Below are 125,679 nucleotides of genomic sequence, written 5' to 3' on the forward strand. Positions count from 1 at the left end.
GTAGCACATGGCAACCCAATAGCTGCTGTATACAGTCTGGCTGTAAATCTAGAGCAGGGGTGGGCAATTAAATATTCCAAAGGAGCCACATGAGAAACTGGGACTGTTGTGGAGGGCCGGACCAATAGGGTGAACTTAATTCAGCTCAATTTAATTGTATCTTTTTTTTTTTAAAGCAGTAAATCGTTCAGAAAATGAGAAGCAGGTGGAGTAAAAACATCAACATTATTTCACTAATCAACATTCAATATTTGATAATGCTTTGCTATCATTGCAAAATGAAAGCACACGGTAAACATTAGGGATATAATCCACTTGTTTTTCTTCTTGGGGGGCCATCTTGTATGTTTCCATAATAGTTTCAGAATATATAAATCCACTTTCAACTGTGTTTGTCCACCTAACTAACCGAAAACCATCTTAGTTTTCTGAAACTGGTAATTCGTTAACTAAGCTGTCACTTAAACCTCTGCAATTAATAGAGTTTTTCATTGCCAGCTCACCTAAATGACACATGTTGGAAAAATCCAAACAAAATCTAAATCTGGTTTTGGATTAGAGGAATTGAAATTCCACCTAAAATCTGAATTCGTAAGCTCCGATTGGTTTATACAGCTGTTTTTCAAGACCCGAACCACAACTGAATCTCTGAATCAAATGCACTGACTCATGGAGTCGTTTACTCATGACACCATAATAAAATAGAGTGAGCAAAACGAATGAATCTTTACCATAGATAAGAGCACAGCTACCTGATTCGATTCCTATGAATGATTTGTTTGAACCGAGTCGTTTCTGACATGTTTTACTAAGTGATTCAGTTTGCTTTTTTACAGACTGATGTGAAGAAATGGGGTAAATTTCATGTGCATGGACAGAGTCTGACAGAGCTTTAGAGCCAAAAAGGCACAAATGTATTTAATAATGACACTATTAAGTACAAATAATTCCTCTTACGTATTATTCTCTGCAATATAATCAGTTTTGGAACGCTTTGGAGAACTTTGAAGACCAACATGGACTCTTTTTACTTCAATAACTCCAGATCAGAATTAGTTAGAAGCTAAAAATGAGGTATGGTCATTGTAAACAACATTTGCCACAGGAATAAGCTGTTGGTTATGGAATATAATATTATTATAAAATTTTCATATATTGAAATATATGCAGTTTACAGCATGGAATGCATTAACAGGTTTCCCATACATCCTAATGGGAAAAAATACCTTAAAACTCTACGCATTTAAAAGGTACCACTGTATAGCAGTCCCTTAAAAAACACAATGGCATTGTACTCCATGTATGATGTACACTTATTTATGTCTAATTATTTATTTCTAATTACCACTGAACTCATGCGGGCAGATTGGGGACATCCAAAAGGCCAGATGTGGCCCGTGGGCCATACAATGCCCAGGTGTGGTGTAAAGCAAAGTTTGAAATCACTGTTGAATGTGCGTGACCTAAGAGACGTCATTGCCTAAGAAACCTTCGTGCTACTGTAATAAATATAGCCACAAGGGCTTGTGAGTACTTCAGAAAACCTATTTTCACTAAACACAGTCCACCACTGGATAAAAAAAAAATGCAACCTGAAACTGTAACACAGAGAAAGCCGTACATCAGTTATTTGCAGAAATAGAACCGTGGTCTCTGGACCTGAGCTCATCTCGGATGGTTTGAAATGTGTGAAATAAAATTTTTAATGTGTTTATGAAATACAATGAAGTTGATCAGTGGAAACACTGGAAATCTTTCTACTTTGATCAGTTAAATAAAGATTAAAAAAAATTAACAAATCAAAGCTTCTTCTATTTACTGCGTTTTACAAAACGTCCCAATTTTTCTGAAAATGGAGTTTGTAATAGTGCAGAGACAACGAGCATTACTTTTTCACAGTATTGTATAATGTATAATGTGGTGTTTGTGTATAAAAGACAGGCAGGACCACCGCATGACTATTCAGCTCACTGTTTTATTCAGCAACTCAGTGACACACACCTCTGGAGGAAAAGGGCCTAGCAACTCTGCAGCAGGTGGAAAACCAGACAGTTTTTCAGACTGTAACATCGACACCACACTGAAAATGTAAAGTCTTTTTTTCAGACAATAATGATTCTTTCATGAAAGTGATATGTTTGAGGTGGAAAACTTCCCCACCGGAGTCTTTTTTTTCTTCTTTTTCTTCTTTTTTTGCATGAAACAAACAGTGGAATCACCTGCCATGTTTTCCATCTTTTAGTTGCTTCACATATAGTCATATATATATTTATATTTATCAACACTTTTCTAGAGAATTCAAATATTCAGCCACATGTACTGAAAAGAAGATCACTTTTAAATCACAATAATAAATATAAAAAAAGATATATATAGCAAATCCAATATAAATGACGTGATAGCTGAGAGAGTACGAGGACTGGTCAGTCAGGACATATCGGCCTGGATTAAAAAAAATGAACTCAGAGATTCAACGGTTCCTGAGGTTCCTATGTTCCCCATATGGACAAACGACATGAGGGGAATGGCTTTTAAAATCACTGAGAAGCTTCTACAAAAGGTCAAAGTGCAATTATTTTAACAAACAAGCCTTAGATCACATTGGAAATGCGTAGTGACGTGGGCCAGTATGTCGAAATCGATCAATTCCTGTGTAATACTGGCCTTAGAAAAAGTTTCAAGTCTTTATGGAGCTAGTGGACAAATCATTTGAAGCTCTATAACCAGCAGGTCCGTCGTTAAATAGCCTGATGGGGAGGACGACTTCAACTGTGTTGCACTTTGAGCTTATAAGAAGCTCTCCGTCTCTCTCTGTATTTTTTTTCTCTGATCCAGCACCTTCATCCACCGTCAGTGACTGAAACGTCGTCTCTCAAGGCCCTTGCACATGGATCCCAACCCTGATTCATTCGGGGCTAATGCTGAGGAAGTAACACACTTCTGAAGTGCAAAAAAACTGAACAGTGTTTAAATGAGAGGTAACCTGTTAATCAAAACAGGCTCTGTTAAAGTAGCACTAGATACAGAATCTAGAAAATACATTAAGAAATAAAGAACAGCAGATCGAAAACAATTACAGAGAAAAGCACAATGAGAATGTCCTGATGTACAAAACCGTCCTGGATATTATTCTCTAAAATGATCTGCTTTATGCATTCGAAATGTGCAAGGACCTTAACAGTGGTTTACTCAAGTCTCTATACAGTAACCTTCCAACATTGCCCCGCCATGCACTAGACTAGTCATTAACTGAGGCTGGAGATGTGGGTCTTCAACGAAACGAAAAAAAAAAAAAAAGAAATAAAAAACAACAACAAAACAATCTCATCCTCTGTACATGTAAACATCACACACTTCCACTGAGTCAGAAAACCAGAAAGAAATAATACAAAGCTTCACATTGGTATACAAAGAGAAACCGGGCTTCAGCCTGCAGTTTCCGGGCAGGAACAGGAATAGAAACAAATCAAATACAATAATCATAGAATAACAAGAACAAGAATCTTACAAAGCACCACAAAATGAAAAGAACACAGGCAATGGTTGTCACCACATTTTACTGCAGACCTCAGCTGCACTTATAAAAAAATAGGTTGTAGCATTTCTTTTTCTTTTCTTTTTTTTAATAACCCCCTAAAACGTTTGTGTATTTTTTTTCGATTCGTGTGCGTCAGCATGTCCGTGTTTGTGTCTGTCTTGCATTTTGCTTCGTGAAATGAATCCAGAGCTCAGAGCTTGTTTCCCTAAAGCACAAATACACGACTACTGTTATTTCCCCCCCAAAATAAATCTCAACAAGGAAGAAAACAAATGTGTGCAGCAGGTGCACCAACTGTATAGTGCGGTCAGTTACTAAACATTACAATAGATATGAAGAGAGCCATTACTGACACCCCAATGGTCATTTCAATCTGAGTACTAAGGTGGGGAAAAGGGGCAATCAGCTTTAAAGGGTCCTACTGTCCTAAACAAATGTTCAAAATCATAAAATAAATAAATAAATAAATAAATACATAAATAATCTGAATATAAGGCCTGAGTATGGGGCAATATGACATGTTTAACACTAACAACCAAGTTTTAACTATATTACGTGACCAATTTGTTTAAATTAATGAGCTGTAAAGTGCTAACTGGGGTAACTGAATAAAAAATGACTTGCAAACCATATAATGACTAATCATCCATAATTTCTCCAATAAATTCAACTTCTTAAAGTTTTTTAAAGATTTCTTTCCACCAATCACTGGAAACCTATTGCACACTACACAACTTTCAATAACTCAGTCTCAATTTGTCTTTTTGTCATTAAACAGTAGTGCACACAGTGTAGACTGATTTCCAATAAGAGAGCACACAATAAGTCATCAATCACTGACTGAACAGTTCCTAATCTCAAAACCTAGCTGTCTCTTAAAAAATTAATAGGAAAACACATAAATGCCGAAAGAGTGTAAAATAATTTGTTATATGTAACTAATGGATCCTTTTGGCTGCTCCTGTTAGGGGTCACCACAGCGGATCATGTGACCGTATGTTTAATTTGGTACAGTTTTTACACTGGAAGCTCTTCCTAATGCAACTTTCCTATTTATGACTAAGGGTGCACTGATGTGTTTCCACAATGGCTAAGTTTACATAATGTCACAGCCAAAGGTCTTAAAAACTGAGCCACAACTGCTCTACAGTACATAGCATATATAGTAAATACTATAATAATATGATTTCTTTTTTTTTCTATAGTCATTTCCAATTTCCAAACAACCTTTGCTGCTTGCACCACCCTTGCCCTGACTGAGAAGAGCCAGGGACAGGGACAAGTGTTTGTATTATGCCCTTTTTTAAGCTAGTGTGCACAAATATTAGAGGTTCTGCCATTCAATTCTGACTGCGCTCACTTTAAAGTGGTAAAGACGAGGTAAAGACCACCCGGGTCAAATAAAGCATCTCTTTGAATAAAGCAACTCATGTAGTTTGCACTAGGTGTAGGATTAGGGTTTAAATCTGTAATATTGAGACAAGTTACACAAAATGAATCAAACATTTAGAAAATAAACATATTAAATAAACATCACAATAATGGCAAATATCTAGATATCAGAATTAATGGAATGTATCCTCCCTTTTACTGACACCCCCGATTAGAACAGTAAGTTATGGCTGCAGGATTGAGACACATCACTCACCTAGCTTTACGCCATTGTACAGAACTTCTCAAGGATTGTCTTTTGCTATTTATACAGTGTTTTTGTATTTCTGTGTGAGAACTGAACTGGCTGACATTAACATGAGGGTGGGAGAGTAGCAAAAGAGTGTGTGGGGGGGTCATAATGTGCAATGTTAAACAGCTGTGTGTACTACATCATTTTAATCTCCGTGAGAAGAATATAAGCTATAAGCATTTCTCCCCAACGTGTCCAGCCAATCCTAAACCGTTCCCTGGTAAGACTCACGGCGCACACATGATCACATGGTCAGTATGGAGGTTTTTAAGCTTTGGCCTCCTTCTCACTGACAATTAGGTCCCTTCTTCTAAACGCGTATGCATATCTACATAATAAGTCCCTTCGATGAATTCTGATTGGTCCCCGTGCAGAATGAAAGTGACTTAGTCATGAGGTTAGAAAACAAGAGCAGCATTCACAACTTAACAAAATTCGTTTGCAATGCAGCATGGGAAATGCAGTCCTTCGTCTGTTTTTTTTTGTTTTTTGTTTTTTAATCTATGAGTGCGTTTCCCAGAAGTCATTGCTGTGCTGAGGATAAAGGGTTGCCAAGGCAATGGGGTGTGGGGGAGGGGTTTTGAGTGGAGTTTTGAGTAGCCACTCAGCGCAGCTTCATTTGCATAATGTCGAACAGTCTGACATGCCCATTTGACAGAATCGAAGCATCTGTAGCTGTCCACATCAATCAAATCAAACGTAAAACCTTGTTTGTATGCTTGCGTATATGAAAAGAAAAGACTATATATATGTAAATCATGGAAATATGTTTTTAAATTCTCATCTACATTGCACCTTATACCCAACCTCAGTAGCATGAATCAAATATTAAATATCAGAAAGATATCGCACATCTCCTATAGTTTCTTTTCTTAACCTTGAGGGTATTTTTTGGGGTCTGATGGCTACACTAAGCAGGTATGTAGCTTCTTCTACATATGTCTGCATGAATATTTATATCTTCATTTCTAGCTGAATTCGTCTAAATTTTCATAGAATCTTAAAAGTCTATAGTATGCAAATGGTGCAACAGAGGATGACAAGTGGGTTTGATTTACAGCATCCTCCTATTAAAATCAGGAAAAGTTTCATGTGGTTTGTGCTCAGTCGTTGTCAGTTCTCAAGTCGTTTGGCCGATGTGCAAAAGCTGCAGAACAGACTGAGAACAGGTGGTATTTTAAAGCCAAAAAATTGTGGGCTGACCAGAACAGCACTGCAAATTGTTACCTACATTGGCTATGCTTTAAATTTACTTGAGATGTTTCTATTTCCCTACATTCACACCAGCATATTGTAATTTTAACTTTAATTCTCTTTAATTGTATTACTAATTTGTATTACTAATTACTACTATTACTACTATTTATGTTTGCAATTATACAGTTTCTACGGCCACACTCGAATACATTGCGAATAAGAGCTTTCATTTAAACTACTTAAATTTTAAGGTTAAATTAAATGCTTTTAATTAAATTAAAAGCATTTCTGATTTGTGTTGGGTGGATAACTGCTTGAGTACTAGTCAGCTTGTGCCTCTTTGTGTGTGGGTAAAAGCACTACACATGATCCTTAAATTATCAAAACAGATTCTCAAATTCTCAAAACAAGATCTTACAAATATGTATTTAACAACAATTATTATAAATATTAAGTTACTCGGCAGGGCATTTGGGTGATGCAGCAGTATATAATGCTGCACCTCTACCACTAATCTCCAGGGTTCAAATCTCAGCAGAGCTGAGACATGACTGACTATGTTTGAGGGGGTGGATGGACGAACAGTATTGTCATTGAGACAATTGGGACAACTCTCAGTGCCGATCCAAAGCCTGGATAAAACCAGGTGGGTTGCTTCTGGAAGGGCAAATCAGGCATGCTGACCCATATGATCTGCTATAGCGACCCCTAAAAATATGAGAGCAGCAACAGGAACAAAATTAAGTCACCCAGCAACAATGCATGTGCTGACATGGACTTCACATGGGCTGTGTCTTAAAAAGGTAATCAAAACACAGGTGTAGTTCACTAGTGGTGAATTAAATGTGCTAAACACACCTGGTTAGATACACTTTAAAAGTAGTTTTTTTCTGTGCAGAATTTCTACTGTATAGTCTGATTTATTTAGAATGTTATGTTAAAACAAGAGTTACACCGTTTGAGGTAACTTGGCTGATCTTGTATCATGTGACTTAGGGACCATAGTGATAACCTGAACCAGCAACTAAATATCATTAAATAACTAGTCAATACCAGACCTTTTCTTACTTTTTTCTCCTTTTCCATTCTAATGAACCTGCTTATATCACCAGAGAGAGATTTATGTTATACCTCTCACCAGAGAAATATTTATGTTATACAGAGATATTACATACTAAGAGATTGTGCTATTTTTTTGTGATTGTGAGATTTGTGTTATATCTCTCATCAGAGATATATGTGTTACACAAAGAGACATTTATATTATTTTATCAGAGAGATATTTTAAATTCTTGATGTGGCCACTGATTTCAGATTTAAGTGTTGTTTAACTTTTTTACATTTTGGGTTTCTGTCTTTAGCAGTGTTGCTGCTGATGTGAATGCAGGGTTAGAACTGACTGTGTAATTATGTATTTCGTAATGCAAAGGACCCGCTGTAATAATCACTGCTGCTATAAAAACAAAAATCCTGATGGATCATGACTTTTAAACTGTGATTATCTAATACATGTTTGTTCTAATAACACTTGAGATCTTGGAAACAGAACTGATTGATGATTGATGAGAATCTGTTTCCCAGCAGTGCTGATGTCTGTGTGGTCAGCCATCCGATGGCTTTTACATCACAGGTTGTGCTCGGTACAGTGCTATGCTGTGACATCTTTGTCAAAGTCAAACCGGTCATCGTCAACTTCACAGGCTCTTACGGCCAAGGCAGGCTGACAATGTCTCGTTCGTAGTAAAGTTGTGCCCTGTTGCAAATTCATTTCTAGGCAAAGGGAATTTGGGAAAGACACTCTGATAAAGATAAGGCTATATCATAACGAGTATAATAGGTAGCTTCATAGAAAGAGGGGACTGTGTGTGTGTGTGTGTGTGTGTGTGTCCTTGTGGCCATGTAGCTACATTGACATTTTCTGCGAATGAACTGTATGCACATTCCAATACTGTGCATACTGTGTGTTTTATGGGCGTATATTTGTGTGCACGTATACGTGTGTGTGTGTGTGTGACAGAAACTGGGCTGACCCATGTGTGTGGTTCTCAGTTCTGTTGGAGAATGAGGTTCTCAAGCTCGTCGGCTGAGCGGAGCAGGAATGCCGCAGACTCGCGGTAGCCGGCGATGAGCTGCCGCACCGCCGTGACTTCGGGAGGGCTGAGCTGAGCCGACGCTCCTCCACCTCCGCCGCCCTGACCATGACTGTTGGAACTTGAGGTGGACGAGCTGGAGCTCACGGACTTCATGCTCAGATCGGTGGGACCTGACAGATCACACATCACACATCATGTTAACTGACTTTCCATGCATATCTACAAAATCATAAAATGCTGGACATTTAGCAAGGGAGCCTGACATGTTCAATAAACGTTGTGGTGGACTGAGGTGCTAGTAAGCATGTCTATTGTTTGTGTTTTCTAAATGTTATTACGTTCCTCCAGCTAATTTTCACTAGCACACACATTTAAATATTGACCAAGATTACTGACCATTGCTCTGAGTTGTCCCACTGCTCTGCAGGCTGTTTCCTAGCGTCCCGTAACCACGGAAATTGTAATTGAGACCCCCATTGGTGTAGAGCTGGTCCTGGTTGTAGGCTGTAGCAGCCAGTGTGAAGCTTGTGTGGGTCACAGCAGCCGGGTCCCGTGAATTTGGCTTGTCTGCAGTAATAGACTCGTCCTGTAGAGGGCAGCAAAGACAGAATAATTTTGTATATTGTGCTACAGCTCCATGGTGGCTGTGTTTGAAATTCTGTATACTGCATACTACATGCTTATACTTTATACTGGTCTGACAGTATGCCAGTAATATACTGGTATCTCAGCATACTGGTAAATTTGGTTTAGGTACATAGTTGTTGCCATAGCAGATGGCATTCCTGCTTTTACCTAGGGGTGTAGTCAGTGCGGAGTTATGAGCACTTTCATTTCATTTTCATTTTGTTTTCTTTATTCTGGTCAAAGCACTGACCTCAGCACCAAGACCTTGATGAATAGAAATGCTGACAGCAACATCAGTACCCAAACGTACTTAGAATCTTGCTGTTGAATGAAAGTGAGAGACTTTCCAGAAGCAAGGCCGCTCACCATATTATTGGCCATAGTCTAAGATGTGATCTTTTGATGTCCATCTATTTTGTGTCAAACAGGTGGTCTGATTTTATATTAACCATCTTTGAATGAGTTCTTAAATGAGTTAAGCTGGGTTAAGTACTTTACTACAGCAAACGAAAAACTATTTTGTCCCAGTGAGCCAGGTTTTACTTGGAAACACTGGGTGCAGGGCAGGAACTTGCCAATCCATCCCAGCCAGCAGAGTTACACACGTCTACACAGCTCTCACCGTTGGGATTTAAACCCGCTGGCTAGCATCAACAGTCTGCTGCACCACCTGAGAACAAGTCGGACTTTAAATATTTTAATAATATAAATAAATTCTAATAAAAATAGAATAAAATGAAAAATGCAAAAATTAAGAAAGTTCTTGGTATGTCTGCTATGATTCTTTGCAAAGACACTTTCCAACAAGCTATGAAACATCAGCTGTAATAAGTACGCTCCATATGCAAACCCCAAAAGTTGGGACATTTTGTAAAATGCAATACAAACAAGAATCTGTGATTTGATCTTAAATCTTCATTGAACTGACACATGTACAAAGCAAAAAGCTATGTTTTCACTGACCAACTTCATTGTGTTTTATTCATACAAATTATAAAAACAAATTTTGCAACACAGTCAAAAAGTTCCTACCATGTTTGCCACTGTGTTACATGAACTTACAGTGCCTTGCAAAAGTATTCAGCCCCCTTGAACTTTTCAACCTTTTGCCACATTTCAGGCTTCAAACATAACGATATGAAATTGTAATTTTTTGTGAAGAATCAACAACAAGTGGGACACAATCGTGAAGTAGAACGAAATTTATTGGATATTTTAAACTTTTTTTAGAAATAAAAAACTAAAAAGTGGGGCGTGCAATATTATTCAGCCCCTTTACTTTCAGTGCAGCAAACTCACTCCAGAAGTTCAGTGAGGATCTCTGAATGATCCAATGTTGACCTAAATGACTGATGGTGATAAATAGAATCCACCTGTGTGTAATCAAGTCTCCGTATAAATGCACCTGCTCTGTGACAGTCTCAGAGTTCTGTTTAAAGCGCAGAGAGCATCATGAAGACCAAGGAACACACCAGGCAGGTCCGAGATACTGTTGTGGAGAAGTTTAAAGCCGGATTTGGATACAAAAAGATTTCCCAAGCTTTAAACATCTCAAGGAGCACTGTGCAAGCGATCATATTGAAATGGAAGGAGTATCAGACCACTGCAAATCTACCAAGACCCGGCCGTCCCTCTAAACTTTCAGCTCAAACAAGGAGAAGACTGATCAGAGATGCAGCCAAGAGGCCCATGATCACTCTGAATGAACTGCAGAGATCTACAGCTGAGGTGGGAGACTCTGTCCATAGGACACAATCAGTCGTACACTGCACAAATCTGGCCTTTATGGAAGAGTGGCAAGAAGAAAGCCATTTCTCAAAGATATCCATAAAAAGTCACCTGGGAGACACACCAAACATGTGGAAGAAGGTGCTCTGGTCAGATGAAACCAAAATCGAACTTTTTGGCCACAATGCAAAACGTTATGTTTGGCGTAAAAGCAACACAGCTCATCACCCTGAACACACCATCCCCACTGTCAAACATGGTGGTGGCAGCATCATGGTTTGGGCCTGCTTTTCTTCAGCAGGGACAGGGAAGATGGTTAAAATTGATGGGAAGATGGATGGAGCCAAATACAGGACCATTCTGGAAGAAAACCTGTTGCAGTCTGCAAAAGACCTGAGACTGGGACGGAGATTTATCTTCCAACAAGACAATGATCCAAAACATAAAGCAAAATCTACAATGGAATGGTTCACAAATAAACGTATCCAGGTGTTAGAATGGCCAAGTCAAAGTCCAGACCTGAATCCCATCGAGAATCTGTGGAAAGAGCTGAAAACTGCTGTTCACAAACGCTCTCCATCCAACCTCACTGAGCTCGAGCTGTTTTGCAAGGAAGAATGGGCAAAAATTTCTGTCTCTTGATGTGCAAAACTGATAGAGACATACCCCAAGCGACTTGCAGCTGTAATCGCAGCAAAAGGTGGCGCTACAAAGTATTAACGCAAGGGGGCTGAATAATATTGCACGCCCCACTTTTCAGTTTTTTATTTCTAAAAAAAGTTTAAAATATCCAATAAATTTTGTTCCACTTCATGATTGTGTCCCACTTGTTGTTGATTCTTCACAAAAAATTAAAATTTCATATCGTTATGTTTGAAGCGTGAAATGTGGCAAAAGGTTGAAAAGTTCAAGGGGGCTGAATACTTTTGCAAGGCACTGTATATATACATTTTTAATGGTTTTGGATTTAATTAATTAATTAGGCACTAATTGGCGCAGTTTTATGAGTGAATTTTTTTAGCAGCAGACTGTTGATGCTAGCCAACGGGTTTAAATCTCAACGGTGAGAGCTGTGTAGACGTGTGTAACTCTGCTGGCTGGGATGGATCTCTAATTCATCATTATTTTGGAATGACACGATTCTGTATTGAATGTCTTAATATTACAAATTTGTTTGTTTGTGTTACCACACAAACACAGGCACACTCACGTGGTTCTGGTAGACGTCGAGGCGCATTCGCTTGGCAGCATTGCGTGTCTCACTCTCGCAGGCAGCTGCCAGGATGTTTTCAGCCATGGCGGAGGTGAGGTGGGGAGGAGTGGGTCGTGTCTGACCAGAAGTAACAACAGAAAAACAACAGGAGTGTAAGCAGAGGATAATAAACACTGCAGTGCCATACATGTTCCAAATAAAACAATCTCATCCTGAGATAATCCATTAATCTGCATGCTTTTTATTTTATATCACTAGATGGTAAAAAAAAGAAACAATAGAACAATAAGTGCTAAAAATAAGAACAATTAAAGTGCAATTAAAATGGTGAAAAAAGCTGCATGCAGCAGCTGTAGAGATGGTAGCTGGGTGGTATTTTAAATCTGTTGTAATAATCTTTCCAGTAAGACCTTCTGTGGGTGAGCAATAGTGTTACAGTGAAAATGAATGTTAATTGAAAGTGCTAGTTGAACTCCGGTGGCTGCACAGAGCCTTGACCTAAACCCCAATATACACCTTTAAAATGAATTGGAAAGCTGATTGTAAGCCACCACCAGCTTCTCCCTTATCTTACCAATACTTGTTTTCACTGAATGAGCACAAATTCCCACTGACACTCCAAAATCTTGTGAATAAATCCATATTACTGCCCATTGTTTTTGAATAGGATGTTTACCAAACTCATGATGAGGTGTACACATACATTTGACTGTATAGTGTACGTTGTTCTATTGCCAAGCCAGCCATGCTACTAATCCCTGTGTGAACCTGCTCTGCACAGATAAACAGTAGAGGCTGGCAACTGGACATGTGTCCGAGGGGGTGTGTGTTAGGTAAAGTCCTCCTTGGTCAGTATAGAGGTCTGCAGCAACAGAGGAGATACAACTGGGTAATTGGATATGACCAAATTGGGAGGATAACAATGCATAAATAGAATTATTAATTCTCTTGAAAGGCCTTGAGATTTCATCACAGAGCAGATTTACTTACTCGCTCATTCACACCCGGGGCAATTTGGGTAAAATTTATTTATTCATGCCTTTTTTCCTTTCTTCTCCTAATTTAGCGTAGCGAATTAGTCTTCTGCTGCTAAGGACCCTGATCATGTCCGAGGAGGGTATATTCGCCTGAAACACGCTCCCTCCAATGTGTCCGCAGTCCACCAACCGCTTCTAATTCGCCCATACTTAGATAGATTTGTGTTTGCCTCGTTCCCCTACTTCTGTACAGGAACCTTGGGCTATTAACCAGAAACCCCACACCCTCTTTAGTCTGGTCTTCTCCCACCCAGCAGACTAGTGCCCAATTTTGTCTTATTCAGGCACTGCCAATTGTGCCTGCTAGAGGGCGCCCAGCCGACCAGTAGGTGAACACGTTTCATGTCATTAACATTTATATTCTAAGATTATCCTCGTACCTCGAAGCCTCCCTTCTTCATGCGTCTGCAGGATTTGAGGTAGGTGCGGATGCGTTTACGAGCTCGCTCCTGGAACTCGGGGAACTGGCGGCTGCAGGACTCAATGATGGCCTGGATCTTCTCCTTTGGTTGCTTGGAGATGGGCACCATCCTGTCTAGATTCTCATCCACAAATAAGCGTACGAACATCTGGGAGGATAAGAGAGGATGAAATTACAGTGCAATTGAGTAATCGAGAGTAAAAGGGGAAAAAAAAGAAAGGACACAGGGGTTTAGATGATTAGAGGAAAAAAGAAAATGGATGTAGACAAAGAAGGGTTACAGGGGAAAAATTGAAGCAGCTAGTGCAGAGAGGGAGGAATTGTAGAAGAAGAGATGTAAGGTCTTATACAGAACATCTGGGACGCAAGGAAGAAAACTTATAAGAGAAAGGCAGCTGGAGAGAAGCAAAAATACACTATATGGCCAAAATATGTGGACATATAACCATGAGCCTGCTGGAGATCCAATTCCAAAACCAGGGCCATAAGTGTTTTATTATTTAAATAAATTTAAAGTAAATCAGTAGGAATTTTCTTCCCAAGTGGTAAGAGTGTCTGTGGTGGCAGGCAGTGATGCTGGCCTGCAACTGATGGTCTGGTGTCTTTCTAGAGGGTTCAGTAGTTAAAAAAAGGGGGTTGTAGCTCAGTGGTAGCCTTTGGGCTTTCAGTTGGGAGATTGTCGGTTCAAATCCAGGCTCTGCTATGCAGCCACTGTCGGGCCCTTGAGCAAGGTCCTGTGTGCTCAAGGGGCGCCTTACAATGGCTGACCATGCGCTCTGACCCCAGCTTCTTGGGATATGCAAAAAAGAATTTCATTGTACTGTACATGTATATATGACATACAGGGGTTGGACAAAATAACTGAAACACCTGTCATTTTAGTGTGGGAGGTTTCATGGCTAAATTGGACCAGTCTGGTGGCCAATCTTCATTAATTGCACATTGCACCAGTAAGAGCAGAGTGTGAAGGTTCAATTAGCAGGGTAAGAGCACAGTTTTGCTCAAAATATTGCAATGCACACAACATTATGGGTGACATACCAGAGTTCAAAAGAGGACAAATTGTTGGTGCACGTCTTGCTGGCGCATCTGTGACCAAGACAGCAAGTCTTTGTGATGTATCAAGAGCCACGGTATCCAGGGTAATGTCAGCATACCACCAAGAAGGACAAACCACATCCAACAGGATTAACTGTGGACGCAAGAGGAAGCTGTCTGAAAGGGATGTTCGGGTGCTAACCCGGATTGTATCCAAAAAACATAAAACCACGGCTGCCCAAATCACGGCAGAATTAAATGTGCACCTCAACTCTCCTGTTTCCACCAGAACTGTCCGTCGGGAGCTCCACAGGGTCAATATACACGGCCGGGCTGCTATAGCCAAACCTTTGGTCACTCGTGCCAATGCCAAACGTCGGTTTCAATGGTGCAAGGAGCGCAAATCTTGGGCTGTGGACAATGTGAAACATGTATTGTTCTCTGATGAGTCCACCTTTACTGTTTTCCCCACATCCTGGAGAGTTACGGTGTGGAGAAGCCCCAAAGAAGCGTACCACCCAGACTGTTGCATGCCCAGAGTGAAGCATGGGGGTGGATCAGTGATGGTTTGGGCTGCCATATCATGGCATTCCCTTGGCCCAATACTTGTGCTAGATGGGTGCGTCACTGCCAAGGACTACCGAACCATTCTGGAGGACCATGTGCATCCAATGGCGGTGCCGTGTATCAGGATGACAATGCACCAATACACACAGCAAGACTGGTGAAAGATTGGTTTGATGAACATGAAAGTGAAGTTGAACATCTCCCATGGCCTGCACAGTCACCAGATCTAAATATTATTGAGCCACTTTGGGGTGTTTTGGAGAAGCGAGTCAGGAAACGTTTTCCTCCACCAGCATCACGTAGTGACCTGGCCACTATCCTGCAAGAAGAATGGCTTAAAATCCCTCTGACCACTGTGCAGGACTTGTATATGTCATTTCCAAGACGAATTGACGCTGTATTGGCCGCAAAAGGAGGCCCTACACCATACTAATAAATTTTTGTGGTCTAAAACCAGGTGTTTCAGTTATTTTGTCCAACCCCTGTAGGTCAGGGTTTTATTCAAGCCACTTAAAATTCAATTAACACCAAACTCATGAAACCACGTCTTTATTAACCTGGCTTTGTGCACAGGAGAAACGGCAGCAGAAAAGGGCCTTCCTTTAACTGTTGCTACAAAGTTAAACAAGTAAAATACGTTTACTGTCCATTTTTATAAATCATTTTGCAAGGAATGTGGCTAAAACCACTGAATTTAAAAACTAGGAGGGGTGTCCACATACTTTTGGCCATATAATGTAGTGCAAAAATGGGTCGCAGAGAAAAATAATTCAACAAATTTTAACAGGCACAAACACGAAATAAACTTGTACACAAACACCCCCTTGTAGAGGCTTTATGTTACATCTTGTAAACTACAGTGGGACCAGATTGCCACTGTTTTTATTAATGAAGGATATTTCTTTTTGTGTTTCGTTTTGATGCATTGTTTGTGTTGCCTGGGTCACGGTAAAAATCATGGACAAAATGTGGGTCGCTTGAAAAAAGTTTTGAAAACCCTGATGTAGTGTATGTCTAATGTCAGCAAAGAATCGTACATTGAAGGCTTTAAGTCTTTCAGGGTCCAGACCCTCTGCGTCGTTAATCTTGTCGCTGTCGTCATGATCGTCATGATCGTCGTCGTCGTCGTCCATGACCTGAGCGCGTGGTGTGTTCAGGTCTTCCGTGCATATGCTTGCTTCAGTCTTCACCGAGTCATAGCTTCCTGAGCTGTACTGAGGAGACTAAGGGAAAAACACAGACAAGTCAAAGCGGGTCATTTTAAATTAATATGAAAAGAACACTACGAGGGAACACAAAACAAATTTATTGTTTATGCCATGCCTGCATTACACAAGTGAAAACTCTTATTCCCTCTTTAACCTCATAGAATAGAATAGAATGCCTTTATTTGTCATATATACATATAAACATATATATACATATACAGTGCCTTGCAAAAGTATTCACCCCCCTTGACTTTTTACCTCTTTTGTTAAATTACAGCCTGTAATTTAAATGTTTATTTAATCTGAATTTTATGTAATAGATCTGCACAAAGTAATTTAAGTTGGTGAGGTGAAATGAGCAAAAAAAATATATGTATATAAAAAATTTTAATAATAAACTGGAAAATGGCGTGTGCGTATGTATTCACCCCCTTTGCTATGAAGCCCCTAAAAAGTACTGGTGCAACCAATTACCTTCAGAAGTCACATAATTAGTGAAATAAAGTTCACCTGTGTGCAATCTAAGTGTCACATGATCTGTCAGTATCTATAAATTTTTTCTAAAAGGACCCAGAGGCTGCAATACCACTAAGCAAGAGGCACCACTAACCAAACAAAACCATGAAGACCAAGGAGCTCTCCACACAAGTCAGGGATAAAGTTGTTGAGAAGTACAAGTCAGGGTTGGGTTATAAAAAAATTTCCAAATCTTTGATGATCCCCCGAAGCACAATCAAATCCATCATCATCAAATGGAAAGAACATGGTACCACAACAAATCTGCCAAGAGGGGGCCGTCCACCACAACTCACAGACCGGGCAAGGAGGGCAATAATCAGAGAGGCAATACAGAGACCACAGGTAACCCTGAAGGAGCTGCAGAGTTCCACAGCAGAGACTGGAGTATCTGTCCATAGGACCACAATAAGCCATACACTCCACAGAGCTGGGCTTTATGGAAGGGTGGCCAGAAAAAAGCCATTACTTAAAGATAAAAATAGGAAAGAACGTTTTGAGTTTGCCAAAAAGCATGTGAAAGACTCCCCAAATGTATGGAGAAAGGTGCTCTGGTCAGATGAGACTAAAATTTAACTTTTTGGCCACCAAGGAAAACGCTATGTCTGGCGCAAACCCAACACATCTCATCACCCCAAGAACACCATTCCCACAGTGAAACATGGTGGTGGCAGCATCATGCTGTGGGGATGTTTCTCAGCAGCAGGGACTGGGAAACTGGTCAGAATCAAGGGAAAGATGGATGGTGCTAAATACAGAGATATTCTTGAGCAAAATCTGTTTCAGTCTGCCAGTGATTTGAGACTGGGACGGAGGTTTACCTTTCAGCAGGACAATGACCCTAAGCATACTGCAAAAGCAACACTCGAGTGGTTTAAGGCGAAACATTTAAATGTGTTGGAATGGCCTAGTCAAAGCCCAGACCTTAATCCAATTGAGAATCTGTGGTCAGACTTGAAGATTGCTGTTCACCAGCGGAAACCATCCAGCTTGAAAGAGCTGGAGCAGTTTTGCCTTGAGGAATGGGCAAAAATCCCAGTGGCTAGATGTGGCAAACTCATACAGACTTATCCAAAGCGACTTGCAGCTATAATTGCTGCAAAAGGTGGCTCTACAAAGTACTGACATTAGGGGGGTGAATAGTTATGCACATTGAAGTTTTCTGTTATTTTGTCTTATTTGTTGTTTGCTTCACAATAAAAAAAAATTCACATCTTCAAAGGTGTAGGCCTGTTCTGTAAATGAAATGATGCAAACCCCCAAACAATCCATTTTAATTTCACGTTGTGAGCCAACAAAACATGAAAAATGCCCAGGGGGGTGAATACTTTTGCAAGGCACTGTACATATATACAGTACATTGAAATTCTTTGTATGCATATCCCAGCTTGTCTGGAAACTGGGGTCAGAGCGCAGGGTCAGCCGTTGTAGCAGAGAGGGTTAAGGGCCTTGCTCAAGGACCCGACAGTGGCTACATGGCAAAGCTGGGATTCAAACTCTCAACCTTTTAATTGATAGCCCAAAGCTCTACCCGCTAGGCTTCCACTGTCTAGGCTACCACTGCCCTTTTAATAACTGGTTTGTTGAGTGGTTGGTTAGTAGGCCGGTATGTAGAGTAGATTGACCATTGTTAAAAGTTTTTTTCTGGAGATAATAGCTCTCACTGTGGTTCACTAAATTCCTAGTGTCATAGATATGATTTTGTGTGCTGCTTATTAAGACCTCTGAGCTAGTTCACAGGATTAGCAGAGCCCTCCTAATATACTTTGAGACACTAGAAATAGGTCGAATGGACTTGTCTCTTACCTTGTTGTTGTACTCTGTTTTGACTATGTATTTTCTATTGGGGTCTGCTGGAAATGGTGCAATTGTGGAGTTGACACCTGACAACAGTCTATCACTCAGGTTGAGGGGTTGTTGGCCTTCCTCTAAGGACGAGGAGGGCGAGGTGGTGCTGAAGTCCAGCGGCGCGGTAGTTCCATTGGAGTTAACTTCTTCATATGGAACTAAGCCTTCTGGTACAGGAACGCCCCCGGTTAGCACAGCGATACCGTTGGGTGGCGCCAAAGCAGGGAGACCATTTGTACTGCTATTTTCAGAGGAGGAGTCATCTGGAAAAGAAAGAAAGAAGGTTAACACAATTTTTTGATGTACACTATATGTGTACAAAAGTATACTCCGTTTAAAGATAGAATAGTAATCTGGGGATGTGCCAAAACATTAGGACCACCACATGTTGGTGTGATTGTAAACCATAGATAAATATGATCAGGCATAAGACTCATTGATCACTAACGGAAGAGCTACTGTGGATTAAATTGCAGAATATTTCAATACTGCTGATGAGACAAATTTTACATCAAACACTGCACCGAACCCTTCTGTGTATAGAGCTGTGCAGTCAAAGTGCCCAAACTAATTGCTGTCCAATACCAAAAGCAGCATAGGTTTTGTCTGGAAGCTCCAGTTTTGTTTCATCTCCCAAAAACAGTGACAGGAGATCAGCTAGTGTAATCTGCCCCTGGGTGTGAGTGTAATGATCTGGTTTCCAGAATGTATGATGTGAATAGGGCTGTCGCGCTAACCGCAATTTTGAAATATCGCGGTATAGACCAGCCAACCGCAGGGCATGCCAAGCAACCGCATCACCGCGATATTCACGTTTTTTTCTTTCTTCCTTCTCTTTTTTTTTTTTTTTTTTTTAATTGGTGCAGGGTCCATCTTGTTTTATACTCTTACATTCGGGCGTAATAAATGTTAAATAAATTCATAATGAAAATGAGCTAAGAGCGACATTTTCCCAACAACTGTTTCCATCCGTTGCTGCTGAGTGTCAGGCTTTGTGTTTTAAAATGTAAATAATCGCAACATTAATTATAGCCAAGTTTATTAATGATCAAATTGAGTTCACACTCAATAAAATACTTGTAATTTAGACTACATTTAAACAGCCTCGGCGTACTAAAACACTTAATGACGGTTAATATGGCATTGCAGCCTGCAAATATTCTCTTGCTGGCTTGCTGGAATGATTTAAATGTATTTTTTCGTTGAATAAAAATTTATTGAAACGAATAATAACTTAAAATGTAGTATATATTGTTATGTTAATTATATCTACTAAATAGATGGTTAATAGTGGCGCGATAACCAGGCTAGATTCCTCTGCTGTGTAAAGTCGCATGTAAGTACAGTACACGTGTGTATTAGTGTAACGAGCACCATCAGAGAGAGTTTTAGTGCCGAGGGGAACATCGCTACCCCACTCAGATCCTCTCAAACCACATCAGGTGAACATGTTGGTTCTTCTAGCGCGCATGATAACGCAGGTTTAAACTCTTACAGACTTTATTCTTTATTCTATTTTTTTTTTACCATATTTTGATTAGATGTGCATTTAAAATATTTAGCCTAAACACTTTTTTTTCGTTTCACAGTGTATATCTAGCCTAGGCTAGAAGCTTAATTTAAACCTTTTTTTAATAGAGAAAAGACGCGCATCCCTGCTCTGTTCTGTATTTAACATTAAACACGCATTTCATTGGTCTTAAAGCTGTCTCATCTTCATCATTATAAAGCAATAATATACCGAATCATAGCCTAACAATAAAGCTTGTTTATATAGCTCTAAAATCCAGATCAATTAAGTAATTTTCAAAATCAAAAAAATTGCGATATCACCGCATACCGCGATATTGAGACAGTCTGAATATCGCAAGGGGAAATTCTTTCACCGCGACAGCCCTAGATGTGAACATCCTTAACATAAATACACCGATCAGGCATAAAATTTAAACCACCTCCTTGTTTCTACTCTCACTGTCCATTTTATTGGCTTCACTTACCATATAGAAGCACTTCGTAGTTCTACAATTACTGGCTGTAGTCCATCTGTTTCTCTACATACTTTTTTAGCCTGCTTTCACTCTGTTCTTCAATGGTCAGGACTCTGACAGGACCACCACAGAGCAGGTATTATTTGGGTGGTGGATCATTCTCAGCACTGCAGTGACACTGACATGGTGGTGGTGTGTTAGTGTGTGTTGTGCTGGTATGAGTGGATCAGACACAGCAGCGCTGCTGAAGTTTTTAAACACCTCACTGTCACTGCTGGACTGAGAATAGTCCACCAACCAAAAATATATCCAGCCAACAGTGCCCCGTAGGCAGCGTCCTGTGACCACTGATGAAGGTCTAGAAGATGACCAACTCAAACAGCAGCATAGATGGCTTTACATCTACAGGGTGGACCAACTAGGTAGGAGTGTCTAATAGAGTGGACAGTGAGTGGACACGGTATTTAAAAACTCCAGCAGCGCTGCTGTGTCTGATCCACTCATACCAGCACAACACACACTAACACACCACCATCATGTCAGTGTCACTGCAGTGCTGAGAATGATCCACCAGCTAAATAATACATACTCTGTGGTGGTCCTGACCATTGAAGAACAGAGTGAAAGCAGGTTAAAAAGGTATGTAGAGAAACAGATTAACTACAGTCAGTAATTGTAGAACTACAAAGCGCTTCTATATGGTAAGTTGAGCTGATAGAAACAGGGAGGTGGTTTTAATGTTATGGCTGATCGGTGTATATTGCTATGAGTTTCGTCCCTGTATTTGTTTCAGTTCTTGCAGTGTGACAATCTGGTAATGTGTCTATGTCAGGGTGTGCAAATGCACAAAAAGGGAGAGTCAAGCATCAGATCGGGGGTTTGGGTTACTGGAAGAGAGAAGGAAAGAGAGACAGAGAGAAAGAGAGGGATGGATCGGTCTGGATCTGCTGGCTAGAGCTTCAACAGAGAGGTGCATTATGATCAGTCTACAAATACAAAAAAGCAGCAGATGGGGGAAGGACAGGCTGAAGCTGCAGAGGGTATGGGGGAAGGACAAGAACAGACATTACACCTACATATGGAAGAGACAGAAAGACATTTAAAACACACACACACACACACACAATCACAACACGAATGTAACCCAAGCGCTCGTCTGTTTTCATGTCAACACATGAGCTACAACATTTTCTTCTTTTTCTCTGTCGTTTTGCCAGTGTAGCAATGAGTGCACTAAAAGCAGCCACCCCCTTGCAAAATAATGCCTGCAGGCTAGACACTTTCTCCTCTCCCTATCCTCTTTCTAAAAGGAAGCTTCCGCAAGCCGACACTTCCCCACCCAACATAAAACCTTTTAAAAGGGAGTCCTTGGCCAGAAGATCAAAGCCATTCTTTTTCCCTACACACTGTAAAGAGTTGGTGGCGACCGAAACAGTACAGCAGTTCACAGTGAATACACTCGTACGTACGTCACGCACACGCTTATTCTGAAGCCCGCTGTGTGACTATGCGACTCTTACAATCAAAGAATCGTGCTGCGCTCACCATGCAATTTAATCTCTTGTGAATGTTTTCCTTTGATCACAGGGTACTATGGGTCTCGCAACGTGCGATTTATCTATCACAGATCCAAAGCCAAAAGATTTACACAGAAGCCAGGGTGGGCAATTTGCAAATGCACTGTACAAAGGACAGGGTGTGGACAAAACAATTTAAATGAGTAAGAATATTTTCAGAAAATTGCTAAAAAGTAGGACCAGCTTTGTCTTGATTTATGTGGGAGCCTTGTTTATTATAAAAAGATCATTTGAGCCTATGCAAGCCAAAAGGCACTTTTAAATCAATGAAGCAATTTTAACAGTATACACCGATCAGCCATAACATTAAAACCACCTCCTTGCTTCTACATACAAGGTCCATGTTATCAGCTTCACTTACATATAGAAGCACTTTGTAGTTCTAGAAGGTCTAGAAGATGACCAACTCAAACAGCAGCAATAGATGAGCGGTCGTCTCTGACTTTACATCTACAAGGTGGACCAACTAGTGTCTAATAGAGTGGACAGTGAGTGGACACGGTATTTAAAAACTCCAGCAGCGCTGCTGTGTCTGATCCACCCATACCAGCACAACACACACTAACACACCAACACCATGTTATTGTCACCGCAGTGCTGAGAATAATTCACCACCTAAATAATACCTGCTCTGTGGTGGTCTTGTAAGGGTCCAAAAAGCAGGTTCAAAGAAGTATGTAGAAATTTAGATTAACTACAGTCAGTTATTGTAGAACTACAAAGTGCTTCTATATGGTAAGTGGAGCTGATAAAATGGACAGTGTGTATAGAACAGTGTTAATTTTGACAGCAAATTTTGATTTAGTTTTAGTCATAGTCTTTTGACTAAAATGTAATTTAGTTTTAGTCTAGTTTTAATCGACTAATTATCATATTTGTTTGTTTGTTTATTAGGATTTTAACGTCATGTTTTTTACACATTGGTTACATTCATGACAGGAACGGTAGTTACTCATTACACAAGTTTATTCGATTCTCAAGGTTATATCGAACACAGTCATGGACAAATTTAGTATCTTCAATTCACCTCACTTGCATGTCTTTGGGACTGTGGGAGGAAACCGGAGCACCCGGAGGAAACTCACGCTGACACGGGGAGAACATGCAAACTCCACACAGAAAGGACCCCTGTGAGGCGACAGTGTTACCCACTTAGCCACCGTGCCGCCCTAAAATAAATATAAAGGGTGTAAAATGTAAATGCTTTTTCATCAGTTCCCTTAAATTATTTAAGTCATTATATACACACACAAAATGAAACATTTTTAACCAGTTATGGAATATTATTAATGTTTGAATGTGCAATACACAAAATTTAACTTATATCAAACAACATCTTTATTTACCTGACCTTGCTTATTGAGCATAACAATAACAAAAGATTAATGACCAGTAGGCCTGCTCTGCCTGAAACATATATGCATTGTTCATAACAAATTGCATATTACATTCTTTATAAAACTGGGTACCGTAAAAGCAGCAGTGCCACACATGGTTTACACATCGTCTTGTTTTTCACGACGTCAAATGAGAAATGTGTCCATATATCGGCTCTCCTCTTTCTCCCTGTTGACATTGTGGAGTTAACTTAGTTCCATGAGCAAAGAAAGTTCACAGGCTAGTCTGGTCTTCCCGGGTTTAGATCAAATGTGTGCAAGTGTGGGCTTGCCGCGGTACTGCAAAAGATTAGTACTGATTGGATGGCTACCCGGCTTGTCCCGCCCCTCCACATACGCTAAAGTAGTTCTGATTGGATCTCTTCCTAACTTGTCCCTACCTTCCACAAAACTAAATCAGTTCTGATTGGATTTCGTCCCTGCCAAACATTTTTGTCTCGTTTTTATTCGTTGACGAAAGTGTCGATTCTTTTCGTCATAGTTTTTATCTTTTTATGTAGTTTTTATTTAGTCATCGTCTCGTTTTCGTCATGAAAAAAAGGTTCTTTGACGAAAACTATGACTAAGTGGTTTTAATGTTATGGCTGATCAGTGTTTGTATGGACATACACATGTACATTATAAAATGGTATCCCACTACCAATGAGATCTACAATTTAAATCTTAGCAGGGCTATTAACAGGTTCCACACAGACATGGTTGACCAAGTCTGGAAGGGAATGACCAAACAGCATAACCAGTGGTAGGTGCACTTGTCAGTGTGCTCTCAGTGCCAGTCCCAACCCCGGAAATAAATAAGTAAGCTTGCCCCAAAAAGAGCATCCTGCTAGATCAGGTACGTGGACGAAAATGATCCGCTGTGGCTACGCCTACATACAGGAGCAGCCGAAAGAAGGAAAAAGATGAAAGCTGTATTACTGTAGATCCCCCACTGTACTAAATGAATGTAAGCAGAAATTATGAGCTGAAGGCATCCTTTGGTTCATCTGAACATGAATCCAGATTTATAAAATATATTGGAGGTGAATTCATCAGACCAAATTATGTTTATAGATCCAGGTTTAGTGCTCATTATAGTAAAATACGGATCTTTGTGTTTCTAAATAACACAGCCATGAAGTCTAGCTTTGTAAAGCCTATGCCATACCGTCTTTACAGTTTGGATTAATTGGAACTTTGGCTGGCACCAATCTGATAGGATAAGGGTTCCTCCATGTCTGGAGGAGGGCACTAACTGCCCCCGTTCATAGACGTGAGCATACAGATTTCTGAGACTGGCTGGTCTCAGAAAAAAGAGAAACACATACCATTTCACTTTAAAATGACAGTGAATGACCTGTTTTATAATTAGGGCTTAAACTCACAATATCTGTATGTAAGGGTGAATGCTTTTCCATTCCGGCTTTCTCCAGTTGTGTATCCCTGGATGTGAACACATCTGGCTCTAATCGACTAGCACTTTTAAAAACTGTATTAAAATGCAGCCCTGTGGTGCCCAGGTGTCCCAGCGGGATATTCATATCTCGCACCCCGGTTCGAATCTTGGCTCTGCTACCGGTCAGCTGGGCGCCATCTAGCAGCAGACAGACACAAATTGGCCACCATGTCTGCTAGGTGGGGAAATGACCAGACTTTGGGGTCTTTAAACGCTGTGCAAGGACCCTGGTTAGCAGACAGAGGCGCCTATGTAGAAGCACAGGCGTAAAGAAGGGGTGCGCACGGGTCGGAGGGCACGTGAGCCACAATATACACTTGTTGAACGCATTTAGGGATCCAGAGCGGCAGAAGACAAATTGGAAAAAAATGCAGCCCTGTTTTTGAAATCATGCAGCTTTAAAAACATGTTGGGGCATGTAAACATCTGCATAAATAGAACTAATTTTAGCGAAAACTACTTCCCTTACTCCCTTACGACAGGCACATCTGACCAAGATGGTTACGAGTTTAATTAATAGCAGTTGATAAGTGTAGTTGTTTGATCCTGTGTGTGTAATGCACTGCACATTTTCTTCACCACAAGCTTTGACCATTTAAGAAATTCATGAGACCACACACTCCTCAGATGGATCTGTAGATGACATCTGAACAACATCGGCGTGACCTTGTGCGAGGCCCGTGATAAAAGACGAGACTAAGCAGAGCGGCAGAACCACTTTAATTGCTGATTAATGGCCTGAACAAAATTAACAGCACTCCAAGGAGAGACAAATTTGATACTGACTTTGGGTTAACCAAATCAACTGCTTCCTATAAATTCCTTCAAGCAAATAAGTGCACGCTTCGATAACATAGAACCCCCGGCAACACGAGTGAGTTAAATACATGTTAATATGTGAATCGAATATTGCTTAGTGGCCTTGAGCATTTCATCTGTGCAGCATACCGTCTGCACCAGTGACCTCGATGTTAGCAAAATTCACTAAGCGCCCACTTACAAAAACCTGTATGTGTGGGGAGGGGTGTAGGAGGAGGGGTAGACGGGGGAACATGGCAGGATATAATTGCGTTCTGTCTGCATCTTTTAGGAATTTCTGTTACTGGCATAGCTAGCATAGCATATGAAAATGCATAGACAGGGCAATGATGGAATGAATAGCTGTCGAGTGAATGAGAGAGCAAAATTGTTATAGAACACAGAACATGGTCAGACTACAAATAGGGAAGCTACAAAAATCATGGTCTTTATTTCTTCAAACACAGCAGAGGCAGAAAATATCATGGTGGTATACACCGATTAGGCATAACATTAAAACCACCTCCTTGTTTCTACACACATTGTCCATTTTATCAGCTCCATTTACCATATAGAAGCACGTTGTAGTTCTACAATTACTGACTGTAGTCCATCTGTTTCTCTGCATGCTTTGTTAGCCCCCTTTCATGCTGTTCTTCAATGGTCAGGACTCTCCCAGGACCACCACAGAGTAGGTATTATTTGGGTGGTGGATCATTCTCAGCACTGCAGTGACACTGACATGGTGGTGGTGTGTTAGTGTGTGTTAGTGAGTTTTTAAACACCTTACTGTCTTACTGAGAATAGTCCACCAACCAAAAATATCCAGCCAGCAGAGCCCAGTAGGCAGCGTCCTGTGACCACTGATGAAGGTCTAGACGATGACCAATTCAAACAGCAGCAATAGATGAGCGATCATCTCTGACTTTACATCTACAAGGTGGACAAACTAGGTAGTAGTGTCTAATAGAGTGGACAGTAAGTGGGCACTGCTGTGTCTGATCCACTCATACCAGCACAACACACACTAACACACCACCACCATGTTATTGTCACTGCAGTGCTGAGAATGATCCACCACCTAAATAATACCTGCTCTGTGGTGGTCCTGACCATTGAAGAACAGGGTGAAAGCAGGCTAAAAAGTATGTAGAGAAACAGATGGACTACAGTCAGTAATTGTAGAACTACAAAGTGCTCCTACAGTGGGGGAAATAAGTATTTGATCCCCTGCTGATTTTGTAAGTTTACCCCCTTACAAAGACTTGAACAGTCTATAATAAGAGAGACAGAATATCAACAAAAAATCCAGAAAAAAAACATTAAATAAAAGTTATAAATTAATTTGTATTTAATTAAGGGAAATAAGTATTTGATCCCCTACCAACCAGCAAGAATTCTGACCCCCACAGACCGGTTATGTGCCCATGAGGCACACAAATTAGTCCTGTCCCTGTATAAAAGACTCCTGTCACAGAATCAGTTTCTTCCGTTCAAATCTCTCGACCACCATGGGCAAGACCAAAGAGCTATCAAAGGACGTCAGGGACAAGATTGTAGACCTGCACAAGGCTGGAATGGGCTACAAGACCATCAGCAAGAAGCTTGGTGAGAAAGAGACCACTGTTGGTGCGATAATTCGAAAATGGAAGAAATACAAGATCACAGTCAATCACCCTCGCTCTGGAGCTCCATGCAAGATCTCATCTGGTGGGGTAAGAATGATTCTGAGAAAGGTGAGGTCAGCCCAGAATTACACGGGAGGAGCTTGTCAATGATCTCAAGGGAGATGGGAGCACAGTCACCAAGAAAACCATTAGTAACACACTTCGCCGTAATGGATTGAGATCCTGCAGTGCCCGCAAAGTCCCTTTGCTCAAGAAGGCTCATGTACAGGCCCGTCTGAAGTTTGCCAATGAACACCTGAATGATTCAGAGAAAGCTTGGGAGAATGTGATATGGTCAGATGAGACCAAAATTGAGCTCTTTGGCATCAACTCCACTCGCCGTGTTTATAGGCAAAGAAATGCCCAGTGGGGATGGTGTTCTTGGGGTCATATCCAGCATTTCTCTGCTCCCAGCTCCCTTGAGATCATTGACAAGCTCCTCCCGTGTAATTCTGGACTGACCTCACCTTTCTCAGAATCATTCTTACCCCACCAGGTGAGATCTTGCATGGAGCTCCAGAGTGAGGGTGATTGACTGTGATCTTGTATTTCTTCCATTTTCGAATTATCGCACCAACAGTGGTCTCTTTCTCACCAAGCTTCTTGCTGATGGTCTTGTAGCCCATTCCAGCCTTGTGCAGGTCTACAATCTTGTCCCTGACGTCCTTTGATAGCTCTTTGGTCTTGCCCATGGTGGTCGAGAGATTTGAACGGAAGAAACTGATTCTGTGACAGGAGTCTTTTATACAGGGACAGGACTAATTTGTGTGCCTCATGGGCACATAACCGGTCTGTGGGGGTCAGAATTCTTGCTGGTTGGTAGGGGATCAAATACTTATTTCCCTTAATTAAATACAAATTAATTTATAACTTTTATTTAATGTTTTTTTCTGGATTTTTTGTTGATATTCTGTCTCTCTCTGTTAAAATAAACCTTCCATAAAAATTATAGACTGTTCAACAAGTCTTTGTATGGGGGTAAACTTACAAAATCAGCAGAGGATCAAATACTTATTTCCCCCACTGTATATGTTAAGTGGAGCTGATAAAATGAACAGTGAGTGTAGAAACAAGGAGGTGGTTTTAATGTTATGGCTGATACTCCTTATTGCGACCCTTCCAATGGCTAGGCTGTTTGCCCTCTACCCCCATCATCGTACATAGCCAATTATGACTGTGTAGATGCCTGATCAGCCAATAGTACAGCTGAGATTTAGTAGCCAGGCTTGTTGGACATTACATTTTAAAAACAAACGGCTTCTCACAAGAACAGAACAGGTCTTTCTAAATGGTTGCTGGAAGCGTATGATTTTCTTTATATAACAGATTTTTATACCTGTTGGCAATTGTGGCTGAAAATGCATACATTCAAAAATTAGAATTGGTGTCCCATTACTTTTGTCCATATAGTGTACTCAACAGTTTTGTCACAATCGAGGAAAGTATCAGGCACCTCGTCTGACTGAAAAATCAATATTAAAATTGTGTAACATGCTAGGCATTAGATCCATTTCCATCAGGTCACTGTTGGGGCTCTAAAAGAACACACTCTATTACATACAAATACAGTAAATGAGGATATCCTGCTGACCTGGTGCTGACCCATTACCTGAGTTGCTAACACTTCTATCTCTTTAGGATAATTCCCCCTGGAGCCTGCCCTGCCCTCTCTGAAGGGCAAGAAACCCTGAGCACTCTGCACAATTATTCCTTTTCATTTCCCCATCCCTCGTTACACCGGATTAACCCACAACAGAAGAAGCACAAGCTGCTCCTCCTCTCTCCGGCCTGGCACTGAGTGACCCATCAGCCCCTCCCAGAGCAGCCATTTTAGAAAAAAAAAGCCTCCCTCCATTCTGCTGCACTCAGTCCGAGAACAGAAAGGAATGGGAAAAAGCAAAAGTGAAATACTGAACCTGCACTATAGATTGGAATACAAAAAAAACAATGTCACCTTTATTCTATATTTAATGCTTATGCAGGAATTAAGGTAACACTGGATACACAAAACAAAAAACAGCAGCACAGAACAGGCAGTTTGAGGTTTAACCCTAAAAAAGATGAGCTGGGATTCGAACCGACCTCTGGGGGTCGGCAGGCTAGCAAACGGCTCCTAAATGTGCCGGCTGTATCTATACGCCAGTCATTAGCGGAAAATTGAGCAAAGTTTATCTTACCGCAAATTAGGAACAAATTGATGTGGTGATTACCAATAGGAATTGAGCATTAAGCAGAGCTGTATGCGCATTATTTCCGCCACCATAAGTCTGTTTTGGCTTGCTAGATAATAGTTCCTACTAGAGATGGAAGAGAAGTAAGTTTTTGTGTCAAACTTATGAATGTGTAGGACACTCAGGTGGCGCAGCAGTAAAACACGCTAGCACACCAAAACACTCAGCTCTGCCATAACTGGGACCTCATAACTGATGCAATTACAACCTCTGCTGGCTCTCCGTAAACAAAGCTGATCCGCATATGAACTCGTGCAGGTGAAAAGATGCAGTCGGTTACTGCACACGTGTCGGAGGGGGCGTGTGTCAGTCTCACCCTCCTCAATCAGCAGTAGGGATCAGCATCAGTAGAGAGGAAGCGTAATGCAATTGGGTTATTAGATACAATTAGATTAGGTGGAAAATTGGGGGGAAAAAAAACAACTTATGACTGTGTAGATGCCCGATCGGCTGATAGCATCACTGACATTTGAAGCCCGGATCTCAGCAGTAGTGGGCTAAAGATGGAGGAGAAATACCTCGCTGTGTCAAACTTCTGCAAACAGATGCCAGTTATTGCAATGAACAAACACGATTTTATAGACAATTAATTTCCCTTCAGAATTTTTAACTTTAGCTGGAACGCATCTGATTTGTGGTAAAAAATGGGTGGGAAGGAATGTGATTTGTGATCAAATTGTTTTTCCTATACGATTTTTTTTGCTTGATGTCAGTTAAGCGATGATGACGCTTCCAGTGTAAACACAGGGTAATAAGCAATCAGGGCAATATAAGGCAAAATGATCGTTGCCGGTCTGACCGTAGGGTCGCAAAGAGCTTTAACACAGAGGACCACGCTATTCTTCCTGTATTTCTCTCCCACTGGTGCCAGCACCTCAACCATACAGTAGGAGTATGGTTGTGGTAGTAGTTGTGGTTGCAAGGGCAATGACAAATTCCCTCAACCAGCCCTCCCTTCCTCAGACACAGCCAGTTATTACAGCTATTAATATGATGTCTCAGTTATTCTTTCCATTTTCATTTCATTTTCATGTTATCACTGCTTTTCTGTGGGTCCGTTTTCCCCGGAATCACTGGCCGCAATGCAGTAACACACTCCGTACAGGACACCAATGCATCATAGGGCATTAGCCACCCCCTCAGACTTACTATACAGCCAATAGCAATAGCAGCTGATAACACCGGTGGGGATTCAAACTCATTCTGTTGCAAATGTTGTCCCTTTATGCCAAAAGATGTTTTCCATTGAGAGTAAAGCACCAGCTTACAATGTAATATTTAGCAATTATGAGCCATTAGCTAATCATCACACATCCAGTTGATACAGGTCACATTAAACAGCAAGTCCAACACAGCTTTAATTGTGCTGAAAGACGCTCTTAAGGGCCTTCAAACTTTCCGTAATGGTGCCAACTTCCATTTAGCAATCGTTCATTAGATAATGGATTATAAGTGTGAGAGGAAAGTACCAAAAATAGATTGTAATAGATTACAAGACATTAGATCTAAAATGATCTTTCTCTTTATACACATTAGAATTTCAAAGTCAAGAGTTTAAGACAAATATTTTAATTTGGTAAGTCTTAATAAAACTGACACTATGACACTTAATTGCTCAAGGTTTTTCTCAAGGTAATCTTTAATAACCATTAATTCTCAACAACAATAATGAATTAATTATTTAGTTTCCCTGAAATCAATGGGTGCAATGCAGTAACACACCCTAGACAGAATGCCAATCCTTTATGGGGCCTCGGCCACCCCCATAGACATAGCCACTCATGTCTGTATGTATGTACTGGGGATTTGAACCCGAACGTAATTTACCATTGTGCCACCCAAGAGCCTAAAAGTATTAATAACACTAAATAAAATAAAAATGATAGGATGTTAGACATAAAACAACAATGATTTAGTCTTGTGTTGTTGATTCAAATATTTGGCAACGAAAATTTAAAAAAGCCAATAAAGGCGCCCATGTGGTGCAGCGGGATATTCCGCTAGCACACCAGCGTCGAGATTGTAAACTCCTCGATTCGAAACTCGCCGTTGCCACCGGTCAGCTGGGTACCATCTAGCATAATTGGCAGTGCCTGCAGGGAGGGACGACCGGAATATGTGGACGGGGTCTTCAAAGCGCTGTGTAAGGACCCTGATTAGCGGATAGAGGTGCCTTCCGTTAAAGGCTGCATGCAGGTCAGAGGAGGTGTGAACAGCGATATACCCTCCTCAACAGCAAAAAAATTGGGGATCCCCCCCCAGCAGTGGAAGACAAATTGACTACACTAAAATTGGGAGAAAATGGGAGAAAAATGCATAATATGTATATGTATGTATATACAGTGTATCACAAAAGTGAGTACACCCCTCACATTTCTGCAAATATTTCATTATATCTTTTCATGGGACAACACTATAGACATGAAACTTGGATATAAGTTAGAGTAGTCAGTGTACAGCTTGTATAGCAGTGTAGATTTACTGTCTTCTGAAAATAACTCAACACACAGCCATTAATGTCTAAATAGCTGGCAACATAAGTGAGTACACCCCACAGTGAACATGTCCAAATTGTGCCCAAATGTGTCGTTGTCCCTCCCTGGTGTCATGTGTCAAGGTCCCAGGTGTAAATGGGGAGCAGGGCTGTTAAATTTGCTGTTTTGGGTACAATTCTCTCATACTGGCCACTGGATATTCAACATGGCACCTCATGGCAAAGAATTGGATTACTGGAATGCCCTGTGGTCTGACGAGACCAAGATAAACTTGTTTGGCTCAGATGGTATCCAGCATGTGTGGCGGCGCCCTGGTGAGAAGTACCAAGACAACTGTATCTTGCCTACAGTCAAGCATGGTGGTGGTAGCATCATGGTCTTGGGCTGCATGAGTGTTGCTGGCACTGGGGAGCTGCAGTTCATTGAGGGAAACATGAATTCCAACATGTGCTGTGACATTCTGAAACAGAGCATGATCCCCTCCCTTCGAAAACTGGGCCTCATGGCAGTTTTCCAACAGGATAACGACCCCAAACACAACCTCCAAGATGACAACTGCCTTGCTGAGGAAGCTGAAGGTAAAGGTGATGGACTAAACCCAATTGAGCACCTGTGGCGCATCCTCAAGTGGAAGGTGGAGGAGTTCAAGGTGTCTAACATCCACCAGCTCCGTGATGTCATCATGGAGGAGTGGAAGAGGATTCCAGTAGCAACCTGTGCAGCTCTGGTGAATTCCATGCCCAGGAGGGTTAAGGCAGTGCTGGATAATAATGGTGGTCACTAGAGATGGGACGATCGATCGACTTTCAATCGATATCGGCCGATTTTCAATCAAAATATGCTATCGACGATCGGACGATATTTCCCAAATGTAGCCGATCCGATCACTTGATATATAAAGATCACGTTAAGTTAACAGCTCAGTGAATTGATCCAGACTTTGCGCTACAAAACACGAACCATCACATCACCATTCATCAACCATCATACAGAAACCATCATGAAAGCTCTTCACGACCTAAAATAACATGATTAACGTTGTGCATCATACATACGATGCAATTTTGCTGACTGAAATATTTACTTTAAAAAGATAATTCAACCCGGTCACATCTGAGCCGATTCTATCAGCACGTTATATAAACTCCTGGTTCACTTTGGTAAATCGTAAGTGGTTCTTGCTTTTGATGTAAATGAGAACAGAAACGTTACAGAGCCAATCAGAGGCAAAAGTTTATTCATTACCAAATTCGTTAGTTCAGGATCATCTGCTAAACTTTTAGGGTAATCAGAACTTTTAGCTCCACAGACGGAACGAGTCTGACTCGGTGACCGCTCTGTGGTAATAGCGGTTTAATTAAGCTTTTTAATGTAAGAAAGTCACACAAAATGTTCTGTAGTAGCTGGTGTTTATTTAAAACCACAGCATTTATTAATAACAGTAAAAACGGAGAGAGAAACTTACGCGTCACAATCGACTCCTGAATCAGAATCATTTAAAGCGACACTGTGAACAAAGCGTTTTTTTAAAGAAACACACACACACGCTGTTGCTTTCGGTTTATCTTCACTGTGAGGTTTTTTTCAGACTAAACTGGATAACATTAAACCTGTGTGTGTGTGTGGTCAGTTAGACTAATAAGATATGTCTCCTGTGAGTGAAAAAAATAATTGTTTGGTTACTTTATTATTTACTGCTGATTTTGCGCAAAAAATTGCATGTCACCGCCCCCCGCCCCCCGCCCCCCCCCGATCGAAATCGACTATCGGCCGATTGCCCTGAAAGGAGATCGGAGATCGCAATCGATGCCAAAAAACCCGATCGGTCCATCTCTAGTGGTCACACAAAATATTGACACTTTGGGCACAATTTGGACATGTTCACTGTGGGGTGTACTCACTTATGTTGCCAGCTATTTAGACATTAATGGCTGTGTGTTGAGTTATTTTCAGAAGACAGTAAATCTACACTGCTATACAAGCTGTACACTGACTACTCTAAGTTATATCCAAGTTTTATTTCTATAGTGTTGTCCCATGAAAAGATATAATAAAATATTTGCAGAAATGTGAGGGGTGTACTCACTTTTGTGATACACTGTATATATACTGTATACATATATATATATATGTATATATATATATATATATATATATATATATATATACATCATGCATTTTTATCCCATTTCATATTATTTCACCCTGTTCTTCAATGGTCAGGACCCCCACAGGACCACCACAGAGTAGGTATTATTTAGGTGGATCATTCTCAGCACTGCAGTGACACTGTCATGGTGGTGGTGTGTTAGTGTGTGTTGTGCTGGTATGAGTGGATCACACACAGCAGCGCTGCTGGAGTTTTTAAACACCGTGCCCACTCACTGTCCATTCTATTAGACACTCCAACCTAGTTTAGTTGGTCCACCTTGTAGCTGTAAAGTCAGAGACGATCGCTCATCTATTGCTGCTGTTTGAGTTGGTCATCTTCTAGAATCTAGACCTTCACCAGGGGTCACAGGACGCTGCACACGGGGCGCTGTTGGCTGGATATTTTTGATTGGTGGACTATTCTCAGTCCAGCAGTAACAGTAAGGTGTTTAAAAACTCCATCAGCATTGCTGTGTCTGATCCACTCATACCAGCACAACACACACTAACACACCACCACGTCAGTGTCACTGCAGTGCTGAGAATGATCCACCACCCAAATAATACCTGCTCTGTAGTGGTCCTGTGGGGGTCCTGACCATTGAAGAACAGCATGAAAGGGTGTTGACAAAACATGCAGAGAAACAGATGGACTACAGTCAGTACTTGTAGAACTACAAAGTGCTTCTATATGGTAAGTGGAGCTGATAGAATGGACAGTGAGTGTAGAAACAAGGAGGTGGTTTTAATGTTATGGCTGATCAGTATATATATGTGTGTGTGTACTTATATATGTATATGTATATACACACACACACACACACACACACACACACATATATATATATATATATATATATATATATATATATATGTAATTGATTGGTGGGATGTTCTTCGCTAAACCTAGCAATCACACAGTGTAACCTTGGTGACAAAATTCATGCTGGTGACCATCATTTAAAATGACCCAAATGAAGACACCCTCATTTCCAGGAGACAGTTCTGACTCTTTGTTCTGACTCCTTTCTTAATACACACATACTACAGACCATAAATAAGTGATGTTGTAAATAAGTACATGCAGCCTCGGCCTGATTCATTTTCACCAAAGAAAATCTAATGCAACCAGTACAGACACCTTATCAGTGAAAAAGACTCTGGGTAACCAATTAGTCTTTAATGGTTAGAGGAAGGAAATAAAGGTAATAAGACATTACATTTACATTAAAAATGTAACAATGTTGATTATGTGTTTTATGAAGAGCACTGTCTTACCTTCCTCCTCCTTGATGTTTGGCTGTGGGGGGGTGGACTTCCTATCTGGTCGTGGGTCAGGACTGGCACTGGGCACTGTGGCTGGAGCGCGCTCAGTGGAGACCCATGCTGGCTCGGCCATATCAAGGTCTTCACTGCTTACCGAGCTCTCATCCTGAGAGGATGGGACAGACAGAGGGGGGTAGAAAGGAAAAGGGGGATGGGGGGAAAAGACAGATAGGGAAAATGAGAGAAAGATAAAAAAGGCAAGAAACAAAAGGATTAGAAAACGTACCTAAAAGAATTAAAGGATCTTGACAGAAATGTGCAAAATGTAAGCAAATCAAGATGATCTCAAGAGTGTCAGGGTGAAAGTGTTGAGAAAGACTGGGTGCAAGGCAGGGTGAGCCAATCCATCGCAGGGCTTCAGCTTAATGCCCCCCTCCCACCTCAGACACAGCCAAGCATAACAGCTTATCAGCCTGGCAGGCTGACAGCATTTTGGGTTTATATCTCAAAGGTGGTGGACTAGTGTAATGCACCACCCAAGTATCCTGTTGTATTTATTACTGTAGGTCATTTCTTTGCATTACTTTCTGAGGATGTTAACTACTAGTTAACACTTTGTTAAAGGAATGACTCTATTTTTAACTTTTACTAAAGATGCTCATAGTGGTCTGAAATAGAAAGAAGTAAAAAAAAAGCCAAAACAGAACTGAGAGGCCTGGACAGAACACTATTTTAAAAGGACATAAGGCAAAATGTATTTAGGGACAGACAAGTAGGATCATGGAGATTCATGTTGAGTCTGGTTCCTCTCAACTTTTCTTTCTTGTAATTTTTAATGTACAACCCCAAATCAGAAAAAGTTGGGACAGCATGGAAAATGCAAATAATAAAAAAACATAGAGTTTCTTACATTTACTTAGACTTTTATTTGATTGCAGACAGGATGAACCCGAGATATTTCATGTTTTGTTTGGTCAAATTCATTTCATTTATTAATAAACATCCATTCCTGCATTTCAGGCCTGCAACACATTCCAAAAAAAGTTGGGACAGTAAAGCATTTACCACTTTGTAATATTGCCATTCCTTTTCATCACACCTAAAAGAGGTTTTGGCACCGAGGATACCAAGTGATTGGGTGTTTCAGTTGAGTCGTCGTTGTCGCATTTTCCCTTTTAAAATTCGCCACACATTTTTTATTGGGGACAGGTCAGGACTGCAGGCAGGCCAGTCCAGTACCCGTACCCTCTTCTTTTGCAGCCATCCCTTTGTAATGTGTGCAGCATGTGGTTTTTCATTGTCTTGTTGAAAAATGAATGGACGTCCCTGAAAAAGATGACGTCTTGAAGGCAGTATATGCTGCTCGCTTATTTTTTTTACCTCATCACTAGCCCTAAATTGCACCCGTTCCAACTTTTTTTGGAATGTGTTGCAGGCCTGAAATGCAGGAATGGAGGTATATTAACAAATGGAATTAAGTTGAGCAGACAAAACATGAAATATCTCGGGATCAAACTGTCTGCAATCAAATTAAAGTCAAAGTAAACGTAAGGAACACTGCATTTTCATTTTATTTGCATTTTCCATAGTGTCCCAACTTTTTCTGATTTGGGGTTGTAGTTTTCCCTTGCCACTGTCGCCCTCAGCTTGCTCAACAGGGTTTTTAGGTTTTTGGTCCTGGATTCTGTAAAGTTGCTTTGAGACAATGTCTATCTTAAAAAAGTGCTATACAAATAAATCTGACTTGACTTGATATGTAAACTGATTATTAGAACGTGGACAGTACTGATGTTTTAAACTGAATTTAAAAAAATTTGATTTAAGCATCTAAGGTTCAGTGGGCGATGGACTGATGCCCTGTCCAAAGCCTTGAACCTATTGAGAGCTAGGAAAGGATCCAGCACCCCCCACGACCCTGATCAGGATATGTGAGGGAGTGATAAATTATAATAATAATAACAATACAGCTTTAACATCAAAATCTTAACATCTTAAAATCTTAACCCCCCCCCCCCCCCCCCCCCCCGTCATGACCTTTTCTGTCAAGTGCAGTAGATGCTGGCAGGTGAGAACACACCTCTCTCTCTCTCAATGGTTGATGGAAATGACAACAGAAAAAGCAAGACACTCACTGTGCTGTAGAGCTTACTGTGTTTCCAAAGCTTCAGACAAGCTTTGCCATCTGTTAAGGCTAATATTAGCATTTGTACTTCAGTCCTGCTCTAAAACCTTTCCTTTCCTCATCATGGTTTTACCTTCACATCAAACCATTCCATAAGTAAATGCGTTTTGGTGTGGACACCAATACCGGCCTTATAGCCAGTTCTGACAGCATATACCAGCCCCCAATTTTGCTTAATGTGCCATCCCCTCACCCATTTCCATCGTAACACTTTATAACCAACCCCCAGCCCCTACCAAACACACACACACGGCTTCGCCACTTCTTATTCACATCCTAATTACTCTATACCCCAAAAGCCACATTCCTACTCTCCCACATGACCGACACACAAATCTTCCTCTTATACTTTGATTTTGTGCATCCACCCATATGTTCCTATACGCAGTCATCCAGCACTTCAATTAAAAAGGTTTCGGGGATTCCAGTTTCATATTTAATGTTAATACACAAGAGTACCTTATTATCACCATGGGTAAAAACATGGTCGTGGATGCATGGGTGTACATACCATATAGATGTGTAGATACACTTGTACTGGCCATTGTGTCTATGATTTAAACACCACCCACCCCCACTCACCCCCACTCACCAAAACTGCCGTACTGGGTTACATACATAAATGTAATGATGTATGTACAAAGAGCTTTAGCAAATGCTTACTAGAACTGCTCCCACCACTAGATGACATCTCCTTAAAACTTAAAACCTTCACACCAAAAGTTGCCAAATGCTGATTTTTTAAAAGCATGGTTGATTTTCAAAAGGCTGGAATTATGTATACACAGGACAATAGGTGAAACCTGACAGGAAGGAGGATGTTTAGAAGATCACAGGAAATCTTTTGAATAAATAACACTCTCTACTGTATCTACTGCTAACTTTATCAGGCCTAGAAAGACTGAATGCGCTTTCACACACTTTTAAATGCAAGTAATTATGGGTTAAAGACCTCGTTGTGGGAGCCAATAGTGACGAAGGTCTCTAAAACTCTAGAACATGCTCAAACTCCCAGCAATGAATCTATGAATAACAAACATTCAGTAATGTTTCATGTGAAGTGCGAAAGCCTTGATGCCAAAGAAGCGCTACATAAAGGCATGAAGAAAACTTAAACCACCTCCTTGTTTCTACACACATTGTCCATTTAATCGGCTTTACTTACCATATAAAAGCAGTTTGTTGTTCTACAATTACTGACTCTAGTCCATCTGTTTCTCTGCATGCTTTGTTAGCCCCTTTTCATGCTGTTTTTAATGGTCAGGACCCTCCCAGGACCACTACAGAGTAGGTATTATTTGGGTGGTGGACCATTCTCAGCACTGCAGTGACACTGACATGGTGGTGGTGTGTTAGTGTGTGTTGTGCTGGTATGAGGGGATCAGACACAGCAGCGCTGATAGAGTTTTTAGACACCTCACTGTCACTGCTGGACTGAGAATGGTCCACCAACCAAAAATATCCAGCTAACAGTGCCCTGTGGGCAGCGTCCTGTGACCACTGATGAAGGTCTAGAAGATGACCAACTCAAACAGCAGCTATAGATGAGCGATCGTCTCTGACTTTACATCTACAAGGTGGACCAACCAGGTAGGAGTGTCTAATAGAGTGGACAGTGAGTGGGCACGGTGTTTAAAAGCTCCAGCAGCGCTGCTGTGTCTGATCCACTCATACCAGCACTAAACACACCACCACCATGTCAGTGTCACTGCAGTGCTGAGAATGGTCCACCACCAAATAATACCTATTCTGTAGTGGTCCTGTGGGGGTCCTGACCATTGAAGAACAGGGTGAAAGCAGGTTAAAAAAAGAATGAAGAGAAATAGATGGACTACAGTCAGTAATTGTAGAACTTCAAAGTGCTTCTATATGGTAAATGGAGCTGATGAAATAGACAGTAAGTGTAGAAACAAATGTACATGGCGAGCAAGATGCAGTCATGTCTGAACAAGGAGGCTGAGGGATGAAGCAATAAGCAGATATAGAGAGGAAGAAGGGAGGTTCTGGCAAATTGTCTAATGAGTTGAGAGAGGATTTAGCACACAGGGCGGCTCTCCAGCTTCCTCTGGCCTCATGGGACAGGGGATGAAAAGACACAGAAAGCAGGATCAAGTGGGAGCAAGATTGTAAAGCCTGGGTTATGGTTTCCTGGAAGAGCTTCACAAAAATCACCTGAAACTAACTTTTGAAAGCCTGTAGCGGTTACTGTTTATCAGAAAATAAATGTTTTAGCAATTCTTTAAGCAAAGTGGATGTGTTCTGAATGTTGTAGTGATAGACACAAATGTATCGCCTGTGGACATGAAAACGATTAATGTGAGAAAATAAAGAGAAATAGAGAGAGAGAGAGAGAGAGAGAGAGAGAGAGAGAGAGAGAGAGAGAGAGAGAGAGAAAACAACAGTCCGTCAGTCATTTCAGTATTTTTTGGGGTTGCTGCTGGTGGGATGATTAAAACAGGAAGGATTTTTAAGCCTCTCCTCAGTGCCGACTATTTCTAAGACTTGGCCCTAATACTTTACAGGGATATTCTAGTCGTAGTTTTCTAGTCAATATAGACCTATTTATATGGGGACATTTACACTCACTACACCATTAAATTAATACTTTACGTTGCTGTATGTTCACTACATAGCCAGAAGTATATGGATACCCTGACAGTTAGCCCCAAACAGCTTTACAAGTGTCAACTCTTACTGAGAAGACTCACCAGAGGATTTTGAAGTGTGTCTGACTCACAGTCAACAGTCCAATTCATTTCAAAGGTGTTCAAATTGGGCATAAAGCAGGGTAATGCACACTTGAGCTTTATGGAGCTCGCTTGTGCATAAAGCACAAGAAACAGGAAAGAGCTTCCCTCAAACTGTCAACACAAAGTTGAAAGCTCATTTGTTGTAATATTGATTTTATACTTCTGCTAGCAAAGGGTGTGGCTGAAACATATAAACTCATTAATTAGGAAGGGTGGGCACACATTTGGGCATATACAGGGTGCCCCTAAAGTCTGGACACACAGGAAATATCACTAATAGAATAGTAGGCCTTTATTTTTCATATATACCTATACAGACGTACAGTACAACGAAATTCTTTCTTGTTTGGACGCTGGGGTCAGCGCACTGGGTCAGCCATCATACAGCACCCCTGGAGCAGACAGGGTTAAGGGACTTTCTCAAGAACCCAACAGTGGCTGTATGGCAGAGCTGGGAGTTAACTGAAGTTAACTATATGTTTACTAAAATACCACTGTCAAACTATAACTATAACTAACTGTAAACTATATGTTTACTAAAATACCACTGTCAAACTATAACTAATTAACACTAACTACAGTGGGGCCAAAAAGTATTTAGTCAGCCACTGATTTTGCAGGTTCTCCTACTTAGAAAGATGAGAGAGGTCTGTAATTTTCATCATAGGTACACTTCAACTATGAGAGACAAAATGAGAAAAAAAATCACATTGTAGGATTTTTAAAGAATTTATTTGTAAATTATGGTGGAAAATAAGTATTTGGTCATTAACAAACAAGCAAGATTTCTGGCTCTCACAGACCTGTAAGCTCTTCTGTCCTCCACTCATTACCTTTATTAATGGCACCTGTTTGACCTCGTTATCTGTATAAAAGACACCTGTCCACAGCCTCAAACAGTCAACCATGGCCAAGACCAAAGAGCTGTCAAAGGACACCAGGAAGAAAATTTTAGACCTGCACCAGACTGGGAAGAGTGAATCTACAATAGGCAAGCAGGTTGGTGTGAATAAATCAACTGTGGGAGCAATTGTAAGAAAATGGAAGACATACAAGACCATTGATAATCTCCCTCAATCCCGTGGGGTCAAAATGATCATGAGAACGGTGAGCAAAAATCCCAGAACTACACGGAGGGACCTGATGAATGACCTGCAGAGAGCTGGGACCAAAGTAACAAAGGCTACCATCAGTAACACACTACGCCGAGAGGGACTCAAATCCTGCAGTGCCAGGCGTGTCCCCCTGCTTAAGCCAGTACATGTCCAGGCCCGTCTGAAGCATGCCAGAGAGCATATGGATGATCCAGAAGAGGATTGGGAGAATATCATGTGGTCAGATGAAACCAAAATGGAACTTTTTGGTAAAAACTCAACTCGTCGTGTTTGGAGGAAGAAGAATGCTGAGTTGCGCACCATACCTACTGTGAAGCATGGGGGTGGAAACATCATGCTTTGGGGCTGTTTTTCTGCAAAGGGGACAGGACGACTGATCCGTGTTAAGGGAAGAATGAACGGGGCCATGTATCGTGAGATTTTAAGCCAAAACCTCCTTCCATCAGTGAGAGCATTGAAGATGGAACGTGGCTGGGTCTTCCAGCATGACAATGATCCCAAACACACCGCTTGGGCAATGAAGGAGTGGCTCCGTAAAAAACATTTCAAGGTCCTGGAGTGGCCTAGACAGTCTCCAGACCTCAACCCCATAGAAAATTTGTGGAGTCCGTGTTGCCCAGCGACAGCCCCAAAACATCACTGCTCTAGAGGAGATCTGCATGGAGGAATGGGCCAAAATACCAGCTACAGTGTGTGCAAACCTGGTGAAGACTTACAGGAAACGTTTGACCTCTGTCATTGCCAACAAAGGTTATGTTACAAAGTATTGAGTTGAACTTTGTTAATGACCAAATACTTATTTTCCACCATAATTTACAAATAAATTCTTTCAAAATCCTACAATGTGATTTCCTTGAATTTTTTTTTCTCATTTTGTCTCTCATAGTTGAAGTGTACCTATGATGAAAATTACAGACCTCTCTCATCTTTCTAAGTAGGAGAACCTGCACAATCAGTGGCTGACTAAATACTTTTTGGCCCCACTGTAACTAACTGTAAACTATATGTTTACTAAAATACCACAGTCAAACTACAACTATAACTAACTGTAAACTATATGTTTACTAAAATACCACTGTCAAACCACAATTATAACTAACTGTAAACTATATGTTTACTAAAATACCACTGTCAAACTATAACTATAACTAACTGTAAACTATATGTTTACTAAAATACCACTGTCAAACTATAACTATAACTAACTGTAAACTATATGTTTACTAAAATACCACTGTCAAACTATAACTATAACTAACTGTAAACTATATGTTTACTAAAATACCACTGTCAAACTACAACTATAACTAACTGTAGTTAACTACATGTTTACTAAAATACCACTGTCAAACTACAACTATAACTAACTGTAGTTAACTACATATTTACTAAAATACCACTGTCACACTACAACTATAACTAACTGTACACTATATGTTCACTAAAATACCACTGTCAAACTACAACTATAACTAACTGTAGTTAACTACATGTTTACTAAAATACCACTGTCAAACTACAACTATAACTAACTGTAGTTAACTATATGTTTACTAAAATACCACTGTCAAACTACAACTATAACTAACTGCAAACTACATGTTTACTAAAATACCACTGTCAAACTACAACTATAACTAACTGTAGTTAACTACATGTTTACTAAAATAACACTGTCAAACTACAACTATAACTAACTGTAGTTAACTACATGTTTACTAAAATACCACTGTCAAACTACAACTATAACTAACTGTAGTTAACTACATGTTTACTAAAATAACACTGTCAAACTACAACTATAACTAACTGTACACTATATGTTTACTAAAATACCACTGTCAAACTACAACTATAACTAACTGTAGTTAACTACATGTTTACTAAAATACCACTGTCAAACTACAACTATAACTAACTGTAGTTAACTACATGTTTACTAAAATACCACTGTCAAACTACAACTATAACTAACTCTAAACTATATGTTTACTAAAATACCACTGTCAAACTACAACTATAACTAACTGTAGTTAACTATATGTTTACTAAAATACCACTGTCAAACTACAACTATAACTAACTGTAGTTAACTACATGTTTACTAAAATACCACTGTCAAACTACAACTATAACTAACTGTAGTTAACTATATGTTTACTAAAATACCACTGTCAAACTACAACTATAACTAACTGTAGTTAACTACATGTTTACTAAAATACCACTGTCAAACTACAACTATAACTAACTGTAGTTAACTATATGTTTACTAAAATACCACTGTCAAACTACAACTATAACTAACTGTAATTAACTACATGTTTACTAAAATACACACACATACATATTGCATCACAAATAGTGTACAACACATTGAAGATGTTATTGATCAATATTCTAATAACATAATAGGTTGTTGAAAAATTTATATAAAAGAAATTATTTATTAAAAATGTGGATTTTGCCTATGTGTCCAGACTTTATGGACCCCATGGAGTGTATTTTAGACCCAGCAGATTTAAAATAAAACCTACAATAATCTTATAAAAGTCAATGAAAAAAAATGGTTGGTAAAAATAAAAAATGCAAAAATCATTTAAAACCTAACACTGCCATACAGGTCCTTCTCAAAAAATTAGCATATTGTGATAAAGTTCATTATTTTCCATAATGTAATGATAAAAATTAAACTTTCATATATTTTAGATTCATTGCACACCAACTGAAATATTTCAGGTCTTTTATTGTTTTAATACTGATGATTTTGGCATACAGCTCATGAAAACCCAAAATTCCTATCTCAAAAAATTAGCATATTTCATCCGACCAATAAAAGAAAGGTGTTTTTAATACAAAAAAAGTCAACCTTCAAATAATTATGTTCAGTTATGCACTCAATACTTGGTCGGGAATCCTTTTGCAGAAATGACTGCTTCAATGCGGCGTGGCATGGAGGCAATCAGCCTGTGGCACTGCTGAGGTGTTATGGAGGCCCAGGATGCTTCGATAGCGGCCTTAAGCTCATCCAGAGTGTTGGGTCTTGTGTCTCTCAACTTTCTCTTCACAATATCCCACAGATTCTCTATGGGGTTCAGGTCAGGAGAGTTGGCAGGCCAATTGAGCACAGTAATACCATGGTCAGTAAACCATTCACCAGTGGTTTTGGCACTGTGAGCAGGTGCCAGGTCGTGCTGAAAAATGAAATCTTCATCTCCATAAAGCTTTTCAGCAGATGGAAGCATGAAGTGCTCCAAAATCTCCTGATAGCTAGCTGCATTGACCCTGCCCTTGATAAAACACAGTGGACCAACACCAGCAGCTGACATGGCACCCCAGACCATCACTGACTGTGGGTACTTGACACTGGACTTCAGGCATTTTGGCATTTCCTTCTCCCCAGTCTTCCTCCAGACTCTGGCACCTTGATTTCCGAAAACAGTACTTTGGACCACTGAGCAACAGTCCAGTGCTGCTTCTCTGTAGCCCAGGTCAGGCGCTTCTGCCGCTGTTTCTGGTTCAAAAGTGGCTTGACCTGGGGAATGCGGCACCTGTAGCCCATTTCCTGCACACGCCTGTGCACGGTGGCTCTGGATGTTTCTACTCCAGACTCAGTCCACTGCTTCCGCAGGTCCCCCAAGGTCTGGAATCGGCCCTTCTCCACAATCTTCCTCAGGGTCCGGTCACCTCTTCTCGTTAAAGATTATCTCTTCTTATATTAAAACAATAAAAGACCTGAAATATTTCAGTTGGTGTGCAATGAAAATATATGAAAGTTTAATTTTTATCATTACATTATGGAAAATAATGAACTTTATCACAATATGCTAATTTTTTGAGAAGGACCTGTACATGTGCTTTGCAAGTGAATGTAAAGTGTTAACTGGTACAGCAGTAATAAAAGTGTAAGAGCATTATTTAATGTTTTTCATCAAATAAAAAAAAGAATACTAATGTTAGATAAAGAAAAGAGTGATAAAGTGTCATCACATCTGCTGAAAGGTCAGTGTGTCTGGTTTGTGGTACTGGGAGGAAACGTTGGCACCATGTGCCCCGGTTTTAAAAATGTAAACAATGATCCAATGCAGCAAGGCGCGGTTAACCAAAAAAGTCACGGGGTTCAAATAAATATAAAACCTGGTCCATATGTCACACTCTATAAAATAAATGTAAAGGTTTGGTGTTTGTAGAGGTAAGTGCACCAGTCTGCATATTTGAGGTCAAGTACGAGCTGTCAAAAGGTTAGCCATTAGTACGCAAGGCAATCAGCAACACAACGCATGTGCTCATAATTAACGAAGAAAATACAAATATGAAGCTCCTACCTTTCTGTACCAGCTCTAGTTTGTGTTTAAATTCCGTTACGGGGAGAGTTAACGGGCTTTTAAACCGTGTTCATTTTTATATTTTTCTCACAGTGCTTCTGCTCCAAGTGCCATCCCTGCTGCGGGAATCTCACACCGACTTGCAGTGGAGCAGCATGAATGGGCGTGGTCTATAGCATCAAGCCACGCCCATAGATAAGTACCAATGTACTGCAGGAGCACAGGGCAGAGCTCTGTAGAGTTTGATTGGCAGCTGTGACCCCGCCCCCACTCTCCTCCCTATCCATTCTATTAACTACGTATAAAAGCAGGCGAACAGCAGCACAGATCACTATACATTAACATTAAATAAGTTTAAAAAAACTTAAATAAATGTTCACATCCAATCAGTTTATTTTTTACATTGATACATAGAAAAGTAAATTCTGATTGTAATATTTATCATATTTATATTGTGCAGCACTGTTTATTAAGATATAAGCACTAATAAACTGCTAATATTTACAATACCCAGATTGCATATTTTTGTATGCAACACAAATATAATTTACAAAATAAAACAATTATTTAAAGATGATTAAAAGCCCTTGACACTTTAGAATTACAGTGTGCATATACAATATTAAGTAAAAGTTTAATAACATAATAACATAATCATGCTCTGAATAAACAGTTACCAATCTGTTCTATTTCCAACCCTGTACAGAAATTAATTGTTGCTGATATAGTTTATACAGTGTGCAAAATAGGTAAACACTGCTCCCTGGTGTTAAAAGACTGTTATTGCCTATTAATAATCCTAACACCGGACAGTGTTTAATAACCAATTATAACATGCCCATCTTTTTATGGACATGGTTTATCTTTTAGTGATAATGGATACAATATTTTGACTAAATATGTGTACACTAAAATCCTTGAAATACTATTTTTGCCACTTTGTATATCTTAGAACTGTCACATTAAGTTCAGTTCTAACTTGAATAATAATAATAACAATAATAAGTATGGAAAACAAAACAGACAGTAATGAAAACTCTCATAAACAGGTAATTAAGATTTAAATGAGCATTTACAGTGTTGAATTCTTGCGTCCTTTAATTCCTGCTCAATATAAATCAAGTTGAAGAACTGAGGTATAAAAGGTACTGTATATTTGTAACCTATAAAATGCTATTCAGGTACCCAGGTATATACTGTTGCTAAGGCAACTGAAGCTATAAGGGTTTACCTTGACAACCATGTACTGCAAACAATTTTCGCTGCAGCAGTATGCATGTGCTGTGATGTACTGAATAGTCAAGCATTTACATATAGTAGCAATTAGGCCTTGTATAATCCAGCTAAAGGACATGTTTGGTCATGTATTATTTTATATAAATGGTTATGGTATAACGATATTAAGACCCTGTTCTGCAAAACCAAACAAAATAATATTGAAATATGTGTCCTTTCAAACCTAAACACAGTTCCACTCTACTGGAGTCACTGATTTGCTGGGTTATATTCTGGGTTATATACCTCTATACTTTAGGTCAGTTGCAGGGACTCACAGGGTGTAAAAGGACCACCTGCAATGGAGATTGGTGGCTGGACAGGGTCACAGAATTATGTCCTGCAACCTTGCCATTTATGGTCTGCAAAGGGGGAATGAAGGTACAGATGATTGATGTGTGGGTTTCCCTTAACTGACAGTCACTTTCGCCTTGTGGGTATTGGCCCTCCAGCCACATGTAAACAGATATTACTTTAAATCCGTTTGTATGGTCACTGATGACATACAGATGGTGGGCAAAATGATATAAACACCAGATAAAACCTGACTATGAAGTGATTGTTTCAGAATCACAAACTCAGCTGCACAGATGATTTCTTTTAGGTTGGTGCTCTGACAAAAGGCACTTTGATATGTGAGATTTCAAAACAACACAAGGTAACTTGCAGAGTTTAGAAGCGGTCACATAGTGTTTGCCCAAATTACAGGTGTATCAGTCACAAAAACTGAAAAAGCCTTCAATGTTTCATGGTATAGACACAAAGTCATGGCATTCTATGTCAAATATGTCAAATATTAACAAACAGCGGGGTCATAGAAAAACTATGGTCGATAGTGACAGAAATACATGGATGGTTGCTAAATGCCTTAAAAGTGCAGGCACAAGAATAACCCCAGGACTGAAAAAGCATATTTATTATCCAGTCTCAACAAAAACTGCACTTCACGCAGGCCACATTTAAAAACCGTTTAAAACTGCGAATGTACAAAAAAAAACATAAAATGTATAGTGTTAGGAGTGCAAAACCTGGACAAGTCCATTTTAACAAGTTTTCTACATAGATGTATTTATTTTTGAAGTAAGTCAAATGATGCCAACTATTTTTGACTTCAGTGTTTAGTCTGCACTCCTGAGAGTCTACCACTCATCTTGTTCTCACCTGTTCATTGGTATTCATGCACTGCAGCTTCATCTGTTTCAGGTAGGTGGCAGTAAGAGGCATGTTGTAGTCGATGAGGTCCGGGACCAGAGAGGTGGGCCGGTCATTTTCTGTGGGGTAGGAATCAGCATTAATTTAATAGTATACAGACATCCACTTATTTCAGCCATATGTGCTAGATAAAGGTCTTTTTCCAAAAACAAAAGTAGAAAAACCATGGTTGATGCACCATTGTTGCTCTAACAGTCCTTTAACAAGATTTTTCTTATATACATTAGCTCAGCCGTATTGATGAAACCTGTTTTAAATTGATTGTGTTGCCCAGTTGTGCTGGATGGATGCTGTGTTTGAAGTTTAAGTTTATATTTTCATCATACAGGACATACTGTTCCTTTTTAGACCTTACTTTGTGTATCAGGGCACTGTCATTCTTAAACAGGACAGGACCTTCCCTAAAAAAAGACTGAACAAAGATTGAAGTAAACATTTCTTCAGAATACCACTGCATAGCCTTTTTCTTTCTAATATTCTAGTAATGTCTCTTTGTTTAGTTTGACCTACTCAGTAGGGCATGTCTTTGATTTCAGGGACTTGTTAACAACGAATGTGGCAAAAATAACCAAATCCACATGTTAAATAGGGTGTAATTGTTGTCTGTAGCAGTGGTCTACAGGTGGCCCAAATGGGAACAACCATTAACTTATTTAAACAGAGCATTTAACAATCTGTCCACTGGATGGCAATGTTGAGGATCAATAGTCCCAAAATACTTCATCTATCCTGGGTCTTTGTTCAGTCCAACACAATAAGCACTGATTTTTCTTTGTTTCAAACAAGTCCACTGACTAAAGGAGTCCGCCTCACACTTCAAAAAGCTATAATATAAAGCCTGTAATGTCACTGAAATAGATTTTAAGCAGATGATGTGTGGGGCTGCTTCCTTTGGGTTACTGTAAAACCAGCATTCTGAAAGTTCCATTACATCTACTACATTCATTGATTTGGAAATAAATTATGGAGTATGAAGGTGAATTAGCCACTTATTAGTGATTAACAACAAATGCTGAGTGATGATGTGGCTCATACACGGTTTGTACTGTAGACTGATGATAAAATATAGCCTATATGTAATTTTGATCTCTATCTGGTGACTTTGTTGTGCCCAAATAAACAGATTATTCTAAGTGCACCCATAAAAAACAAAGCTCTGCTCCAAAATCAGCTTTTTAAAGCCCTACTGAAGTGTGCGGTTGAACACATGGACAAAGAAAAGCAGGAGCAAGGGTTACTTTATGGAAAGCATCTATGCTGCCACCAAGCCGCCTGACTGTGGACAGTGTAAAATATATTTAAGCAGTAATTTTAACCTGTCTTTTTCTCAAAGCAAAAACTGGCAGTTTAGATTTTTTCCTAACCTTGGTTAGGGAACCCTGTACTGTGTCATTTTAATTGGTGCAGTCAAGCTAGTCATATTTATATGGGCATATAGAGATCACCAAATCAATCAGAATCAAAAACACAACTTTAAAAGGCCAGGCTACAAAGTAAAATAACCTTGTAATCATTCATTCATTCATTTTCTTATCCGCTTATCCAATTAGGTTCGTGGGGAGGGGGGGGGCAGGGCACACAGTAACACCCTGGACGGGGTGACAGTCCATCACAGGGCAGACACACATACACACACACACCCATTAACTTATAGGGCAATTCAGAGTCTCCAATTAACCTGACTGAATGTTTTTGGACTGTGGGAAGAAACCGGAGCTCCCAGAGGAAACCCACGCAGACATGGGGAGAACATGCAAACTCCGCACAGAAAGGACCTGGACCGCCCCGCCTGGGGATCGAACCCAGGACCTTCTTGCTGTGAGGCGACAGTGCTACCCACTAAGCCACCGTGCCGCCCCCTTGTAATCATAGTCATCTATATTGCTATTCATTTTGATTTTTGGAGAAATGTGTTTGGCTTTAACTGTGGCTGGTTTGTTAGAATAATTGTCTAGTTATGCATTCATTTTACATTTGGAAAAGGTAAATTAGTGGTGTTAGATGCATTAAAGGCTATTTAGTTTAGTATGAGTAATAGCAGTATATTTTAAATGCAGATAGTGACGAACTATGGACCTTTATGTGTGTAAATGAAAAACTGTAATCGAATCATAATCACATTTAAAATCACGTATTAAAATCATCAAGCAAATGTCAGTAATTATGGCTTAACCTAAAGATTACAAATTGTTCTTGTCATATAAGAGGAGTCTGACCTTTGAACTCTGCTGTGCTATTGTTGATGTGCATTCTCTTCTGGCATTCTCCACAGCTCATCAAGAAGCGGGTCACCGCCTCGCGGGGAAGGAACGCGTATGTCTCTGCAATCTGGCAACCAGAGGAAAAAGAAATGGGGGGATTAGAATGAAGGATCAGAGGATGGTAGTAGAGGAGATTTTTTTGAAAGGGGTGCATTTTGTGAAATCTGTAGGGCAATAACCAAACACTGTGTTTACTGCAATATTTTGTTTTTGTTGAGCTGATGGTGGTTAGACTGCTTGAACGTTTAGTGCATGTATTATAGGTCACAGGAGAGCTGATGAGGCTGAGATGAAGTCTTGGCTTTTTCACCCTCTCTTTCTGTCCTGCTGCAGCTGCTTTGTGTGCGACCTTTATTCGCAGCAAGCAAGAGGGAGAAAGGAAGCAGAAACAGTAGGCTCATCAGGGACGCCTGGTCCTCCACCTCCCGCCTCGGGCTGTGCAGAGAGACCTCCCAGAATGCCATGGACACAGACAGCCCTCCCCTCCTGGGATGGCTGTGCTGGACTCACAGGGCAGCTTTGCTATAAGACCTGACAGCAGCTTAATCCAGGGCAGAAGCTCAAAAAAAGATTTGAGCGTAACCTTAAATTCCAAAATGTCCAGACACTACTTTCTAATCCCTCCTTTTTAAAGAAGTTAATGTATTGAAATTATTTTCAATATGTTTACACACATCAAGCATTAAGGCTTTGCTGGGAATGTCTGTCCTGAGACAGCCATGTACTGTATCTAAAGCTGTATGCCTGCCTGGTGAGAGCTGATGGATGGTGTGCAATTCTGTAGTTACATCCCAACTAAAAATGATCAATTTAACACAACATAGCTACTACACCTTATCACCACAGGTGGGCACAGTTCACAGCAATAGAGGAAGACAGAAAATCAAAGTTTTGAGTTGGTCAAGTGTCCCAGAGTAGATTCATAGATTTTCATTCGTCTGTGGTAGCCCACTGACCGCTGTGGTCCAGGGTTTAAATCTTGGCAGTGCACTTGGCCAGTCTGGCATATATGTCTTTGGGGGTTGGATTGAGACAAGAATGGCCGAACACCCTAGCCATTGTGATAAAAATAAAAAATAATAAAAATAATTCAATAAAAATAATTCAAGACATGTTGTCCTTTTACTTATCTTACATAGGTTTCCTAAACCTTTTGGCCAATTGACCCTTGAACTTGAAAAAGGGTCTAAATATATGTATTTAATACATATATTATACTGATGTATGTAATATAATCTATGCTTTGAGTTCATTTGAAATAAATAATCAATAATCTAACAAAATATAAAAATGAAGAATGTAACATATAATATAAGGACTAATTACATATTAAACCTTTCTAAAAGTGCTTATTATTAAATCATTCTGTCTAACTGAATCTTAGATCTCATTCCATCTAATAAAAACAAGACTGTACTGTAAGTAAAAACAGAAAATAAGCATTATGCCTCTTTGAGTTCTTTACACTTACTGGTTTACAAGCACAGTGTATAAATATAAGTTTATTTTATACTGTAATGCATTCAATACTAAGCATGGTGAGTCATTACAAATTCAAAAGCTGTTCTGGTTATAATTTAATAAGACTAATATTATAAATAAGGTGCTGGCTGATTTAAAAAGTTGTATAAATTCTGATTTGGCTGTTCAGTCTGTGGTTCCACTAGGCCACATATGAAATACATATACACCGACTAGGCATAACATTATGACCACTGAGAGGTGAAGTGAATAACACTGATTATCTCTTCATCACGGCACTGTTAGTGGGTGGAATATATAAGGCAGTAAGTGAACATTTTATCCTCAAAGTCGGGTACTGCTATCCATGTGGATGTTACCTAAGCATTGTTGCAGACCAGTGGCGGCTGCTGGTCTTTCAAAGAGGGGAAGCTCATTGTCGGCTTACATCATAAAATTTGTCAATTTATTTACACATAAATTCTGCCCTCTGTTCCTTTTACAAGAAAATGGCCTGAAATGGGTTGCAGTTTGTCAAAATCCGCGATGGGACTGAAGCTCCCAGTGATTAAGTGACTAATGAAGTGAATTGCTTTGGCAATATGAATGTCCCAATTTGTCATGCCAATAAAGCTTCTTTTGAGTTTGAGTTTGAGAAGTGACGGTGTAGCGCTCAAACGAGCTGTCAATCAAAACGGGATTCAGCCTTTCCACTGATCCTTCAATCATCTTGCAGAAGCTCAGCGTCCAGACCCGCCCACAGCCCCATTCACCCCCAGAGATGCTCAGCGTCCGAGGGCGGGACAAAATCGAGGCATTTATCCAATGACCGGCGATTTTCGGAGCATAAAAAAAAAAAAACTCAGCGCAGTCCCATAGAAGTGAAGAGACGCTCAGCTTCTGCGGGCAAATGCAATGACGCTACGGGAATGTATGAGTTAAGTTAAGAAAATCGAGTCGATTTGTGATAATTAGCTGATTCTGAACAAACTCGTCTTCGAGATGAACGTGTTCTAACGCATTTGTAGTCAATGAAATGTTAACACAACTGTACATATTTGACCATTTAATTTTGGACATTTTAGGGGAAGCTGAGCTTCCCTTGCAGTCTTAGAGAAATCGCCACTGTTGCAGACCATGTTCACCCTTTCATGGAAACGGTATTCCCTGATGGCTGTGGCCTCTTTCAGCAGGATAATGCGCCCTGCCACAAAGCAAAAATGGTTCAGGATTGGTTTAAGAAGCACAACAATGAGTTTGAGGTGTTGACCTCGCCTCCAAATTCCCCAGATCTCAATGCTATCAAGCATCTGTGGGATGTGCTGGACAAACAAGTCCAATCCATGGAGGCCCCACCTCACAACTTACAGGAGTTAAATGATCTCCTGCTAACATCTTGGTGCCAGATACCACAGCACACCTTTAGGGGTCTAGTGGAGTCCATGCCTCGATGGGTCAGTGCTGTTTTGGCAGCAAAAGGGGGACCAACACAATATTAGGAAGGTGGTCATAATGTTATGCCTAATCGGTGTACATTTTAAATAAATATACAAATAAAATACATATACAGGCCCAGATTCAAACTGAAAATGTTATGTGAAAATTTCATGAGATGTTTGCTGTTATGATTGTCACAAAGCTAGCCAAATCTGTGTCACATAAAGTGTAAAGGAAAACACTTTTACCTGCAGTGTGAATGTAGCTTTATACATTTAAATGTACCATATAGTAGTAGAGAATTTTACAAGTACCTTTTCATCTTTGTAAATTTGTGTTTGGGAGTTGCAAAAGCATCAAAAATGCATTTTAGTGTTCATTGGTCATATGGTGCTACTAGTCATTCAGAGTAACGTGACCCAGGCTGTTGGCTCAAGATATGCTGTGGTTAGCTTTTGTTTATTGCAATAAGTTTTACTTAGTGTATAGGAAGTACATGTTGTGGGCACTAAGAATCGTACTTTATCAGGGGCTTTACTTCCTAATTACATAATTTGAGAAAATGAGCTAAGCTGCTAAGTGATCCTCAGTGCTAGAAACAAACACTCAGTGGCTTTGGTGTAATGCAATAGAGACAGATAAATAATGTAATGCTTTGTTTGTTGTTAACGACACACACAAATGAGTAAAATTTAGCTCTGAACTGTCACATTATGTTATATAACACTACTGTTATAAAGAATGTCTATGGGAAAACTAAATAGCTGGGAACGAGACTTATGCTAATCTCATCAAAATGCAAATATTGATTGAATGATCCTTTTTTTACAGCTTTAAATGAGACATAATCAAATAACACCAATTTATTACACATATCTAGAAAATAATTGGTGTGAGGCTAGTCCAGAAAAAAATTATATTTCATTCTTTGTTCAGTTTGCATGTGCACTGAAATTTCACATATGCAAGCTGAGTCCATTCTTCTTATTTCTCTTTTGTTTAAGACCTGTGTCTGGGTAATTTCCTGTGAGGCACTCGCTCTTTCTCACTCTTTCCAAAAACATAGCAGTGTGTTGGTAACTAAAAACTCATCAGTGGTAATGAGTAATTGTATAGTAAGTGTGTGGTGTTCTGTTATGTGTTGGTGTTATGTACATGGAGTCGGGAAGCTGTGTCATCTCAAATATTTAAATGTGTAACACGTTTACATTAAAATCGGCTTCAAAGATCAGAAAATATTAAGCTCTTTAATTTAACGTTAACTAAAGGTGGAGTTCGGGTAAACAACCTATCAGCATCAGTCACAGCTGATTACAGCCAATCAAGGCACGTTCAAGCACAGCAAATCACACCAATCACTGAGCATCTCTGCCAGTCACACCGCATTTTAAAAGTCACAGCCAATCAACGGGTGCTAAGGGCAATGTAAGAGCGGCGTGTGTTGGTGATGGACAGTTGAACGGGTCTGTGTGGGATGCTGTGTGCCAAATGTCAAACGCAAACTTATCAGGTGGCTAATAGCTTTAATTAGGTGATTAGCAGAGAGCTTGATGGGAGTTGAAATCTGACACCTGCTTTCACACACTGTGGGATCAGCTCAGCCTACCTAATGCTTCCAGAGGACCAGTGCCAGTCTAGGACAGTTACATCCGAGTGAAGTAATAAGTAATCAGACATGATTTAAGGTTTATGTATACACGTAAATATGTAATAAATTCTACATGGATAATTGTAAGCAACTGCTTTCTCCACCAAACATTTGACCTGTACTTGTCCTTACATTTGTTGTACATTCTTAGTATTATTCTTACCTTATATTTAACCCATATAAAAAAAATTGTGTATTTAATATACTTTCAGTGCATATTTCCACTTTAAATGTACACATTGCCTGTGCTGGTATGTACAAAATTATGCAGTTAAAAAAACAACTAAACAAAATTCCAGAAACAAAACTGATAGTGAAAGTGTTTAGACACCACAAATTAATGACATTGCAACTTTATCTCAAAGCTGTTATTTATGTTCACAACGTATAGGTGTCTACAGTACAAAATTGGGCGGCACGGTGGCTTAGTGAACAGCACTGTCGCCTCACAGCAAGAAGGTCCTGGGTTCGATCCCCAGGTGGGGCGGTCTGGGTCCTTTCTGTGTGGAGTTTGCATGTTCTCCCCATGTCTGCGTGTCCCCAGTCCAAAGATGTGCAAATGAGGTAAATTGAAGATACAAAATTGTCCATGACTGTGTTTGATATAACCTTGTGTGAACTGATGAACCTTGTGTAATTAGTAACTACCATTTCTGTCATGAATGTAACCAAAGTGTAAAACATGACTTGGCCCATTCTTCTTGGTTAATTGTATTCAATTGTCTTGAGTTTTCCAAGATTATAAGGATCCTACCTAAAATCCTTAAAATTTTTAAAGATAAGAGTTAAGTCAGGATGCTGTCAAGGTGATTCAAGCTCCACTTTTATTTTTAGAAACTAGTCTTGAGTGATTTAGCTGTATGATTTGAGTTGTTCTTTCTCATATCATTTTTTTGTTCAGCTTTTTTTGCCCTGCCACTTTTACCACAGACTTCTTTTGTAAAACAAAAGGCTATAAAAATACATTTGACTTGATCTCAGATCTGTTACGGAACATAGCTTCTTAACAACTCAAACCTTTGATTTATCTTATCAATGGGAACATTTTAAGTCATTAGCTCAGGTTCACATACTTTTCCAGTTTAGACTCTGAATTAATGATCAATGTGTTCAATAAAAACTTGAAGAGAACAGTTATAACTGAGTTATTTTTTCAGACAAAAACTGTGTATTTTTATCACTGCTGTTAGTTATCCTGACATTGGCAGTTCTACTGTGGAATTGTTTTGCTTGCATCAAAATATATTCTATATAGTACATGTATTTTGGAAGATTAAGATCCCTATTCACCTAAGTAGAGTCTAAAGAGCAGCTTAGGGACCCTTAGGCCCTTTTAACTACCTCCTCAGGTGCAGAAAAAGCTGTTCCGTTAGACGGTGAAAAACCACTCAATCACACAAGCATGGAAATTAAATTGAACAGAGATGCTACAAAGTAAATGAAATACTGTGAAGACGTCTTTCCTGCTAATGTAATAATATGATCCCATGTTAAAGGCACTTGAGTGTCTATTATTTTTGTCAATTGTTCTCTGGAAATTTTACACACAGAGTAAAAGGAGAAGCTAGGAACGCTGCATCTGATCTATCCATCATTACTTACATCATATAACCAAATAAAAGTAAATTATTGTAGATAATACTTTGGACTGCAGTTGTAACCCGGTCTGCTCTACTCTCCACGGCTCAGCGTAGACGATGGGGTTACAGAGCTGCAGGATAGTGGTGGTTGCCCCAGCAACAGACTACACAAAGTACTATCAGCCATGCAGATGGATTAATGTCATTTAATAGTCTTATTAAACTAGTTACATCTCAGACAGAAAAGCTATCACCCAGGGCTAAAATATCCTAGTTAGAATGAGATCTCCTCATTTTACTAAAACACATTTAACACATAATTGCACAATCCTCTATGATCACAGTTTCTAGGGTATAATTCAGTCAATATTACTTTTTCTTTTTTTCATGAGTCAGACATACTTTGGACTGAATGACTAGATCTTAAAGGAGATTACTGTAACTATTGCAGTTATATTGTTTACAAAATTTATTCACTTTAAGTTGCATTATTATTCACTATTTCATTTATTAAGAGTAGGGCTGTTGTTAACTGCATTAATTAATGCGATTAACGCGTTAAAATTTTAATAACGATAAAAAATAATCGAGATTATAATTGAGAACCCCCCCCCTTTTCTCCCACTTTAGCACATCCAATTTCTACCCGTCAATCATCCTCTCACTAATGCTGGTCCCTGCTCCTGATTGGGGAGGACGAGGCTGCTCCACGCCCCCTCTGAAACGTGCACAGCAATTGAACATCTTATCACCCACACTTGACTACCGCACTCCTTCCCCATTTCCATGCAGGCGCCACCAACCAGCCAGCAAAGGTCATAATTGCACTAGTCTGAGAGAGAGTCCCCATCCGGCTTTAGTCCCGCCCCTTATCTGAACAACAGGCCAATCGTTGTTCATGTAGCCACTCAGCCTCAACCGGCAAGGCAGAGCCGAGAATCGATACAATGTATTCGAGATCTCAGCTCTGATGAATCGAGAACATTTTTAATCAAACTATGTTTTATTGGGCTATGTTTGTGCCACTTTAAACATGCGTCACTGTGGTAATTTGCGCTGCTTTGTAACATTGTGTTTATACTGTATAACGATAACACGGGTCTTTTTCCAGTTTGTGGTCGTGAGTTACAAATTACTCGAGCTGCTGCTGCTACATATTGCGAAATGTAGCGTGTTTTGAATAATAATTTTTGTTTTCAAAAAGTGTGAGAAATCATCACTAGACAAAATTACAGTTATTTGATCGAAGTTTTTGGACGCTTCAATATCATCTTTGGTCAAAGCACGGATTTGTCTTGTCAGGCGTCTGCACGCACGGATCCGCGTTACAGGCAAAATGAGCTCAGACAACTTTATTTGTACACAAAGCTGATCCGCATATGAACGCGCCTTGTGCAGGTGAAAAAAATGCAGTCGGCTACTGCACACGTTTCGGAGGGGGCGTGTGTTAGTCACGGCTCTTCTCAACCAGGGTGGAGATCAACGTCAGCAGAGAGGAAGAATAATGCAATTGGGTAATTGGATAAGCTAAAAGTCCGGAGAGAAAGGGGAGAAAATGCATAAACAAAATAAATAAAAAATCTTTCACATGACAATTGTTTGTAACTTGCAGTCGATGTTGAATTTGTCATGAATTGACATTTTACTGTTCACAGTTAAAGTTGGCATGTATCCTTAATATAAAAATATCACGGTTAGTGAGAATGATCACTCCACAAGGTATTGTAACAACGTACTTAAGGTGTGGTGGGCAGTAAAATAATCACATTGTTGCAAATTAAGTTATGGGCAAATGTATGGAGGTCCCTTTTCACTGTGTATTTTATATTAAACAGAGTGTATTTATTTATACATCAATACTGAGTGTTTGGTTTTCATGCTGGATTTGGAGAGAAGCCTTTAAAAAAACAATAAAGCCACTTGTGTCTGCAAGTGCTTCCAGAGAAATACAATTATCCTTAACTCCAGCCCAAATACTAAAAAAAGCACATACATACACCGATCAGCCATAACATTAAAACCACCTCCTTGTTTCTACACTCACTGTCCACTTTATCGGCTTCACTTACAATATAGGAGCACTCTGTAGTTCTACAGTTACTGACTGTAGTCCATCTGTTTCTCTGCATGCTTTGTTAGCCCCCTTTCATGATGTTCTTCAATGATCAGGACTCTCCCAGGACTATTACAGAGTAGGTATTATTTGGGTCTGCAGTGACAATGACATGGTGTTGGTGTGTTAGTGTGTGTTGTGCTTGTATTAGTGGATCAGACACAGCAGCGCTGCTGGAGTTTTTAAATACCTTGTCCACTCACTGTCCACTATATTAGACACTCCTACCTAGCTGGTCTACTTTGTAGATGTAAAGTCAGAGACGATCACTCATCTATTGCTGCTGTTTGAGTTGGTCATCTTCTAGACCTTCATCAGTGGTCACAGGACGCTGCCCACAGGGTGCTGTTGGCTGGATATATTTTTGGTTGGTGGACTATTCTCAGTCCTGCAGTGACAGTGAGGTGTTTAAAAACTCCATCAGTGCTGCTGTGTCTGATCCACTCATACCAGCACAACACACACTAACACACCACCACCATGTCAGTGTCACTGCAGTACTGAGAATGATCCACCACCCAAATAATACCTACTCTGCGTTGGTCCTGGGAGAGTCCTGACCATTGAAGAACAGCATGAAAGGCATTAACAAAGCATGAAGAGAAACAGGTGGACTACAGTCAGTAATTGTAGAACTACAAAGTGCTTTTATATGGTAAGTGAAGCTGCTAAAATGGACAATGAGTGTAGAAACAAGGAGGTGGTTTCAATGTTATGGCTGATCAGTGTATATACAGTAACTTACTACCAAGTGTAATAAAACTTAAATCCTTAATTTAAGATGATTACTAGGGATGGCAAAAGTTTTGGAGATTTTATTATTTCATAAGACTTAACAATACAAAGTTTGAAATATTACAATTACAGTGGGTTTAAAATGCATTTTTATATTTCTATTATTTACGATATTAATACCAGCTCATCACATATGCATATTCTAATTTTAAACAGTAGAAAAAAGCAACACACACACACACACACACACACACACATTTGCTAACACCTGAGGGCATTTTCAAAACAGCCATCTTAATCCAAATTTTGCATATTTAAAAATTCTGAGATAGTGACCGAAGGCAAGTGCTGAACCCAGGTCAGTTGTTTCTGTTCAGCAGTTCAGCATCATTTTATGTGTTACATGTTCTAGTATGACTTTGTTTATTTATGTATTTCTTTATTAAAACCTGATTGGGTTGGGTTTAGTCAGTAAGAAGGCAAATACGCTGTATTTTATTTTGCGCTGTAACTGGTACTAGTCAAGATGCCAGAAAAATGATGGTCTCTGTCTAGGACAGACTTTGATTGTCAACATTACTTTCCATCTGAGCTGTTGTGCTTAAAGTGTATTGGACCTGCACTATATGGACTGAAGTATTGGGACATCCCTTGTAATTTTTTATTTCATGTGTTTCACCCACATCAGTTGCTAACATGTGTAATAAATCAGTTACATAGAGAAAATAATATGCTCCAACTTTGCAGCAACAATTTAGCAATGGCCCTCTTCTGCTCCAGCATTACGATAAAGACATAAAGAAAAACTCAGTTTAAAGCAACTCCAGTGACCTGCACAGGACCCTGAACTCAGCTCCACTGAACAGTTTAAAATAAACTGGAACATCAGTTGAGGCTTTTTTTTGACCAACATCAGTGCCCAGCCATACAGATGCTCTTTTGACAGAATGGGAACAAATTCCCACAGATGTACTTTAAAGAGTGGTTGTTGTTATAGCTAAAAAGATCACATAAAAGTCATTTTATTTAATACCATTTGTTTTTTAAATGGGATATCCAACAAGTTCATTGTCAGGAGTCTAAATACTTTTGGCCATATAGTGTAGCTTTCAGAGGATTTTTTCGTGGACTTCAAGATGAACTGACATCTAGCTTAACAATCCTTAATTTAAAACAGGCTAGGAACAAGGACATCCAGATGTTCACACTACATGACTAATTAGAGCCAAGGCAACTGATCTGCCTCTGGGTAAATCATGTTGTAGTTATGATGGGTTATGAAGCATCTAGTTCAATCACCAACCTGATGGGGGCTTACATAGTCAGCACCTAAAATATTGGATCTAAAATGTGATGTGTGCAGTAGCCTTTCGGGACATAAAGGCTTAATTTACCGCTTTGTAGGTTTTCTTCTGGCCTGCATGTTTGGGTGCTCTGCCAGGATCTGCACCCATCTCCACATGCATGGCATAGATGATGTCGAAGAAATCCTCTACCACTGCGACACGCTTTAGAGAACTGTCCTGCGACTGTCCACCATCAGAACACTGCAAAGAGAAACAGAAAAGGCCAAATGAGGACATCCACCAGGCTCTTTATGAGTATGAATGTTGAAGACATTCAATAAAAATACACTGTGTATAATATTTAAGAGCAAACAATGAGCCTATATATTCTATAGAGTGAAACAAGTCCTTGAAATGATTCTATAGGGAGAGCAGAATGTAATGCTAGTATGTGCTGTAGGCACTGCAACCCACGCAGGCTCATCATGGCCCTTAATAATTATGATTAAATTTTTTCCTAAGGATTACTGGGCTCTTGATGGACTCAAAGGTTTATGGAGGCATGTTTTGCTGTGGGCGGCACGGTGGCTCGGTGGGTAGCACTGTCGCCTCACAGCAAGAAGATCCTGGGTTTGATACCCGGGTGGGGCAGTCCGGGTCCTTTCTGTGTGGAGTTTGCATGTTCTCCCCGTGTCTGCGTGGGTTTCCTCCGGGAGCTCCGGTTTCCTCCCACAGTCCAAAAACATGTAGTTAGGTTAATTGGAGACACTGAATTGCCTTATAGGTAAATAGGTGTGTGTGTGTCTGCCCAGCGACTGGCGCCCCGTCCAGGGTGTTACTGTGTGCCTTGCTCCCATTGAAAAAGCTGGGATGAGCTCCAGCACTTCCCCGTGACCCTAATTGGATAAGTGGTTAAGAAAGTGAGTGAGTGTTTTGCTGTGCAGAACCTTAAATGTCTGGACATATACTGTATGCATGAATAATAATATTTATTGAATGTAATATTTTGAATTCATGCAGAAATGCTAGTAAACATAGTTATAGTCTTAGTATAAAACACAGTATTTTAACTTGTTTCACTTCCTGCCAAACGTTATAGCAAATGTCAAATGAATTTTCTCGAACATTTTAAAAATACCATTTTGTTATGTGTCACACTCAAACACATTCACCCCGCGCTCCACCTCCTGCCACAAGCCCCCTTAAAGACCTGCTTTCCATCCTCCTGACCCTGTCGCTATGGCAACTGTCGGCACTCTTTCAGGCAGGTGCATGGGCCAGTGGGTCATGTGATGCCTGTTGAAACTCTGATCACTACAACACGCGTCTGGCACCTCTCGCACGAGCCGCGGTTTCACCTGCTTTCTCTTCTGCTTTCTTTAGGTCTCGGCTTTCTTTGTTCACTTTTTTTGTTGAAACACTTTTGTGCCCACCTTTATTTTATAAGTGCACACTACAACAAATATAAGAGCTGTTAATTGGGGGTTTTGCTGATTAATGTAGATGATGCTGGAGGGTTACTTGGAATGAGAATATTTGTATTACAATAAGTTTCTTAAAACAGATTCTGTATGACCAGCCAAAACATTAGAACCACCCCAAAAATGGGATGATTTGTACCTGTTCATATCTATATAATACATAATAATAATAATCTATATAATAAATGTGTGGCTGACGGCAGTTAACTGTAGTACACATGATAAATGAAGCAAATATGGACAGCATAAAGAGCTGAGTGACTTTGATAAGTCATTATGATCAGACAGGTGGGTTACACTGGAGTGGCGTCTGGGTAAGTCTGTCAATGAGTGGTCAATGAGTTGCCCAGTCAAAGCCCAGACTTTACAAACCCATCAGACATCAGTGGAGAGATCTAAAGATGGCAGATCAAAAAAAAGGACAGTCTCTGTCTAGGACAGATTTTGACTGTCAACAGTTTTTTCATCTGAGCTATAGTGCTAAACATGTATTAGACCTACACTATATAGACTAAAGTATTTGGAAATCCGTTGTAATTTTTTTAATTAATGTGTTCATGTTTCAGCCACAACAATTGCAATCAGGTGTATTAAATCACTTATATGAAGGAAATTATACGCTTCCAACACAAATACTCGCCATTAAATCTGACAGAGCTTGACAGGATCTACCATGAATAATGCGATAAACTGCCCAAATAAAGTGAAAAGCCAGTAGAGACATATCCAACAAGACTTGTAACTGTTATTGCTACGAAAGGATTTAGTGAAGGGTCTGAATACTTTTATGAATATCATATTTCAGTGTTTTTATTAATTAAAAAAAACATGTCTGCTTTGTTATTGTGGCATTAATTGTAGACAAAATTAAAAGTTTTTTTTTTTTTTTTTTTTTTTTTTCCTGCATCAACTCACATTCAGAGGATCTTCTTAGGAAAGGTAAATACCCCATGACTGTCCCAGGGTATAGCCTAGAGTTAGGAGCAATTTCTTTCATATCTACATTTGTGAATTCACACAAATTGAACCAGCATTTCTTAGGGCCACAGTGGCACATTTGATAGAAAAGGGCGGTCAATCAGGTCAATGCATGTGAGGAAAGTTCAGATTTTTTTTATTTTTTAAATAATTCCGCTAGCACACCAGCACCGAGATTCTGAACTCCTTGGTTCGAAACTTGGCGTTGCCACTGGTCAGCTGGGCGCCATCTAGTGGGCATAATTGGCAGTGTCTGCAGCAGACACGTTTCTGCTAGGGCGGGATGACCGGACTATGTGTGTGAGGTCTTCAAATGCTGTGTAAGAACCCTGATTAGCAGATAGAGAGGCACCTGTGCAGAATACGTGGTGAAAAATGGTTTCGCTAAGGGCTGCGTGCGGATCAGAGGAGGCGTAAGCAGCAATATACCCACCTCAACTGCAATCGGGGATCCCCCAGTAGTGGAAGACAAATTCACTACATTAAATTGGGAGAAAATGCATAAATAAAAAATAAAAAATCCAAAAACATTTGATCTTTGTCGTTGTGTAGACATTATTAAAAAATTCAGCAACTACTCTTTTAAAGATTTCATTGTGGTTTTGGTGTGTTCTTCGCATGACATCCACTCCTAGGAAGAGTCGCATGAGTAATTGATTTATTTTATTTAGTAAACTGTATAATGATGGACAGTCAGGTCCTTAAAATTGATTTAGTAGCTATTTCCATTCCTATGCATATTTAAAATGTCATGACTTTCAGGGTCATGAACAGATTTTTCTTGAATAGAGCATAGTCCAATTCAGACTGAATGCATTTCACCTTTAAACAGTGTTCAGTTTTTACATTTAGGTAAAGATCAGCTTTATCAGTAATGAATTCAATATAAGTTCTTTTAGTCTTTATGTAAGATCTGCAGCAGGAGCATTAGGGTTCGAACGGGGTTATTGGAGGGACGACTGTCTGATGTCAAGAAGAACAGTTTCTTTCCTTTTATTATTTACTTTTTTTCTTTTCTTTTTTACTTGTCTATTTTCTTTAAACGTTTAATCATTTTCCATTCACCCATCCCACTAAATTCTTTGTTCAGTCTTGCTGCTGAGGTTTATCTCTCTCCCCTTCTTCATATTCTCTACCGGATATTTTCCTCTTCTCTTTGCCTTTCTTCATCCATCTCTCTCTTTATCTGTCCCACTCCCTTTTCCCCTTCCATCTCTGGATCCTCTCTCCCAAGTGCCAGGCAATGAACGTTCCTATGGCAACTAAAACCGGCTCACAAAGCGTGTTCGCTTTAATCCGGCCCTTTTCAGCCATCCTCCCGTGCATGTTCTTTTACTTTTAATAATAATTATCACCCCTATTACATTCCTATCAGTGAGAATACATGTGATCCATTGTGGGCCACCTACAGTGTTCATTACAGCAGGAAACAATACAATGTACCCACACCCATCTGTTTGAGGTCCCGTCCCGGTTTGGCGCATATTTCCCCCCATCCTTTCCCCTTTCGGCTTCTGCTACATAAAAAGTGTCAGAAATAATCCCTCTAGGACATGACATGATGCAGATTTTCGTGGCTCCTTTGAGAAGAAAACCATAGATTTGGCTGCAGGCGAGGAGTATGTAAGTGTGTGTGTTTCAGCCCTGAGCTCTGACTTCCTTTGTCCTACAAACATCGGCATCCCAGCCTTATTGCTCCATTCCGGTTGCCTACACATGCACACACATACAAACACAGACATTCACTGCTCGCCTGCTCCTCACCACAAGCCCCCTTTTGCCCAATCTGAGGGCACATCACGGTCTGGGTTGAGACTCTGTGTGACGAATCTAGGCCAGTGAGGTCTACACCTCAGGCTTATGACTGACAGGACTAGTGCTAACCAGGTCTCAAACCGTTGCAAGCTAAACAAACAGCACTGTTTATTCTGAATGTATGTATGTACATATACAGTATATATATATATATATATATATATATATTTCTTCTGCATTTATTTCACTCACACCAAAGAAATCAGAATGTATTTAATTCAAAATTATTATTCAGAATGATTTTATGGGGGGGGGGGGGGGGGCAGCACGTGGTGCAGTGAGTCGCGCTGTGGTGTGTGTGTGTGTGTGTGTGTGTGTGTGAAAGTGTGTGTGCCTGCCCTGTGATGGGCTGGCAGCCCTAACCAGGGTGTATCTTGTGCACAATTAATCAGACCCATCATAACCCTGACCAGGATTAGGTGTTGGTAAAATGGACAATGAATGAATGATTCTGCGACACATCATGTACAGCTATGACATTTATTTCTACTCAAGGCTCTGTCTTTTTCCAAGATGAAGGGATGCACCAGTCCCATTATGTATTCATCTTTAATAACCATCTTTCCTGATCAGGAAGACCCAGTCCTAAGTCCAGCACCATCCAGAAACGCTAGACGGAAGGCAGAGATACAGGGCTGGATAAGCAATTACAAAGGTCCAAACACTTACCCATTCAAAACTAGAGTACCTGGACAAAACCCATTTGAAAATATGTAGAACTTGTTAAATTGTTTAAAGACAGTGACCACCCACACTACCTGCTACACCCATTGTCGCCCTGCATCAAGTCAAAAAAGAGGACCTTGCCGCTTAGGTGGCGCAGCGGTAAAACACACGCTGAACACCAGAGCTGGGATCTCGAATAAATACAATGTATCAAATCTCGGCTCTGCCTGCTGGCTGGGCGGAGCGGCCACATGAACAACGATTGGCCTGTTGTTCAGATAGGGGTGGGGATATTAAAAAGCCGGATAGGGACTCTCTCATAACTAATGCAATTATGACCTCTGCTGGCTGATTGATGGTGCCTGCATAGAGACAGGAAAAGAGGGCTGTCAGGGTGTGTCTCTCCATACACAGTGCTGATCCGCATTGCACTCGTCAAAGTAGGTGAAAAAATGCATACGGCTGCTGCCCACGCGTCAGAGGGGGCGTGGGTTAGCTTTGTTCTCCTCAATCAGAGCGGGGATTGACATTGGTGGAGAGGAAGCATGACGCAATCGGGCAATTGGAGGTGCTAAAAGGGAGAAATATAAAGAGGATCTTCCTTGGAAAAGCAAATAGCCCATAACAGCAGCTCCTGTCCCGGGGTGTAGCCCACATTTTGGAGCAATTCCTTTTGTATCTACGAATTTGAATTTGCACAAATTCAACCAATATTTGCCAGGGCCTGGGTGGCGCATTTGGTAGAAAGGGCAGGTTCTCATCTCAGATTGCTGTCTGAGTGGATTTTTTTGCATGGTCTCCTCATGTCACTGAGGAGGTGAATCTGTGTATCCTCTGATCCTTCTTCCCTCTTCCTAAAAACATGCAGAACATGCCCTGACTGTATTCCCCCTTAGATGTAAATAAATAAGTAATTGGTGCCCTGTTTGGGGTGTATTCTGGACATGTATTGTGAGGCATGCAACATTGAGGTGGACCACAAACAATAGCTAACAGCTAAGTTACAACGACAAAGCATAAAGAATGTCTAAAACATGTCCCTTTCCTCCCTCCCAACAGCAAGCCATATCGGTTCCCAGTCACAGATGGTTTATAGCATCTTTGGGTGCTTATAATCAAGCACTAGGGTCTTTTATTATATACATAAACAATTAAAATATACGACTGCTAATTTTTAAAACTACATCCATTATGTAAGAAAGAGATGAGAATGCAAACAATGCTGAACAATAAAGCAATATAGGAACTCACTCACTCAATCACTCACTCATTCACTTTCTGCCGCTTATCCTAATCGAGGTCGCGGAGGGATGCTGGAGCCTACAGAAACACCCTGGAATGGGCACCAGTCCATCACAGGGCAGACACACAAATACTGTACATTCACACCTTAACACACACACACACACACACACAGAAATCTAAGGGCAATTTTTAGTATTTTCAATTTCTGTCCTTTCTGTGTGGAGTTTGCATGTTCTCCCTGTGTCTGCGTGGGTTTACTCCGGGTGCTCCAGTTTCCTTCCACAGTTCAAAGACATGCAAGTGAGGAGATACAAATGAATTGGAGATACAAAAATTGTCCATGACTATGTTTGCATTAAACTTGTGAACTGATTAATCTTGTGTAATGAGTAACTACCGTTTCTGTCATGAATGTAACCAAAATGTAAAACATGACGGCAAAATCCTAATAAACAAACAAACAAACAAACTTAATTAATACAAACGGTGGCAATTTGGTACTACTGTGGTTTCTGAAATGTAATGTAAAGCCGCCACAAGGGGTGTTTGTGTGCAAGTTCATTTTGTGTTTATGTGCCTTTAAAAATTCAATCATTTAATTATTATTATTTTTCTCTGCGACCCATTTTTATGGCTCGCGACCCACCCAAGGGTGGTTTGAAAACCCTGGCTTAGGGCGTCTTTGAAGCTTGTAAATGATGGGATGAACACTTTTCTGTTGTGCCACTGTTATTAGTTCGATGCTCCACACTGTTATTAGTGTGATGTCAAACACAGGCATGGACAATTTTGTATCTCCATTTCACCTCACTTGCACGTCTTTGGACTGTGGGAAGAAACCGGAGATCCCGGAGGACACCCACACAGACTCTGGGAGAACATGCAAACTCCAGACAGAAAGGACCTGGAACGCCCCACCTGGGGATCGAAACGAGGGCCTTTTTGCTGTGAGGTGACAAGTACTACCCAGTGAGCCATCATGCCACCTCAAAATGCTGCAAGATCCTAGTGGGCCTGTTCTAGTAAAGTGGTTGGTTTAGCCCAATAAATGAAAATTTTTTAATTGTCTTATAAATGATTTGAAACGTGTGTAAATGTGAATGTTTAATCATTAAGCTGTGAGTGCTTGTGAGTGAGTGTGTGTATCTCTGAGGATAGCAGCTGCTTAGTGGGCCAGTGAGTGTGTGCTTTCATCATTGTCACATCATTTTAAAGCAGCACCATGAAATGTCAGCAGCAGCAATCAGCATTTCCGTGTTAAAGCTTTTGCTCTGTTTTTTCTCTCGCCCTTCTCACTAGCTCTTATTTGTGCTTTCTTTCTGTTACACGCTTCCACTTCCACTCATCTCTCTTCCCCCTCTCCATCTTTAAATTCTGCTCGCTCCAGATGTGGCATATTATTCATCCCTGCTATCCCCACTCCTGCTCTCTACACCTCTATTCTTTTTTCGCTCTCAGGTTCTCTTTCCCTCAGCCTGTCCTGCTCCAAACAGCTCTGTTGCTAGGATACTGGAGGAACTGATTGGGCAAGTGGCCGCCTCCGACCCCCCACCCCCCTCTGGCGGTCTCGCACACATGCACGCAGTCTGTGACTTGCCGAACGGTCCTATATACAGACAGGTAATGGAGACAGGGGCACGGTGAAGAGGCAGCTGGGTCACACACACACACACACATACTCGGGTGGACACAACTCCACACACGGGGCAGTGAATGACGCCTGGAGAATATTTATGGTGAAAAGGCCAAAACGTCTCACGCTGAGAGGATATAAAAACTGTAAGGCATCACAGCATGGAACGATTTTCAGCTACAGTCTCAGGACCTTATGCAAAAGTGTTCTACTCACATAGCACACTATAGAATCATACAACAATCAAGGCATTAAGGGTGTAGACGGGGTGCTGCATTGCAACATGGGTTCACTGGGGCATGGGTTAGATTCTTGAATGTGTCACTGGGCTTGTCTGAAAACCTAGTGAGCTCCCAACATTGTTGCATTTTACATCATCCTAAGTGCTCCCGAGAAGGAGGCTGTTTAAAATCTTAGATGCCTTAAAATGCTGCCTACTGTTGGGACTTATTTCTAAGCGATAATCTGACTGAATAACAAGGGAGGATTAAATGCTTGCCTAGCGGTGAAGGCAATCCCAGCATTCAGTGCTGCACAAATTTCTCACAAAAAATTACAAATATGGCGATCAAATGTGGAGCATTTGTATAAATGTGCACAAGTGTCATTTATTTGCAAATTCGGCCTTCTCTGTGACAATTTAACCGTTTTCAGAGGGAGAGTTGTGCCACCTCAGCCCATTGGCTGTGTTTGCTTAGTGAAAAATGCCGTGGCATAATCACTTTCTAAGTAGTGCGTCTAAATAACCTGCCCTATGAGTTCGATGTCTTATTAGAATCCTTTCTACTTAGGCAGCTGCCTAGGTAGGCTGTAGGCAGCAAGGCAGCTCACTAGGTTTATAACAGACCCATAGTGTCTGCATTGTAATGGTACCCTGTGTGTTTCTGCCTTTCTACCTGTGTTCCCATGTGTCAGACCCACCTTGTTCAAAAAACATTCAGAAAGTGGATGGCCACTTTTAATTCCACCCTTGGTGTAAGTAGTTAGTGAATAAGTGAGTGAGTAAGTGAGTATACACCGATCAGGCATAACATTATGACCACCTTCCTAACCTTGTGTTGGTCTCCCTTTTGCTGCCCCATACACAACAAACTGTGATGCACTGTGTATTCGGACACCTTTCTAACAGAACCAGCATTAACTTCTTCAACAATTTGAGCTACACTAGCTCGTCTGTTGGATCAGACCACATGAGCAAGGCTTCGCTCCCTTTGTTTATCGATAAGCCTTGGCCGCCCATGACCCTGTCGCCGGTTCACCACTGTTCTTTCCTGTGACCACTTTTGATAGATACTGACCACTGCAGACCCCACAAGAGCTGCAGTTTTGAAATCCTGATGCTCACCCATTTTTCCTGCGTCTAATACATCAACTTTGTGGATAAAATGTTCACTTGCTGACTTATATATCCCACCCACTAACAGGTGCCGTGATGAAGAGATAATCAGTGTTATTCACTTTACCTGTCAGTGGTCATATTGTTATGCCTGGTCGGTGTATATTTCTCCACGATGGGCTAGCACCATGTGTATGGTTTATTTGTGCCTCGCACCTAGTATGACCTGCTGCACCCCTGACCAGGATAAATCAGTTATTGAAAAAAATCAAGAATAAATATCTCATGGCTCAAGTATAAATACAACATACAGTCACAACATACTTTTTGGTCTTCTAAGACTTCATAAAAAAAACGTCCCGAACATTATTCATTTTACACTTCATCAATAAATCAATTTGTTTTCCTTTTTAAGCCACAACAGCGCGTAAATCGGCTGGCGCTCTCTCATTCGTAGCGGCGGGTGATGAATGAAAGTGGAGCTGACGGCTGTGCAGCGTTGTATGGGGGAGATGTGTGAACTTGCAGGTGCGTATGAGACAGGAACTGTGTCAACACAACTGGTTTCAGCATAGCGTGGTATTCTGATTAGCTTATTCCAAATACAGCAACAGGTCACCTCTTAAAGTCCCGTCTACCCCATCAACACGGAAATGGAGCAGCATTAGAAAACGCTCCTGTCCACAGTGGGGAGCAAAGGGAGCACAAGGCAGCAAATGATGGAGCATGATCTGTTTCTTTTTTCTCTTCCTCTATTTCCATGTCCTCGCCTCTACCCCCTCCTCCCTTACTCCGACAGTTCATAAAGGCCCTTCATTAAATCCACATTACGCCTCTCTGTCACTCTTGCTCCTGCTCTGCATTTGTCCCTCCCTCTTCCATGTTTTTTCATACAGCTAGATCTTTGTCCTCGTCTCTACCCATCTCTCTCTCTCTCTCTCTCTCTCTCTCTCTCTCTCTCTCTCTCTCTCTCTCTCTCTCGGTTAGAATGGTTCAACAGTGGACTCTCAGCCCTCCTTCTGCACCTGTGACTCTGTGCAAACTTTGCTCAGTTATCCTGTGATCTTATGTATATCTTGGCAACAAAAAGATAATACAGAGTAGTGACACTGAATACTCAGACCTTTAAGACCCAGCTATGATAAAAAATGGAAAACCATTTATGCATTTCTCGTTATTGTAAAATCTAAAAATGTCATCCTTAATTTCTTTCAGGATTAATAAAGTATCTATTTATCCGTCTTTCTGTCTGTCTGTCCATCCATCCATCTATAAAATCATTTCAAGCACTCACATATATACCTGTTCAACATTCATATAGTTTAAATAATATTCCATATGTTCAGTACTGTACATGCTGTTGATGGAATACTGTTAATATGACTCCTGCAGACTTTATACAGAAACACATCATGCTTCTGTGTCTTAACATATAATTATTATTTTAATATTTTAATAACTGTTTGTACACTATGATTTTAACAATTTCAGCAAACCTTTACATTTACATTTTTGACATTTAGCAGACACCTTTATCCAAAGCGACTTACAGTACTGTGACAATATACAGTCTAAGCAATTGAGTGTTAAGGGCATTGCTCAAGGGCCCAACAGCAGCAACCTGGCAGGTGTGAGGCTTGAACCAGCGACTTTCTGATTACTAGTCCAGTTCCTTAACCACTAGGCTACAGCCTTTGTGCCTCTTTTCATAATGTCCCAGTGTATATGATGGTTAATGTGTAGGCTACAGGGTGTGGATTGGTAAATGCATGGAATTACTGGAAATCCCATCAAATTGAGAAGTATCAGGTAATCTTTTGATCTCTATACAGCATATATACCCCAAACACGAACAAAAACAAATGGTATTAAAGCTATTAAAGCTATAACAGCAGCATAACAATAACACTAAGCACAAAAATTTAAAGTTTGTTTGTGGGAATTTGTGCCCTTTTAGTCAAAAGAGCATTTGTATGACTGGGCAGCCTCAATTAATGTTCTAGTTCATTCCAAAGTTGTTCAGTGGGGCTGAAGTCTAAGCTTTTCTTTATGTCTTTATAGACCTTGCTTTGTGCACAGGGGCACAGTCATGCTGGAAGAGGAAAGGGCCTAGGAAATATACATAAAATCTAATGTTTTATTTATATATACATAAATAAATACCGGGGGTGCTCACAAGTGTCCACTGACAGTATTACAAATAGCCATAAACAGCCAGCAAATTGTTAATGCCAGTGGCTAAGGCATCTGGTACTGACCAACAGAAGAGCTACTGTGGCTCAAATTGCAGATTATTTTGGGATTACAGGGCAGACACACATATATACACACACACACACACACACCCATTCACCTATATGGGCACCTATATGGACATAGACATGTTAGCCTGACTGCATGTTTTTGGACTGTGGGAGGAAACCGGAGCTCCCGGAGGAAACCCACGCAGACACGGGGAGAACATGCAAACTCCGCACAGAAAGAACCCATACCGCCCCGCCTGGGGATCAAAACCCAGGACCTTCTTGCTGTGAGGCGACAGTGCTACCCACTGCGCCACTGTGCCACCCTAATACCAATCAGATGACTAGAAATCCCTTAAATAAACACAAATGAGTTTACCAGTCATCTCACACATCAGTAACTTTGGAACATTATGAATTATTAATTCATTCATTGTCTGTTTTACCACCAGTTTATCCTAATCAGGGTTACAGTGGGTAAAATTCACATGCCGCCCACAATATGAGTTATGAACTTGTAATGCTTTTAACTTCAAAATCTTAATTGCAGTTTTGAAGGATTCTTTCTTACACTGCATTAGGAAATTGTTTTAGAATATGATGTTTTATTTACACAGTTATCACAAGATAATTAGAGTATCATAATAATACTATTAACGAAAGCAATTAATCAGAATCTTTTTTTAATAAAGGACTTCCTTCCCATGTCCCTATCACAGCCATTTATTTATAATTAACACTTACTCATTTTCTGCCCCAACAACCATTATGTTTCCCACTGGCATTATGCTCCTATTATAACACTCATCTTAAGTGCCAATTAGGCTGTGATGAATGATTCTGTTTTGTTATGTATGTCGTATTGTTTTAAGCGGAAATAAAACACTGTCAGTATGATTACATTTACATTTTAGGCATTTAGCTGATGCCTTTATCCAAAACGACTTACATTACAGTCTCAGTATACAGCCTGAACAATTGAGGGTTAAGTGTCCTTCTGATTACTAGTCCAGTACCTTAACCACTAGGCTATGGCTTGCCCAGACATTACCTGATTACCAGACATAGCCATGTTAACGGGACATTAGTTAGCCTGGAGGTGAAAGTAACACAGGGCAAGAGTTACTTAAAAATTAAGCTATGCTGTACAAATTTTTAGACGGTTGATGGTTTTAGCCCAGTCACAGGCAGCTGTTGGGCCCTCGAGCGAGGACATAACCCTTAGTTCCTTGGATGGTATCTTGTCCAATTTGTAAGCTGCTTTAGATGAAGTCATTGGCCAAATGCCTCAATGTAAATGTGTGTCCCAGCTTGAAAGGGCATCCTTCAAAGCCAACCAGATTTAGCAAATGCATAGTGAGTTATGTCAAAAGCCAGATTTTATAGAATTTTTTCCTGTAATGTTTAACCACACATGCTGAGATGTTAGTCGGGTCATGCGGCCCTGTCGTCAAGATATAATTGCAGGGGGAACAGCCAGTCAGAGAGACAGACAGGTCCACAGCGCTAATAAGAGACTGCAAAGGCTAATTATACACAAAGGGAGAGATAGAAAGCAAGGGGAAAGAGCTATGGGGGTAGAACGGTGGCAAATAAGTGAGACTCCTTTGTCCCACTGCAGCATCCTGCCAGACCAGAGAGCTTTTTCTTTTCTAGCTTCTACACACACACACACACACTATTTTCCCTCCTATATCCATCCACAAGCTGCCAATCTGAACAGGGACGTGCGTGAGTTTTCGCTTTGTGTGTGTATTTTATGTGTATTTTATTTTATGGAGCAGATCGCCCTCTCTTTCTGGCATGGGGAGGCCCTGGAGCCAGTTAAAATGGTGTTAATTTCTTTTCCTATGGGAGACAAGAAGTGTCTCTCCATGGCAACCGAGATGCCGAGGGGAGGAAAACCAGAGCAGCAACCCTCTCGTAGCACCACACATACAAAAAGAAATGAACCCGGCAGACACATACATGAAAAAAACATCCCGTGGTATACCCATTGATAAATATTTAGAGACACACATATATGTATGACTCAGCCCATGGGAAAATGGAATAGTGCATATGAAGAAATGAATATATGAAGAAAAAAAACACACATTCAGTACATTGACCATATGTAAGGACAGGCATGTATGTACCCCGGACAGCACATTCACTTTTCTCCGCCACCCACATCTAGGCTAAACAGATACTTCCATTCTGGTGGCTCTTATTTATTCCCACACAGTGAATGAACACTTGTTTAGCTCTACTGGTGGTGGTACCAGTGAGTGTTAGAGCAAAGTAGAAGATCCTAGCAGAGTAGTTTCACAGGGTTAGACACTTCTGATGAAATGTGCGGTAATTAGTCATAAAGGTTGGTGGGAATGTGGACTAATTAGAGTGGAAGAAAACTTGATTTCAAATTATAAACCATCTGTTTTATAAAGACAGAGGCAGAGGCGGTGATTGAAATATTGTTTTGCTCAGTAGTTCATTCATTCATTTACTGTCTGTTTTACCACCGCTTTATCCTATTCAGGTTTGCAGAGGGTACAATTCACTGGGCGAAAGGTAGGAAACATCCTGGACAGGTCACCAGTCCATAGCAGGGCCAACACACACACACACACACACACAGGGCAATTTCGTATATCCAATTAACCTGACTGCATGTTTTTGGACTATGGGAGAAAACCAGAGCACCCAGAGGAAACCCACACATAGGGAGAACATCCAAACTGAAAGGACCTGGGTAGCTCCACCTGGGAATCAAATCCAGGACCTTCTTGCTGTGAGGTGACAGTGTTCATGTGCATGAAAATTACAAGTTACAGCCTATCTGCAATTGTTTTGTTATAGTCGTTGTTTTTTCATTGATTTTTATCCCCTTTTTTGGGTGGCAGCTTTTCTTTTTACAGTGGCCTGCACAGAACCTTGAGCTCACATTAAACACCTTTGATATTTATTGAAATGATTTATTAATTGTGAGCCAAGCCTTTTTTTTTTGGTTTTATTTTTTATGCATTTTCTCCCCGTTTTCCTCTCGATTTAGCGCACCCAATTTGTCTTCCGCTGCTGAGGGATACCCGATTGCATCTGAGAAGAGCACGCCGCTGTACACGCCTCTCCGACACGTGCACAGCCCTCCTCTTCTCGCCCCTGCATTCTGCACAGGTGTCTCTTCTGCCAATCAGGGTCCTTACACAGCGTATGAAGATCCCACCCATACACAGTCCGGCCCCCACCCTGCAGATACGGTCTGCCTAGTGTGTTCCCACAGGCACACTTCAAAATTTTGTGAAAAGCCTTGCCAGAAAAGTGAAGACAGTTACTGAAGCAAATGTACTGGGGGGGAGAGGGGAGGTCTTGGAATACAGATGAATCCCCATGGTCTTGGAATGGGGTGTTCAATATGGATGGTCAGGTGGCTATATATTTTTGTTTATATATAGGGTATGTAGAGGTGGGCAATATAGTGTGTGGCTATGGTCATTTTTGTAGTAAAAAACTGTAATTATTGCCTGTGTTAGCTTAGCATTACGATTATTAGACCCAGAACTGAGTTCACATTGCAGATCTGTTATACAGTTTCATTATAAACTCCCCATGTTTATGTAGAGTGCTAGAGAAATGAAATCTTTCTTCCCTCTTTCCTCTTCCATGCTTCCTCATTTCTTTTACATGGAAATGATTTACAACAGCTCTGCAGCTAATAAGCCATAAACAGAACTATTTTGAAACTGCTGAACACTTTAATATCATCAGAGATTTTATATCATCATATTTTCCAGTCCTTTTAATATGCATTTAAGAACAGAAACAGAAAATGCTCAGCTGTTTCTACCAGTTATACCTAAATGACAACTAGCTTTAATGCTTGTAAGCTAACATGGTTATGCGACCTATCCAATTTGCTAATAAATTCAACCATAAATACAGTCTCTCTCATCTGACTACAGTATCTCTCATCTGACTGGACAAATGTGCAGTAATTTTGTTCAGACAATGGATCTAAACACAATATTTATTTCCTGATAGGGTTTTTGTAAGGGGAAGCACAGTGGTGCAGCTGTTCATTATGGGTGCACACATCACCAGAGTGCTAAGGACCTGGATTCAAACCTCCGTAATGGTTCTCCTGACATCCTGTTTCTGAAGCGAACCCTGGCCCCAGAAATTATGAGGGTTCCTTATCTATCCATTTTTTCCCCCAAGAACTGGGTTGTTGCAGAAAGCCAGAGCAGCCTTTTATACTGTGACAACCTGTTCTTAGTTCTGCACTGTCCCTCTTCTATCCACTTTCTCTGTTGCAGGCTGTGCCTTTCATTTGTCACTTTGTTTTTGTTATTTTGACCACCTTATTTATTTATTTGCGATTGTTCCTTTTTTGTTAGTAGCTTTTTAACTACAGTACTGTTCTACCTTGGTTAAACCTTCTGCTTCTTGGATTTATTATACATTCTTACAGGTGCATGGAAGCACCTTGTGAAGCCCGACCTATTACATATATGTACATATTAAAAAGCAGTAGGGTAATAAGGTGTAAGGTATATACACCACTCACTCATTCACTCACTTTCTTAAACGGTTATTCAAAGTCGCCATGCTGGAGCCTATCCCAGCTTTTCAATGGGCGCAAGGCACACAGTAACACCCTGGACGGGGCACCAGTACATCGCAGGGCAGACACACATACACACATACCATCACCTATAGGGCAATTCAGTGTCTTTATTTAACCTGACTGCATGTTTTTGGACTGTGGGAGGAAACCAGAGCTCCCGGAGGAAACCCACGCAGACACGGGGAGGACATGCAAACTCCACACAGAAAGGTCCCAGACCATCCCACTTGGAGATCGAACCCAGGACTTTTTTGCTGTGAGGCGACAGTGCCGTATATACACCATTCATTTAAAAATAGGAGTAAATATTGTTATTATGACCAGATTTTGTGTTGTTTGAAAGCTGCTATGCACAAATAGTTGATAATAAATGTTTTGTGGTAGCATAGTTGATATAGATATAGACAATTGGTTTGACTGGTTTGATTTTTTTCATGTGATAGACTGGTGACCTGGCCGGGGTGTTTCCTGCCTTTCGACCAATGAAACAGACCCACTGCAACCCTGACTAGAATAAAGCTGTGGTAAAACAAACACTAAACTAAAAAATAAACTGTTTTAAAGGGCCAGATCAATTTTTACCATAAGCAAAACTGCTTTACTTTTGCTGTAATGCACTACCAACCATTAAAAATAATTTAGGTTAAGGAGAAGAGAGATCACCCTTCAACAGATAAAGCTTCTGTAAAACATCCTTTGAGTATGAGGCCCCTCTGTTACAAAAACTAAACCGAAGTGGGTTAGTAAGGATGTGTGTGTGTGTGTGTGTGTGTGTGTGTGTGTGTGTGTGTGTGTGTGTGTGTGTGTTTTGCCACATGTCATGTTTTGCTCATGCCATGTAGCAGGATCTGGATGGATAAGAAGACTTTATTCAGTTCGACATTTAGCAAACAAAATTAGTTTAAAATCAACAATTATAATGAGATCATAAAAATAGCAGGAATAACATTATCAACACATAAAATCCTTCCTACATTCTACTGTGAACAATTCATTTATGTATCCATGGTCTGTTTTTTTACCACTTTATCTTATTAAGGGTTGTGGTGGGTGTGATTCACTAGGTGAATTTACTAGGCAGGAAACACCCTAAACAGGTTGCCAGTCCATCACAAAGCAAACATACATACACACATTTAAACACACACTCATACCTAGGGGGACTTCAGCATCTTCAATTAACCTGACCTTGTGTCTTTGGACTGTGGGAGGAAACCGGAGCACCTGGAGGAAACCCACGCAGACATGCAAACATGCGAACTCCACACAAATAGGACCCAGATCGCTTCACCTGGGAATTGAACCCAGGGCATTCTCGCTGTGAGGCAACAGTGCCACCCAGATTTTACCTGAATTTATTTTTAAGTGTAAACATTCATTTTATTTACCTAGGTCAGTGGTAGGTCAGTGGTAAATATACTGAACTAGTAATCAGAAGGTTTCCAGTTCAAGCTAAACCATAATCAAGTTGACACTGTTGGGCCCCTAAGCAAGGCCCTTAACTCTCATTTGCTTGAATTGTATTTGGTCATAACTGTAAGTTGCTTTGTGTAAGGCGTCCGCTAAATGCTGTAAATGTAATGTTAATGTTAACCAGGTTTCCTGCATACTATACTATACATTTACATTTTCAGCATTTAGCAGATGCCTTTATCCAAAGCGACTTACAGTACCGTGATAGTACATGTTCTAAGTAATTGAGGGTTAAGGGCCTTGCTCAAGGGCCCAACAGAAGCAACCTGGCAGTGGTGGTGCTTGAACCAGTAACCTTTTTATTACTAATCTAGCACCTTAACCGCTAGGCTCTAACTGCCAATATAAGTAAAACCAAACACAAACAACTAAATTACTAACGCCTAATTGCATTTTAATTACATTGCATTTTTTTCTTTTAAAACAGTAGTCTAAGCATATACTACAAAGTATACAATGTATAAACAAATTAAGCATATACTTTGGTTAATTTACGACTTTCATGTGAATATTCATTAAAGAATTCATTAAATCATTAAAGAAGTCATAAAATGTTTAATTATTGCCCTTCTGTTTGCCTCTAGACTTTCTATTATATGTGTGTTTTATGTAAACGGGCTTTCTGGGGTCCTTCTCTCAGCATGGGAAAATATGTCAAATTAAATGTTACTGGCAACTGTCCAAACAGTACAGATGCACAAGATATAGTCCAGGCTAATAGATGCAATATTCTTTTAAATAAAATGCATTTAAACATTAAAGACTGACAGATCCCTTGACAGTTTGTAGAGTGTTTAATATCTGACTGCACACGTCTAATTTTTAGACAGACTAGTTGCAAATGCACCATGCAAAACTGTTAGCCTAATGCAAATGATTGATTGATGAATGAATACCATTGAGTCACTGATTATTATTTTTGGCACTAGGACCTTTGCCTTCTTTCTATAATCAACATGCTAATTATATTTATATACTTTAATCAACAAAATGTCTTTTAATAAACAATTTCTGACTAATAATATATAACTAATAAATGTTATATATATACAGTATATATATATATATATATACAGTATATATAACTAATAAATGACTAATAATATACAAAGGCAAATTTAGTTTTAAGTGAACTTCTTTTACTATACACTGATCAGCCATAACATTAAAACCACCTCCTTGTTTCTACACTCACTGTCCATTTTATCAGCTCCACTTACCATTTAGAAGCACTTTGCAGTTCTACAATTACTGACTGTAGTCCATCTGTTTCTCTGCATACCTTTGTAGCCTGCTTTCTCCCTGTTCTTCAATGGTCAGGACCCCCACGGGACCACCACAGAGCAGGTATTATTTGGGTGGTGGATGATTCTCAGAACTGCAGTGAGACTGACATGGTGGTGGTGTGTTAGTGTGTGTTGTGCTGGTATGAGTGGATAAGACACAGCAATGCTGCTGGAGTTTTTAAACACCTCACTGTCACTGCTGGACTGAGAATAGTCCACCAACCAACAGTGCCCCATGGGCAGCATCCTGTGACACCTGATGAAGGTCTAGAAGATGACCAACTCAAACAGCAGCAATAGATGAGCCATTGTCTCTGACTTTACACCTACAAAGTAGACCAACTAGGTAGGAGTGGACAGTGAGTGGACACAGTATTTAAAAACTCCAGCAGCGCTGCTGTGTCTGATCCACTCATACAAGCACAACACACACTAACACACCACCACCATGTCAGTGTCACTGCAGTGCTGAGAATGATCCACCACCTAAATAATACATACTTTGTAGTGGTCCTGTGGGGGTCCTGACCATTGAAGAACAGGGTGAAAGCAGGCTAAAAAAGTATGTAAAGAAACAGATGGACTACAGTCAGTAATTGTAGAACCACAAAGTCCTTTAATATGTTAAGTGGAGCTGATAAAATGGACAGTGAGTGTAGAAACAAGGAGGTGGTTTTAATGTTATGGCTGATCGGTGTATATGCTAATAATGAACTTTAGTGCAGATGGCTATAGTTTCCTTTCCATAAGTAAAAGAGCAAACAAGGGTAAGAAAACAGTAAAGAAAGAAAGAAATAAACCATCTAAGTTGTCCGGAAGAGCTACAGCTCACCCGGCGTGTTTTGCATTTGCAGGACTTAAACCCTGAGCCCTGAAGGTGGACATTGCTCTCTGGGTTCGGACAGCTATTCTACCTAACCATCTGTTAAAAATGTTTCTCCAGCTTTTTTTATTCATGAAGGTGGGTGAAATGTTGGTTAACTTCCCCAATAATCCCATTTATTTGCCTGCTTCTTTATCTTCAGCAGAGTTTGTAATGTAAGGCAGTTTAGCCCCATCTTAATCTTACACTGAAGGCTGAGTCATTGAATTTTAGGCAGTTTTATTAATATGTGCTTGAGTCCCCACATTCTGGCTTGTATTAATAAAAATACAGAATATGCTCAGAGTAAAAACTACACTCTGTGCTGCCTCGGGCTCTGTGAACTAAAGAAACGATTACTTTTCATGTAAGCCACCAAAATCCAAACAAATAAAATTAATGAGATTTTCCATTCATAGCTCTGGGTTCCTGGGGACCTGGGTTTAGAGCTTACCTGCAATTACTGTCTGTGATGAATTAATAAATGAATGAATGAATGAATTCACGATAGTAATGAATAAAGGTAAGAGCTTCATTTAAGCAGCACTAAAATTTTAAATGAATAGTTTAGGCTGACTTCTGTATATTTGTTTACAAAATGTCTATTGATAGCAATATTTAGATAATAAATTATCTGATCTTACCAAAGGTGCCAGTGGAAATGAAAATGGGTCTCATTATAGGTTCATGCACTCCCACGTCTTATTCTATTGGGTCTATTGGAGCCCATTTTCTTGGGGCATTGAAATCACCCTTAAATACCACACTCTAAACCCTAATTCTTATTGGACACATGGACCCAAACCATACCAGAAAGAAGCCCTTAGAGTGACCAAGCCACTGGACCTACTAACATTAGGGTTTGTGCCAAAGCTTTGGTGTTCACCAAAGATGCATTTACTCACTCGTCAATAATGTGTTGTCTGATTACATCACCTCTTTATCTCTCTAGACCACTGCCTATAGATTTTGCATTGCTAGCATCAATTGATGTTTTTTTCTTTTACCATTTTAATCCAAAATCTAAGTCAACCATCCTTGATCAGCATTTCATATCTGCTACGGAGCACAGTACACCAGTAACTGGTTCATTCTTACAGATCTTTTCAGATCTTTTAGGGTCCTAGGTACTCTTGTCTCCTCTATACATTTACATTTTCAGCATTTAGCATACGCTGTCATCCAAAGCAACTTACAATTATGAGTGAATACAGTTTGAGCGATTAAGAGTTAAGAACCTTGCTCAGGGGCCCAACAGTGGCTTGAACCAGCAACCTTATGATTACTAGTACAGTATCTTAACCACTGAGCCACCACTCACATATAGCTCAGCCCAAAGGTTTTTATAGGGTTTGGATCTGGGATCTGAAATAGTCACTGCAGAGGCTTAATTATATTTGAGGAATAAACATCTAGACTGCCTCTGCGAGTGTGTCCACCCCTGTCCTTGTGCCCAGCATTATGGACGCAGGGGTATATATACACATGGTAATCAGGACAGACATGGGGAACAGCTGGGGGTGATTACACAGGGACGAATCAGAAACATGAGGCATGGACAAGAGGGGTGTGTACACAAAACAAACACAAAAGGAGTCATGTGATCAGCCACACATGGCTGTGATCATGACGGAAATGATCACCTTACACTGGGTTTATCAGGACATAATCACAGAGGAGTACCTTTACCGCTGAGACACCACTGCTTCCAAATGCACAAGTTTAAAATGATTTGGACACCCCTCCTCATAGTTTCAGATGTGAGTTCAGGAGCATTGCTAACAGGTTAATGCAATAATCACATTAAGTAAACTATATGCTATATGTCTGTTGAGCTGTGTACACATGTATCAAGTGTAGTGATTATGAATGTGATAAGGAATTCGGTGCGTGTGTGTGCACTGTCCTCTTCTAATCAGGACATAATGAGAGATAAATGAGGTTGCACCCCCATGCTAGAGCCAGACAGAGCTTCCTAATAGTACAAATCCAGAGAGAGAGAGAATAACAATAGAATACAGATGCGTTAAGACACACTGAACGGGTTCAAGATGAATGGACAGAAATAGAAGAAGAACTAAAACAATGTCCCATTTATGGATCTAGCAAAACATAGACCGGAATGGTATCAGTTATGCTGACCTTAACATAACTTAAGAATACATGGTGGAAATGCAGGTTTACCGACTTAGCCTACATGGGTGTGTGACTTGATTTTAAAATGACTAATTCTGTTTATTGAACTACTTCAATCATTTTAGTTTAGAAGTTTTCAGTTTTTCCTTCGGTAGAGCATTCATTACTTCACTTGTCTAGGCTTCCTTTTTAAGCATTTTGCTTTTTTTTTAATCAAAATTAGATATTCACTAATAAACTGGATAACTGTCCATTGATTACAAACTAGATACTGATAAGCATCCAGGAATAGTGTGGTACACACAATACCAGAAGTACGAACCAGCCGTTCACCATGCATTCCTATTAATGAAACGAAATGCTTATGGGTCACTATAGTTTATATATACAGTACTTTGCGTATTATGTATTATGCTGGCTTAACAAACAAACGTTTGTTTAAGCTGAGTTTGTATGTTGTAATTGTGTTGTACTTTATGTTAGATTTATCAATGTAGAATGTGGTTCTGTTTGCTTTTTGTTTCACATTTTAATGTAGCTAAGGAGCAACTAAACGGTCAATAGGGGAAATTCTTTCCCCCCCCCCCCCATTTTCTCCCCTAATCTAGTCGTATCCAATTACTCTGATTGTGTTACGCTTCACCTCTACCAATACAACCTCCACCGCTAACTGAGGAGCTTCGCAACTGACACATGCCCCCTCCGACACATGTGCAGTACCGACTGCATCTTTTCACCTGCACAAGGCGAGTTCATATGCGGATCAGCCTTGTGTACAGAGAGCCACACCCTGATCAGCATTATTTCTCAACTCTGTGCAGGCTCCATTAATCAGCCAGCAGAGGTCGTAATTGCACCAGTTATGAGGAACTCTGGTCCGGCTCATCCCACCCTGAACAACAGCCAATGTAGCCGATCCCAGCTCTGGTGTGATGGGGGAAATAATACAAAAAAAAAGAAAAAATTATGCAAAAGATAGAAAGCAAAGCCTACAGGGTGACTCAAAAGGGAAAACTCAAAAATCATTAACACAGATTATTAAAAATAATTGAAATATTTGTTTATGCTGCCTATTGGAAAACATACCCAAATGACTAAAATATTTGGAACTGAATTGTTTATATACAATATGTGATAAAACTATTATTTTATTACTACTATTATTTTTTTAAAGGGAATTTTAGTGTAAATACAACACACCATGTGTGCAATTGATTCTGTGTGACTAACAGCTCTTAAAGTCTGTACTTTTGTTTAAATTTCTTAAGTTTTTTCTAGGTGTTCTTAGCTGTGTTTACATTCTTGATCTCTACTGCTATAAACAAGTTAATTTCCCTGAGAGGATTAATTAATAAAATCTTATCTTATCTCTTATTACTACTTGTGTGTTTTTATTATTATAAACAAGACTTTCATGGTGAAATATTTTACTTGTATCTGGAAATGCTGCACAAATGCAGGATTACACCCTGGACTGGGCACCGGTTCATTGCAGGACGCCAGTAATTCACTTACACCTAAAGACTATTAAAAGCAATCAATTTACCTTTTCCATGTTTTTGAGCGGTAGAAGGAAACAGAGTAACTGGGGGAAAGTCATTAGGACAAACAGAGAACATGAAAAACTCCTAAATACACCAGGCTGCTCAGATTTGTAACTATTCTGTCATATCTCAATGGGAAACCAAATTTTTGTTCTTGTTCTTCTTTTTACTTCTTCTAATTCACCGCTTTTAAAACACACGCCTGCCCCACCCACAGCGACACATCTTCCCCTTTGGCCTGAACAGTACCCTGTGCTGTCAGTGCAACCCCCTCCTCTTGGTGCAAAACTTGGCACACCCAGCAGGCAGCTGCATCATAGGAGGTGCTTCGCCACTGCACTGGGCACAAGAGCTCTGGCTGAAACCATAAACCTGTAGGCCTCACACTCAGAACGGTGGGAGGAGGAGGAGGTGGTATGTGTCACATGGGGGCAGCAGTCATGGGAAATAAAAAACAGAGGGCAGATTATGGAAAAAACTAAAGGAGTAAAGGAGGGCAGTCAGGAGTTAGTTTTGCTGGTTTAGTCAGTTCTGTGTTTTTGCTTGGTGTAAAGATGTTGTGAAGATAAAAAAGATAAATGTGACATAGAGAGGTGGGCAGCAAATGATTTGAAACACAATCTGACATTCAGCATAAACACATTGTGGCATTTTGCTACTGGCTGACGACTGAAACAGGAAACACGTTTTTACACTCATCTCCACTGACAGTGAACAAAAGAGAGCACAGAATTTTAAACACTGTTGATTAGATGGCTTATTATTATTATTATTTTGTTACTGTTAATGGGTGTTTGAGTGGCACAATGGCAAAAAATGGTAGCCCACTACCACTGGGATTTAGGGTTCGAAATTCCCAGCTGTGTTATCAGCCGTCTACATACAGACATGCTTGGCTATGCCTGAGGAAGGGAGGGGTTGGCTGAGGCCCTGCAGTGGATTGGCATTTGGTCTGGGGTGTGTTACTGAAATGTGCCTGCTGTTATGAAATGGCAAGTGGACATGAGAGTTTAAATGCAGTTGAACAGGAGATTGTAGAACAGGGCAACATCATGACAGAAAGAAGGTCCTGGTTTTGACTACCAGATGGAGCGTTCTGGGTCCTTTCTGTGTGGAGTTTGCATGTTCTCCCTGTGTCTGTTTTCTCCAGGAGCTCTGATTTCCTCCCACAGTCCAAAGACATGCAGTCAGGTTAATTGGAGATATGAAATTGCTCCTAGGTATGAGTGTGTGTGGGTGTGTTTGTCCCGTGATAGACTGGCGACCAGTCCAGGGTGTTTTCTACTTTTTGCTCAATTAATTGGACCCACCGCGACCCTAAATAGGATAAAGCAGTGTTAAAAAGGACAAATAAATATTGAAACACATTTTTCGATTTAAGTATTTTAATAAAGATTTAGTATGGTCATTAATTATTTTACTATTTTATATAGCCACAAAAATAAGCACTAAACAATGTATTGTGTTGTTTAGATTTGTAATGGTGTTTATGCTATAAATGTTGATTTAAAGGTATTTTATTAGGTACAATCTATTTAAATTGCAAGCATTATTTTGACTCACAAGGGCATCAAAATCCTTCACTGCCTTTTTCTACTGTAACTTAATCCAGTTCGCTGTAGCATTCCCCTTTTTGTATCAGGCTGGTCGAGGTGGTCTCACAACGGTTCACTTATTAATGAGCAAAAAAGTGAAAAAAGTGTTCAGTTTTACTTCCTCCAGAAATGCTTGCCTTTGGTGACCGTTATGCTGGTTGTTGAGGAACATGTATACCCCACGAGGCTTAAATGAAGGAAGTTACCCAACTCATAACCCCTGTTTATTGCCAGTAGGAGACTGTGGGCTGTTTGAGGAACATTTGCTGGACCAACCCTTCACTTCTTTGCCATAAAATATAAGGGGAAGTTGAATAAATGCTGTGTAATGTCATACCAGTTTTCCTTTTTGAGTCCAGTGTTATTTGGGACTGTCAGTAATTCTCTTGTCTTTTTCCCAGCTGACCAACTTACTTTTGTGTGATTGACGGTGGCTTTTCATGGCTGTGATGTAGCTTATGCATCATTCGCTGACAGGAAGCCGTATTAGACTTTGTCACGCAGAGGCTCCGCACAGGGACAGAATGATTGATGAAGTGTTAAACAAATTGGGGCATTAAGGAGGTCTCAGTGGTGCTAAATAATAACGGTGAATGGCAGCAGTGTATACAGAAGAACGATCAGCATATTTGGTTCTGATCTGACCATGCTCAGGGAGTATACAGTTTAACAAACTGAGTCAGAGAGGTTAAATGGCCATGGGTGGGTGGTTTACAGGTTAGAATGACTTTAACTGCAGGTGTAAGTGGGTGGGTAGTATATGCAGTTATATAAAGTTGTTCATGCAATAGCACAAAACATCAAATAACACAACAAGTTTTGTGAACTCTTGTCTAGTTTCAGTTGTGTATTTGCACCCACAATGATCCGCAATGGCAACACCTAATACATGAGCAGTTGAAAGAAAAAAAAAATCTATTTGTTCTTAGCATCTGGTGAAGAACACCATAACATCAACAACAGAACTTTTTCATGTGTACCTTAAAACAATTGGAAATAGACAAGGGACGGTGGGTTGACAGGGTGTAAACTCAGCGAATTGGTCAAGATGTCTGCATTAAGGGTTATTATTGCATGCCCCTCCATCCCACATAAGTAAATAGTGCTCTTTTAAACTTGAAAAGAAGTAGTTACTGCACCCAGGTGGCGCAGCGAGATATTCTGCTAGCACCAGCGCTGAGATTCTGAACTCCTCAGTTCGAAACTCGGCATTGCCACCGGTCGGCTGGGCGCCATCTGGCAGGCATAATTGGCAGTGCCTGGAGCAGATACTAGATAATTGGCCACTGTATCTGCAGGGTGGGACGACCTGACTATGTGTCAGTGGGATCTTCATACTCTGTGTAAGGACCCTGATTGGCGGAAGAGACGCCTGTGCCAAATGTAGGGGCGAGAAGAGGAGGGCTGTGCACGTGTTGGAAGAGGCATGAGCAGCGGCGTGCTCTCCTCGGATGCAATCGGGTATCCCTTCTCTGTCAGGGCTTAGGTGGTTCTAACTTTTGGAGATGTTGTCAGCCTAGAGATTGTCATTTCAGTTACAGCTCTGAATATAATGAATTGAATGTTTATAATACATGAATTAGTTTCTTTATTGCTTTGATTGGGATACAAACCAAACAATATTTTAAGTAATTAATGTAGAAATGGTGGTAGTTTATTAATTGTAACAATCCACAAGACTCTCTTTCTTATCTAGCATCATCTGTTTTTGAAGGCCGTTGTGATCAGTGGTTTGTGGTTGGATTAATTTGTGGTCAAGGGACCTGTGGTCATAGTCCCTCACAGAATCTTTTGGGCAGTTCAGACAGCCATCTGTGTGTGAGGTTATAAAATTGTTACAATGTTACTGTGTTATGCGTTATTGTGCCTTAAGTGTCTTCACACCTGAAGGCATTTCTCTGAGGACTCTCTGCAATCATGTTATCTACATTAATGCACTATAAACATTATTTTACTCAAAGGAAAATGACAAATGCAGGATTTTAATTTAAAAAAAAAAAGAAGTTCTTTCCTCATCTGCATTTAGGCTGTTACCTTAAAGCCATTTTAATTGTAGATACTTTTTTATTTCTTAATATGTGTGTGTTTAAGGCATGTGTGGCATAATGGTAAAAGCCACAGTTCTTGAAGTACAAATCCCAGGCTGGACTCATGGTGTTACATGAATCTAGGTACACATGTCAGTGCACCCTTATTGCCAGTTCCAAGCCCAGATAAATAGAAGGGATACATCAGTATAAAACATGTGCAAAATCAAATATGCAAATGAATGGCAAGTTGTGGCAACCCCTAACGGGAACAGCCGCCAGTATGTGTGTTTAATTCTTTACAGCACTGGCCTGGGTCAATATATATGGCACTGTGGTGCCGTCTTTTACTGTAACCCACCTCTGAAATCTGGGTTTGAATCTTGGCTGTGCTATTTGTCGGCCTATGTATATCTGGCTATATGTACTTATTTTGTGTCTCTGTTATTATTATTATTCATAATAACAATAATCATAATCTTTATTTAATGGACACAATGTAGGAATATACCCAGGGCATTACACACACACAGTTGTTCACTCAGTCACTAATACCTGGGGCAATTTAAAGTCTACTGGCAGGTTATTGGAAGGTAGTTGAGAACCGAATCTGATCATCAACAATAATGTTTTCACTTGGGTTTCCTCACAGTTTGAGTACTTTGTTTTTAACATTAAAAATATCAAAAATGTAACAGAAGGTGGACTGGTCACTTTAAAATTCCCATCGGCTTGAGCAGGGGGAACCGTCAGGGCCCTCTAAGCTCTCAGAAAAGCCAAATTTTTTCTAAAAATGTGATCAGTTCAAATTTTATTTACTTAATCTGATCATTTGAAAATCAGCATTTCAACAAATACAAATCTAAGCAAATAAATCCTTCATACCTGCCTATTCAATTTGTGTTTAAATGTCAAGGGTTACATTAAAAAATAACTCTCTATTGTAGAAATAACAGTGCAGTGAAATGGTCCAAGCAATAGGAATTTAATAAGAGACCAACTTCAAATTACTAAAATGACTCAAATTAACCAATCATACTGGGTGGGCTTTGTTATCGCTTTGAGCTCCGGCCCAAAATGTAAGATGTTTGTTGGTTAGGAGTCACGATTCACAACTGGGTTTGAGTAAATGAATAAATGAGTGCGAGTGTCCAGGGTGAATCTAGGCCTAGTTCCAGTGGTGGCTCCTGCCAAATCTCTCAGGGAGGGGGCAATTGTAGTGATGATGGCCAAGGTGACCTGTTCAATGGGTAAATTAAAGCTTAAATAATTAACATCTTAAGTCATCTGTCAGTTTGCCCTCACAAATAACTTTGAACATGGAGAGAGACCAGCTTTACCATTAATCATAAAATTAAGTAAAGCCTTCACACTAACAATTTAATTCAGTCTTCATCAGATAGCATTTTATTTTAGGTGCAGCAGATCCAGAATAAAGATTGGGGCATTGGGGCTGATGTGCAATGAATAAAGAAGTACAATTAAACAGTTGGGGAGATACAATAAGTGCAATCACAATTCACAATTTAAAAATTACATTACTTACTTGTAATTTACTTGTAACTTATATGATTTCCCCCCTTTGTAGACACTTGATGTTTAAATTTGGTCTGGGTGGCCCTAATTCTTTAGTTGCTAATTTATCCTGATTACTACAATGACTGAATGGCATTTCCTGACACAATGGAGTTGCTCCAAACTGAGGTAATGGTAGTCATGGTGACGAGATCGCGACACCAGGTTACGTGTGACACAAGCACGTAAGTGCGAGCCCTCCCGGAAGCCATTCAGAATGTATTGCAGCGCCTGCAAAAGAGCCTTAACATGATCCTTAAAAGAGTCTATGAGAGCAATCCGGGGTGATTTTCAGTCAGACTGAAATCGCCCCAAAAGGGGCAGTACTTTACGGAACACAACTCGCTGCTGATTGGACTACGATATTCCGAGGCAAGACAGACTGTCCAGAACAGTCACAGCTGTGATAGAAAAATTTCTTCCCTTTCGCCCTTTGGTGGTGCGTCGCCCGATCACCCTAAGGAACGAGCCGCCCCTGTTCAGTTCCCAGAATCTCCAGGACAATTTATTGACCTACCACAGACCTAACAGGATAAGCTGACGACAAATGAAGCCATTTATTTATTCATCCATTATAGAAAAACCCAAACCCATCCAGCTAATTTCCACCAACAAAAAGTCATCTACACCTACACCATCATTTTAATAAAGTTCTGACCATTTCTCCATTCAGCACAAAAATCAGCTAACTGAATCTTTTGCTTGTTTGTCGGGTTTAATTCGTGATTAGTTCAGTACCAGCCCTGGGATGGTTAGAGAAACAAGTGCAGCCGCCTGTAAGACGCAAAGCGGAACAGGTAGGTTACCAGGGCAACGAGTGCCAACCGTCCGCTCCGCCCATTTCTCAGCCAGGACAATGTGTGCCCTGTCTCTGCTCACAGCAAAGAAACCACCAGAGCAACGATCATCACACACGGGCACAACATCAGGCTCAGAAAGTAAAATATAACTTTCTAAAGGAGATTTGGTTTAGCGAACATCTGTGTGAATGCAGGAGCGGGTCCACAGACCGCGGGTGGATAAACCGTCTTAACACGACGGGCTTTCCGCTCGGTTCAGTCATGAGTGAGTCATAAACGATCGGTTCGTCTCACTCGTACGAATCGGTTCTTTTCGGCTCTGAATATTGCAAGTTTTTTTCAGTAAAAATTAGCGACTTTATAACTTATGATTGTTTTTAACCATATATACCTTAATTCATTCATTGTATGTTTTACCACCGCTTTATACTGGTCAGAACAAAGGCAGTGGTAGCACAGCGGTTAAGGTACAGGACTAGTAATCAGAAGGTTGCTGGTTCAAGCCCTGCATCAGCCAGTTTGCCACTGTTGGGCCCTTGAGCAAGGCCCTTAACCCTCAATTGCTTGTGATGTATACTCTTTCAATTGTAAGTCGCTTTGGATAAAGGCATCTGCTAAATGCTGTAAATGTGCCAAAAAATGTAAATAGGATTGCGGTGGGTATTATTCATTGTGCAAAAGATAGGAAACAACCCAGACAGGTCAGAGTGATTGGAGGAAACCTATACGTGGACGCAGGGAGAACATGCAAACGTCACCCTGGACAGGAAATCAAGCCCATGCCCTTCTCGCCACTATTCCGCCCCATCTATAACTTCTGACCATTTGCCTCGTAGCAAGAAGGTCCTGGGTTCGATCCCCAGGTGGGGCAGTCCGGGTCCTTTCTGTGTGGAGATGTTCTCGCCGTGTCTGCGTGGGTTTCCTCTGGGAGCTCTGGTTTTCTCCCACAGTCCAAAGACATGCAAGTGAGGTGAATTTGAAACAGACCAAGAAACCCCTGTTGAGCAAGCCGAGGGCGACAGTGGCAAGGAAAAACTCCCTTAAAAATAGAGTGGCGTAACTACAGGGGGGGCAGGTGCACTGAGGCCCATGGCAGGGGGGGGGGGGGCCCTCCATGACATGAACTCAACCACCCACCTCACTGCCCCATTGGCTGCACGTATTATGCATGTGTTATGGCAAGCCAAACAGGAAATATACGGTATATAGCAAACACTGATATATATATATGGAATAAAACTTTATATAAATATATATATATATATATATATATATATATATATATATATATATATATATAAAATTTGTTGCAGGGGCCCCCACATTTTTTTTTTGCACTGGGGCCCATGAGCTCCTAGTTACGCCACTGGCCTAGGGACCCCATCCTCCTTGGGTGGCCTGGAGGATAACGTAAATAAATAGGATTTACCGCATATCAATGCATTTAGCCAGTCTGTATTATATTTTTGATACAAAAGCTATTGTGACTGTTTGACGTGTTTATAAAGAAAAGCTCTTTACTAGGAAGCGACTCCGCGTTCATCCAAAACAGCGCGTTCAAAGAACCGACTCATTTTTGAAGGAGACACACTGGCTGTGCGCACAGGCGACCCTCAAACAGCAAAATAAAACTGAATTTGCACCAGACAGTCTATATGAACAGCACTGACAATGTTTTTCCTCTATTTTCTATAATAATTTGAGTTGCTATTGGAACAAATGCTTATCTCTGGAGTAGGCTTTGTCCCGTTTGCGCACGCTCATTTCATGCATAGATGCTCCGATTAACTTGCAAAAATATCCACCTTTTGTGCAGTTACCTGTTGGTCTGCGTCTGTTTTTTGCTTACAATGTAAAGAAAAGAAAAATGGATTTCTCTGGCACCCCTTTGGCAGGACAAAGTGATGCTCATTCGTCAGGAGTGCATGTGTGAGTGTGTGTGTGTGTGTGTGTGTGTGTGTGTGTGTGTGTGTGTTACTACACAGACGAATCGCCCCGGCGTTGCTATGGCAGCAGGGTCTCACTTCAGGCCGGCTGATCGGTTATATCTGGGCAATGCCAAAGGAGAGGTGCCCAAGCGCAAAGTTACGCACAAGATCTTCCTAAAATGTCAGGTGATCACAAAGCATAAATGCGCAAAGGACATTGTAATGGTACAGATCACTGAATAAGTAGGTTCTAGTACCAGTTAAAAGAACCTAACGTAGGGGTTGGCACAGTGGGTAGCACTGTCGCGTCACAGCAGAAAGGTCCTGGGTTAGATCCCCAGGTTGGATGGTCCGGGTCCTTTCTTTCAGTGTGGAGTTTGCATGTTCTCCTCGTGTCTGCGTGGGTTTCCTCCGGGCGCTCCGGTTTCCTCCCACAGTCCAAAGACGTGCAAGTGAGGTGAATTGGAGATGTGTTTGACATTAAACTTGTGAACTGATGAATCTTGTGTCATGAATGTAACCTAAGTGTGTGAAACATGTCGTTAAAATCCTGATCAATAAATAAAGAACCTACCGTAGATTTGACGGGCACGTAAAGCACGGGCTTTCCCGGGGTGCCCTTCTGGTTGTGCTCGCCCAGCACGTTGCTGCCAACCTGAAAGCCTTTGGATTTGACCCAGAATTTGAATTTGGCGTTGATGTGGCTGTTATCCACGTATAAACCGTCCGCCTCATCGGTCTGCAACAGGGTCTGCATGATTTTGTTATATTTCCTCCGCGTCACCGTCTTGGTTTTGCCCGAGTCGCCGTAAGTCCGGAGGCACCACTCCTGAAATTCGGTAAACATCTCGGCTTCGAGAACCACCGGACTTCGGCTCCTTTTGCTTAAATCCGTGCACGGCTTCTTGCTGGCCATGAGCGTCTTCCTCTTCCTCTTCACAAACCGGCCCGGGCTCCCCCCTCGTTCCTGATAAAGCTAATAACGCAGCCGAAAGTAGAATGAAAAGCAAGTGACAGCAGACTCCCTCCTCCCTCCTGTCCCTGGTTCCTGTCCCGCTTAGAGGATGATCGAGGGCGATGAGAAATGTTCAGGCTGGAAGAAAAAGAAAAAAGGGCGCACACCTGTTTCTCTACCGTCCCAGACCGCAACGGCAAATGCCACACTGACTTGCGCTCATCACACCACTGAGGGAGAGAGAGAGAGAGAGAGAGAGAGAGACAGAGAGAGAGAGAGAGAGAGAGAGACGTGGTAGGGAGTCCTACAGACGCGGTATAGGTTCGCTCCACCTGCGCCTAACGCTCCTCACCCACCGTCGATATGATCAGGATTAAACCCGCACCGCAGTTCACCCACCGCACGCCCCAACAACAAAGAAAGTGGAGATGGCACAAAAACAGATCGCTTAACCGTCCCTAACGGCCCAGTTTCCACCCCGACCGCCAAGTATAACGCATATGTGACGCACCCCGCTGCACCCCTAAAGCACTGGTTTATTATTGACAGGGTGTACTGGTGTATAAAAGCAAGTATTGATCACGATACATTGTGTGGGAGCGCTCAGCTCGATCCACCTGTTTGAATCCGTCCTGCATGCTTAGATTAACAAAGGGGGCAGCAAAACACCAACAATAAAAATACACTTTTACACGCAGGGCTGACAATAGAACTGCCAGAAAATACAACCTACTGTATTTGGACAAATCTGGGACAGTCACAGGTAACAAAGAAACCATTTGCAATTTTGCTTTCGTCATTATTATTGTTTTAGCACCGGGTAAACTGGGCAAATTCTCCTTTATTCTCCTTCATTGGGCAAAGGAAACACCCCGGACAGGTCCCCGCCAGTCCATCACAGTGAGCACACACACACACACACACCTAGGGCAATCAACCTGACTGCCCATCTTCAATCAACCTGACTGCCCATCTCCAATCAACCTGACTGCTGGTCTTTGGACTGAAGGGAAAAAAAACCCAGTAAGGACCCAGACTGCCCCAACAGGGAATCGAACCAGGACCTTCTTGCTGAATTATAAACATGCTGAATTAAAAACAACTAAATCTGTATAGTTCACCACTACACAGCTTGGTAAATACCAAATACATCGAACCAAACCCCACATTATGTTTATTTTTGTACCCATGTAAACAGGGCGAGTTTGCCTGAATGCATTAAAAAGCCATTTCCAATTTCTGCATTCATTATTATTATTGTTTTACCACCGGGTCGGATTCATTGGGCAAAAGGTTGGAAACACCAATCCATCACAGTGAGCGCACACACGGCATTTTTAGTATCTCTAATCAACCAGACTGCACGTCTTTGAACTGTGGGATGAAAACCACAGAAAAGACCCAGACTGCTCTATATAACCCAGGACCTTCTTGCTACAGTATGAACATGCTGACATTAAAAAACAACTAAATTTGTCTAGTTTGCCACTACACAGCTTGGTAAATAACAAATACATGATGTTTAACCATTTAACACATTTGAGTTCTTTTATACGTTTATTGTGGTATGCTGGGTAATGCTGAGTATGCTGGGTAAATAATGAATACAAAATTTCCATACAGCAACTTTGGTTGTCTTGGAAGTTCTATTTTGCTATTTTATTTGATAGTGTGGCCTTCTTATTCCTTTTTGTACCAATATAAATAGGGCGATTTTGACTACATGCGTTAAAAAGCCATTCGCAATTTCTGCATTCATTATTATTGGTGTTTTACCACTGGGTCCGATTCATTGGGCAAAAGGTTGGAAACACCCTGGACAGGTCGCCAGTCCATTACAGTGAGCGCACACACACCTAGGGCAATTTTAGTATTTCCAATCAACTTAACTGCACATCTTTGAACTGTGGAAAGAAAACCACAGAAAAGACCCAGACTGCTCTATTTGGGAACCCAGGACCTTCTTGCTACAGTAAGAACATGCTGACATTAAAAACAACTAAATTTGTTTAGTTTGCCACTACACAGCTTGGTAAATAACAAATACATGATGTTTATTTAACCCAGCAAATTTGTTTAACCATTTAACACATTCAATTCCTTTATACGTTTATTGTGGAATTCTTTAACGTACGCTGTGTAAATAGTGTATATAATATTTACATACAGCAACACTGATTAATGATTTAGTTGTCTTGGAAGTTCTATTTTTCCTATTTTATTTGGTAGTATGGTCTTCTAATTATTTTTTGTACCAATATAAATAGGGCGAGTTTGACTGCATGCATTAAAAAGCCATTTGCAATTTCTGCATTCATTATTATTGGTGTTTTACCACTGGGTCCGATTCATTGGGCAAAAGGTTGGAAACACCCTGGACAGGTCGCCAGTCCATTACAGTGAGCGCACACACACCTAGGACAATTTTAGTATTTCCAATCAACCTGACTGCACGTCTTTGGACTGTAGGAAGAAAACCACAGAAAAGACCCAGACTGCCCCAATAGGGAATCAAATCCAGGACCTACAATATAAACATGCTGAATTAAAAACAACTAAATCTGTCTAGTTACACTATACACAGCTTGGTAAATAAGAAATAAATTGGCCAAAACCCCACATTGTGTTTATTTAACCCAGTAAAATTGTTTAACCATTTAACACATTTGAGTTTATTGTATTATTACGTTTATTGTAAGATTCTTTGAACGTATGCTGGGTAAATTAATTTGATTAATGTTTTGGTTGTCTACCAATATAAATAGGGTGAGTTTGACTGCATGCATTAAAATTCACATAGAGTGTGGTTTGATGTATTCCAAAAAACTAAAACATAGGTGACACTGTCTCCTTATACTGTTCTCTAATTCAAGGCTGATGTATTTTTGGTAGTTCTTGAATTACAGAAAACATACCTCACTGTAGATGAAAGCCCAAAACTTTGTTTAGAGGCCTCAGTAGTCCCATCAGGATAAGCAAGAAAAACCCTGTGTTACTGCAGAAGACTTACAGGATGATCTGATGAAAGCTGGAACAAACGTGTCTGTGGCAATCATAAAAAGATCACTTAACAACCAAGAACTTAATGGCCGGTCTTCATGAGGCAAACCTCTCGTGACCAAGAAGCATAGGAAAGGTTGAGTGAAATACAGTGTATCACAAAAGTGAGTACACCCCTCACATTTCTGCAGATATTTAAGTATATCTTTTCATGGGACAACACTGACAAAATGACACTTTGACACAATGAAAAGTAGTCTGTGTGCAGCTTATATAACAGTGTAAATTTATTCTTCCCTCAAAATAACTCAATATACAGCCATTAATGTCTAAACCACTGGCAACAAAAGTGAGTACACCCCTAAGAGACTACACCCCTAAATGTCCAAATTGAGCACTGCTTGTCATTTTCCCTCCAAAATGTCATGTGACTCGTTAGTGTTACTAGGCCTCAGGTGTGCATAGGGAGCAGGTGTGTTCAATTTAGTAGTACAGCTCTCACACTCTCTCATACTGGTCACTGAAAGTTCCAACATGGCACCTCATGGCAAAGAACTCTCTGAGGATCTTAAAAGACGAATGGTTGCGCTACATGAAGATGGCCAAGGCTACAAGAAGATTGCCAACACCCTGAAACTGAGCTGCAGCACAGTGGCCAAGGTCATCCAGCGTTTTAAAAGAGCAGGGTCCACTCAGAACAGACCTCGCGTTGGTCGTCCAAAGAAGCTGAGTGCACATGCTCAGCGTCACATCCAACTGCTGTCTTTGAAAGATAGGCGCAGGAGTGCTGTCAGCATTGCTGCAGAGATTGAAAAGGTGGGGGGGTCAGCCTGTCAGTGCTCAGACCATACGCCGCACACTACATCAAATTGGTCTGCATGGCTGTCACCCCAGAAGGAAGCCTCTTCTGAAGTCTCTACACAAGAAAGCCTGCAAACAGTTTGCTGAAGACATGTCAACAGAGGACATGGATTACTGGAACCATGTCCTATGGTCTGATGAGACCAAGATTAATTTGTTTGGTTCAGATGGTCTCAAGCATGTGTGGCGGCAATCAGGTGAGGAGTACAAAGATAAGTGTGTCATGCCTACAGTCAAGCATGGTGGTGGGAATGCCATGGTCTGGGGCTGCATGAGTGCAGCAGGTGTTGGGGAGTTACATTTCATTGAGGGACACATGAACTCCAATATGTACTGTGAAATACTGAAGCAGAGCATGATCCCCTCCCTCCGGAAACTGGGTCGCAGGGCAGTGTTCCAGCATTATAATGACCCCAAACACACCTCTAAGACGACCACTGCTTTATTGAAGAGGCTGAGGGTAAAGGTGATGGACTGGCCAAGCATGTCTCCAGACCTAAACCCAATAGAACATCTTTGGGGCATCCTCAAGCGGAAGGTGGAGGAGCGCAAAGTCTCGAATATCCGCCAGCTCCGTGATGTCGTCATGGAGGAGTGGAAAAGCATTCCAGTGGCAACCTGTGAAGCTCTGGTAAACTCCATGCCCAGGAGAGTTAAGGCAGTTCTGGGAAATAATGGTGGCCACACAAAATATTGACACTTCAGGAACTTTCACTAAGGGGTGTACTCACTTTTGTTGCTGGTGGTTTAGACATTAATGGCTGTATATTGAGTTATTTTGAGGGAAGAATAAATTTACACTGTTATATAAGCTGCACACAGACTACTTTTCATTGTGTCAAAGTGTCATTTTGTCAGTGTTGTCCCATGAAAAGATATACTTAAATATCTGCAGAAATGTGAGGGGTGTACTCACTTTTGTGATACACTGTACATAGTTCTGGGACACAGTTCTATAAATGACAAAATAACTGGCAATCTTTACAGAGTGACTGCAATCATGGATTCACAGAAATACAAAATGTTGTGGTGAAATTAGACCTTGGTGATAAATGTGATAAATTTCTTTCCATAGAAACAATGATCCCAAGCACTTCCAACTCAACCAAAGCTTGGTTAATGAATCAGTCCAGGAATATTCTAGAGTGGCCACCTAAATCTTCATAGAAAATCTTAGGTGGGATTTAAAGAAATCAGTTGCAGCATGAAAGCCATCAAACCTCAGTAAGCGGGAAGCTTTTGCATGTGAAGAATTGGTAGAGATTCCATAGAAGGGATGTCAGAAGCATATATCAAAATTGCTTAATAGAAGTTATCAAGGCAAAAGGATGTTCCACCAATTACTGTGGCTGGGGGTTAAATATTGCACATAGGAGAACATCAGGAGAACTAGATGTTTTTAATTTAAACACAAAATGATGTCTACGTATGTATTCAAAATAGCTTTTATATATATGATACTTCTTGCTGTATATTTTATATTATATTTAATTCTATACACATCCCCACAATACATTTAAAGATGTGGGAAGTTGAATATTTCTGATTGCCACTGTATACAATATATGGCCAAACGTTTTTGGACACCTGACCATGAGACAAAGTATTTGGACATCCCATTTCACAAAAATGGTATTAAAATAGAGTGACCTCTATGTGATCCTTTCAGCTATAACAATAGTGATTCTCTTCTGAGAAGAGTGATTTGAAGTCAGTATGTGGGAATTTGTGCCCATTCAGTCAAAAAAAGCATTTGTATGGCTGGGCATGAGTGTTGGTCAAGAAAGCATCAATTGATATTCCAGTTCATTCCAATGCAGTTCAGTGGTACTGAGGTCAGGGCTCTGCACAGGACACTGGAGTTTTTTTAAACTGAGCTTTTCTTCATGTCTTTATAGATCTTGCTTTATAAATAATGCTGGAACATGAAAGGAACTTCCCTAAACTGCAAAGTTGGAGGCATTTAATTTCTCTTATATTATTGATTTATTTATTGAGCGCACCAGTTAATCCCAGGGCAGCATACACTTATTAATTCCCTCTCTCACACTCAGTCAATTACTCACACTGGATGTAGTGTCTTTAATCCTTCTTTTGGCGTATTTTTGGGATGTGGAAGGAAACTAGAGGACCCAGAAAATAGATGTAGGAGGAACATGCCATAAAATATATTTACTCACTTGTTTAACAAATGACAGTGGGAAACATTTAATGTTTTAATGAGGTTTACCAATAACAACAAATTAAATTATGAAGTAAAAAATCAATGATTTGTCTCCTTACTGATTTGGGTATTTTCCCCTTTTTTGCAAGATTAGGAGTGTATTGTGTACATGAACTGTGGTGAAATATGGTTGTACACAACTGAATAGGGCATTGTAGCTGAGTGGTTAAGGTACTGGACTCGTAATTAGAAGTTTGCTGATTCAAGCCCCACCATTGATAGATAGACACTTTATTTGGCATTGTACTGTACATAGTACAGCAAAATACTGTGCGGTTCTTCTCAACATGAATCATAGAAATAGAAAACAACACACAACAACAAACAGACAGACACAAAAAGTTGCCACTGTTGGGCCCAAGAACAAGCCCTTAAACCAAACCTTCAGTTAGCTTAAATTGTTTTGTCATAACTGTAAGATGCTTTTAATAACAGTGTCTGCTAAATTGCCATAAATGTAAATAAGTTAGGATGCATGAACAAGAAGTAAACAGGAACAAATTGTAAATTTGCATTTTGTGTGTATATTTTTATAGCACGCCTAGCGGTAAATATATAATTTACAAGTAGGAATGTTAGCTTTGCTATCGGCAGGCCATGTGCCTATACATTCAATGACTTGCCTGTTCAATGGTGGAGATGCCAGAGAGGATTCATCATGACTGCTGCAGTTTTCATCTCCGCTGGCTTGTTAATGGCATCTGCACAAAGTTGGGGGATAATAGGTATAAATCTGCCTTGTGCAGGTGTAAGGAAGTGGTCGGGTAAGGCACACATGTTGGAGGGAGAGAAAAAAAAAACTAATACGTATATATTTTTCCTATATATCTGTATAGCTGTTTTCGTAAAATAAATCTATTACATTTATTGGGGTCTGGTGATTTGTTGGTGCTTTATAAACTTTAAGAGTCACTGTGTTGTGTATCCCTTGGCTCTTATACATCGACCAAGTGCTTTTGATAAGAAGCTTCTGGCTCAACTCTGGTTGGATCTCTGACTGTGAAGCATAATGTTTCAGAGCTTTATTAAAATGGTATCAAGGGATTTTAAAAGGAGATTGTTAGTGTTAGAAGTGCATTACCTGAAGCTTTATAGAAGCTAAATGGTGCAACAAGACAGTGGTCCAAAACACATAAACTATAATTTAAGACTAAACCCCAGGAGCATCCAAACTTTTTAACTGGCCCGATGTTGTTAAAATACAATAACAAGCTGCCAGTTACTTTTTGCATGCATAGAAAAACTAACATTTATCAGTCAAGTCTACATTTATTTGTATAGAGCTTTTTACAATAGACGTTGTCTCAAAGCAACTTTACATAATCCAGTACCAACAGACCAAAAACCCCTGTTGAGCAAGCCGAGCGCGACAATGGCAAGGAAAAAGTCCCTTAAATTACAATCGGTGGGTCGTATTCATTGGGCGAAAGTCAAGAAAACACCCTGGACAGGTCACCAGTCCATCACAGGGCAGACACATGCACAAACACACACCAGCTGGCCTGACTTTATGTTTTTGGACTGTTGAAGTAAACCGGAAAACACGAAGGAAACCCACACAGACACAGGGATAACATCCAGACCACACAGGAAGGACCCTGGCTGCCTGGCAGGGGAATCAAACGCAGCACCTTCTTGCTGTGAGACGACAGCTCTACCTACTGCGCCATAGTGCTGCCTTAAGTAATACATTGCATTTAAAAAAATAATTTATACTAAAAGGCATTCAGGTAACACAGTGGTGTGTAAAGCTAGCCCATTACTGCTGGTATCTGGGTGGCATATTAGATAATTGGGGTAAGGAACAACTTCTGGGTTCAAACCCTAATTCTGGTCACTCTTTTGGTGGCAATTTTGGCTTGTACTCCACATTTCTGAATGGATTTCATCCAGGTGCTCTGGTTTCCGTCCAACCTTCCTGAAATGAATATACTAAACAGGTGTGAGTGAGTGAGTACTGTCAAACAGGTGGCAACATTCTATCTATGGCATGATGTTTATTGTGATTAAAGTACGTACACTGTGTGCTTTGGCGTGATCTAGGATGTGACAGGCATGTATGATGGTATGTGATGGTATGTTTCTGTGCTTGTGTGGTCCTTGTTTACTTGATGTTTGCTTATTGTGTGCCCAACAGTGGACTGAATAGCTTGTGTGTGTGTGCTGGTATGTTGTGTGCAGCGTGAGTGCTCTGGGGCCGTGTTGAGGACCATGCTGGGACTGCTGGTGATGTCGGCTGCTGTTGCTATGACAGCAGCTCGGCTCAGGCTCTGACTCCAGCTCTAACAGTTGGAAATGCAGAGCAGGACAATCCCGATGAACTCCACAGCTACGCCTCCTTTCTTCAACACATCTAGCGCTGAGGCTCTAAATAACGTGCACAGAAAATGTACCCGGTGGCCAATTTATTAAGAACACCTGCTGGACAGAACCCACTTTATTGCTCTTAGAGTAGGCATGCATTCCACAAGGTGTTGGTAACATTCCTTTGGGAGTTTGGATTGCATCATGTAATTGCTGGAGGTTTGTCAGCTGGGCTTTTATCTGGCAAAGCTTCTAGCACATTCCAAATGTGCCCACTTGGATTCAGATCTGGTGAGTGGAAAGGCCACGGAGGTACACATCTCATTGTTGTTCCTGAAAAAAAAAACATTCTCCACATCATTACACCACTATCACCAGCCTGAGCAGTTGGCACAAGGCAGTTTGGGTCCATGGGTCCATGAATTTATGGATTCAGTACAGATCGAACTTGAATGTTGCAGCAGAGCTCAAGACTTATTCACCCAGACAACACTTTTCCTATTTTCAGCTCTCCACTGCAGTCTTAGATTGGTACCTTATGTTTTTCTTAGCTATTATAGCCCATCCAGCTTAAGCTTTAACCTGTTTTCAGTTCTAAAATGCTTTTCTGCTCACCATGGTGGCATTGAGAGGTTATTCAAGTAACCACAGCCTTTCTGTCAGATCATCAGTATTTTTAACGTTATTTTTAACATTTCCGCTTGCAGAACTGCCACTCACAGTAACGGGCCCACCTGCCGTGTAGACCTACAGAATCATGTACTTCTTTGGTCATATGTGGTCAGCAGAAAGGGAACGAAGGTCCAGATGATTGACATATTGGTTTCCTTTTTTACCTGACAGACACCGGTGCCTCGTTGAGCGTTAATTTACTCCAGGTTTAAGTGTTTTTCATTTATCCCGGTTCCTTCCTATGTTCCCAGATCATCTGTTGGCACCCTGATGTCACTTGAAACTATGATGCTGGGCTTGATCCGATGGTTTTCTGCCCATGCAGATACCAACACCTACCTTTTTCTGGGAATGCACTATGGTGGAAAAACCTTTAATGAAATACCTCAGAGACTCTTTTAGTTTTAGTTTTATTCTTGTCTGCAGAGAAGGATCACACTGACAAAGTCTCACATAGAAACTCGGAGAATGTGTCTTTATACTCCCATCAGTGACCTTGTAGGACAGATTCCACCATTAACAGATTTCTTAGCTAGAACAAAGAAACTGATCTAAACCAGCAAGAACTGGGTTTTGGAGGTCACACAATTCAATCGACGCACTGCTTGTCACGTACACCACTTTTGTGTAACATTCGATTGTAGCAGTGTTCTTGGAATATTGAAATGACTACTGGCAATCAAACCCTAAATATATCTACACATTCTAAGTATCAATAATACTTCTAGAGTAAATTAAAATTTTTCTCCCACACCGTCACAACAGAATCATCCTGCATGAACAAGCTGCTCTGGAAGCCCTTGCCGCCCCACGTTTGTATCCATGCTGATTCGGGCTGTTCCAGTTAATGGGGTGGGTTGCTGCTTATTTATTTCTATCCCATGGGTGGTTCTTGGTTTTATTTTTTACTCTTTTTCTGACCAGCTTGCCACATTGCATCTGCTCTATCCTTTATCTATCTACTTTCTCCATTGCAGGCTGCAAATGTCTTTGTGTCTTTCATTTGTTACTTTGTTTCTTTATTTTGGCCACTGCTTTTATGTTCCCTTTAGCATTTTTGTTTATTGCTTTTAGCCAATGTATTGTTCTACCTTGGTTAAGCATCCTGCAAATTGGGTTTTATTTTCAATACATCAGTGCCAAGGCGTAACCTGCCCTACTACACTCGCTTGATCTGTTTTGTTTTCCATTCCATTCTGTGTGAACTCTAAAGACTGCTGTACATGATAATACCAGATCAGCAGTTTCTGATGCAACAACCACAACGTGTCAAAATCATATAGATTTTTTCCTACATTTTAATGTCAGATGTAAACTCACTTGAATAAATCTCTTAAACTGCATCTGTAATACTTTGCACTGTTCTTGTTGCTACACTGCCTGGATAATTAATTACATAAATTAATTACATTTCATTAATAATTACAGTAATGCAACAGGTGTTCCTAATAAAATAGATGGCAAAGGCTTCTTACTCAAACATTTTATTTAACTTTAGTTTATTTAGAACCAGACTTACCTAATATATACGCGGGATCTTCAAAAGGTTTCAGCACTTTTATATTTTAGTTGGAAATGATGAGGGTGGGAGGAATAGTAATTGGTCGGGTCTAAGAGGCTAAGAGAGCTTATAGTCCAAATTTAGTGCCATCTGATTTCCACCTTTTTGGACGTTTAAAGAAGCTTTAAGGGGAAGAAGATTTTCATGTGATGATGATGTGAAAGCAGTGGTAAATCAGTGGCTACTCGTTCAACCAAAACATGTTTTGCTGATGGCATTAAAAAGCTGGTACAACGGGGGAAAAATGCACCGGAAGGTGACTATGTAGAAAAGTGATGTCAAAACCATCATAACAATGTCAACAATGCAGAAGGTCTTTTTTTGTCATATTGTAGCACCAGCACAGGGTGACCAAGGTAAGCATAAATGGTTTCTTTGTCAAAGTCAGGCTGTTGCTAAAGGTTTCATCATTTCACAGGAAAGGTTGATTAGCAGAAATGCTTTCATTGGTCAGGGTTTTCTGGTAGCAGTTGCTGGTCATGGATTAGTTCCTCATACAGTCCGCTTGCAGACTTTGCACACAGCTTATCCCCTTTCTTGTACATCACATCTTTGGGCATGATTAAGTATCCTGCAAGTAGAAGAGGATGCACATTCAAAGTCTTTGTGTATGTTTTCACTTTTGTCTTTAGTGTTGTTTTTTAAAAACCTGATCCTTTTACTCACATGCATGAATATTTATATTTTTTGCAAATAACAATCCATAATTCTTCTATTGGTTAACAATGCTTACATTTGGGTACCCTCTTAATAATCCAGTGTTTACCTGGTATGTTCTGTACTGTGAGTCACAAGCACTTGCCCTTGCTGAAGCCAGAGACATCTTCAGTTCTGTAGTTGTTTTTCTGGGATACTTTATGATTTGTTTGATGAGCTGTCCCTTGGCCTTTTAACAGACCAGCCACTTAGGGCTAGAGTCACAGTGTTTCTTTATTTTTTTTCTTTATTTTTGGTTTGTTGGAGTCCAATATATGGCTTTGTAAGGCTTCCCAGCTTTATTTATTAGCACTTCTGGAGTTGGTGCCTACTTTACTTTGGTCAAATGATTATATAACCAAGGAGGGGGAGGGGAATTGGTAAAAAGGTGATATGCTGATATGAAATTGTTGTAAGTGTGTTTTTTTACCACCATTTGGTGCGCAAGACAGGAAAACACCCTGGACAAATGGTCCATCATGGTCCATGGTCATCCCCACTTTTTTTAGATATCATGTGAACAATCATGTCTGTGTACGTGCCCAGCTGGCTGATAGCACCTGCTGAGATTCAAACCTGGATCCTAGAGGTAGTGTGCTAGCATGCCACAACAACCACCAACAATATTCATTTAATAATCAGAAATCATTTAGAGGGTGCCCAGGTGGTGCAGCGAGATATTCCGCTAGCACACCAGCGCAGAGATTCTGAACTCCTCAGTTCGAAACTCGCCGTTGCCACCAGTCGGCTGGGCGCCATCTAGCGGGCATAATTAGCAGTGCCTGCAAGGAGGGATGACCGGACTATGTGAGCGGGGTCTTTAAACGCTGTGTAAGGACCCTGATTGTGCAGAGTGCATGGGTGGAAAAAGGCTCCGTTAAGGGCTGCGCGTGGGTAGAAGGAGGCGTGAGCAGCAATATACCCTCCTCAACTGCAAAAAACCCGGGATCCCCCAGCAGCAGAAGACAAATTGACTATGTTAAATTGGGAGAAAATAGGAGAAAAACGCATTTAAAAAAGTGCTACTCGGTGGGTAGCACTGTCGCCTCACAGCAAAAAGGTTCTGGGTTTGATTCCCAGGTGGAGCGGTCTACCCGTGTCTGTGCCGGTTTCTTCGGGAGCTCTAGTTTCCTCCCACACTCCAAAGACATGCAGTCAGATATACTGGAGATACTAAAATTGCCCTTAGATGCGTGTGTGTGGCTGTGTGTGTGTGTGTGTGTGTGTGTTAAGGTGTAAATGTGTTTGTGTGTCTGCCCTGTCATGGACTGGTGCCCTATTCAGGGTGTTTCTGTGTGTCTTGTGCCCATTTAGAGCTGGGATAGGCTCCAGCACCCCCTGCAACCCTGTGTGAGTAATATGCAATACAAAAGGCAAACAAAGTTATGGCAATTACTTTTAAAGTCAACATACTTTGGGATATTTGGTGACTGGTGAGAAAGTGTGTATCTTACCCAGAGCTTGCAGCTCCTCTGGCAGCGTTCGTTAAATGCTGTGCAGTTGTGCTGATGCACTGCTGTTTATTTTTGCTGTGGAACCAAAGCAGAGCCTTAGCCCAAAACTATCCAGAGAAAAAACCCTGACTTTTACATCATGCTGAGTCTTTCTGCCTAAGCCCCTCTCTTGCTATTTCCATCTTCTTCTTCGTTCTCTCTCTCACTCTCTCGCTTTTAATCTCGGCCCCTCTTACACATCTGAGTTTCTTCTCACTGCTGTTCCATCATATTTCGTTCTCTGTTTCTCTCTCTTTTCTCCTTTTGCTGACAATTTCCCTCAGCCATGCATCTCCCTTCCTGTAAACTCTACCTCTTTTATTTTAGAGGAAAATAAAAGCTGCTGTATTTAAAGAAAATATAAAACAAGCAAGTCCCTGAATAAAAAAAACCTGACCTTGGTGTTTTCTGTCACCTGTATGCTATATGGTTACAGGAATGTGCACACTGCTACTAATAACTGCTATTGAATTCAGTGTTTCAGCAGCAATAAATTCTAATAGACGTATAGAATTTGTTTTGTTTTATTCATTTTTCATTTTAATCAACTGCTTTATGCTGGTTAGGGTCACAATTGGTCTGGTTCATAAGGACACACTGGGGTGCGAGGCAGGAACACCCTAAACAGGGCGCCAATCCATTGCACCCCTCCAACCTCAGACATACAGAATCATGCCTGTGTAGATGGCCATTTGGCTGACAGCACTGCTGAGATTCACACCTGATTGCTACACTGTCTGGGTGATTAATTACATAAATTGATTACATATCATTATTAATTGCATTAATGGAACAGGAGTTCCAGTAAAATAGATGGTTAGGGTCGCACTGGGCCTGGTTCAAGGCAGAAACACCCTGAACAGGGTGCCAATCCATTGCACCCCTCCAACCTCAGACATACAGAATCATGTCTGTGTGGATGGCCATTTGGCTGATAGCACTGCTGAGATTCAAACCTTGATCTCAGAAGTGGAGGGCTAATGTATTAGGGTGCATTCACATATGAAGCGGCAAAACCGCTTTTGTGCTGACTGTGACGTTGTTTCCTATGGAGTGTGGTGGTGTTAATTAGGTTGCCACTGTGCTTCCCTGAGTGGCATACGATGCACACTTTTGCCACGTTGCACCTACGATTTTTGTGCTTGCTGCGGCTCTTAAAGTTCACCTGATTGAACTTTGACCCAAGGCCGCTGACCTTTTTCAAAGCGCCTCCAATAAGACGAACTGTTTGATACGACGTGGTATTGTAGTAAAACAACAACTGAGGAATTAAATTAATGAAGAGAACACATGAGTAGTAATAATTAAAAGAGGTTTAGTGTTCCAGTGTCATTTTTTTAGTACATTAAACCATGTTGAGCTTTCTTACTGATAAGCATTTTAGACTCTCTCGGAAAAGCTGATTCTCACAATTTCTCAGCACCCTGAGCTAAAACACAAGTTTAAAAATGAAACAAGAAAAATACAGCTTAACATAGATACATGTGGATGCTTTCAGAATGAATTTGACGGTTATTTCACACAAATACATATTCGTGCACTGTGATGACGCTTTGTCGCACCGCTCAAGCCAAGCGCTGAGCAAAGTGCCGATTTGCACTGAGCTCTGGGGTTTTGCCGCTTCTCATGTGAATGTGCCCTTAGACTGCTGCGCCACCTAAACACCAATGTATGGAATCAATTATATTAAAGAAATAATATACTAATATTACATAAATAATATGTTCAAGCATGACTGTGCCTATATGCACAAAGCAAGGTTAATAAATTAACTGACATGTTTTGGTGTGAATAAACTCCAGTTACATGCACTGACCAGAGCCCAAAACTTAACCCCAATGAACTCCTTTGGAATTAATTGTAATGTTGATTGTGATACCTTCTTTTTCAGCATCAGTCCCTGACCTCAGAAATGCTTATTTAATTATTTATTTATTTATTAGGATTTTAATGTCATGTTTTACACTTCATGACAGAAATGGTAGTTACTGGTTACACAAGTTCACAAGTTTATGTCAAAAGTCAAACACAGTCATGGACAATTTTGTATCTCCATTTCACCTCAAAGACCTGCACGTCTTTGTACTGTAAGAGGAAACCGAAGCTCCCGAAGGAAACCCAAGCAGACACAGGGAGAACATGCAAACTCCACACAGAAAGAACCTGGACTGCTCCACCTGGGAATCAAACCCAGGACCTTCTTGCTGTGAGGTGACAGTGCTACCCACTGAGCCACCATGCCGCCCCCTTTTCTGAATGAATGGGCACAGACACACTATAAACTCTAATGCAAAGCCTTTTCAGAATAATGGAAGCTGTTATACCTACAATGGGTTAAATAATACAAATATTGTCCAATGATTTCGAAATGTCTGAAAGCCTCATGGTCAGGTGTCCACATATTTCAGCCACATAGTGTACTGTGTACATACAGCATATTCGTTAACACACCACTGTAAACCAGTGAGCCTTGAATAAGATCTGAACCATTCTAAAATGCTATTCTAAGTGTTACAGTATCTAATTTGAGGTTTAAATGTTGTAATGAGGCGTGTTTTACCTGGTCATGGTTATGGTGAGTGTGGTTTCCCAGAATCATTGAGTGCAATGCAGTATCACACCCCGGGCAGAACACCAATCCATCACGGGGCCTCGGCCATCCCCCCTCATAAATAGCCAATCATGACTGGCTGACAGTGCTGCTGGGGGTTTGAACCCTGGTTTGCAGTGGTAGAGCTAGCGTAATTTACCACAGCACCACCCGAGCTCAATTTTGGTTATTATTTAATGTTTTCTGTTTGGTTACATAATTAAACAGTACAAGTAAACCGTACAATAAAAATATCACATTAACAATTGTATGTACGTTCATGGATATATGTTTTTGCACATATGTTTGCAACCTAACCAGTCAAATTCCTACCCCCTAAAACCCCACCTGGATAGGTATTAGTAGGTAATGAAACAGAATTTGGATTGGGCGGTTGGTGACACTACCTTTCAGTTAATTAATATCTTCCTTCCTAATTAAATGCCCTTCCCACAGCTGTGTTGGACCCAGACCCATCATCTCTATAATACCCTTCTTCAAACGAAAGTAAAGGAGAGCAATCCTCCCCCTCAGGGTCATTCCATGCTGTGCAGGCAGGCATGTTAGCTTAGCCAAGATGATTAATGTCAAATGGAGGATTTCGACTCCTCAAGCTTCTTCAAGTCAGACGTCCCACTGGTTAATTATGTAATGACAGTGAATGTAAGGGGAAGAAGGTCTTAATGGTCTTGGACACGGCTGGTCAGATGGTCTCACCTAAGAAAACACACACACACACACACACACACACACACACACACACACAGACCAAAAGGGAAAGTGAGACAGTGAGGACGTGTTGAATGACTCACATGAAGTTTGATGTCCCGGGCAGTGATGCTTGTGGTCGATGGCTGATGATCTGAAACTGATGATCTATTGACTGCTGCCCCCTGTAGTTCTCATCACAGAACTGCATTATACATCTTGTCCCATCACAATACGTCCAGCTTTTCATGAACAGCAGCACACTGGTGGAAAAACACAGATGCAACATAATTCTGAATTTATTTCTGCAGCCATAGTTGACAAATCATCCCAAGTTAACAGTGCCATTATGGTCCACATTTGATAATATTTGTTTAAAAATAATAATCTAATAATGTGCATCATTTCGAAGGTAGATCTATGGATAACATGCTTCCTCTTCAATCTTTTAACAGCTATAAAATACAAAAAGCCTTTGCTAGGAACATTACCCCAAATCATGTATCTGTATCCCAGAGTTTACTAATTCTATAATAACAGCTTATTTGCTCCTTAAAATATATTTTCTGCATGGGGGATTCCTAATAACGGCTTATGTTTGCTAATCGATGGCGCTTGCATGAGAGACAAGGGATAATGGAGATAAGTGCGTGACTGTGTGCGAGACTGAGCCCCATATGAACCCGCCTCATGCAGGTGAAAAGATGTGTCTGAGGGGGCGTATGTTAGTCACGACTTTCCTTGGTCAGAAGAGGAGGTTAGCAGCAGTAGATGTGAAATGTAATTGGGGAATTGGATATGCCTAGGTCTTAGTCATATCCAATTAATTAGGTAGTAACTATTTTAATTTCACTATTTTTACTGTTGAAAAGTGGAGGAACACCAGCGCCGAGATTCTGAACTCCTCGGTTCAAAACTCGGCGTTGCCACCGGTCGGCTGGGCGTCATCTAGCAGGCATAATTGGCAGTGCCTGCAGCAGACACGTTTCTGCTAGGGCGGGATGACCGGTCTATGTGGGTGGGGTCTTCAAACGCTGCCCTGATTGGCAGATAGAGAGGCGCCTGTGCAGAATGCATGGGTGAAAAAGGGTTCCGCACGCAGGTTGGAGGAGACGTGAGCAGCAATATACCCACCTCGACTGCAACCAGGGAAACCCCAGCAGTGGGAGACAAATTGACTATGCTAAATTGGGAGAAAATGGGAGAAAAAGCATAAATAAAATAGACCAAAAAGTAGAGGAAGCACCTTTAATAAATATTTCTTATAATACATCTAAAACACATTATTATTCATTATTTATTTTTTAATTTTTTTGCTAAAATGCCCATTGTAGAATTTTAAGTACATATATTTACTGTGCATGTATACCATATGGGTCACTTTATTAGGAACGACTTTGCACCTCGTTATCAATGTAATTATAGCTATGTGGCTGCACAATTTATACATCTATACAGACATGATGTTCACTGATAAACCATCAAAATCTTAACTGTGGTATGGTTGTTGGGGACAAACTGGCTAGTTTAGATATGTCAGAAACTGGTGGTCTGAGATTTTCATGCACATAATAATTTGAAAAACAATAACATCCAGAAAGTGGCAGTTTTGTGAGTTCAATAACCAGTCTTTACATCCATGATGAGCAGAAAAAGCATATTGAAATGCACAACACATCTAATCTTAAAGTGAATGGGATATGAGAGGAGAAGAACACATCCGGTTCCACTTGTGTTAGTAAATAACTGGAATGTAAGGCTACATTGGGCACAGTCTTACCAGAACATATTTCAGTTAAAGATTATTAGAATTTTTTTTACTTGGATCATTTAAATGACACAGCCATGCTAAGTATTGCGGCTGACCATTTGAAGACACAGCTTAGCTATCTTAATATGAAAATCATCCAGCATGATAATTCATATGTTATCTTAAACTGCTTTCATAGTCATGACAATAATTACAAGTGTAAATTAATGGAGTCCCACTCCCACTTTTGGGATGTGGTAGAATGAGAGATTTGCAGTATGGATGTGTAAATGACAACTTTGCAACAGTTATGTAATATAATTATGCCAACATGGACCAAAATCTAAAGCATTGTTTTTAATTGTTAAAACCATGGCACAAAATATTAAAGCTGCTTTTAGAGCTGTAGAGGTGGGGGATTCTTCCCAACTCCCAAAAACATGGTAGTTAGTAAACTGGCCACTTTAAATAAAAAAAAGTAAGTGAATAGTTGGGTGTGACATGGTGACAGATCGATGCCTTGTTTAGTTTATGATACAGATTTAAAATCCCTGCAGTAGTCACATGGTTATACTTCACTTTGAAATACATAATTCATTCTTTTAATGTTAATTCCAACCACTAAACATTGTCATTTCTGTGACATATCACATGTTCTCTTGGTTTCTTATACACAGGTAAAAAGTTGTGGGTTGAGCTGAATTGTCAATTTTTTTCTGTTTTTAAGCAGAGCTGAACTGCTCAAGCACGTGTTAAATTGCTGGTCTAGGGTGGCCGGTCAGCTAGAAGAGGGAAAATAGGAGGGGGAGGAGGTTTACTTATACACACAGATGCATACTTGTGCATATGCACCAATACACACTCAAACAGCCACATAGACAGCCCCGCACACAACTTACACACATACAGCCTTGTAAGAGAACAGTGGGGTGGGTGGCAGAGTGATGGGGGAAGTCAGGACAGGGAAGCCAAGAGGCAGCCGGGAGACAACAAAATGGGCACAGTAGCCATGGCAACGTGGCCGGCCCGAGCAGTTTGCAGCAACTGGTAACCAAGTAACAGGAAACGACCAGCGCAAGGGGGAGAGGGGAGGCTGCTAAGGCTGGTTAATCATAAAACAAGAGAGAAAGAGATGAAGAAAGAGTGCTGAATTCAATTAGCACTGGCCTTAGTTTACACTTGAACCTGGTAAACTCATACTGCTGTTCTGTCTGGGTTTTGACACCGAGCTTGGCATACTGGCATTATGTATTTAGTCAGACTTTGGAGGGGTGTGAGGTAAGGTAAAGTCGGGCTAGTTAAGGAAGAATAATTGCGGATGAGAGAGATTCTTGGTTGTTTGCCATGATACCTCTCTTCACATGTGCCATGTGTGGAATGATCTGTCTGCTCTCACAGTCTTCACAATGGCCAAGAGAGCCGATAATCAGATAGCGACATCCAACCATACAGCTACAAGTATTTCTTGCTGGGGTCTGATAGATCAGATTTTAATACACCGACTAGGCATAACATTATGACCACTGACAGGTGAAGTGAATAACACTGTATATCTCTTCATCACGGCACCTGTTACTGGGTGGGATATATTAGGCAGCAAGTGAACATTTTATCCTCAAAGTTAATGTGTTAGAAGCAGGAAAAATGAGTGATTTGAGTGAGTTTGACAAGGGCCAAATTGTGATGGCTAGACGACTGGGTCACAGAATCTCCAAAACTGCAGCTCTTGTGGGGTGTTTCCCAATCTGCAGTGGTCAGTATCTATCGAAAGTGGTCCAAGGAAAAAACAGTGGTAAACTGGCGACAGGGTCACGGCCAAGGCTTATTGATGCACGTGGGCAGATCCAACAGACGAGCTACTGTAGCTCAAATTGCTGAAGAAGTTAATGCTGGTTCTGATAGAAATGTGTCAGAATGCACAGTGCATCACAGTTTGTTGTGTATGGGGCAGCAAAAAGGGGACCAACACAATTTCGGTGTAAATTCCAGTTAAATATTTATGGCCACATCAGAACTACCAATGATTATTCTGCAATATTTTTCTGATCACTGTAAAGGCAAAAATATGATATTGACACTGTCCAATGTCACGTAGGCTTTACATTGCCATGGGGTTAGAGGTGGCCACCAAAAAAAAAAAACTCCTGCCTGTTTGCTTCCATTAAGGTGAGGGGGGAAAGAATATTCATTTGCAATTGGATACAGTCAACCCCCTCACCTTTAAAGGTTTTATAGTGATGAGTATAGAACTGCAAGAAAATATACAACAAAAACATTCAGATAACAGAGAAAGAATATTGATTTGATACATTAAAGCAATTTTGATGAATTTTGATGGAAAAACGTCTAGTTCTTTTGAAAACCTCAGTACATGGTGGGACATCCTTTTGCCTTGATAACCTCTTTTGGAATCCTTGCCCATTCTTCTCGTATGAAAGCTTTAAGATCATTGAGGTTTCATGGCTTTCATGCTGCAACTGCTTTAAATCCCACCAATGATTTTATATGTAATTTAAATCTGGAGATGCTTTGTAATTTATCTGCATGCATATCCAGAGATTTTGAAACATTTCTATAAAGATAAAGAGATGATGGCTTTGGGGGAATCTTGCATTTATGAGAGATGTTACTCTGTATACATACTCATCTTCATTAGAAGAAAATAAATAATAATTGCCTTTTGAATGGAAGCATCATTGTGTATTCATGTGCCACAATATTAGCACTATTAAAATAAATTTAGTAATAGTCATTGAATTTAATACTACCCTATTATCACAGAGCATAACATGTAGGACAATAAAACCAGCAAGAGACTCACTGGTCCAGCATTAACTCAGCATGTAGCTTTATTATAGAGGAGACACATCAATACAGAAAAAACTGAAATAGTAAATTAAGTTTTACAAAAAGACAACAAAACCTGATCAATCTGCTATCATTAATGCCTTAAAGACATTAATTTATTCTGCACTGTATAGCAACATACTATAAAGCATTCCCTCTACAGATTTGTTTATCATACAAAACTGTACATCCCCTACAATAAAGCCTTTTACAGACTGCCGTGGCAGCTTGTTTGTTTAGTGTCCTTTAAAATCGGTTTTATGATAAAAATTTATTTGTATTTCTTGTGTTTCATGTTGAAAATGAATCTACAAACAGATTCACTGAGAGTTTTTAGTTTGAGAATAAATTGGTGTAGAAAGTTCTCATTGAAATATGAGCCACTCACACTAGATTAACATAACATCAAACATCATTTTACAATCAGACCATGCATATATTGTTTGCAGCAGGTTGAAGTGATTTTATTGATCCTTACTGTTTTTCGACATGGCTGAAACTGAGGCCATGTCAACAACCCTCACAAACTTATTTTTCAACAAACAAAGAGATGACAAATTAAATATCAAGCTAGCTCGCTATAATACAGAGCAAAATCTGGGGAAAAAAAACTAAACTGAAATCTCTTATACCCAAACACATCCAGATTCTTTGCTGTGGCACTTATAAGTCAGTGTCAAACCACGGGTGCATCCTGTTTGCTTTCATTATCATTGAGATGTGTCTAGGGCATCAGTCCACCTTTTAACACCTTCATAATCTTAAACATACAACTACAAATGGTGTGGCTTTGGGACAAGCCCCTAAATCTTCTTGAGTGGCCCAGCAAAAGCCCAGATGGCATTTCACCAATGATTGCTAACCATTCTAAATAAGCTGGAGAAAATCTGCTCTTAAAAGTGAAATAAACTGCTCAAATCTAGCAATTTTTTGTATATATTCTCCTTGCATGTGTGTGTGTGTTTGTGTGTGTACTATTAGACTATTTGTTCATGAAGCTTTATATAGCAAATTTTCAACGATGTTGTAAAATAAAATAATATTTTATATTATTTTAATAGTGCTGTCATTTACAATAACGCTCCTTTAGTCATGATAGCATCTCATCTGCTACCTATTGACCTGTTTATCTATAAGTGTTTTTGATTATTCCATAAACTTACCAGTGTTACATGTTTTAAATGTGCTGGTAAAGGTCCTGAAGGTCCTGGGTTCGATCCCCAGGTGGGGCGGTCTGGGTCCTTTCTGTGTGGAGTTTGCATATTCTTCCCGTGTCTGCGTGGGTTTCCTCCGGGAGCTCCGGTTTCCTCCCACAGTCCAAAAACATGCAGTCAGGTTAACTGAATTGTGTGTCTGCCCTGCAATGGAATGGCGCCCCGTGCAGGGTGTTACTGTGTGCCTTGCCAATAAGGTAAAATATCAAATATTTATTTGTTGTGCTGTTTTAATCAAATGACAGTAAAGGTAATTTTACAAATCACTGCTTTCTGTTTTTTTAATGAACTCTATCTAATCTATGTTGCACAGGTCTGTGATTTCCCTCATGTTGTGTGTGTTCATATTTTCCAGCTAGCACCTGAAAGGAATAGGATTGTGTTTTTACCATCTGGTATGTAGGAGCTTCCAACATGCATCTGAATGCAACTGTTGATATTATTGTAGAGAACACCTGAGGGAAGGGCTGAATGTGTACGGCTGTTTTAGTTTTTAAAAAAACCTAGGACTACCAAATCGCTACAATTTTAAAAAATGTACATTAAATACAAATTTTGGTTATTGAGTACACTCTCATGAAGCAGATTTCTATAAAATTATACTTTCACATCAGACACGGGTCAATTAAAAGTTACTTACAGTTATGGCAAATCATTGTAATGATGCTAACGTTTCATTCTGATTTAATAGTATTATGTTTAAATACATTGAACACTCACTGCTCCAGCTTATCTTCCAAAGTATTCATCCTAATAAGAAGTATGTAAGTCACCAGGTTCTTTTTAGTTACAGTCCTTGTTGTCTTGGCGACTGCCTGGCAACAGTCAGATATACACAAAGTTCTGTTTAAGGTCTCTGATGAGAGAGAAAGAGAGAGAGAGAGAGAGAGAGAGAGAGAGAGAGAGAGAGAGAGAGAGAGAGAGAGAGAGAGAGAGATGCCTTAATTAAACATGTAATCTGATAGGTCTTAAAGACAAAGAAAAAAAACACAACAATGCTAAGGCATTTGCAAGAAAATATATTCAAACCAGAAAAATACTGGATAATTTGGCATCTACTCGTAATAATGTAAGAACATGAAACCCTTTTATTACTAAAAAAACTTATCACATTATTTATAAAGGCTGTATGAACAGGCACATAACAAGCAGTATTGAAATACATGTACTTGGAATATTATGCATTATATTATTTATTGATTCATTCATTTTTACTAACCACTTCACACCACCGAGAAACACTGGACATATTTTTGGAAGATGTACCTGAACCCAAGGGCTGAACCCAAATCCCCAGGTTCTGTGTTGCTATGCGGCACACACTGGACAGTCAAGCATACAAAGCCAAAACTCAATAAACATGTATCTAGATATTAACAGAGAAAAGTCACACATCAGTTAAAGTATTTTAAATTATTAATAGTAAAAATACTAAATATCCAGATGTGTTCCAGTCACTTATTCCATTAAAATGAAGCTTTTACTCACATTTATTGTATTACCATAAGCAGAAGCGGATTTACTAGTGGGATTTTGTTAATGCAGTGGTATCTTCCCTTACTGAACACCCACAGAAATGCCCCTGTCTGTAATACTCAGGAATAGAAGGCATGCGCTTTACTTTCTAAAATGTGTTGTTGTTTTTTGGGTGTTTTCAGTAACAAAATTGCTTTTGTTATTTTGAATACATCTACAACTACATAGCTTAATATTCAGTCCTAAACTGAATATTTAGTATTTTTCCAACCACACATACTGGCCTGTTTATGTGTTTGAAGTTTTATAAAGGATGTGGTGTTGTATATCAGCTTAAGGTCAGGACCATAACTGTGTTCAAGATCACAAGGCTTTATTGCAGGGGTGTCAAACTTATTTTCACCAAGGGCCAAACCTGCATTATGATGGCCCTTAAAGGGCCGATTGTAACGTATCCTGCTGTAATTGCTGTCAGCCTTTTAAGTCTTGGACAATATGTTGTTTTTCTTGGAGGCTGAATTATGTGTTTGGTGTCAAAATGCCAAATTTATACTGTAGATTTATAATGTAAGAGACGTAGCGTTTTTTTCTTCTTGAAGCACAAACTTGTATTTACTTTTCCATCTTTCATTAAATTACCTTCTGCTTTAATTTCCTCTTCTTGTACATTTTAGGATTATTTGTAAATATTTCTCAACATCACTTGTTGGAAAACCACAAAATTGGCATGCATTGTGGGAAATGTAGTTTATGTACGATTTCCCAGTGTATTTTAAGACAATCATATGTCATTTAAGCTCTCACGGGCCACATAAAATGACATGGCAGGCCAGATTTAAGTTTGACACGTATTTTATTGTCATTTCAGCTATATACAAGTACATATTAAAATGAAACAACGTTCCTCCAGGAACAGGGTGCAACACAGAACACAAGTGCAAAACAACACAATACACACGGTGCAGATATAAGCATTACAATAAATATGAGGACCTACACAAGAGACTTTGTCTAATCTAAAAGTAAATGAGAGGAACTGGACTTAAGTCAAGTGTATTGTTGGCCAGTACATAGTACTGAGTAATGAAAAGTGAGAGGAAAACATATTCTGATATACAGTTAGCAATGTAACGTTTATATAGCAGCAGAGATATTAAAGAACAACAATGCAACACTGTGCAAATTGCTGTAAGTCGCAGTTTTTGCTGTAAGGTAAAAACTGTACTGTAAGTCGCTTTGGATAAAGGCGTCTGCTAAATGCCTAAAATGTAATGTAATGTAAATGTGTGTGTGTGTGTGTGTGTGTGTGTGTGTGTGTGTACACAGCGAGATATGTAACTTTTGAGATTGTGCAAGGTATTACCGTTTCCTAACACCTTCTAAAGTATGCTAACACTGTGATTGACTACTGTAAAATTGCCCTAGTTTTGAGTGTGAGTGAGTGAGTGAGTGAGTGAGTGAGTGCTCAGCATAGGTTTAAAAAACACTGATCTACATAAATGACTACAGGTCAATAAGAAATTATCATGAAGGCACGTGTCATTGATTATTATTAATGTTGTACTTACAATATATAACCAGTAGATGGCAGTAGTCTTATAATTAAAAAAAAGGGGAACCTTATAATTTGGCATTCATACAATAGGCTCTATGCACGCAAGCTCTGTGACGCGTTTCCGTTTAGCGTTAGTCGGGCAGTCTAGCTTCCGGTTTGTTATAAACACCGGCAAATTTCTAATCACAACGTGTCGTATAGCGGCGAATATACGAGTTTGAGTTCTAAAATTAGTAAGAAGGTTTTGTGTTTTCAAAAACAAGATCGGGGTGGATCGGTACATTCTCAGGGTTCATGTTGAACGCTGCATCCGACGGGTTAAAAAGAATAAGTTGTTTGACACAGTGATCGCTATCAGAGCATAAATCAGCTGTTTACTGTATCGTGAGATTGGACCACTTGTCAAGGGATGGAGCTAAACATTCGTTTTTGACTGTAATTTTTTAAAGAACGTGCACATTTAAATATTGTAAATATATATATTATAGTTTATACTCTGTTTTTAAACAAAAGCATAAAAAGCCAACAAAAGCCTCTTCATTATGTAAACATACCTCTTATGTCTACACTCTGATTATTTTATTAGTTCTACAATTACAAACTGTAGTTAATTTGTTTCTTTCTATACTGTTAGCCTCCTTTCTGTTCTTGATGACCAGGACCCCCACAGAGCAGGTATTATTTAGGTGGTGGATGATTCTCAGCACTGCAGTGACAATGACATGCTGGTGGTGTGTTAGTGTGTGTTGTGCTGGTATGAGTGGATCAGACACAGCAGTGCTGCTGGAGTTTTTAAACACCGTGTCCACTCACTGTCCACTCTATTAAACACTCCTACCTTGTTGGTCCACCTTGTAGGCATAAAGTCAGAGACGATCACTCATCTATTGCTGCTGTTTCAATTGGTCATCTTCTAGACCTTCATCAGTGGTCACAGGACGCTGCCCATGAGGCGCTGTTGGCTGGATGTTATTGGTTGGTGGACGATTCTCAGTCCAGCAGTGACAGTGAGGTGTTTAAAAACTGCAGCAGCGCTGCTGTGTCTGATCCACTCATACCACAACACACACTAACACACCAGCACCATGTCCGTGTCACTGCAGTGCTGAGAATCATCCACCACCTAAATAATACCTGCTCTGTGGGGGTCCTGGGAGAGTCATTGAAGAACAGCATGAAAAGGGGCTAACAAAGCATGTAGAGAAACAGATGGACTACAGTCAGTAATTGTAGAACTACAAAGTGCTTCTATATTGAGTGTGTAAAACAGTTTTTGCTGTTTCTTACGTTTTGTGAATCTGGCAGTTGTTTAACATTCATTTCACAATGAATAGACCACTTGAATGGCGTTAAAAAGACTTGAAATAAAATCTTTTTACATTTAACTTCAAATGGACGTTTTTTTTTTCTCTTTTGTAACATGATACAAGGTTTTGAACTGAACAGCATATATATTTGATACCCCATTGCTGCCAGCTTGACACTGATAAATTCTGTAATGACTAATTCTTGATAACCTGCTGTAATAAACATAAGAATAAAAAAATCAAAGTTCCTCCTCGCATTTACAACAAATATGTTTTTGGAGAAAGACATGTTAATACTGTAACATCAAATTAATCAATTGACAGGAAATTTATTATGGTCTGACATATAACATTTGATAATGAATAAAAGATAACTCATTCATATATTGGTGAACAAAACTTTTTACACTTAATCAAAAGATTGAGGGTAAATTGCTAATATATCCAGTCAGATATGTTTAGTTTGTTTTATGTTGTATTAGGATTTTAACATCATGTTTTACACTTTGGTTACATTCATGACAGAAATGGTAGTTACTCATTACACAAAATTCATCAGTTCAAGTTTTAATATCAAACAATTTTGTATCTCCAATTCACCTCACTTGCACGTCTATGGACTGTGGGAGGAAACAGGAGCTGCCGGAGGAAACCCACGCAGATACAGGGAGAACATGCAAACCTCACACAGAAAGAACCCGGACCACTCCACCTGGGAATTGAACACACATACATATATATATTTATTGTTGTTTGAACATCATTAATACATGGGATTTGACACTATCTTAAAGCTTGCCTAACCTGGCACTGTGCAAGCAGAATATGCATAAAAATGAAATTGTAATGGTATGCTTCAAAGCTAACTAAAACATGAATCTTAATACTGGTCTGTCAAGCTAGATGTAGTGTTTGTCTAGTCTAGCAAAACAACCACTAACCAGTTTACAACTACCCTACTTGCATGGTTCTAAGGAAATGTTTGCTAACGTACTTACCTTCATATTTGTCAATGTCGCTGGAGTTGTACATTTAAAATCCTTTTTCCCGCTTGTTAGAAGAAGCAGTACAAACCATGCGTCGGTCGGTCTAAATCGTTCACTGTCAGACGAGGTTAATCTTGAAGACAACAAGTGTAAAAGAGAGCCATGCCTAACGTTATCTGCTTGTTGACGACCGGCAAATGAATACCGGAAGTTGATCTGCCAGTATACGAGAACCCGGAAGACAGTCGTGCATAGAGCCTATAACATGGTGCATTATCCAGCTCGGGGTCAGAATGAATTCAAAGCGTATCAAGAAACTCTTGAATAACACACTGAAGAGCATCACACACTTAATCACAGCTAGGGTCACACCTAGCATTCATTTTGAGTAGGTAATTCACTTACTTAGAGTACTCAAGGAAACCAGTGTGGACAGAGGAATGACATCAAACTACACACAGAGACCAAAGGAAAAAAATTAAACCCAGGACCCTGAAATTGTGGCTACATCCATGACAGGACAGGTAGTTACAGTTAAACACTGTCACGGGCAATTTGACCCCCACGCAAACATGAGGAGAACATGCAAACTCCACGCAGAAAGGACTGTTCCACTTGAGAATTGAATCAACTACCTTTATGCTAGGGTTTTCACTGCACAAAAATAAAAGGTCTTCTACAAACAAAAAACTGGAATTATATTCAGTATCAAAGGTTCAGTACCACAGGATTCATTTTAAGTAAGCAAGTAGCAACAAAACCTAAATGGTACTTATTGGTGGGGTTAGAGGCACTGTTTGTTTAAGATATGGGTATAGATACTAACACCACACATAATATAAAGCCTTAAACAACAAGTACGATGACAGTCAACTTTTTTGGTGCTGTGTTTCTACCACACAGAACAAACAGAAAAAACTTGGAAAAAACTCCAAAACAATCATCTTATCATCAGCTAAAGTTTGTTGCTGATCATATGGACAAATGTGGAAGAATAAGAACTTTCTGTTTGCAGTGCAGCTTAAAGCTCATGGTCATGTAACACTTGCTTAACTGTGGACAGACATGTACGACAAGTGAGTGTAAGAGAAAAAGGTAACTTGTCTTTAATACATGGAACCTTTATCAGTGTGTAAATCTCCCCTGTTCTGCCTCCTTTAATATACGACCTCATGTGCCCCAAGAGAGGAAACATAAAGTTTCCAAACAAGTCAAAACGTGTGCAACCCCGATGACCTTGACATGCCCTTCTTTTCCAAACACACACAACTCACCTATAGCAATTTATTAACAAGAACATACCTGAAAAATGTGCACAGTACTAATACCACAGATCCACAAAGAACATTAATGAGGGATTTATATAAATAATAATACCAATATAGATCAGTCAAGCTGCAACAAAAAGGGCGTTTACCACACTGTTCCCAGAATATTAGAAGCATATAATTTAGTTTATATAACTGATTATATAAACCTGTTATAAACATTAAAACCCAGTTATTACATGTAGTGTCCAAATATATTTAGCCATATAGTTCAGAATGTAAAAACATATCACCTGGGGTTAAGTGTTAAGCATATAGGAATTGAGACTAATTGTTTTATTTCTTATTGTTTTTAAATACAAACCCATTTCCAGAAAAGTTGGGACAGTTTGTAAAATGCAATGCAAAAAATAAGCTGTGATTTGTTTATTTTCTTGAATCTTTATTTAACTGAATGTTTATTTAATAGTATGTTTATTTTAATAGAATTGTATACAAATTTTTCATTTTTGAAGATGCCTGCAACACAGTCAAAAAAGTTGGGACAAAGTCATATTTACCACAGGTTTGGTTTTTCCTGTTAGTTACATTCATTTTGTAATCAAGTCATTGTGAAACTGAGGTTTTTATTTTGAAACCATTGTTGTATTTTACTTTATGTATTGTTGTAGATCAACTCTTTATTTTATTTTTCAAATTAGCAAATTGGCTTTATACACATTGGAATTTTGGCAGGACATCTTTTCTCGGGAAGTCAGCAAGACAATGCTAGGCCTCATTATGCACGTGCTAGAACAGTGTGGCTTCATAGATATAGATTGTGTGTAATTGACTAATCTGGCTACAGTCCAGATCTCAGTCCAGGTCTCCTGTTGAAAATATATTGCTAGTCACGAGGAGAGTCAGGCAATTGTGTCTTGTAGTAAGCAGAAATGGGCAAAATTTCCACTTGCATAACTACAACAATTAAAATCCTCAGTTTCTAAATGATTAAAAGATGTTAGGAAGGATGTAACACAATGTTTTGTGTGTTGCAGGCAGCAAAATAAAAATAGAATTAAGTTGGGCAGAATTTCTTTGCTGGTCAGGTTAGGGAACACACACTCACAGCCTGTATGCGAGGTCAGGTACTGTTGCCATCATGGAATTATATAAGTAATGCTTAAGCTTATGGCCAATTTAGAGTAGCCTGTCGCTCTCTGTTATGTTTTGGAATGCTTGAAATAGCCTGAAAAAAATCCATGTGGACCTGGGAAGACTAAACAAAACTTATCAACAAGAGTGACTTAAGACAACGATCAAACTTAGGTCTCCAGAACTTGCTGCACTGACTCATTCTATTTGATAAGCTAAAAATCTTTTGAATATTTTATATGGATAAAAACTATAGCTGAAGTTGTACTACAGCTGAAATCTTGTAGTAAGCAGGAATGTGCAAAAAGAATCCGCTTGCAGAACTGCAACAATTAAAATCATCATTGTGTGTTGAAGGCAGCAAAGTTGGGCAGTGAAAAACTTTACAAATCTTTGCTTTGTTTTATTTACTTTTACTTTATACTTTCTTTGTCATTTGAAAAAAGGTTTAAAAGTGTAAAAATTGAAAAATTGTTACTCCCTGTACTGTTAGCCTAAAAATGCAGACGTGTCAAACTCTGGTCATTCTATGCTGGTCTGCAGCACCACCCAGTGGTAAAAACTACATGGACTAGATCTAATTTAATATTTAATATTGACAAAACATGTATAAAAATAAGATACAGACATTTGATTAGAATTTCCTTGCTGCTCAGGTAAGGTAATACACACTCACAGCCTGTATGTGAGGTCAGGTACTTTGCCAAACTGTTGCCATCATGGAATCATATAAGTAATGCTACAATTAAGATACATACAATGTGTTCCTGAGGGACTTTTTTTCTATTTTATTTATGCATTTTCTCCCCATTTTCTCCCAATTTAACGTAGTCATTTTGTCTTCCACTGCTGGGGGATCCCTGATTGCAGTCGAGGTGGGTCTATTGCTGCTCACGCCTCCTCCGACCCATGCGCAGCCCTTAGCAGAACCCTTTTTTCACCCATGCACTCTGCACAGACGCCTCTCTATCTGCTATCTATCTACAATTATGGACGCTAGATGTCGAGTTTCGAACCAAGGAGTTCAGAATTTCGGCGCTGGTGTGCAAGTGGAATATCCCGCTGCACCACCTGGGCGCCCCTGAGGGAGTTTTTTAATCCATATTTAGCACCATCACCATGTACCAGTTGTAGATTAGTCAATCTGGACATGGTGCTAATTTATCAGGGTGCAACACAGCTTCACTTCACTCAGTCAAACGTAGGGACAACTTAGAGTAGCCTGTCACTTTGTTATGTTCTGGAATGCTTGAAATAGCCTGAAAAAAACCCATGTGGACCTGGGAAGACTAAACAAAACTTATCAACAAGAGTGACTTAAGACAAGGATCAAACTTAGGTCTCCAGTATTTACTGCACTGACTCATTCTATTTGATAAGCTAAAAATCTTTTGAATTTTTTACATGGATCAAAACTAAAAAAAATTAGTCTGAGACATGATATATTACTATTTTGATAGTAATAAAACAGTGAAAAAGACAAACTCTCACACCAGAGCTGCAATCTAGAATACATCATAACGAATCTCAGCTCTGCCATCCGGCTGGGCTAAGCGGCCAAATGAACAATGGTTGGCCTGTTGTTCATATAAAGGTGGGGTATTAAGTCGGATAGGGAATCCTCGTGACTGATGCAACTATGACCTCTCCTAGCTGATTGATGCCGCCAGCACAGAGGCAGGGAAGGAGTGCTTTAAACAGGGTGTGTCTCTCCATATGCAAGGCTGATTCGCATATATGCACTCACCTAGTGTGGGTTAAAAAAATGCACACGACTCTACAGTTGACTTAAAGTTAGCCATGCATATTAATCAGCACTAAAGTATATTATAGTAATAACTACATTATAACACATTTATATTCTCTGGGTTGCACCTGGAAACACTGGGTTGGCAAGGCAGGGGCACCCAGAACAGGGCACCCATTTGTCCTTTTCCCTCGGACAAACCTAATCCTGTCTTTGTAGACACCTGGCTAGCCTGTAGCACCTCTGAGATTTGAACCCAAATTTCAGAGCAGTAATAGACCACTGTACTCTCCAAGTGCCCATAATAATAAATGACATATTAACCAAAAACAGGATTGTTACTCTTTGATCCAAATAAAAGAAGTAATAAGATTCAGGCTCTCAGCTATAACCATCAAATGATAAGCTCAAAACATTTCTGCAGCTACAAGTACATTTATACTATTTTGAAACTGGTTTTAAACTGTTTTTACAGGTCTATAAGTTTTTACATGTAATGCTTTTGCCATTCATTATGCATGATATGAACTAAATAGTTTATTTACTGAAGTAAATGGATCCGTACACCACAGAACACAGTGGGCAGTGGTAGCCTAGCAGTTAACCAGTTAAATGCCATAAAAATGTTCTTTAAAATGTAAGAAAAGGCTCTGCAATATTGAAAGAGTGTTTTGGCATGGGACAGCACTGGAATAGGAAGATATTGGTTTGTGCAGTTAAAATGTACAAGTAGGTGAGATGATAAAGTGCTCTTTAGGTTTTGGGTTTACAGGATCTCATAACCACAACATTTGGATATAACAATAGGAAAGCCAGTGAGTGAGAGTGGTGGTGGGAGTCTGTGGTCTGAAAGCCGTTATCGTTAGTAACATATAGCAGAGCTGCAGGAAGTAAGGAGGAAAAGCTTAGAGACCCGTTGCCTCTCGGTGACACAGTAAACCTCACATACGTCAACCAAACTATGTACACATTTCATGTTCACTGGGTGTGTTTAAAATAATG

General features: G+C 40.1%; 1 protein-coding gene and 1 long non-coding RNA gene across 2 annotated transcripts; both read right to left on the bottom strand.

Annotated features, from left to right (window-relative positions):
- Window positions 1–7,981: 7,981 nt before the first annotated feature.
- On the bottom strand, window positions 7,982–93,245 carry nol4la (nucleolar protein 4-like a). The gene is made up of 11 exons (XM_062998736.1): window positions 92,904–93,245; window positions 61,209–61,361; window positions 50,796–50,907; window positions 48,529–48,638; window positions 35,733–35,886; window positions 18,674–18,978; window positions 16,181–16,366; window positions 13,498–13,686; window positions 12,078–12,197; window positions 8,909–9,098; window positions 7,982–8,682 (listed from the first exon to the last, which is right to left on the bottom strand). Exons 1-11 carry the CDS (start codon window positions 93,243–93,245, stop codon window positions 8,465–8,467), a joined length of 2,079 nt encoding a protein of 692 aa, XP_062854806.1. The 3' UTR covers window positions 7,982–8,464.
- Window positions 93,246–119,855: 26,610 nt separating this feature from the next.
- On the bottom strand, window positions 119,856–120,783 carry LOC134317623 (uncharacterized). Its single transcript, XR_010013254.1, has 2 exons — window positions 120,541–120,783; window positions 119,856–120,254 (listed from the first exon to the last, which is right to left on the bottom strand). It is a non-coding gene; the product is annotated as an uncharacterized LOC134317623 (long non-coding RNA).
- Window positions 120,784–125,679: the final 4,896 nt, after the last annotated feature.

This window comes from Trichomycterus rosablanca, chromosome 7 (genome assembly GCF_030014385.1).
Source record: "Trichomycterus rosablanca isolate fTriRos1 chromosome 7, fTriRos1.hap1, whole genome shotgun sequence".
Lineage (NCBI taxonomy): Eukaryota > Metazoa > Chordata > Actinopteri > Siluriformes > Trichomycteridae > Trichomycterus > Trichomycterus rosablanca.

What these genes read in the sequence shown, in the direction of transcription:
- nol4la (XM_062998736.1), bottom strand. Translation starts at nt 93,245, where the DNA reads ATGGCCAGCAAGAAGCCGTGCACGGATTTAAGCAAAAGGAGCCGAAGT. An exon ending in AGAAGAAAACCTACAAAGCG is followed by an intron (nt 50,908 to 61,208) that starts GTAAATTAAGCC and finishes TCTGGTTGCCAG; the next exon opens with ATTGCAGAGACATACGCGTT. An exon ending in AAAGACTTAAAGCCTTCAAT is followed by an intron (nt 13,687 to 16,180) that starts GTACGATTCTTT and finishes TTATCCTCCCAG; the next exon opens with ATGTTCGTACGCTTATTTGT.